Here is a 144179-nt window from a genome sequence, read left to right as displayed (position 1 = left end):
ACAAGTGTCCGTAGGTATCCAAAGGCTAGGCAAGCTTCTGGCTGAACACAAAGTCTTTGTTGAGAATGCTGTGTTAGTGACTGGTATCAATATATCAAACCCTCCTTTCCATCCCCCCTCCTGTATGCCCGTTAGTGTAGAAGCTGGGGGTGTGAAAGGAGCTGGGAATGTGAAAGTAGACTACTCCAAGGTCTCTGTGGTCAGCCGCTTCAGATAAGGCTGTCTTGGGAACCACATCTGCCTCGGTGAACCTAGATACAAAATAACACTGAGAGAATACATCAGTACAGCAGTGAATAAACAATATGGCAGTGCTGTGGGTAACAGACCTGACATTTCTGCCCCTCCAAAAGCCTCCCTCAACCTCCAGCCCTCACCTTGTCTGGGTATTTTTTGTGGAAGTTGGCTATGAGTCTCAGGGTTTGTATTTGAGAGGATTCTACCCACTCTCTAAAGCTTTCATCAAAATCTTTCCATCTGATGAGATAATAGAGTTTGTTATGTTTTCTTTTGGAGTCGAATATCTCTTCCACCTCGTAATGTAATTGTCCATCTGGATGCCATTCATCTGGTGACGGTGCTTTCTTTAGTAGACTGAAGTGAAAAGTAGAATGCATCTGCCATAGATTTTTTGGTAATTCCAACTCTACAGTGACATCATTAATTACTCTTTTTACAGGAAAAGGACCCATGTACTTTAGTCCTAGTTTTTTACCGGGTTGCTCACTTCAGAAATATTTGGTGGAAACATAGACTTTGTCTCCAGGTTGTAGTTTCCACTGCTCCACACGGTGGCGATCTGCATACTTCTTGTAATCTTCCTTGGCCTTTTTTAATGTGTCTTGGATGATTCCCCATTGCTCTGTTAGAGAAGACCACCATTCTTCCAAATCTCCTGGTTTGGGGTAACTGGAGTGGTTTCAAAAGGTATTGCCTTTCCTTCATAGCCTTGTACTATTTTGAAAGGGGATTCTCCCATAGAACTGTGTACTCAGTTGTTGTACGCATATTCGGCATAATGAATAAAGTCCACCCAGTTATCTTGTTCATAGTTAATGTAACACCTGAGAAATTGTTCTAGTACCTGATTTGTCCTTTCCGACTGCCCGTAGGTTTCTGGATGAAGAATAGAGCTTAAACCTTGTTCAATGCCTGCTACCTGTAGTAGCTCCCGCCAGAAGTTGGCAACGAACTGTATGCCTCAATCGGATATTATCTTGGAGGGAAAAGAGTGAAGTCTGACTATGTGCTTCATGAACAGGCTGGCTAGCTTTTTTGCAGTAGAGATGGTGGTACACGGAATGAAATGAGCTTGCTTGGAGAATAAATCCACCACAACTAAAATACAAGTGCAGCCTTTTGAGGGCGGTAAATCAGTTATAAAGTCCATTGAGATCACTGCCCAGGGTCTAGAGGGAGTTTCTAGTGGCTGTAATAGTCCCGGAGGCTTTCCACGCCTGGATTTGGCCATTATACACACAGGACAGGAGGACACATTGGGAGACGTCCCGTCTCATAGTTGGCCACCAAAATTGCCTTTGCACTAAGTGGAGGGTTTTGAGGTAGCCGAAATGTCCAGCTAATTTGGCATCGTGGCATTGCTGAAGCACTTCTTTCCTTAAACTCAAGGGTATGTATAGCTTAGAGCCTTTGCACCACTCGCCCTCCTCCGTTCGTTTGAGCTCCGCTGTGGGCGCTTCCTCCCCCTCTTTTTCCACTTCGCTTTTCACTTTCTCCATCCAGTTACTGGGATCAGGTTTCTCGTTTGTTTGCTCTTTGGATGACTGGCTACATGTAGTCACAGCTCCTCCCAATTGGGTGGGTGAGAAGACAGTGTCAATAATCTCCTCCCTTCTGCTGTCATGCTGGGGCATGTGTGATAGAGCATCCGCTAGAAAATTAGACTTCCCAGGCAAATAATTCAGGGTGAAGTTGAATTTGGAGAAAAACTCTGCCCACCACAGCTGTTTAGCATTGAGCCTGCGGGGGGTGCGGAGAGCTTCTAAGTTTTTATGATCTGTCCAGACCTCAAATGGGTGGTGGGCCCCCTCCAACCACTGTCTCCACATTGTGAGGGCTAATTTAACCGCAAAAGCCTCCTTTTCCCATACACTCCAATTTCGTTCCGCCTCCGTGAACTTTTTTGAAAGATAGGCACAGGGGTGTAATTTGTTCGTCTCATCTTGCTGAAGTAGCACCCCACCCATAGCAGTGTTGCTCGCATCTACCTGCACAATGAATTTTCTATTCTCATCTGGATGCTGTAGCACGGGCTCAGAAGTGAATTTGTTTTTTAGTCCCTCAAAGGCTTGCTGACATTCTATGGTCCAGTTTAATTTAGCCTGGGGTTTGTTCGCTTGCCCGTCCTTGCCCTTTGTTTTCAGTAAGTCAGTCAAAGGCAAAGCAATCTGAGCAAAGTTCTCTATGAAAGGGCGGTAGAAATTGGCGAATCCCAGGAATGACTGCAGTTGCCTCCTGGTAGTGGGGGCCACCCAGCTGTTAACTGCTTGGACCTTGGCGGGGTCCATTTTTAGTCCCTGGCCAGATATACGATAGCCAAGATAGTCCAATTCCTCTTTGTGGAATTCACATTTGGACAATTTGACTGGCAACTTGTGCTTAATTAACGCCTTTAGTACTTTGCGGACCAGCTCCACATGGGATGCTTTATCTCGTGTATAAATTATAACATCATCAAGGTACACGACTACTCCTTTATACAGATATTCATGTAGTACTTCATTTATGAGCATCATGTAAACACTTGGGGTGCCTTTAAGGCCAAAAGGCATGACTAAGTATTCATATTGTCCCAGTGGCGTATTGAAAGCAGTTTTCCATTCGCCCCCCTCCCTTATTCTCACATGGAAATAGGCATCTTTCAAATCTAATTTCGAAAAGACTTTACCTTGAGCCACCATGCTGAGTAAATCTCTGATCAAGGGAATGGGGTAGGCATTGGACATGGAAACTGCATTAATCCCTCGGAAATCGGTGCATAATCCCAGTCCCCCATCCTTTTTCTTTACAAACAACATTGGAGTGGCATGGGGGGAGCTGGCCGGGTGGATAAATCCTCTTTCTAGGTTTTTGTCTATGAATTTCCTTAACTCTTGACGCTCCGCCTGATTCATTGAATATAATTTGCCTTTGGGTAGTTTCTCCCTGGGCACAAGTTCAATAGCGCAATCTGTGGTACGATGTGGAGGGAGTCTGTCTGCTTCTTCCTCACTAAATGCTTGCGCCAAATCCTTGTACTCATTAGGGATGCTTGTTAACTCCTCCTCTGTAAGTAGAGCGACTTACAAAGTCACTCCCAGTCTTTTCACCCCAGTCTTTATTCCACCAGTGGTGTTGGCAGTGGTCTCTGTTAAAAACCATCATTCCCTCCAACCATTTGATGTATAGGTTGTGGTCCCAGAGCCAGTGGCTGCCCAGAATCAAGGGGTATTTCACCACCTGACTAACAATATAAGGTCGGGACTCCCAATGCGCCCCCATGCCTGTAGGCACAGGTTCTGTTTCAAACGCCGCCGGGCTCATGTTTGACCCATCCATTTGCTCAAACACTATGGGTTCCTCCAGCTCATGCGTACTTAGACCTAGTCCATTTACGAAAGCTGGCGATATAATGTCCAGAGAGCATCCCGAGTCTATAAGGGCTTGTACTCATACATGCATCCCCCACTTAGGATTTACTAGTTCAACAGGTATAAACAGTATGGCCCCCCTTTCTCTCACCTCTCCAGGGGTGGATTGATTTTTGTTCTGTCATTGGGGCCGTTTTACGACAGATCTTTGTTTCCCAACTGCGAGCACTGTGGGTTTTCTTGGCCTTGGTAAGCGCTATCCCCAAAATTTTCCTCGGCTTCCAGTCCTGATTCCGATTTTCCCCACCTCGCTGGGGGTTTTCGCTCTGCCCTACCCGTGCACGGCGCTGGGATCGGTCTTTGCGGAGGTTGTTCTGCCATAGCTTTGAGGGGGCATTGGGCCATGAAATGTCCACTGCTTCCACATTGCAGGCATAATCCCTGTCTCCACCAGTTGTCTCGGGTTCCCCGAGTCAATCCTGGTCCTCCTTGTACTCTTCGGCCTCTTCCAGGGGCAAGGGTAGGAGTAGGTCTCCTCGTACCCCCAAGTTGGTGCTGCTTTACTAGGCGAATTACCTGGGTATGATTTTTGACCTCACATGCCAACTGGATCCATCCCAGAAGTGTGGGTGGGTCGTCTTGCATTAACGCCCTGTCCAGCAACTCTGGGTTCATTCCATTGCAGAATAATTCAATTTTCACTCCCTCATGATAATTAGGGCACTTAGTAGCTAGCTGGCGGAACTTAGCTGCATACTCCCTGACGGGTTTGGAGCCTTGTCAAATTGCTCTGAGCTCCGTGCGAGCCCTCTCGCTTTCCAGGGGATCTTCGTATTGGGCTCTTAAGGCTGCTATAAAGGCTTGCAAGTCCCATAGCTCGGATGCCCCCATATTGTAGAGAGTCATGTACCATTCCGCTGCTATCCCCTCCAATCGAGAGGCCAAGTGGATGACCCGACTTTGTTCTGTAGGGAATAGATGTCCCCACTCATTGAAGAATTGTAACGCTTGCACGATAAAAAAATACTAATTTTCTGGGCTCTCCATCAAGTCACTTGTAGTTTAATCCAACCCATCGGCACTTCCACCCCCCTTGCGTGACCCTCTAATGGCACTCCCGCAGGAATCGTATCCAGGATAGGTGGAGGGGGGCGCCACGGTCCTGGTAGAGCCGGTCTGGCAGGTATCTGTCTGGGTGCGGGGGGGGGATGCATGGAGCTGGTGCCGGCTAGGGCCCGGGGCCTGGGCGTGGGAGTGGTCATGGGCCAGCAGGAACAATGGTACCCCAAAATTGATCCCTCAGACACGTGGGGTAGGGCATGGTGGGAGCTCTTCTCCCCATGGGAGATCCCATAGCCCCTGCGTCTCACGGGGCTGAAGGGCCTGGTATCACGGCTGGGGGCCCCACAGGTACAAGCGGAGGCAGTGGGGGCAGCACCTGAGGCAGTGCTGGTGGTCCCGCAGGCTGAGCCAGCATAAGTTCCATTATTTGGGCCACCTGGGCCAACTACCCTCTCATGGCCTCCACCTGGGCCTCCAAGGTGGCATAACGAGCATTATCTGCCCTCATCTTCCCTTCGGTTGCGGCCCTCTCTGCATTTCTGCAAAGCTCTTCCTCCCAAGCTTGCTGCATCTGTTGGGTGTGCTCTAGTTCCTCGGCCGAGAGTTCAGGTATTGCCCCTGCACCCAGGGTTGGGGTAGTCTGTAGTCCCACCTCTTGAGGCCCTCCAACCGGGGAGGCCAAGGTATCGTGGTAATTGGACGTCAAGGATGTAGACCCAAGGGACCCTTCCACTCGGTCCTCTCCAGCTTGTAAATCCAGTGGTGCTGATTGCCCCGCACTTTGTAAATCCAGCAGTGCCGATTGCCCCACACTGATGCTGCCCTCCAGAGCCCCCTGGCCAAAGCCTGCAGCTTCCAAGGGGATTATCGGATGTTGTACCCCCGATACACTGTCCACCCAGCCTTTGGTAAGGCCGGTTACCGCTAACATTTCATAGCGCATCACCTGAACTTTCTCCATGAGGACATTCCACCAATCCCCTGGTTGCTCAGGCTCATTTCCCAGGGTCGCAGAACCTGTAGACCCTACATCGATATTATCCCAGCTCTGTAACTCACAGCAGGGAATCGACCAGTCCAGAGGCACCTTGCCAGCGCTCCCAGCCATTGTTGGCACCTCCACCAGACAACCCGCTGCCTCATCCCACACGAATTGGGGAATCGTGCTAAACCTGGTGGTGTTGGCCGATACCGTGGATACTTGGAGAGCCTCCCACAACAGATCCCCGCTAGCTCCTCTCCCTGGGGCCTCCGCAATGGGGGAAAGTTGTGAATCCTGGAGGATTACTCCAGAGGGGCATGTGAACATAGTCCCCAAGTGCCTCTCTCAGCCCTCTCTGGGCTGAGATCCCCACTGCTGAGGGGTAGGTATGGAAGTCCAAGACATATGGGAGACTCCACTCCGCAGTCTGGCTCCCAGCTCAGTCCACGACACACATCTCCAGCCGGAGTATGTTATAAAGTCCCGAGATCAGGTGAAAAAGGGGTCTCCCCAGCCACCTGTCCTGGAGTGGGTGGTTCCATCGGCGTATATCCGGTAGCCATCCTTTCAGGGTGTGGGGTTAGGGAGAGAGTGAAGATTCTCAACAAAATGTCAGTCTATGGAGTTCAAGTTACTCTGATTTCATCTCCCACCCCTTGCAGCAAGAAATCCAAGGACTCTTGAGTCAAAGGTTATTTATTGAGAGAAGGTATTCATAGTACAAGTGTCCGTAGGTATCCAAAGGCTAGGCAAGCTTCTGGCTGAACACAAAGTCTTTGTTGAGAATGCTGTTAGTGACTTGTATCAATATATCAAACTCTCCTTTCCATCCCCCCTCCCGTACGCCCATTAGTGTAGAAGCTGGGGGTGTGAAAGGAGCTGGGAATGTGAAGTAGATTACTCCAAGGTCTCTGTGGTCAGCCACTTCAGATAAGGCTGTCTTGGGAACCACATCTGCCTCGGTGAACCTAGATACAAAATAACACTGAGAGAATACATCAGTACAGCAGTGAATAAACAGTATGGCAGTGCTGTGGGTAACAGACCTGACAGTTTCTATAAAATGCATAGGTAAAAATAAGTTCTCAGCTAAATTCTCTCAAGAGCTTTCCTCCATCAGACCTCTGCCATTCTATCTGAGTTTACAATTTTATACATCATCATATGCAAATATCTAAGGTCTATTCACATGATAGCACAAACGATCATTGGTCTGATGCTTCATTGAATATTCATAGTTTCTACTGTACAACCTTCCAATTAGTAAAAAATTACGTTATACTCAAACTTGCAAAACAAAACTATAAATCTCTGAGAAGTGTCAGAAAAAGTTAAGTTGAGAGATCACCATTGGTTGAATCTCCGATAGAGGAACATTAATCTCGATAAAGTCCACTATTTTAATTAACTGTCAAAAGATTAAAGCACACCTGTTAGAATTACCTAACACATAGAAAAAAACACACAGACGATTCATGCAAAGTCTGAATGTCCATCTAGAATACAAGTGCTTGGCCTAGTATTGCTCAGTATTGATTATTGTCATGTGCTTTTATCTATATTGGTGCAACACAACCCAGCAGAATTGATGGAACATGGGCTCCAGCTCCCCATAAAACTAGTCGGGGAGCTTCTCAGGAGCACAAGTGAAGTCGGTGCACCAGCAAATGAGTGCATACATCCCTGATGGAGCCTAACCTGAGTGCATTATGGCACAATGGGAACAGGTTGGGGACGAACAAACCGAGGAAGGGGAGACCATTGGGAAGGTGCCCCGACATGTGACCAAGGAGGAGGTACCAGAGTCAGAAGACCTGCAAATTATAACGTTTAAACATTGCTGGTGGGAATGCCCCCAAATAGAACCTTTTTGGAATGATATATTATGTTATATAAAAGAAATAACGGGCTACAAAATCCCCCTTGATCCAAAGATCATATTCTTTTTTTTTTTTAATAAAAATTTTTATTGGATTAGAAACATATCATATCATATCATTTACACTCACATTCCTTTAAATTTCCAATTCTAACCCCCTCCCATTCCCCCCCTTTTGTTGACTTCCAACAGTTTTCCAACCCCTCATCTATTTTCCCTTTACTCATATGAACTTTACTATATTTATTATAATATACTTTCAAATTCTTCTAAGCTTATCTATCATAGTTGTGCTATTTCTGATTCCTTTCAATAATATTCATTCTAATCACCTATACTCTATCTTACTCTTTCTACTCTCTTCAATATGGGACAAGCAATTTGCCCCACCTTATACATATTTTCTAGTACTTCTATAAACTTTGCATACATTCATAATAAATAAATCAATTTGACTTTATTCTATATATGTTGCTCCTTACTTCCTTTTACATGTCTTATCCAATATTGTTATCTAATTTCTCCGTTATAGAGCTATTTAACTAGAGTAATCCATTCATATATTCGTTTAACATAAGTCAATCTGTTATATCCACATTTCACTGATATGTATCCATTTCACTGCTGATATGTATCCATTCACCCTTTTGCAACTATTATTTACGTCAGAAAGATATTTAGTTTAGTTTTTATCCTTACATTTCTTATAATAATAGCACTACTAATACCCTATATAATAATCCAATATGATATTTGCTTAGAATTATTCAGTTAACTCTCCCCCAAAGATCATATTCTTGAATGTATGGGATACTTTCGAAATTCCACAAATAAGAAAAGATCTAATTAGCAAGCTTTTGGTTGTAGCTAATAACTTGCTAGCTTTACATTGGAAATCAAAGACGGTTCCCACAGCAGAAAAATGGTTAGAAAAAATATGGGACCACTATATACAAGAAAAAATACATGACGAATTATACCAGAGTGAACACTATTTGAAAGAAACTGATTTTATTGCAAAATGGTTACCATTCATTGAATTCATTTCCAATACAAATCACTCTCCACCTAAGCATTTACTTTTTGTTACTCAGATTTGAAGCAACGACTATCAAATAATTGAAAAAAAATGCTAGTTGTCTTTGTTTTAACTATATTGGCATGACATTTATTATCTAATTTCCTTATTCCTGTATAAAAACTAAAGCATTTCACAAATTTCACATCTATGCATATAATTGTATATAGTTCACTAAGACTTTGTTGTTGTTCTATTTTACTTCTGTACATTGTTTTTGTTTGTTTGTTTGTTTGGTTGGTTTTTTTTAAAAAAAATTAAAAAATGTTAAAAAAAAAGAAGAAGACCTGCAAATTATGTGAGCTGAACTGGATAAGTTCAGGTGAGATGTAGGGAATATGGTGCAAAGCCTGCGGGAGATGATGTGGGGAGCAAAAACTCAACCCAAAGTGAGCGGATCGGGAATGGAACTGCCGCAAGCGCTGGGGGGGGGGAGATTTAAACGCCCAAAGTAGTGCCCCAATGTCACAACTGAGTGAATGGGCCACGGAAGTGCAAGTGTTTCCTACCTATGTGCAACAAGTCAGGCCACCTGTAAGTTTCACTATGGCACAACCACCCATGTCCCCCCTGGGTCCATTGGGCCATGGGACTATGAGTGTTTCCTGCTACTTCTCAACAACAGGGTACCAGAATCTAAACGCAAACCACCCAACAGATTGGATTACAAATGGGTCCTGCTACTACACAGCAGTTGGAATTATAAAGGGGTCTTGCTACCACGTAGCAAGGTGGATTACAAATGCCTCCATTTGGGAGGGTACCAAGGGCCATTCCCCGTCAAGGAGACCGGGGAATTCCACTGACAACTCAACCGGCTGACTCAATTCTTGGAGCCACTGTTGCAGCGCTGCCAAGACGCACTCAAGCCACCAGCGCTCCCAAGACGCACTCAAGAACCACCAGTAAGCACCCCCAGGCAAGACGCACTACAAGGTTCACTGACCTTGGGGACATTCGGAGGGCCCCAGGATCAAAGAGTGGGTACAAGACCACTGCAGACCTGGGGAACTGGAACTCAATGCCCTCACCACCCGCCACTTCGAGTTCTAGTGACCGAGAGACAAAGAGCACAACCGGGACCCCAACCACCTTGGGACATCCCTCCCCAGCAACCTCTTGGGTGGGTACCTCATTTCCAACTCCAGTTAGGACCACAACCAGGGGGACCTTTATTACCACCACTGGACAGATGGATGGTTCCTCCGCCTCCACAACCCCAAGAAGTGCAAGTGCTAGGACTACCAGGGCAGCTGGCACGGGGAATGCATCCCAGTTGGCCAAAGCTTAAGGCAAGTTTTGACGGAGCCCAAGAGAAACGGATTTTTCATGGTACAGATGTTAGAGTTCTTCCAAAACTGGGGCCACCTGTTCCCTAATGAGCACAATTGGGTGAGTCATTTGGGATCGCATTTGAGCAGACCTGTGGCCAATTGGTATGTAACCCTATATGAAGTCAATGCGCCTGAATTAGGGACTCAAGATACATTTGAGCAGGTGCTGAAAGCTCAATTTGAAGATCCTCTAGAAGAGGAAAGGGCTAGAACCAAACTTAAAACAATCTGACAATCTAGCCCCTGCAAAATGTTCCTTCTCGTTTTGTCATGAGGAGGCCTCCATGTGAACATAGGCCCAGATATCTCCTTGCTAGGTCAAAGAGGGACATCTTGTTAGTTGAAAATATTGAAAATATTTACTTTCACTTTTGTAGCAAGTGTCCTTGGATGCAAGCTGCCGGCAGCGAACAATGTATCTTTTCTCAGAGACTAATGTATCTTTTCTCAGAGACTGGGATGATTTCATTCTGTACTCTGTCTAGCCTAAACTAATCAGTTCCTATGTAACTCTTTGAGGTTTCGCGCCAGAATGTTAACAGACCCAAATGTCAGATTATGGATGTCAGGTTGTGGCAGGTAGATCCCTGGATCACTTCAGCATGACACATCTCCTTGGCTAAATGATCTTTATTCAGGAATTCAGTCTTGTACATATACACAGGTTCATAGGAGTTCATGAAGTAAAAGGCAGATGAGCCTGGTCACTTCTCACTGAAAGGAATGAAGTTTCAGGTTACTACAGTACAATACAATCACTCAGCCTCCTCCCCCCTAGATCACAAGTACAGAAGCAGTATGGGAAACATTTCTGAAGTTCACACACTCTGCAGACAAGACACTGAGCAATGCAACACTTCAGACACTCAAGGTCATTCTAAGCAATATCAATAGAAAAGATTGTCCGCAGCTGCCGACTATTCTGGGAGACTGAGGAAACAAAAGTGGTTTGCAAGTTAAGGAATGTACTTATCAGGTACAACGTAAGACCAGACACATCAGCAAGGCACCTCTGGCCATACAACTAATACTGGCTTGGATGAATGGGCACATTCAAACATGACATTCTGCCTCTCCAAAAATGGCCCTCCCCTCCCTCAAAGTCCTGGTTTGTCAGGATAGCATTTATGGAAGTTAGAAATTAGTCTAGGGGTGTTCATATGGGTCTTTTCTACCCATTCCTTGTATGCTTCATCAAAATCTTTCCACCTCACTAGGTAAAAGAGTTGGTTGTGTTTTACTTTGAAGTCTAGTACTTCTTCCACTTCATAGTGCACATGTCCATCCACTAACATTGGGTGAGGGGGTCCCTTTTCCAGATGCCATTTATCTCTAGGGGGAGCCTTCTTTAATAAACTGAAGTGGAATATGGGATGGATTTGTTTTAAGCTCTTTGGCAATTAGATTTCTACAGTCACGTTATTTATCACTTTCTTTACAGGAAAAGGCCCTAAGTATTTCCATCCAAGCTTCTTACTAGGTTGCTCTCCTTTTATGTTTTTGGTGGACGCATACACAAAGTATCCTAGTTCCTCTGAACGATGTTTATCAGCAAATCTTTTGTGATCCTCTTTGGCTTTGTCCAAAGCCTTTTGAATGACCCTCATTGGGAGGCCAAGTTAGTCCACCATTCCTGCAGGTCTTCTCCATGGGATGCTTCAGGGACTGTAGCGAAGGGTAGAGCATTCCCTTCATATTCATGTACTATTTTAAATGGTGTAGCCCCTGTTGAGGAATGTACTGAGTTGTTATACGCATATTCTGTGAAATCCAGAAAATCCAACCAGTCGTCCTGTGGGTAATTAATGTAACATCTGAGGAACTGCTCAAGCACCTGATTAGTTCTTTCCGACTGTCCATTGGTTTCTGTATGGTAGGTGAAGCGTAATCCTTGTTCAATCCCCACCAGTTGTAGAAGCTCCCACCAGAAGTTGGCAATGAATTGTGGGCCCCTGTCTGAGATCACCTTCTCAGGAAATGAGTGCAATTTCACTATATGCTTCAAGAACAGGCTGGCTAGCTTTTTAGCTATGGGTATTGTGGTACATGGAACAAAATGAGCCTGTTTTGAAAAGAGATCCACCACTACTAGAATGATGGTGTGCCCTTTAGAAGGGGGAAGATCTGTAATAAAGTCCATTGAGATCACAGCCCATGGCCGCGGAGGCGTCTCCAAGGGCTGTAACAGTCCAGGTTTCCCCCTCCTTGATTTCCCCATTACACACACAGGACAGGAGGACACATATTGAGAAATGTCTTTTCTCATGGCTGGCCAACAAAACTGTCTTTGTACTAAGTGCAGTGTTTTTAAATATCCAAAATGTCCAGCAATTTTTGCATCATGGCATAGGTGCAAAATTTCTTAAACTGGTTGGTAATTTGTCTCCTTTAAACCAGTGGCCATCTCCCCTGTGCTTTAGTTCAGATTTGGGCAAGTTTCCCCCCTCCTTTTTGGTTTCTGCTTTCACTCTCTCTCCCCACTCTGAGAGATCAGGTTTCCGACTGCTTTGCATTTTCACTGCCTGGCAACGTGTCATCACTGCTCCTCCCAACTGAGATGGTGAAAAAACAGTATCAATTATCTCCTCACTCTGGCTTGCGCGAAAGGGCATCCACTAAGAAGTTTGACTTCCTGGGGAGATATTTTAAAGTAAACTTAAATTTAGAGAAAAATTCCGCCCACCTTAATTGCTGGGCATTTAATCTCCAGGGTGTGCATAGTGCCTCCAAGTTTTTGTAATCCGTCCACACCTCAAATGGCACCTTGTCCCCCTCTAGCCAATGTCTCCAGGTTTCAAGGGCTAATTTTACAGCAAAAGCCTCTTTTACCCACATGCTCCATTTGTGTCCAGTTTTGGAGAATTTCCTGGGTAGATAGTCACAAGGGTGAAGTTTTCCCTCATTATTGGGCTGCAGGAGTACCACCACCCCCACGGCTAAGTCGCTAGCGTCCACTTGCACTATGAACTTTTTGTTTTCATCTGGGTGCTGTAACACCAGTTCAGAAACAAACAGCTTTTGTAAATTTCCAAACACTTCCTGTCACTCTGCTGACCAATTTAGCTTAGCACCCGGTTTCTTCCCTTGTTCTCCTTTCCCGGGCCATAAAACCAGGAATGGGGCCAGACACTGCTGCTCCCTATGCCAACACAATCGGTGTTGGGGAATGTACAAATGGGAGCTGCAGCTGGGCCATACAACCAGAAATGGGGCCAGACACTGCCGCTCCCTATGCCAACACAATCGGTGTTGGGGGATGTACAATTAGAAGCCACGGCCGGGCCAGTTATCCAAGGGGCCAGATGCTGCCACTCCCTATGCCAGCACAATCGGTGCTAGGGGATGTACAAATACTGGAGGACCGTGGATTAACTCCTGGCAACTGGCAAAGTTCCCAGGATTTCATGGGTGTGGAGAGTACCGGCACCATGGATTGGAATGCGGCCGGGCTATCAGTTCCATTTGGGGGCCAAACATTCCACTCAGGAGTGGGGGGAACATACCAAATCCTTGAGGCCCAAATGGAAAAGTGGAGGAAAGAGTTGGAGCAAACTGCTCAGCTGGTGAATGAGATGATGAACTTGCCATTCAGACTAAGTGCACAACCCTGGCCAGAAGAGCAGGGGAGAGCCCCACAAAGTGGACAAGGAGGTGCAGAAAGGGGGGGTCAATGTGTTAGGAACTCAAACAATTCTCCCCCTTGCCCAGGTGCTTATAGGTACAATGATGGGAGGACCCGTTCCTCCCCATGCTGGAGTGCCAGCCTCTCACATACCCTCTCAGGGAGAGGGAGTGGGACCAAGCAGGGACCCACAACTTTTAACTATACCTCCACTCATGAGAGGGGTGGGAGCACCTAGTACTTCAACAGGAATAAGAGTGTCAAGGAGCCAACCCACACCCATTCAAGCCAGCACAGAAGCATCGATGGTGACCAGTGGAATGCAGTACCCAGGCCAATTGCAAAGAGCCTCTACCTGGGTCCAAATGAGATTAGGATTACAAAGTGGATGGACCCTGGGAACTGTCCCACACGAAGTGCAAGGAACCCAGGCACTATATAGAGGGAGTCCATACGCTGCCCCAAGGGACTTTGCACAAACGATGCCGTAGTGACGGCCTCTAACATACCCTCTCAGGGAGAGGGAATGGGCCCATGGAGCCCCACAACTTTCAACCATACCTCCACTCATGAGAGGCCTGGGAGCACCTAGTACCACAATGGGGATGAGAGTGTCAAATGTCAGGTCCAGAATGCTTTCTTGTATTGCTTTGCTTAACCGACTCCATTTTTAATCCTTTCAGTGTTTAAGTGCTCTCTTCACAGGTGCCAAGGTTCCCAGGCAGCTATCTCACAGAAAAGGATTGTTTTGGCTACCGACGTTCCACCAAGAACCGGCCTTGGGAAACTTTCGCTATCCTGACTTCAAAGGGGTTGTTTTGAGAACTATGGGGGGAGGTTGGGCCTACTGTGATCTGTTACTTTGTACCTCGTGCTTTGCCTGTCATTGGTAACAATGCATATGTACCACCCTGAATATTGCATTCAGGCTAGTGGACTATAATGAACTATTTCTTCAGTAAAAGCCTTTTGGAAACAATGGACTGTTGTCTGATTGCAGGAGGTAGTCTGGAGTAAGGACAGTATCTAGCCACAGTTCTGACATCAAGGAGCCAACCCATGCAAGCTCAAGCCAGCACAGGAGCATCGATTGTAACCAGTGAGATGCCATACCCAGGCCAACCATAAAGAGCCTCCAGCTGGGTCCCAATGGGGGTAGGAGTACAAAGTGGACTATCTCCGGGGACTATCTTGCAGGGAGTGCAAGGAACTCAGGCACTATATGGAGGGAGTCTGTACGCTGCCCCAAGGGACTTTGCACAAATGGTGGAACTGCAATACAAAGGATTTCCGCAAATGACTCTGATAAACTGGGGGGTAAATGGAGCCTATCAGGTACTTCCGATGGTACCAGCACCTTGGCAACCAATCGCCACAGGAGCGGTCCCGATACCCCAGGTGGGAATGCAACAAGGAGTAGACGCGCTCTCAGGGGGGCTGCTGCAAAATTGGTCAAATTGGAAGCTACGTTTGATGGAAACCCCAAGAACCTGGGATTTTTTATAGTACAAGCCATGGTATTTTTCCAAGATTGGGGGCATTTGTTTCCATCGGAATATAGTCGAATAAACCACCTGGGATCTCGAATGGTAGGAGTGGCAGCCGAGTGGTACGTAACTCTATACAACCTGGGAGCCCCTGAGCAAATGGACTTGAACGCCCTAGTAAATGCTCTCAAAGCGCAGTTTGGCGACCCTTTAGAGGAGGAAAGAGCCAAAACCCAGCTCAGAGCCATCAAGCAGGGGTCCAGAACCATTAGGGAATATGCAGCCGAATTTAGGCATCTGGCTGCCAAACTGCCAAACTACCAAACTACCACGAAGGAGTGAAAATTGAACTCTTTCGAAATGGTCTGAATGCTAATCTATTAGACCATGCATTAATGCAGGATGATCCATAAACTTGTTGGGATGGATTCAATTAGCCGGTGAGGTCGAAATCAAAACTCATATAGTGCATCTTGTACGAATGCAACAACAAGGAGGGTCATGGAGGCCCACCTCAACGAGTAGGAGTCGAAGCCCCCAAAACTCAAAAACCCCTGTCTCAGTACCTGGCAGAAAAGCACAGTGGAGACCAGGACTATGTCTGGCTTGTGGGGGCATGGGACACTTAGTGGTGCAATGCCCTGAAATGGGGGCACAAGGAGAAAAGGACAAATCTCTACCCAAAACCCCAGGGACCCCTAGACCGTCAAGATGGGTCCAGAATCTGAAATGGGGGAAACCAGAGACTGGCTTAGATGCCGATGAGGGTCTGGGAGATATGGAGGAGCCCACACAAACAGAAAAGGAGGATGAGGTTGGGAAACGGGGAAGACCTGCCGTAAAAAGGCCTCACCAGCAGGTCCAAAAAGAAAAGTCATCACCGAAGGTGAGAGAAAGAGGGGCCATACTGTTTATGCCTGTAACGTTACTGAACCCAAAATGGGGAACTCATGTGCGGGTGCAAGCCTTAATAGACTCTGAATGTTCACAGGACTTAATCTCGCCAGAGTTAGTAAATGGACTAGGTTTAAAAGTAACAAAACTTAAAGACCCTATAGTGTTTGAACAAATGGATGGATCCAGTATGCAACCCACACAGCATCAAACTGAACAGCTACGGGGATGGGAGACCATTGGGAGAATTGGACCTATGTAGTTAGTGATGTAGCCAAATACCCCTTGGTGCTGGGAAGTCATTGGCTATAGGATCACAATCCGTATATTAAGTGGTCCACCAGAATGGTTGTCTTTAAAGGTGGTCATTGTGCAAGGCATGCTTGGACTAAAGTGTTGGAAAAGGAGGCGCCTTCCCCCTTAGAGACTGTACTGTTAACTTCAGAAGAGGAAGGGGGCATCCCATCGGAGTACTATGATTTACAGCAAGTATTTGATGAAAAAGAAGCAGATGAGCTACCTCCCCATAGAAAGCCAGACTGAGCTATTGAACTTATTCAGGAAGAAAAATTGCCTAAAGGTCAATTGTATTCCATGAGCCCTGCTGAGCGGAAGGAACTTAGAGCCTTCATTGATAAAAACTTGGAGCGGGGATTCATCTGCCCCGCCAGCTCAGCCCATGTGGCGCCTGTGTTGTTCCGAAAAAAGAAGGATGGGGGGGTTAAGACTGTGTATGGATTTCCAGGGCCTCAATGCGGTCTTGATGTCAAATGCATACCCCATACCCTTGATTAGAGATTTGCTCAGTGTGGTGGTGCAGGGGGGGAAATTTTCAAAATTGGATTTTAAAGATGCTTACTTTCGGGTGAGAATAAGGGAGCGGGATGAATGGAAAATGGCATTCAATACACCCCTCGGCCAATTTGAGTACCTTGTTATGCCGTTCGGGCTCCAAGGGGCCCCAGGCGGTTTTATGAACTTCATCAACCAAGTATTACACGAGTAATACAAAGGGGTTGTTGTTTACCTAGATGATGTGTTGATCTATTCAGCTGATAAGAAATCACATGTGGAGACAGTCTGAAAAGTGCTAACCACGTTAAGGAAACAAACTGCCAGTAAAATTGTCTAACTTTGAATTTCATAAGGAGGAGCTGGATTTCTTGGGGTACCGAATCTCTCCCCAGGGATTGAAAATGGACCTGGCAAAAATCCAAGCCGTAGTGGGGTGGGAGGCACCCAAAACAAGAAGATAATTGCAGTCAATTCTGGGGTTCGCTAACTTTTACAGACCCTTTGCTCAAATTACTCTCTCCTTAACGGACTTACTAAAAGCGAAGGGGAAAGGGGAGCAAGGAAAAAAGCCTAGTGCTAAGTTAAATTGCAGCGGAGTGCAAGGAAGCTTTTGAAAATTTAAAAAAGCTATTTTTTTCTGAACCAGTGCTGCAGCACCCCGATGAGAACAAGAAGTTCATGGTGCAAGTTGATGCAAGCAACACAGCCATGGGGGGAGTGTTCTGATAGCCAAATAGTGAGGGGATACTTCACCCTTGCGCTTACCTGTCTAAGAAAATCTCCGAGACTGAATGCAACTGGTGCGTGTGGGAGAAGGAGGCTTTTGCAGTAAAGTTAGCCCTTGAAACCTGGAGACATTGGCTAGAGGGGGCCAAAGTGTCTTTCAAGGTGTGGACTGATCACAAGAATTTAGAGGCACTACACACACCCTGAAAATTAAATGCCAAACAATTAAGGTGGGCGGAGTTTTTCTCTAAATTTAACTTTACTTTAAAATATCACCCCGGGTGGTCAAACTTCTTAGTGGATGCCCTTTTGTGCATGCCCCAGCATGACAGCCAGAGGGAGGAGATAATTGATACAATTTTTTCACCAGCTCAGTTGGGAGGGGCAGTGATGAGACATCGCCAGGGAGCAAAAATGCAAAGCAGCCTGAAACCTGATCTCTCGGAGTGGGGAGAGAGAGTAAAAGCCAGAACCGAAAGGGAGGGGGAAAACATGCCCAAAGCCAAACTGAAGCAGGCGGGGGATGGCCTTTGGTATAAGGGGAGCAAACTATATATCCCCACAAGTTTGAGGAAAGAAATTCTGCACCAATTCCATGATGCAAAAACCGCTGGACATTTAGGATATTTGAAAACTTTACACTTAGTACAAAGACAATTTTGGTGGCCAGCAATGAGAAAAGACATTTCTCAATACATATCCTCCTGCCCTGTGTGTATAATGGGAAAGTCAAGAAGGGGGAAACCTCCTGGACTGTTACAACCATTGGAAACACCTCGACATCCATGGGCTGTGATCTCAATGGACTTTATTACAGATCTTCGCCCCTCAAAAGGACACACAGTCATTCTAGTAGTGGTAGATCTTTTTTCAAAACAGGCTCATTTTGTTCCATGTACCACAATACCCACAGCTAAAAAGCTAGACAGCCTGTTCTTGAAGCATATAGTGAAATTGCACTCGTTTCCTGAGAAGATGATCTCAGACAGGGGCCCACAATTCGTTGTCAACTTCTGGCAGGAGCTTCTTCAACTCACTGGAATTGAACAAGGATTACGCTTCACCTACCATCCAGAAACCAATGGACAGTCAGAAAGAACTAATCAGGTGCTTGAGCAGTTCCTCAGATGTTACATTAATTACCCACAGGACAACTGGTTGGATTTTCTGGATTTCGCAGAATATGCGTATAACAAATCAGTACATTCCTCAACAGGAGCTACACCGTTTAAAATAGTACATGAATATGAAAGGAATGCTCTGCCTTTCGCTACAGCCCCTGAATCCTCACAGGGAGGAGACCTGGATGAATGGTGGACTAAGTTAGTTTCCCAATGGGGAATCATTCAAAAGACTTTGGACAAAGCCAAAGAGAATTACAAAAAGTTTGCCGGTAAACACCGCTCAGAGGAGTGGGAGCTGAAACCAGGATACTTTGTGTACGTATCCACCAAAAACATAAAAGGGGAGCAGCCTAGTAAAAAGCTTGGATGGAAATATTTAGGTCCTTTTCCTGTAAAGAAAATGATAAATATTGTGACCGTAGAAATTGAACTTCCAAAGAGATTAAAACAAATCCATCCCATATTCCACTTCAGTTTATTAAAGAGGGCTCCTCCTAGAGATCAATGGCATCTGGAAAAGGGCCCCCTCACCCCATGTTAGTGGATGGACATGTGCACTATGAAGTGGAAGAAATACTGGGTTCCAAAGTAAAGCACAACAAGCTTTTTTACCTGGTGAAGTGGAAAGATTTTGATGAGGGGTACAGAGAATGGGTGGAGAAGGCCCATATGAACGCCCCTAGACTCATTTCTAACTTCCATAAACGCTATCCTGACAAATCAGGACCCTGACAAAGGAGAGAACCATTTTTGGGGAGGCAGAATGTCATGTTTGACTGTACCCATTCATCCATGCCAATATTAAGTGTATGTTCCGGAGTTACCTCAGTGTTGTACCTGGTCTTATGTCATAACTGATAAGTACATTCCTTAGCTTTCAATAACCACTTTCTTTTTTTCATTCTCACAGTGCAGCCGGCAGCTGCAGACAATTTCTTCTATTGATATTGTTGGGACTTACCTTGAGTGTCTGAAGTGTTGCATTACTCAGTATCTTGTCTGCCTAGTGTGTGAACTCCGAAGCTGTTTCCCAGACTGCCTCTGAACTTGTGGTTTAGGAGGGAAAGGGTTGTTTGAGTATATCACCTTGCAAAGGCCTTAAGCCTTATTCCTTTCAATGAGAAGTTACCATGCTCACCTGCATTTTACTTCAGTACTCCAATGGACCCGTGTATATGTAACAAGATTGATTTCCTGAATAAAACTCATTTAGCCAAGGACATGTGTCTTGCTGAAATGATCCAGGGATCCATCTGACATAACCTGTCATCCATAGTCTGACAGTTGGGAGGGGTTGTAAGTAGACATGGGCATGAACAGGAAAAAAAACCCAAACATGCTGTTCATTCTTAATTCCCAACAACAAACACGAACAGACAAATGTAACCAAACATGTCCCATTAACGAATGTGTTCAGTGTTCTGTGTTCGTCGGCACCAGAGCTGCCCCCTTAGCACTTAGAGAACCCATATTCACAGGGAATGTGCAGCAGGCTCTTCTCCAGGCACCACCCAAGTTTGGTCAAGATTGCAGTATGGATCTTGGAGTTATACATTCCCAAATTTGACACTCCCAGGAAACTCCCATTCAACACAAATGAAGCCACCCTCCCCAGTACACTTTGGCCACATGCGGTGGTCCTGAAGCCAGGCTGCCTCGCCTCTCATGGGCAGAGGGTCTAGCTGCTCACTAGGGGCACCATGCCTATGGGTTGGAGGCAGACACATCCGCTAACACAGCAAGGTGGTTGATGACTGCGGCCTCTGGGCCTGGCAGGTGCAGGGAGGTGGTGGTGGGCCACCTCCCCTCTTGGGAGTGGGGGGTCTGGCCACTCACTGGCCACACACCCTGTGTGCCTGCCCACCAGGCCTCCGGGTCGGAGGTGGATACTTATCCGCTAATGCAGCAAGGTGGGTGAGGACTGCGGCTGCTATGCCTGGCGGGCTCAGGGAGACAGAGGCGGGCCACCTCCCCTTTCGAGGGTGGGGGGTCTGGCTGCTCGCCAGCAGCACCCCTATGTGCCCTCCCACCAGGCCTCCAGGTTGGAGGTGGACACTTATCTGCTAACACAGCAAGGTGGGTGAGGACAGCAGCCGCTGGGCCTGGTGAGCTCGGGGAGGTGGTGGTGGGCCGCCTCCCCTCTCAGGGGTGGGGGGGGTCTGGCCACTGGCCAGCAGCACCCCCATCTACCCACCTGCCAGGCCTCTGGGTCGGAGGCGGACAAAGTCTCCAATTATGCAGCAAGGTGGTTGATGACTATGGCCACCGGGTGGTCAGGGAGAGGGAGACCAAGGGGTTTCAGCTGCGGTGATGAGCCATGCCTTGAAGATCCTGTGAGGGGGAAGGGAAGACCCCGAATCAGCAGCTGCAGGAATTACCCACCTCCCTGCCATCACAGAAAGGATGGGACAGGTTGGAGCAAGTGATGGGGAAGGGACTCGTGGCAGTACCAGAGAGGGGGAGGAGGAAAGAGGGAACACGAAGTGGTCAGGGAGAGGGGGAACAAGGGGATCCGGCCATGGCAATAAGCCGCACCTGGAAGACGCTTCAAGGGAGACAGGAAGACCCAAACCAGCGGCTGCAGGCATCACCCACCTCCCTGCCATCATGGAAAGGAGGGGACAGGGTGGTGCAAGAGGTTGGGAACGGACTCGTGGCAGTACCTGGGAGGGAGAGGTATGGACCGGGAACTGGAAAGCTCCCAAGCAAGAGGTAGTTGGGAGGGGTCATAGTGGTCCCAGAGAGGGAGAGGAAGCAATAGGGCAGCAATACTGCTGCCATCACCCACCTTTCTGCCTTTGGGGAAATGACGGGAGTCGCAGGACACATTCCCACCCGGCTCAAAGGGGTCCAGTTAGTCCCATTGACCAGAGAACCATCATGCTGTGCAAACGTGTTGTATCCCTATACAGTACAATCAGCTGTGCAATCGCAGCTGAGCTGTCCCTCCTGACCAAGGAGGGAGCAGTAACATGATAGTCCCTCATGAAGCGGTGGCTGACATGGTCAGCCATCCTGCCTTCACGGAAAGAAGGGGATGGAAAGGACAGGAGAGGTCATTCATAAGGGTCAGAGCGGTTCCACAGAGGGAGAGGTAGAAAAAGGGACGAGCAGCCCCAAGAAATGAGGGGGGCCAGAACAGTTCCACATCGCTCCGAGAAACCTTACCTGTGCAGGCTGTATGGGCACTACTCGTAACAGTTTTGGGTGGCACCATCAGACACCAACCGCCTTCCTGCCTTCACAGAAAGGAGAGTATGGATGGGACAGGAGAGGTTGCTTGTAGGGATGTGCGTTTCGGGTTTCTGAAACCCGAAAGAAACCCGAAACAAACTGTTTCAGGTTTCTTTCGGGTTATCCGAAACGTTTCGGTTATCCAAAAGAAAAAAACCCGAAACGTTTCGGGTTGTTTCGGGTTTCTTTCGGGTTTCAAGAATCGCCATTTTGTTTTTGCTAGGCGCTTGCATTTGTAAGCGTCTAGCAAAATCCTGCTGGAAGCTAAGGCTTCCTGCAGGCTCTAAGAAGAGGGGAGGGGGGGAGAAGGAGTGAATCACTCACTCCTTCTGTCACCCCCCACCCCTCTTGCAAAGGAGGGAAGGGAATCCTGTGCTTTGCCTTGCAAATGCAAGGTGCATTGCTAGCATTGCACTTTGCATTTGCAAAGCAGTGGAAGCAGAGATTCCCGCCAAAATTAACAGGGAGGGGAGGGGGAGCAGGAGGAGGGTGACTCTTGGAGTGTGGGTGGGGAAAGGCAGGGGAGGGGGGATTTCAGGAGTCACCAATCCTACTGCTGCATTCTTATGCCAGCCAATAGATTTAAATCTTTGGCTGAGGCTGCAGCAGGGGATTTAAATTTGGAGCAAGACTGGTCTGGAACACTTCTGTTGCTGCTGCTGACCGAGAGAGGAGAAGAGAGACTGCACCTGGAGGACATCTGCCTGGAGGATCAACTGTGCTGGACGTCCTGAGAGGACACCTGGTAGGCCTTTTTAAAATTTTTGTAAGTTTTTTGATGCTGGGCAATGTGCTGCTGTGGCCTGTCTCTGCAAAAAGGTGTTTCAGTTAAGTCTTGGCATGGCCTGAGGGGACAGGTTGAGCAGACAATGTTTTGGGGAGGGGGTTCCTTTGTGTTGTTTCCTTTGTCATGCTTGAGTGTGGGGTGGGCTTGATCTACTGTTTCCCAGGCCTAAAAAATGAGTGTGCCAGCTTTGGGCCTACACAGGCCAGAAGCTCTGCTGGGTGGCTTTGGTGCCTGTCTTCTGGCTGGCTATCACAGTTATGCTTCACAAATTGGAATGGTGTGGGGTTGCTTAGCTGTGTCTGGTCCCCTTCTTCCAAGGCTTCCCACCAGGCTCTCGAACAAGTGTGCCAGCCTCTGGCCTACACACACGCCTGCTGCTCTGGCTTTGGTGCCTCTCTCTGCTAGCTAGCCTGGCACTCAGTTATGCTTCACAAATTGGATTGGTGTGGGGTTGCTTAGGTGTGTCTGGCCCCCTTCTTACAAGGCTTCCCACCAGGCTCTCAAACAAGTGTGCCAGCCTCTGGCCCACACACAGGCCTGCTGCTCTGGCTTTGGTGCCTCTCTCTGCTAGCTGGCCTGGCACTCACAGTTATGCTTCACAAACAGGTTGCTGACCGTTCGTGGACCTCTTCTGGACTGGACTGCACTTGGAGGACATCTGCCTGGAGACCTCTGCGTGTGGAGGATCAACTTTGCTGCTGGGCATCTGGAGAGGAGGACTGGTAGGGTTGTTAAAAAAATTGTTTTTTGAACTTATTGCTGCTGCTGTGGCAATCTGCTAGCATATGCTTTAGTTTGGTCTTTATAGCTTGGGCTAGGGGGGACATTTTATAGTTGGACAAGAGGACATTGTTTGGGGGTTGGGGGGTTCAATATTGATTGCTGTGCTTGCTTTCTTTGATGTTTCCTTTGTTATGCTTGAGTGTGGGGTGGGCTTGATCTACTGTTTCCCAGGCCTAAAAAATGAGTGTGCCAGCTTCGGGCCTGCACACAGGCCCGCTCTGCAGGGTGGATGTGTTGTGTTTTACCACTGGTTGGCCCTAGCCTTTGGGGGGGTGCCTTGACTTGAATTGTAGATCGGGGCCTTGACTTTGGGGGGTTGCGTGTGCGGCATGTGTTATTGACTCTGTTAACATTCCAACTTTCTTGACAGCATCGCGGAGGAGAGGAAGACCAGCTGCAAGACCGCCTGAACATCGCTGGACTGCAGGAGTGGTGGTGGTGAGTGAGTCCGGGTTCATATTTGGGTGGGCTTAGGGGTGGGTTCTTGCTAGCTTGGGAGGGGGGAGGCTCATCTTCAGACCACCACAACCACACCCCACACCGACACACTACAGATACATTGTTCCTGCTAAATAGTGTCTTAGGTAGGTAGGCCAGTTGGTAGGTATTCAGTGACTAATTGCCCTCAACGTAATCATTAGGGAAACCAAGCCTAGTTTTTTAAAAAAACTAAATAGGGACTCAGCAGGAAAAGCATTAGTGAGTGAGCGTTAGGTTTGAATTATATATATATATATATATATATATATATATATATATATATATATATATATATATATATATATATATATATATATATATATATATATATATATATATATATAGATTTGGAATAGCTGCCAATAGGCTTCCCATTAATGACCCCATAACTAGAGTTCCACTGCCCATCTCTGGCACCCGTGGTGGTGCCAGGCCGGCCCGGGCATACTAGTGTCTAAGGCTGTCTGTCACCTACTGGGGTTTAGGGCCAGCTCAATTCCAGAGGAATTCAGCTGTTTGGCAGGCTCAGGTTCCCCGACATAAATAGGGTCGCTTAAAAGGGCACTTGATTGTTCATCTCCAAGTCACAGAGCCACTAGAAGCACAGATTTAGAGCAGGCAAGTTAGATCTCGAAAACAAAGTTGACCTTTGTTTTCTCAAGCTTTTCTGATTAGTTAGGGTAGATTTCGGGAGGGGAAAGTATGTCAGAGAGGAAAGCAGAGAGGGGCCCTGGGGGAAAGGCTAGGGAGAAATCTAGACGGGAGGAGGGGAGGGAGAGGGGGACTGCTGCGGCAGCCCCCCCATCTGAGAGGAGGAGGCCCTCCCCTGTGCTGCTGCCGTTCACCAGCCTGGCTTCTGGTGACAGAAAGAGGGTTCGCAAGACTCTCTTTCCTGAGGCAGCTGCTGGAGGGCCACCCCCAACCCGGGTGCGTGAGGCAGGGGCTGGCACTGGGCAGGGGCCTGCTGCTGAGGCTCCTCCTCCTCCAGTGGTTGCGAGCCAGCTGCTGGAGGAGGGGCAGCATGTGGTGTCTCCTGGGATGGACGTGGGGCATGTGACTTTTCCAACCCTCACGATCACCCCAGGAACCCAGAGGATGTTGGAGGAACTGCCCGTGAGACCCCCCCTGGGGCGGTCCACCCCAGTTTCCTCTGAGGCCAGCAGCAGGCCTCTCGCGGCTGTGCAGGAGGGGAGGATGCAGGAGGAAGAGGCAGACTGTGGTGGAAGAGCCCACATCTCTGCCCCTTCAGCCTCGTCCATCCCCACCTGCTCGGCCGAGAGTGGGACACAGTGTGTCCGGCCAGAGCACCTCACAGGAGGTGCCTCAGGGTGGTCCCGAAAGCGCTTCTCCTGGGAAGCGTGGGCCATCCTGTTACTCCAAAATCTGGAAGCACTTCCAGACAACGGAGGATCCCCGAGCAGCCCATTGCCTGCATTGTAGGCAGCGCGTCAGCCGTGGCAGAGATGTGCGGCATCTCTCCTCATCTGGGATGAGGTACCATATGAAGAGGCACCACCAGGCGGTGCTTCTTCAGGAGGAGAGTCCAAGTGGCGCCGCACGGCCGCCAGCTAGACAGAAGGAGGCAGGCTCCTCTGGTGCTCTCCCCCCAAGGGTACCTGCAGGGAAGGGATGCCAAGCCTCTCTCCCGGAGATGCTTGGTATGCAGGGCACTAGTGTGCCCAGAGAGGGGATCCAGAGGGCAAGCCGGCACATCACGTGCCACATCATCAACATGGTAGCGGTGGATGGGAGACCGTTTTCCATAGTAGAAGACTTCGGCTTCTCAGGGCTGCTCCACGATTTCTTTCCCTGGTACGCCGTCCCTACTCGCACGACGTTGAGCAGATCGGTGGTGCCCTCGTTTTACAGGGCTGCCAGGGATCATGTGAAGGCACAGCTGTCCCGGGTTGCCGGGAGAACTGTGCACTTCACATCAGACATCTGGACCTGCCCAAGTGTGCAGCAAGCGTACCTCTCGCTTACTGCTCACTGGTGGGAACCTGAGGCGGTTGTGGGTGGGGGCCGGGGGGAGGTGCCTAGCACAGCTAGCCAGGGAAGGATGGGAGACCGCCGGGCCGGCTACTGCAAGACCTTGCTTCACGCCAAGGTGCTCGACGTGTCCCACACGGCAGAGAACATCGCTGCCACCTTAAGGAGACAGTTGGAAGAGTGGGTAGGCCGGGGACCCGCCACCATGGGATGCATGGTGACGGACGGTGGCAAGAACATGAGGGCAGCGGCGCATCTAGTGAGCCGAGAGTGCATCTACTGTGCGGCTCACAAGCTTCACCTAGTGGTGAGAGATGCGCTGGGGTTGGGCTCCTCGAAGGAACCCTTTGATACCCAGACTCGTGAACTCCAGTTACTGATCCAGAAATGTCGGAGGCTCACGGGTCACTTCTCACGCAGCGTGAAGGCCATGCACGAACTGCGCCAGACACAGGTCAGGACAGGTGTGCCAGAGCACGCTCTGATCACTGACGTTAGCACTCGCTGGAACTCCACCTGCGCCATGCTTGAGCGCTTGGTGGAGCAGCAGGCCGCGCTCCACGCGTGGCTCTCCGAGAACCGCGATGCGAGTCAGGTAGGTGAGTTCAGCCGGGAGGATTGGCTCACCATCACCCAGACAGTGGAGGTCCTGAAACCCTTCAAGGACTTCACTGTGGCGGTCTCGTCAGACACGGCGACCCTAGGTTTGGTCATACCCCTGGTGCACACGCTCCAGAGGAATCTGGCCACCCTTGCAGACCGGGTCACGCCCCATGCTGACCTTGTTCCAGCGGTGCGCGCACTAGTGAGAAGGCTGCAGCAGGGCATAGCTGCCAGGCTAACTCCTCTCACTAAGGACGAGTCATACATGTTGGCGACCACGTGTGACCCGTGCATAAAGGGCACTTTCGCCGAGCGGGACAGGAACTTCACCCAAGCCAGAGACGGGCTCTGCTCTTGGGTGAGGCGCAGGCACGCCGAGAGGGGACACCTGTCGACAGTGGGGATGCAAGAGGGGACCTGCCGTGCGGGTCCCTCTGATGCCCCCTCTGCGCAGGCCCCCCCCCCCCGCGGCCACCACTGGAGTACCGATGGAGATGGAACTGCTCTGGTGGGCCCTCATCCCCTCTGGGGTCGTGAGGACCATGAGAGAGGATCCGGCGGAGGCAATGGTCAGGGACTACCTCACGGAGCCCTGCGAGTCGCTCTCCACCGATCCGCTCAGCTACTGGGCCAGGAAGGAGTCGGTCTGGCCGGACCTCTCCCTCGAGGCGCAGCAGCTGCTCTCATGCCCTCTGACGAGCGTGGAGAGCGAGTGCTTCTTTTCACATGCGGGCGACATTGTCGGCCCACATCGCACTCGCCTTCTCCCATGGAGAGTCGAGCAGTTGACCTTCCTGAAGGTCAACTCTCGCCTCTTCGATTTCTCAGGACTGGACTTCCAGAGTGACTGAGGTGAGCCCAACTTGTGGCCTGCATCCTCTGTGAGTCCAATCCTTTGGAATCGCGCTCTCCCCTGCATAAAACCCTGTATATGCAGTTAAAACCGGCCAGTAGAGGGAGGGTGGTTAGGAACCAGTGGCAAAGGGAATCTACCCAGCAATTTGAAAGCTCCCCCCAAGGGAATTCAAAACCTCTCCCAGCACTGAGACAGACCCTGTGGGACCAAATTTATTCAGAAAAATAATGCCCCAGAAACATGGATTGCCACTGGAGGGAGAAATAGGTTAGATAGGGATTGCTTAGGTGGGGATTAGGGAATTGTAAAATATCAGATCCTGCTGTGAATGTTTAAAATGCTTTTCACTGTAGAAATCTTTGTAAAAAGAAAAAAACCAAAAAAAATGTTGTGATTATGTTTTTTCAAAGTTGATGTAATGTTCATGTTTAAAAAAAACCAAAAAAAAAATGTTGTGATTATGTTTTTTCAAAGTTGGTGGACCGTTCATGTTTAAAAAAAAAAAACAAAAAAAAATTGTTGTAATGTTAATGTTTGGTTTGCTGGGGCAGGGGATGCGGGAAGAGTTGTGGATGGGCACCAGCCAATGATGATCTCTCGCAGATGTTTCCAGGTAAATGCTGAGGCTGGTGTGGGGGTGGGGGGAAACCTCTGCAACACTGCTCCAGAAATACCAGTGTCCAGTGCCTTGGCAGTGCCCAGTCCAGCTTTTTGTGCCTGAACTGAAAGCATAGCCGCAGGAAATGACATAGGTTCTGCTGGACCCGGTTGCAGTGGTTTCCCCCCATCAAGTTGGGTTATGGAGGGAGAGTGGTTTTAAGCTGGTAGTTATGATAATCTTGTCTAGTGTGGGCTTCTTTTTCCATGCCCAGTTGTGTCCTCCTACTATGTAACCTGAATATGTTCTAAAATTTAGAGTTTGTCCTTTTCAAAAAAAAAAATTTTTTTTTAAGATTCTCTGATGTGTAGTTAATTGTGTAGTGCTTTTGAGTGGGGGACAATTAGTGTGATATGTTGTGATTTGTTGACCTATTGTAATTTGAAAGTGATAAAATAAAGTTTTTTTAAGCTTGAATCATTGTGTGTGTGTTCCCTTCTTTGATGTGAGGTTGGTTCCCATCATTGGGAACAATGGGGCAGGCTGGCCAGCCTTCTCTGTAGGTGGTGGTGGGGGGTCAGGGGGTGGTTGTCTGTGTGCCAGGTCAGGTGCTCTTTCCCAGGGACGAGTTGGCACTCAGGACAGGAGTGTTCCCATTGTGGCACCCCTGGGCTGTGCGGAATTGCCCTGGGAAAGAGAGTTTAGAAGTTCCCAGCATAGGGAACAAAGGGGGAGCTGGCCAGCCTGTTACTGGGGTTATGGGTGTGGGGCAGCTGGGGGTGGATTTGGGTCTGTGAGGGATAATGGGGGAATTTGGGTCTGTGTGTGGCAGCTGGGGGGTGGAATTGGGTTTGTGTGGGGCTGTAACGAGTGGACTTTGGGGGATGAGAGCACCTACTTGGGGACTTTATTCCCTGGTAGCCCTTTGTTCCCAATTAGGTCCTGGCTAATGTCTTGGTGAGGGCTTCCATGCCTCTTTCAGTTGCTGGTCCTCCTTTGCCATCTTTATCAGAAATTGGCCTAGGGCTGCCAAACTCCAGATAGGGCCTGGAGTTCATGTTACAGAGAGTAGTTCCCTGGAGAAAATGGCAGCTTCCAAGGGCAAACTCTTTAGAGGGCAAAAGTTGCCCATGGATTCTAGGGGAAATCCCTACTCAGATTTCCCTTTCAACAAGTCCCACCCCCAAATTGCCAGGAACTTCCAAGGCCAGAGTTTGCAACCCTACAGAGATCCCATTTCCACACTCATAGCCTTGGCACGGTAGGTGTAGCCCCCATGGAACATTTTCAGGTTCCTGATTCCAAGTTCAATGACGCCAATGTAAGACAATCCAGACCATCATCAAAAATGGGTTTTAAACAGCAGTGGCATTGGGCTGTATTTTACTCGTTCACTTGTCTAGTTGTACACAAACATTTTGCTTATGTTTTTAAAATCAAAGAATTTTAAGTGTGGCACTAAAGACATCTTTAAATGGTTTTTAAAATATATTTTTGTTTTTTAGTAATTAATGTGGCATTGCTCAAGGCCTTTGGGCCAAATGAGCAGTTTCATTAAAGTAAAAGTTGGACAAAGCTGACAGGAAGAAAATGCATTCAAACTGTGGTGTAGGAAGAAAGTTTTAATTTACATATAACATGGACTCCCAAAAAGACATGTAAGTGTCTTCTAGACCAAATCAAGCCTGAAATCTCTCTTGAAGATAAAATGATTGTGCTTTGGTCACATCATGAGAAGACAAGACTCACTATAGAAGACAATAATGCTAGGGAATAAGGCAGTAGGGAAAAGAAGAAAACCCAAAATGAGGTGAATTGACTTCAGTTTGCAATACATGAGCAAGGTTCTTAGGATATTTTGGAGCTCATTAATTCTTAAGTTCACCATAAGTCAGAAGTGATTTGACTGCATAAAACATACACACATACACATAAAATATATATCTTAGTGCATATATTCCCAAGGAGCCAGTGGTGGGGCGGCACTGATTCTGGGGCCCCGTCCTGAACATTTGTCCAGGGCCCCAAAATCACTAAGACTGCCTCTGAAAAAAACAACTCTATGCATTACATTGGCTGAGCCAAGAACATCCATCAAGCTTCCAAGGCACAGTATCAGAGTCTCCCAGATTCTAGTCCAACACTCTAGCCATTGCACTACACTGGATATCTTAAAATGGGTATACCCCGCCGCCACCTTAACCATTCTTCTCCAAAAGGCACACAACTTGACTGTGGCTCAAAGATGAGTATGATGCATAGGCCAGTCACTGCAAACTGGTACTAAGGCTCAGGCCGGGGGGGGGGGGGGAAGGGGCATTGTTCCAATGCTACCCTGGCTTTGGAAGGGGACACTAAAATAGATGAAATAAACTAGGTTCAGTGCCTCCCTCCTTCTCTGTCTCTCTCTCTATATAATGTGTGTGAAAACATTGTTAACATTACTACACCATCACTGAAGCCTAGAGGATACTTAGGGTCTGTTCACACATGCATGATCATTTCATGCCACTGCACTGGCATGATGATGTCTCTTCTAGGAAGTGATGTCATCATCACACAAGGCTGGGGAGCACACATACTTCACAGCAGGCTGATTTGGGCCACAAATGATCCTGCTTCGGCCTGTTTAGGGCCCAAATCAGCCCGCTGCAAAGCACAGGAATACTCTCAGGGCAGCCAGATGACATCAGTGACATTACTGCATCAGCCCCAGGAGCGTACCCCGAAGGCTCATTCCCTGTCTTTCCCCCTTCCAGCCAGGTAAGCAGTGGCAGGGGGCGAAAGGTGGGAGTGGGAGATCCCCCACCAGGGGAAACGGATCCCTAATTGTGTCTGAGGATCTAGAAATCAAATGGTTCATTAACTCCATAGTGCTTCAGTCTTTGAGGGACTGACATGCACATTATAGTTAACTTGATTTCTTGATTGTTAAGGAATGCATGAGTTGGGGGTGGGAGTAGAGATGGGAGAAGGGCCCCAGAGGGTTGGGGGGCATTTTGCATGCAAAATGCCGCCCCTGGCAAGACAAGCCTCCCCCAGCTGTCAGTGGTAGAGAAAAGAGCACCTACTTGGGGAGGCCATGCAAGGCCCCCACCAAATGGGAGCAGGCTGAGCCTTGGTGTGGGGTGGGAGGAAGGGTGGGAGAAGGGCCCCAGAGGGTTGGGGGGCATTTTGCATGCAAAATGCCGCCCCTGGCAAGACAAGCCTCCCCCAGCTGTCAGTGGTAGAGAAAAGAACACCTACTTGGGGAGGCCATGCAAGGCCCCCACCAAATGGGAGCAGGCTGAGCCTTGGTGGGGGGTGGGAGGAAGGGTGGGAGAAGGGCCCCAGAGGGTTGGGGGGCATTTTGCATGCAAAATGCCGCCCCTGGCAAGACAAGCCTCCCCCAGCTGTCAGTGGTAGAGAAAAGAGCACCTACTTGGGGAGGCCATGCAAGGCCCCCCCCAAATGGGAGCAGGCTGTGCCTTGGTGGGGGGTGGGAGCAGAGGTGGGAGAAGGGCCCCAGAGGGTTGGGGGGCATTTTGTAGCATTGGTTTCCCCCCATCAAGTTGGGTTATGGAGGGAGAGTTGTATTAAGCTGGTAGTTATGATAATCTTGTCTAGTGTGGGCTTCTTTTTCCATGCCCAGTTGTGTCCTCCTACTATGTAACCTGAATATGTTCTAAAATTTAGAGTTTGTCCTTTTCAAAAAAATTTTTTTTTTAAGATTCTCTGATGTGTAGTTAATTGTGTAGTGCTTTTGAGTGGGGGACAATTAGTGTGATATGTTGTGATTTGTTGACCTATTGTAATTTGAAAGTGATAAAATAAAGTTTTTTTAAGCTTGAATCATTGTGTGTGTGTTCCCTTCTTTGATGTGAGGTTGGTTCCCATCATTGGGAACAATGGGGCAGGCTGGCCAGCCTTCTCTGTAGGTGGGGGGGGTCAGGGGGTGGTTGTCTGTGTGCCAGGTCAGGTGCTCTTTCCCAGGGACGAGTTGGCTCTCAGGACAGGAGTGTTCCCATTGTGGCACCCCTGGGCTGTACGGATTTGCCCTGGGAACGAGAGTTAGGAACTTCCCAAAGGGGGAGGGCTGGCCAGCCTGTTCCTGGGGTTATGGTGGGTGTGGGGCTGCTGGGGGTGGATTTGGGTCTGTGAGGGGCTAATGTTGGGATTTGGGTCTGTGTGTGGCAGCTGGGGGGGAATTGGGTTTGTATGGGGCAGTAGGGGTGGACTTTGGGGGCTGAGAGCACCTACTTGGGGAGGCCATGAAATGGCCCCCCAAGTGGGAGCAGGCTGAGCCTTGGTGGGGGTTGGGAGGAAGGGTGGGAGAAGGGCCCCAGAGGGTTGGGGGGCATTTTGCATGCAAAATGCCACCCCTGGCAAGACAAGGCTCCCCCAGCTGTCAGTGGTAGAGATAAGAGCACCTACTTGAGGAGGCCATGAAATGGCCCCCCCAAGTGGGAGCAGGCTGTGCCTTGGTAGGGGGTGGGAGGAAGGGTGGGAGAAGGGCCCCTGAGGGTTGGGGGGCATTTTGCATGCAAAATGCCACCCCTGGCAAAACAAGGCTCCCCCAGCTGTCATTGTTAGAGAAAAGAGCACCTACTTGGGGAGGCCATGAAATGCCCCCCCCCAAGTGGGAGCAGGCTGAGCCTTGGTGGGGGGTGGGAGGAAGGGTGGGAGAAGGGCCTTAGAGGGTTGGGGGGCATTTTGCATGCAAAATGCCACCCCTGGCAAAGGAAGCCTACCTCTTCATTTTTTCCCCATAGGAAATAATGAAGGAGAAGATGAGCAGCAGCAGGCTAACAATATACTCACCTTCCTTTTCTTAATGAGAGGATAGGGGGACCTGGTTTGGGGAGCCATAACATGGCCCCCCAAAGTCCAATCGGTCTGAAAGTTGGGGGGTAGTTAGAGAGGAGTTAGAGGAAGGTCCTCACCAATTTTGGGTTGATTCGGTGGGAAAATGCCTCCCCCAGGCGTCCTAGAAGACGGAGGCATTTTCCCATTGAAAAAACTCAAAAGAAACCCGAAACAACCAGAAACAAACCCGAAACGCAAAACGGCTAGCCGTTTCGGGTTTTGCCTGTATACGAAAGAGATTCTTGTTTCGGGTAAACCCGAAACAAGAAACATGAAACAGTGTGCCTTTGCACACCCCTAGTTGCTTGGATGGGTCAGAGTGGTTCCAGAGAGGGAGAGAAAGAAACAGGGCAGCAGCAGCAACTGACATCGGCCACCTTCCTGCCTTTGCAGAAAGGACATGAGTCGAGGGACCCATTCCCCCCTGCTCAGAGGGCACAGTGTTTGCAATGGATAGGGCCACCATGCATCTCAACTACATGTGCAACAGCTCCTGAGCTGTTGCTCAAGTGCCCAAAGGACGCTGCTGCCAGCATCACCTACTTTCCTGCCTTCACAGAAAGGAGTTGTCATGATGATCTGGCTGTGCTATGAAGGCCTAGCAAGGCCTCAGAAGCCTGTTAGCAGTGGGAGTGGGCCTGGCTAAACCTGACCCAAATGTGCCAGCCCTCATTCGGATACCCACAGGACTCGATGGGCAAGGGTGCGTGACAATGGCATGGAGAACCAAGGGACAAGATGCATTAGTAGCCTGCAGAAGCCCATGCACTCCACGATGGATATGGGCAAGCCATGTAGGGCAATCGTCTCTGCCAAGATGCAAAAGCCTACCTCCTGAGCCCTCAACCTTGCTGTTGTAAGTGGCGCTGTCCCAGACTCCAAGGGGACAACCTCCACAAGTGCAGCCTGCCTGAGCACTCTGCTCCCACCAGCGGCACCCTCAGGGCAGGGATTCTTGCTTGCGGTGGATTCCGATGACCCTCCCACTGATCCCTGCTTAGAAGAGCTGGTCACCCCCTTTCTCACCCCAACGGATGTTTCGCTGGGTGAGGACGGGGACCACAGGCTTGGGTGGAGCATCTTCAGATGCCTAGTCACACCCATTGATGACAGGTGCTTTGGGTTTTTGCCCCTGTGAACCAGGACACCACAGGAACAGCACCGTACCATACGGGGGTCATTAGGAAGGGCCCGAAAGTGCTTCCATACAGAGGCGTTGAAACGTGAACCGCTAACTGTCCCAGGGTAAGGAGGACAAATGGTTACAGGCTGTACTGCGGAGCTGGCTACGGACGATGCAGTGATTGGTGGACTGCAGGCAGGGACACCACTGAGAGTTTGGGATGGGAACGGGAGGGATGTTTCATAAAACACAAACTATTCCTCCAGGGATCCGTCACCCACCCCCTCCTCAAAATGTTGAGAGAGATCCTGTCCCCCCAGCAGAAAGACCTCTTTGGCCTCCTCCACAGCCCCCACAGGTGAATCTGGGGGAGTGGGAGTACTCTCTGCTGCCCCCAAGCCACACCCAGTACTGCTTGCCACAAGTAAACCAGGAGGACTGCCTTTGCACTTCACCCCACGACCACCTGTGGCGGCCACCAAAACATGAAGACTCATTGTGCTACCAAACTAGAATTAGGGAGGACAGAAAAGGAGATAACACTGTGAGCCCTCAGCCAAGGTGCCCACTGAGCTTGGCCCCAGAGCCTGACAGCAGCTCTGGAACCAGAGGGAGGGGCTAGAGCCCTAGCCCAGCACTCCCAGAGGCCAGACCAGATCAGGCACTAATAATAATGTGAGCCCTCAGCTGAGATGCCCACTGAGCTTGCCTGACAGCAGCTCTGGAACCAGAGGGAGGGGCTAGAGCCCTAGCCCAGCACTCCCAGAGGCCAGACCAGATCAGGCACTAATAATAATGTGAGCCCTCAGCTGAGATGCCCACTGAGCTTGCCTGGCAGCAGCCCTGGAACGAGAGGCTGAGGCTAGAGCTCTAGCCCAGCAGACCCAAAAGCCTGACCACCAGATCCGGCACTGATATTGATACTACTAATGATCAGTGTGAACCCTCAGCCGAGGTGCCCACAGAGCTTGGCCTCAGAGCCTGGCAGCAGCCCTGGAACCAGAGGCTGGGGCTAGAGCCCTAGCCCAGCACACCCAGAAGCCTGACCAGATCAGGCTCTGATACGAATAGTAGTAATAGTCAGGGTGAGCCCTCAGCCAAGGTGCCCACTAAGCTTGGCAGCAGCCTTGGAACCAGAGGGGAGAGCTCCCTATCCCACCCACCACACACAGAAAAAAGCCCAGCTCCAATGCACTCTCCCTCTCTCTCTCCCAAAAGCCTATCAACAGCTCTCTCCCACTCCACTGCTTGCTGAAAGTGAAACCAGAACTGGGAGCGCAGTGCCCTTTTATAATCAAAGGTCTCATGGAGAAACACAGGAGGTCTGTGGTTGGCAGTCAGAACTGCCTAACAGGGTTTGTAGGGATTGGAGTTCCCGTGGCCACAGAACACCCCCCTCCTCCCTCCCTCCCGCCTGATGTCTGCTCCCACGTTACCAATTGTAACCGATTTTGCAGCTCCACGCTTGGAAGGAAGACCTCCCCATCAAGCTTAGTTGGGCTTTGATTGGGGTGTCCGGGGTGACAGAGGGAGTGCAGTCAGAGTTCAGGCACTCCCTCCCTCCATTGCCGAGGCAATTGATTGAAGGAGCCTGAGTGTCAAGCTTCCCAAATGGCGGCCGAGTGCAACAAACAAGGCTTGCAATGACCACCTGTTCGGCTGGAATGGCGCATCACGAATGGCCAGTTCGCAAGCAGCCGAGCAGCCTATTCATTGTTTTTTTCCGTTCGTAATGCTGTTCGTGCCCTTGTCTAGTTGTAACCACTCACAGCCAAGCGAAAAGCAAAACTGCTCCGCCCAACCTCCCTGCTTGGGAAGACAAAATTAAACAGGAAACTGAAAAGGAGGGGGACACGGTGCCCAAAACAAAGGTGCAATAAGGGGGAAACGGTACCTGGTACAAAACCAATAAACTCTATATTCCAGCCAGTATGAGAGGTGTACAAAAACAATGTCACGATTCCAAACGCTGCACCTGGCACAAAGGCAATTTTGGTGGCCAAATATGAGAAAGGACATTTCTCAGTACATATCTTCTTGCCAAGATCAGGATCTGTTTGTAAAATGACTGAAAGAAAGCAACCTGAGTAACGCCATGTTTAATGTTGTAGTTGTTTAGTCTTCTTTTCCCTCTAGGCCCCACCACCTGCGAGGAGCCAATTCCATGGGAGAGGATACTGTCTTATCTTTTCTTTGAGCCAATTCAACCTTGGCTAGTGTTCCCACAGAGAACTCTCCTGCTATGTGAACTCTGGGGGGAGGCTGGGCTCTGAGAGTGTGAAATGTAACAACTTTAGTTCTGTGTCTCATTCCTAACAATGCCTTGTTCAGCCAGGATCTCTAATCCTGGAATATGGACGTCTGGGCCTGAATGCTGTCTTTCAAAATAAAACCTTTTGGAATCAAAAGACCTTGTCTTCTTGCAGAAGGGAGTAAAACAGACTCTCGTGTCTGGAATGCCATAGTCTGACATTTTGTTAGGAATCTTTCTTTGTAGTCTCCAACACCTCACCCAGGGGGGATGGATACCAAGGACGCCTTGATTGATCTAACTGACCCTGGCACGGAGGATGGGGGACTTCCTGATTCAACACCGTTGGTACCCGACAATGGATCTCAGACGGTTCCTGGTCCAGGAGTTGTACCTACCGAAGTAGTCTTCACCATTCCTATCGGAGGAGCGGCGCCTGTTCCTGACGGCCAGAAGGAACACGTGCCTGGCAGAGGGGTGGAACAGACCGACCCGGCCATAGCCAGCACACGGCCAAAGGTGCACGGAGCTACCAGGGAGAACCATTTAATTTTGCTGCCGACACCGCGGCAGTGGGGCTCCCAGCCTCGAGAGGCGAGCGGGCACCATGTTTTCCCGGTCAATGATCGATGTGAGACGCACCGTCGGGTCAACGGAGCAGGAAGGCCCCAGCGTCGTGTGGGATCTAAGGAGGGCTGCCCGCACTCCGGATGAAACGCAGGCCAGCACCCAACCCTGGTATAAGTGGGATGTAGACACGGGCCACCTGGAAGAGAGGGATCCCCGAGGTGGGACCGAAGATATCCAAGATTGGGAAACTACCTGCCATGAGCTCATGAGCTGGGATTATACGGATGTGAACTCTGCCAGAGCGTGGGAGCGGGGGAGCACACATCAATTGGAATATTCAGCCCAAGTAGTGGATACCAGAATTTCGGCTGTTACTGGTTTAACCAAAGGGATTTTGGCCAGCATGACTATGGAGGAAGAGCAACTGTTCCAAGGCAGCGGAGAAGAAGGTCCAATACAGCCTTATGACACTGCCCATGATTGGGGGTCGGTCGGGGTGCAGAAGGACCGATAAGGCCTTGGCCCGCAGACGTTGTTCCTCCGAGGTCGCGGGACCCTCCAAACTCAGTGAATGAGGGGAGGATGGAGCGAACCGCGAAATTCAAGAACACTACCGCCGGATGGAAGACAGAATGGGAGAGATGGAGGAGGACCTAGCCCAAGCCATCTACTTCATTGGCGTGTTGGTGAGAGAGCAGAGGGAGGCGAGAGTGGCGGCGGGCCAAACAATAGCCCGTAAGTTCCATGGAGAGGCCCAATCTTGGTGGGTACCCAATCCACTCCGGAGTCGGGTGCAGGTCCGTTACTGATTCAAACTACGCCGGCAGTGCCCGCTCCACCACCATTGGTCCCACAAATACTGCCAACCCCTCTGCTGTCAGGTTCTGACTTTGTTTCTTGTGTGTTCAAACCAAAGAGACTCCATTTTAATCCTGTCAGTGCTTCTTTTGCAGATGGCAAGCAGTTCAGTAGCTGTTATCTTAGAGAAGAGGAATGTTATGACTACGACCTTTCCAGCCTTGGGAAACTTTCACTTTCTCAGCCTCAAGCCATTTGTTTTGAGAACTGTGGGGGGAGGATGGGGCCTACAGGGGTATGCTATTCTGTACCTTAACCTTTTCCTGTCATTTGTAACAATACTCATGTACCAGCCAAGATATTGCATCTTGGATAGTGGACTATAAGGGTTGTTTATATTCAGTAAAGTCTTTTGAAACCAATGGACTCATGTCTAATTGCAAGAGATAGTCTGGATTGCAACTTTTAGTAAGCCACTGTCTGACATTTTGTTACGAATCACACCTGTTCCAATGCCTAAGCCGGAGGAGCTGGATACCATGGCCGCGTCCGACAGGGACCCTTTGTTTGATCCTTATGCCTCCAATTCAGAAGGACTGGAACCTACAAATCCCGTTCCAGGAGAAACGGTGTCAAGCCGTACTTCGGTGTATACCCTCGTGCCTGAAGGAGCAAGAGCTCGACCCAGGGCAGCGGCGGATCCCCTGATATCGCTACCTACCCCGAGGCAGTGGGGATCAAAGCTGAGAGAAACGAGGGAGAGGAGAGCAAGTACGGTGTTTTCCAGATCGCAAATAGATGGAAATCGAGTGGTCGGTTCGTCAATGGAAATGGCCAGTAGTCAACCGTGGTATTACTGGAATAGAGAATTCGACCAAATACAGTGGGACCTGAGAGGTTCTGAAAGTACCCAGGTATGGGAAACCTCCCGTCACGATCTGATGAGTTGGGACTACGCAGAAGTCACCCCGTGGACGGGACAGCGTGAGTCGAGTGATCACAGTTGGCAGCAATTACAAAGCCGAACTTTAGCAGTGGATGCTGGAATTTCAGCAATAATGGGACTAACGAAAGGAATCCTGGCAGGCATATCTGAGGAAGGAGAAGGCGCCGGGGCCACCGGAATGGGAGAGATTCGGCCGTGGCCCCAAGCTACCGCTTCCTGTGCGGAATATATAGAGACTACACAATTTCAAACTGAACAGCCCCAGGATGCATCCGGGAGGACGGAGATACTACAGCGCCAAGTAATGTACAGATATTGGAAGAAAGAATCAGTAGCATGGAGGAGAGTTTAGCACATGTGGTTCATTTGTTGTCGGTGTTGGTCGTAAAAGGCTCAGGAGAGGAGCCTCCGCAAGAAGAGAGTACCAGAGTTTCGATTACTCGAGGGGTAGCAGCTCTCCAAAGGATGTTACCAGGGATGCGCCCGGACCCGATTCCTCCGGAAGAACAACCGGTCTTGCCGGCTGATGATCAACAAGAACCAGTGTTGCCGCCACCGGAGCAACCCCAGTATCTCCAGGATGAGACGCCAGAAAGGCCCATTCCAGAAGGTCCACCGGGAGAAGAAGATGGAGGAGGCCAGCCAGATCAACTTCCTCTTCAGCCGCAAGAGCCGCCAATCCTCCCAGGGGAACAACCTATACAACCACAGGAGATTCCTCCGGGTCTCCCACTGCCTCTTCAACCACATGAACAACCGCCCCTTCAACCTCTCCCGAGGGGTCCAGCGCCGAGGCAAGTACCGCAGGGTCCTCCACCTTTGCAGCCGCAAGGTCCCCCTCCACTTCCATGAGGTCCTCCAGGCAAGGACCACCACCGAGACCACAAGGTCCTCCACCTCTGAGACCGCAGAGACCCCCGCAGCCAAGACCCCAACCGCTCCCAATGCAACCCATCCCATGCCGACCTGATCTTCAGCCGAGACAGGAGCCAGCGCCTGTACCGTACTATCCACTTCCGGCACCTGTAGCCAGACCTCAAGAGTTACTGATGGGATGGGTAAAGCTAGAAGCTACGTTCGATGGGGATCCTACGAAGTTGGGATTTTTTCTCGTACAAGCGCTGCAATTCTACAATCGTTGGGGACATTTATTTGAGGATGAAGCTAGTCAAATTGAACATCTGGGATCCCGGTTGCAAGGAAAGGCGGCAGAATTGTATGTAGCGTTGTATGAATTGGGGGCCCCGGAACTAGAATCCCTACAAGGATTAGTAGCGGCTCTCCGAGCCCAATATGAAGACCCTTTAGAGGAGAGGAGAGCCCGAACAGAGTTACAAACCATCAGACAAGGCAGTATGTCGGCCAGAGACTATGTTACTAAATTCTGACAACTAGCCGCCAAATGTCCAAGGTGTGAGGAATCCACCAAAATCATTTTGTTTAAACAAGGAATGAATCCCAGATTGCTGGACCGAGCCTTTATGCAAGATAATCCCCCCACACTCTTGGGTTGGATTCAATTGGCATGCGAAGTAGAAAACCGCATGCAAGAAGTACGGCTTGTGGAGCAACAGCAAGCGACAGGGCACCGGCGGACCTCAATAATTACAAGAGGGGGAAGGGGAACAGGATACGCAGCCAGAGGAGCAAGAGATGCTAGATGGCAACAAGGACTATGCCTACAATGTGGCCAAAGTGGTCACTTCACGGCACAATGTCCGTTCAGGCCTGTGCAAAGAACTCTGTTCCCTCCACGGCGAACAGTTTCTACCACCCCTCCCCCACCATACCGCCCAACGCCACCTCCACGAACAGCAAGGGGGCGAGGAGCTATCCGGAGAAATCCTCCCAAGAGAGGGTTAGAGCTAGAAGAAATTATGGATCTTGATCCAACTGCCCTCACTAGCGAAGAAGGACCCAAGAGCCCCAACTCGGGAAACGAGATGGATCTGTCATAAAGGGACCCAAACGGCAGATCAAGCCCCCGTCGACTCCCATAGTGGAGAGACCTCGAGGGTCCATATTATTCATGCCGGTTACGTTAGTTAATCCTGAAAGAAAAACTCATATCCGTGTCCAAGCCCTTATTGATTCCGGCTGCTCCCGAGACATTATTGCACCCGCTCTTGTAAATGGACTAGTACTCCCAATGAAAGAACTTGAAACTCCAGTTATTTTTGAACAAAAGGATGGTACAAATATGAACCCAGTTACCACTGAAACAATACCTGTGATCACAGGCATGGGACAACACTGGGAAACAAGATCATTTGTAATTAGCTCCACAGCTAAATACCCTCTGATTTTGGGGAACAGATGGTTGTGGGACCACAACCCAGACATAGACTGGACAGTTGGAAGCATTAGCTTTAAACACGATAGCTGCAAAAACCATCGTTGGAACCAAAATTGGGGTAGCAATCCTACCCTTACAGAACAAGTATTATTAACCCAAGAAGAAATTAATCAAATACCTAAGGAATACTGAGCTTATTTGCAAGCCTTCACAGAAGAAGAAGCTAACACTTTACCTCCACATAGGAGAACAGATTGTGCTGTGGAAATCATCCCCGGAGCTACCTTACCCAAAGGCAGACTGTATCCCATGAGCCCAAACGAAAGAGAGGAGCTCCACAAATTCATTGACACTAATCTTCAAAGGAGATTCATACGGCCAGCAAACAGTCCTCATGCTGCTCCCGTATTGTTTGTGAAAAAGAAAGATGGAGGATTAAGACTGTGCACTGACTTCAGAGGACTTAATGCAGTCTCCTCCACAAACGCTTATCCTATACCCCTCATCAGAGATCTCCTCAACGTCGTGGCACAAGGTAAGATCTTCACAAAGCTGGACTTAAAAGATGCTTACTTCCACGTTCGTATAAGGGAGGGGGATGAATGGAAAACCGCGTTCAATACGCCCTTAGGGCAGTATGAATATTTAGTTATGCCTTTTGGCCTGTCTGGGGCCCCTTCGGTTTTCATGTCCATGATCAATGAAGTATTGCGCGAATTTTTATATAAAGGAGTAGTTGTTTACCTAGATGATGTCCTCATTTACTCAGAAACTGAGGAGGAACACATAGACATAGTACAAAAAGTCTTAACTACTCTAATGTGCAACAAATTGCCCATCAAATTATCAAAATGTGAATTCCACAAGACTGAACTCAGTTATTTAGGATACTGCATTTCCAAAAATGGACTCAAAATGGATCCAGGCAAAGTAAAAGCAGTCCATGAGTGGCAAACTCCCACAACCCGTAAAGAACTACAGTCCTTTCTGGGGTTTGCCAACTTCTACAGAGAATTTATACAAGATGGTTGTTGTGGGTTTTCCGGGCTGTATTGCCGTGGTCTTGGCATTGTAGTTCCTGACGTTTCGCCAGCAGCTGTGGCTGGCATCTTCAGAGGTGTAGCACCAAAAGACAGAGATCTCTCAGTGTCACAGTGTGGAAAAGATGTTGGCAGGTCATTTATATCTACTCAGGAGGGGTGGGGTTGAGCTGAGTCATCCTGTAAGAGTTTCCCAGGGTGTGGAATGCTAATGGCGGGAGGCTTCACTGTATCCTGAGGAGGTTCTTTTGCATATGGATTGGTACTTGATGCGCTAATCTTCTCTGCAGGGCTATTGTCGGGGATAGAATGTTTTGTTAGCCTGGTGTTTTTCAGAACTGGAAACCATGCTCTATTCATTCTTAAGGTTTCTTCTTTCCTGTTGAAGTTTTGCTTATGCTTGTGAATTTCAATGGCTTCCCTGTGCAGTCTGACAAAGTAGTTGGAAGTGTTGTCCAGTATTTTGGTGTCCTGGAATAAGATACTGTGCCCTGTTTGAGTTAGGCTATGTTCAGCCACTGCTGATTTTTCAGGTTGTCCAAGTCTGCAGTGTCTTTCATGTTCTTTTATTCTTGTCTGGATGCTACGCTTTGTGGTCCCGATGTAAACTTGTCCACAGCTGCAGGGTATACGGTATACTACTGCAGAGGTGAGGGGGTCTCTACTGTCTTTTGCTGATCGTAGCATCTGTTGTATTTTTCGGGTGGGTCTGAATACTGCTTGAAGGTTATGCTTTTTCATAAGCTTTCCCATCTGATCAGTAATTCCTTTGATATATGGCAAAAACACTTTTCCTGTAGGAGACTGTTTTTCCTTGGTTGTTTGATTCATTCTGGGTTTGATTGCTCTTCGGATTTCATTTCTGGAGTAGCCATTTGCCTGAAGTGCATGGTTTAGATGATTAATTTCCTCATTGAGAAAGTGCGGCTCACATATCCGTCTTGCACGATCCACTAATGTTTTCATTATGCCTCTTTTCTGTCGGGGGTGGTGATTGGAGTTTTTGTGTAAGTACCGATCAGTGTGAGTTGGTTTCCTGTAGACCTTGTGACCTAACTGATAGGGTTTTTTAATCATCTCAAGAACATCCACCTGAACATACAATTCACAATGGAGAAGGAAATCGAGGGAAAACTCCCATTTCTGGATACCTTGGTCATCCGCAAAGCAAACTTTCAGTTAGGTCACATTGGCTTTTAATCTTCTAAAGCAGCAATTCATATACGAACCAGTGCTGCAACACCCCGATGAAAATCACCCATTCATAGTACAGGTGGACGCCAGCGATACTGCAATTGGGGGTGTTCTTCTACAGCAGGGGGAGGACAATATTCTCAAACCTTGCGCTTGTCTTTCTCGAAAATTTTCTGAACCAGAGAGAAATTGGAATGTTTGGGGAAAGGGAGCTTTTGCTGTAAAAGCGGCACTCTCCTCTTGGAGGCATGGGTTAGAAGGGGCCTGCCATCCGTTTGAAGTATGGACGGATCACAAAAATTTAGAAGCATTACGTAGTCCTAGGAGACTAAATGCCAAGCAGTTGAGATGGGCAGAATACTTTTCAAAATTCAATTTCACTCTCAAATTCTTGCCCAGCAAAACAAACTTTCTTGTGGACACCCTATCGCGCATGGCCCAACACAAAAGCAGGAGGGAGGAGACAGTGGATACAGTGTTTTCGCCTACGCAATTAGGAGGAGTGGTCACAACGCGCAACCGCGCAAAGCAACCTCCTCAGTCAGATCAGGGGTGGAAACAAAAACTGAAAAGCGAAGTGGAAAAGGAGGGGGAGAATGTGCCCAAAGAGAAATTAATTCAATCTGAACAAGGGGAATGGCTTTGGGGTGATCGATTTTATGTACCAGATAGTTTAAGAAAAGAAGTACTGCAGCGCTGTCACGATGCCCCAACAGCTGGCCATTATGGATACTTAAAAACGCTTCATCTGGTCCAAAGGCAATTTTGGTGGCCGGGCATGTGCAAAGATGTTTCACAATATGTAGCTTCGTGTCCCATTTGCCTCAGCGCCAAAACGCGAAAAGGCAAGCCTCCTGGACTCTTACAGCCCCTTGAAACTCCAAGTAGACCGTGGGAAATTATTTCTATGGATTTCATCACAGATCTTCCCCCCTCCAAAAATCACACCTGCATTTTGGTTGTAGTGGATCTATTTTCAAAACAAGCCCACTTCATTCTCTGCACCACTATGCCTTCGGCAAAAAAGTTGGCGGATATTTTTCTGAAATATATTGTAAAACTCCATTCTTTTCCATCAAAGGTGATATCCGACCACGGTGGACAATTCGTTGCCAACTTCTGGCGGGAGCTTATGCAACTTATGGGCATTGAACAAGGTTTAAGCTCCAGCCATCATCCACAAACCGACGGACAGTCAGAAAAAACTAATCAAATATTAGAACAATTTCTCCGTTGCTACATCAATTTCCAGCAAGACAATTGGATTGATTTATTGCCTTTAGCAGAATTTTCTTACAACAACAGTGTGCATGCTTCTACCGGAGAAACACCATTCAAAGTAGTTTATGGCTATCACTTTAACCCATTTGAGGCTCTTCCCCCCGCAACAACTTCTAAAGACGTTTCAGAATGGTGGGGGGAGGCAGCTCAACAATGGACTCTTATTCAGAAACATCTTAACAAAGCTAAACAGGACTATAAAAAGTACGCTGATTGCCATCGTGTGGCCGAATGGGAATTGCATCCAGGAGACCTTGTTTACTTATCCACAAAAAATTTGAAAGTTGCTCAAACCAGCCGTAAATTGGCACTAAAGTTTTTGGGACCTTTTCCAGTTCGTAAAATCATCAACAAAGTGACTGTAGCACTTGATTTACCAAAGAATCTCCGTCACGTCCATCCTACTTTTCACATCAGCTTATTGAAAAAGGTCCCCCCAGCAAATCAATGGCACACCCGTGCTCCTCCCATACCAACCCTGATTGATTATCAAGTCCATTACGATGTACAGCAAATTTTGGACTCTAAAATCAAACGTAATAAGCTATTTTACCTCATCAGATGGATGCTAGATCGACCCTAATGAAAGATGACCCACCAATGCTGCAGGGTTGGATACAACTAGCCTGTGAAGTCGAAAACCGCATACAACAAGTAAAATTAGTCGAACAACAACAAGCCTTAGGGGTGAGAAGAACACTTGTAATACCCAAAGGGGGACGAGCAGGTCCCCCAAGTCGCGGAGCAAGAGACTCGTTGGCGACAAGGACTATGCCTCCAATCCGGCAGGAGCGGACACTTTGCGGCTCAATGCCCATCACGAATATCGGCGACCGCCACCCCTACTCCTGTTCGTCCCATCCCAGTCCCAAGGGCCAGCCGGGGACGGGGAATACCAAAATGCAGCCAACCAGAAAAAGGCTTAGAAGCGGAAGAAGTTTTAATGGAGTTGGACGTACAACCCGCAGAGAGTGAAGAAGAAGCTCCTAGCCCCCAATTGGGAAACGAGATGGATCTATTGTAAAGGGACCCGAATGGCAGATGAATAAAAGAATCACCCAAAAGGAGGTGAGAGAAAAAGGGTCTGTATTGTTTCTTCCTGTGATACTACTAAATCCGAGAAGAGGAATTCATATATGTGTAGAAGCCTTGATTGATTCTGGATGTTCCAGAGACATTATAGCCCCAGCCTTAGTAAATGGCTTGGGATTGGAGACCAAAGAATTAGACAATCCTATCATCTTTGAACAAATGGATGGCTCCAACATGAACCCAGTGACTTTGGAAACTGAACCGATACCCACAGGTATGGGGAAGCACTGGGAAAGTAGGTGCTTCGTCATCAGCCAAGCAGCAAAATACCCCCTTATCCTAGGTAGCCGTTGGTTATGGGATCATAACCCTTACATAGACTGGGCTAAGGGAATAGTTATGTTCAACAAAGACTATTGTAATAATCATTGCTGGCTGACAGAATGGGGGAGAGACAAACCGCCCCAGTTGGATGTAGCTCTTCTAACTCAAGAAGAAATTAATCGCATTCCTAAAGAATATAGAAGCCTGAAACAAGTTTTCAGTGAAGAGGAAGCTGACAGTCTTCCCCCTCATCATGCCACAGATTGCGCCATCGAAATAATGCCGGGGGAAAGTCTACCCAAGGGCAAATTATATTCCATGTGTCCCTTGGAAAGGGAAGAACTACGAAAGTTCATTGATAAAAATTTGGAAAGAGGATTCATACGCCCTGCTAATAGTCCTCATGCAGCTCCAGTACTCTTCGTCAAAAAAAAGGATGGTGGCTTGAGATTGCGCACAGATTTCAGAGGAATCAATGCAGCATCAACAACCAATGTCTACCCCATCCCACTCATTCGAGATCTACTCAACGTCGTGGCTCAAGGTAAGATCTTTTCCAAATTGGATTTAAAGATGCCTACTTCCATGTCAGAATCAGAGAAGGAGATGAATGGAAAACCACGTTCAATACGCCATTAGGTCAATATGAATACCTTGTTATGCCTTTTGGCTTATCTGGAGCCCCTTCAGTATATCTGTCCATGATTAATGAAGTACTGCATAAATACTTATATAAGGGAGTGGTTGTTTACCTAGATGATGTGTTAATTTATTAAAAAACAAAAGAGGAACACATAAAACTAGTACGGGAAGCACTAACCACTTTAATGTGCCACAAACTCCCTATTAAACTCTCCAAATGTGAATTCCATAAAAAGGAATTGGATTACTTAGGCTATCGCATATATGGACAAGGGCTAAAAATGTATCCTGCCAAAGTCAAAGCGGTACAGGACTGGCAAACCCCCTCCACTCGTAAACAATTGCAATCCTTCCTGGGATTTGCCAACTTCTACAGAGATTCCATAGAGGGATTTGCCCAAATCACCCTACCTCTGACCGAGCTTCTAAAAACAAAAGGGAGAGGGGAGCAGGCGAAAAAACCCACCTCCAAATTGGAGTGGAACCGCGACTGCCAACTGGCTTTCAATAAACTCAAAACTAAATTTACATCTGAACCTGTTTTACAACACCCCGATGAAAATCACCTTTTCATAGTACAGGTCGATGCCAGCGATACGGCCATAGGGGGAGTGCTCCTGCAGAACGGGGGAGACGGGAAAGCCAAACCATGTGCATAACTGTCTAGAAAATTTTCTGAAGCAGAACGGCATTGGAATGTCTGGGAGAAGGAAGCCTTTGCCGTTAAAGTAGCTCTCACAGTATGGCACCATTGGCTTGAAGGGGCACGGCACCCATTCGAGGTTTGGACAGATCACAAAAACGTAGAAGCCCTAAAAAGCCCTAGACGTCTTAACGCCAAACAACTCAGGTGGGCAGAATTCTTTTCTAAATTTAACTTCACCCTCAACTTTTTACTAACTTCCCGGCCGACGCTCTTTTGTGCATGCCCCAACATCAGAGCAAGAGGGAGGAGACCATCGACACCGTATTCATCCCCCGTCAACTAGGAAGTGTGGTTATCACTCATAGCCAAACCCAAGCAGAGGAAAAGGGGTGGAGAGTAAAAGTGAAAAGCGAGGGGGGAAAAGAGGGGGAGGGAGCTCCCAAAGCCAAAATGTCTCAAACAGCGGGTGGAGACTGGGTTAAAGATGATCGGTTGTATATACTGGCCAGCCTTAGAAAAGAAATTCTACACCGCTGTCATGACACCCGTACCGCTGGTCATTTTGGCTATCTGAAAACCCTCCACCTAATACAAAGACAATTTTGGTGGCCTGGGATCCGAAAAGATGTGTCCCAATATGTATCCTCCTGCCCAACCTGTATAAGCGCCAAAACAAGGAATGGAAAACCACTGGGACTTTTACAACCATTGGAAACCCACAATAGACCCTGGGAAGTGATATCCATGGATTTTATTACCGATTTACCTCCCTCCAGAGGCTGCTCTTGTATTCTAGTAGTTGTGGATTTGTTTTCTAAACAAGCACACTTTATTCCATGTGCAACTATACCCACGGCCAAAAAACTAGCTGAATTGTTTATGAAACATATTGTGAAGCTGCACTCTTTTCCCTCTAAGGTGATATCGGATCGCGGGGGACAATTCGTTGCCAACTTTTGGCGGGAGCTTCTCCAATTAACGGGAATAGAACAAGGAATCAGCTCCACTTTCCATCCGCAATCCGACGGGCAATCGGAAAAAACAAATCAAGTCTTAGAGCAGTTCTTACGTTGCTACATAAATTTCCAGCAAGACAACTGGGTGGAGCTTCTTTATTTCGCCGAATACGCTTATAACAACGCAGTCCACAGTTCAACAGGTGAAACCCCCTTTAAAATTGTACATGGCTACGATAGCAAAGCATTCCCCTTTGAAATGCAAATGAAAAAACAACCCGCCGGAGATCTTCACCAATGGTGGACTACCATCACAGAACAGTGGGCGGCTATCCAAACAGCTTTAACCAAAGCCAAAGCAGACTACAAAAAGTATGCCAATAGCCACCATGCGGCACAATGGGAATTGCAGCCAGGAGATAAGGTATACATCTCTACAAAAAACTTCAAAGTGGAGCAAACCAGCAAAAAGCTGGCTTTAAAATATTTAGGTCCATTTCCTGTCAAGAAAATAATAAACCGCGTGACTGCAGAAATTAATCTTCCAAAGAATCTACGCCATGTCCACCCCACATTTCATATCAGTTTATTAAAAAAGGCTCCTGCACCAGACAAATGGCATCCATCACCAGCAACCCCTATTCCCACCATGATTGATGACCAAGTACATTATGAAGTTAAGGAAATTCTGGACTCTAAAATCAGATGCCATAAACTGTACTATTTAATCTGTTGGAAAGACTTTGAGGAGGGGTATAAAGAATGGGTGGAGTCAGTTCACGTCAAAGCTCCCCGTCTGATCAAATGATTCCATCAACAATATCCCAACAAGCCCGGGGGAGGGGTCTTAAGGGGGGCAGAATGTCAGGATCTGTTTGTAAAATGACTGAAAGAAAGCAACCTGAGTAACGCCATGTTTAATGCTGTAGTTGTTTAGTCTTCTTTTCCCTCTAGGCCCCACCACCTGCGAGGAGCCGATTCCATGGGAGAGGATACTGTCTTATCTTTTTTTCGAGCCGATTCGACCTTGGCTAGTGTTCCCACAGAGAACTCTCCTGCTATGTGAACTCTGGGGGGAGGCTGGGCTCTGAGAGTGTGAAATGTAACAACTTTAGTTCTGTGTCTCATTCCTAACAATGCCTTCTTCAGCCAGGATCTCTAATCCTGGAATATGGACGTCTGGGCCTGAATGCTGTCTTTCAAAATAAAACCTTTTGAAATCAAAAGACCTTGTCTTCTTGCAGAAGGGAGTAAGACAGACTCTCGTGTCTGGAATGCCATAGTCTGACACATCATGGGGAAATCCAGGAAAGGAAAACCCCCAGGGCTACTAGAAACCCCTGCCAGACCCTGGTTTTCAATGGATTTTATCACCAACCTCCCCCCTTCCAAGAGGAACACAGTAATCTTAGTGATTGTGGATTTATTTTCTGAGCAGGCTCATTTCATACCCTGTTCTACTATCCCCACTGCCAAGAAACTAGCTACTTTGTTCATGCAACACGTCATCGGACTGCACTCCTTTCCTAGTAAGGTCATATCCGACCATGGAGTACAATTTGTTGCCAACTCCTGGCAGGACCTACTAAAAATCGCGGGGATTGAACAAGGACTTAGCTCCATCCATCATCCTCAGACCAATGGACAAACCGAAAGGACTAGGCAAGTGTTAGAACAATTTTTGAGATGTTACATCAATTATCAACAAGATAATTGGACTGATTATCTGGCTTTTGCTGAGTACGCATACAACAACTCAGTACACAGTTCCACAGGTGCATCTCCCTTCATGATCACACGTGGCTGTGAGGGAACTACAATACCTTTTACACAAATCCCTACTCCCCAGCAACCAGGAGATTTAGGAGAGTGGTGGACTAACCTAACAGCACAATGGGAAATCATTAAAAAAAAGCTTTAGACAAAAAGAAAGAGGACTACAAAAAGTTTGCTGACAACAAACGGTCTCCACAATGGAAATTGCAAAAAGGAAATTATATGTATACAAACCTTTGAGGGGAACAACCCAGTAAAAAACTCAGATAGAAATTTTTAGGACCATTTCCAGTTCAAAAAATAATCAATGAAGTGACAGCAGAGGTGGAACTTAAAGAACTTACGTCAAACCCACCCAGTCTTTCACTTCAGCCTTCCCAAGAAAGCTCCCCCTCCAGACAAATGGCATCCTGAGCGGGGAGCCCACCACCCCATCCTAGTGGATGGCCAAGTTCATCACAAAACAGAGAGCATTCTAGACTCAAAGCTCAACACAATAAACGTTATTACCTTGTACTTTAGAAATATTTTGACCCCAGCTACCAGGAGCGGGTCGAATCCTCTAACACGAATGCTCCTAAGCTTATAAAGACATTTCATGATCTGTATCCTGACAAACCTGGACCCCTTTGAAGAGAGGAGAAGCTCTTGGGGGGGGGGGCAGAATGTCACGTCTGTATGCAGCCATGCCATGGTTGTCTTTGTTATATTGTTTGTGCCACAATATTCTGAAGTTATATTGCTTTATTATTAAATTTATGTGTAACTCTTATCATCTGTAACAGTATTGCCGATGTTACTTCCTTGAGACCCAGAAAGGGCCTTTCATGTTATCTTAGAGAAATATGCGCATCTTGGCTAACTGTGACCTTAGTGTTTTCACTCCTTTTCCCAGATGTTGGGAATACTTTGTTGTGTACCTAATGCATAGTCATAACTGAATAGGTTCTCACGGGACTCTTGTAGGCTTGCGTGCCAAAACCTTAACTGTCATTTGGAGCGCGGGAAAATCAACTATAACATAGACTACTTGATTTGAATTGTCACTTCCGCCAAGCTCCGTGATGGAGAACAGACCTGAACTGCATAGATCCTAATAAAGCTATTTCTGGTGGAACCAATGTGTGTTCAATGTGGATGGGCTTGAAGGGTTTACCAGCCAGGGACTGACACAGACTAGGGTGAGAGAGGAAAGGTATGTGTTGCTCTGCAAAGGCCTGCATATGTTGACGCCAAGTATTCTCCAGGTGTTCTTCCAACATCAGATTTTTGTGCTGGATATCTTATGCTATTATGTTGGGTGAAATCTTCTATTTGATAGTCTGTGGTTGTAGTTAATACCAGGAGACATTCAATGGTATTTAGGATGGGGATAGCATTAGATGGGTGGCTTGTTGTATCTAAGCCTCAACATAATGCCATAGGGTAAATAAACACAAAAAACCACAAGTTTATTTCCTTATTTACATTTATTTAATGTCGGCAAAGACATTAGCAAGAATCCGATACAGCATTGAAGAAATGCTGAAACAGAACATAAGCAATTCTAGAACTGACATTAGACAACATGAAGTACAAGTAGCTCATAAGAGCACATATTTAAGACAACAGGTAGTATGTAAGGCAACATAGTGGTGAAGTCTGTGGTCTCTAAATCATTAGTGAAGCATCTGAGAGCCCCTCCCTACAATCCAAAAGCCTTTTTGAATAATTCAGTATTAAATCATTTGCAGAAAGCTAGGAGAATGGGGCTGTTCCACAGGGTAGGGTCCTCCACAGAGAAAGCCTGTGTATGGTGTGCTGTTTATTTTGCCCATGTGCAGGTTGGCACCTGCCCCTCTTCTTTCTCTTGTTTCACACTATTAAATTTTCTGGACTCTTTCCTTTGCATGTTTGGAGTTTTGGCATTAAGACTATGACCGCATAGGAGAAGGAATAATTGCCATGATGGGGGGGGGGGAACAGAGTGCTGATTTCCTTTGAACGGCTGTAAAATTGCCATTGACAGCTACACTATTGTATGATTTGCATGCTGGTTAATGCTTATAATTTTAGCGAAGCATTTGAACGGTACTACATGATTAGGAAAATGATGTGTTATGCAGGCTTGCATATATAATGTACAAGTGGAATGAGAGAAAATGTACAAGGATCCTGCTCTGGTTTTGTTGCTGCTTTTCCCGGATTTTTTGTTTTTCTCTACTTTTTTTTCTTGCAAGAAGTATACAAAGAACCTCTGGCCATGTAATTAGAACAGACAAAGACATGCTTTAATTTGAGATTGTTTGTTCTCATTTAAATTAGGGTCAATTCTCAATGCCTTTTATATATATATAAATTCTCTCTCTCTCTCTCTCTCTCTCTCATACCCTTCAAAACATAAGGAGTCACAATCTGGATAGGTACCAAGTCAAGGTATTCACTGCAACTGTCAAAGGGCTTATCTTTGCTTCAGGACCTGCTGATTTGACCTAGGTTAAATTTTCTCGGTGTGATTTTCTTGTGTGTGTTTTTATTAGAATTAAGCAGTCCTGCAAGGCACACCTGATGATTCTTTGCTAATAAGAATTTAAGAGTAAATTTGATAGTAGTAGTAGTAGAAGTGTTAGTATGATTCCAGTGGAGGCCCAACCAGCTCTCCCTTCCCATGTTTCTCTCACTTTTCTCTCACAAGAGTAAAGACCACCTCTCCCTCACCCCAGTAAGCCCCCCATCCCTCTAATAATTTCCCTGCAAATTGTACTCAGAAATTGGCCATTTTGGCTAACTATGACTCTCAGAGACCATGGAATGCAGCAATTCTGATTATCCTGAATGCCGTTGTTTCTGACCCCAACAAATGTAGGCATACTCAGCTGTAATCCTGAATGCAACTCCTCTGGACCGTGGCCATATTTTCAGGTCATCTCCGTGTCTTCTTGAGCCATATGCTGTCCAAGATTGCAGGAGAGAGAGAGAGAGAGACCCATGTTTTTTTAAAAAAATTATTTTAACAAAGTAAGAAAGGATACAGAAAGAAAAAGGGGAGGGGGAAATAATGTCAAGAAGATTTTGCAACTGTTTGCTACAAGAATTGTTAGAATACAGAGTGCGCAAAAACTTAATCTTTTTCAATGTTTGTTAATATAGCAATGAAGAGTACAACCTTTATTAAATCCCATTAATAATATATACTATCCCTCTATATTACACATACTTAATACATACCTCCTCCTTCTCCACACTCAATAATAAAAATTAATGATCAAAAAGAAATTAATGATAAAAAAGAAAGACATTATTACTACAATATTTCATCTTATCTCTTAATATAACTGATAAACATAACTTTTAATATAACAATCATCTCTACTTATCCTTAGCTTTATACTAATATTTTCATATCCTACAAACTGTTTTAGCAATTATATATTCATAGAATCATAAAGTTAGAAGGGACCATACAGACCATCTAGTCCAACACCCTGCCCAGTGCAGGATCAGCCCAAAACATCCCTGACCAATATTCATCTAGCCTCTTCTTGAAAACTGCCAGTGAGGGGGAGCTCACCACCTCCCTAGGCAGCTGATTCCACTTTTGAACTACTCTGACCATGAAAAAGTTCTTCCTAATATCCAGCCAGTACCTTTCTGCATGTAATTTAAACCCATTGCTTCGATTCCTATCCTCTGCTGCCAACTGGAACAGCTCCTTGCCCTCCTTCAAATGACAGCCTTTCAAATATTTCAAGAGAGCAATCATGTCCCCCCTCAACCTCCTCTTCTCCAAACTAAACATTCCCAAGGCCCTCAGCCTTTCCTCGTAGGGCTCAGTCTCCAGACCCCTGATCATTCTCGTCGCTCTCCTCTGCACCCTCTCGATTTTGTCCACATCCTTTTTGAAGTGAAGCCTCTAGAACTGCACACAATACTCCAGGTGTGGCCTGACCAAGGCAGTATAGGGAGGGGCTATGACCTCCTGCGATTTCGACGCTATGGCCACTTTTATACAACCCAAGATTGAATTAGCCTTTTTTGCCACGGCATCACACGGACTGCTCATATTTAGTTTACAGTCCACTCTTACTCCTAGATCCCTTTCACATATACTACTTCCCAGAATTGTATCCCCCATCCAGTATTTGTGCTTCCCATTTTTGTGGCCCAGATATAATACTGTGCACTTGTCTTTGTTGAATTGCATCCTATTCACAGCTGCCCACCTCTCCAGAGTATTCAGGTCTTGTTGAATTTTAATTCTATCTTCTTGGGTGTTTGCTACTCCTCCCAATTTGGTATCATCAGCAAATTTAATGAGCATCCCTTCCACTCCTTCATCTAGATCATTGATAAAAATATTGAAAAGTACCGGGCCCAAAACCGAGCCCTGCGGCACCCCACTGGACACCTCCCTCCAATCTGATGAAACGCCGTTGACCACCACTCTTTGGGTGTGATCCTCTAACCAGTTTCCTATCCACCGAACTGTCCTATAGTCCAGTCCACAGTCTTCCAGTTTGTCCATCAGAATGTCATGGGGGACCTTATCAAAAGCTTTACTGAAATCCAGATAAATCTCGTCAACAGAGTTTCCCCGATCCAGTAAGCTGGTCACTCAATCAAAGAAGGAAACCAGATTGGTCTGGCAAGATCTGTTAGGAACAAAACCATGCTGACTTCCCCGGATCACTGAGCGGTCCTTCAGATGCTTACAGGTTGATCCCTTTAAAATCTGTTCTAATATCTTCCAAGCAACAGAAGTCAGACTTCTACAGACCCGGGCCTGTAGTTCCCCAGGTCATCCTTCTTCCCTTTCTTAAAGATTGGGATAACATTCGCTCTTCTCCAATCTTGTGGCACATCCCCAGTCCTCCAGGAGGCCTTGAAGATGATGGGCAGGGGTTCTACAATTTCTCTAGAAAGTTCTCTTTTTTATATTTAATTTTTTTTATTAAAAAATTTTATTGGGTGAGTAAAATTTAATATTACAATTTTTTTGATTAATACCCTCCTTTCCATATTCCCCACCCTTTCCCCTCCCCCCTTTATCTCAGACTTCCTACAGTTTTCCAACCCGCTGTCTAAATCTACTGCTTATATCTCTTTCTCTTTTCTTATTCATTCTAATATACTACTAATATGGATATTATATGTTAAACTATAAAAAACCTAATATCAAATTAACAATTACAATATGTTTCTAACTTGTCTCTTCTCCTCTTGTAAAGATCGCCCTCTCCTCCCTTCTGCCAAATTAATAGTTATCTAGCACCCACATTTCCCCCTTTACGTCCCACTTCTTTTCCAAATACTGTTTTAGTTTCCCCCAATCATTAAAGAATTCCTCTGGATTCTGTTCTCTCAGCTTTCTTGTCATTTTGTCCATTTCTGCCATGTACAGCAATTTTTGTATCCAATTTTCAATAGATGGTACTTCTTTTGTCTTCCACTTCTGGGCGTATAATATTCTCGCCACTGTTGTCATGTTAAATAGTAATGTTCTATATTGCCTGGGAATCCCCTCCATATTCAAATTCAACAACAGCAGTTCTGGGTTCTTATTTATTTGAATTTATAAAATTTCAGTCATAGCTTCTATAATATCTCCCCAGAACTGCTTTGCTACCTCACAGGTCCACCACATATGATATAATGAACCTTCATGATTTTTACATTTCTAGCACTTATCTGACATTTTGTTATTCCCATATGCTATTTTCTTCAGCGTTAAGTACCATCTATATATCATCTTGTAAACATTTTCTTTAATATTAGTACAAGTCGATATCTTCAATGTATTTTTCCATAAATATTCCCATGCCTCCATTGTTATGTCTCTATTGCAGTTTATAGCCTACTTCACCATCTGGACTTTAACAGTTTCGTCTTCTGTATACCATTTTAACAATATCTTATAAACTTTAGAAATCTTTTTTCTTGCCTTCTTGTAGTATACATTCTTCTAATTCCGAGTTTTTCCATTTAAATCCCGATTTTATATGATCAGAGTCATATAAGTCTTTAATCTGCCTATATTGGAACCATCTGTAATAAGATACTTCATCTTCTGTTTTAAGCTTAATCATATTCTGCTCCATTTTCAACACCTCTTTATATGACACACATTGTTCCCTATTATAAATTATCTTCGGGTCAATGGCTTCCATTGGCACCACCCACATCGGGATACCTTCATCCAAATATTTTTTATATTTTTGCCAGACCGTGAAGAGACTTCGCCTAATATAATGATGCAGAAACATAGAGTCCAATTTCTCTAGAAAGTTCTTTCAGCATTCAAACATTTTCCCCCTTGTCAAACTATGAGCTTTTATACAATCTTATTCAAATTTGTAAGACTGAAATTTCTTATATGTTCTTAATAAACAAAATAATTTCCCCATTTCTCTTCAAATTCTCTTATAGGGCTCCTATTTATATAACTTGTCAATTTTGCCATCACTGCATGTTCTGCCATCTTGTCTTTCCAGAGTTCCCTGGTTGGATATTCATCTTCTTTCCATTTACTTGGAAATGTCACTCTTGCCGCCGTCAGCAAATATCTGAATAATTCACATGATGATTTTTCAATATTTTCTGGTATTATTCCCAGCAGCATAGTCTGGGGTTTCATGGCGAAATTGAATTTTAAAATTTTTTGCATCTCAGCATGTATGTCTTTCAAAAATGTCTTGCTTTTTTTGCATGTCCACCACATATGATAAAAGGAGCTGTTTGCTTCTTTACATTTCCAGCATGACCCTACATATTTCTTATCCATTTTCTCAATATCCTTTGGTGTGATGTACCATCTGAAAAACATCTTATACCAATTTTCCCTTAGAGTTTGGCTTGCAGTGAACTTTATGCCTTTTGTCCAAAGTTTCTACCACTTTTGGAATGTTATTTCTTCTCCAAAATTTTGCATCCATTTTATCATGCAAAATCTAACTTATTCTGTTTCTGTGTCATATTGGAGTAAAAGTTCATAAATTTGACCCAGAATGTGCTCCTTCTTCTGTGTAATTATCTTCTCAAACTCAGTAAGATCTCTTAACTGTCCTCTGTAAACTTAACGAGCTTCTTTTAATCTGGAGACCACCTGAAAATATATCAACCATTGTATTTTTATTCCTTCATCTTGAATTTCTTGCCATGATTTTATCTTTCCTTGAGAGTTTATCATGTCTCCATAAGTTATTTAAGTCATTGTCTTTTCTCTGGTTTTTATCACAGAAGGCTTCAATTGGTGAACATATTGGTGATATCAGCGGACTTATTCTCTTTCTAACCAATTCCCAGCTTTGTATGGCTGTCTCTTATAACGTTATTTTTTTGTTGTCTCCTTGTTCTTGTCATCCAAAGGTAATTATGTAGCCCATCCGATAAATCCACTGCCTCTAGTTTTACTAATCTGTTTTTAGGGCTTCTTATCCAATCTGTAATCCAAACTAAGCTAGCTGCTTGATAATATAACTTGATTTTTGGGACTGCCAGCCATCCTCTACTTCTTTCACCTTGTAGTACCTTGAATCTTACTCTTGGTTGTTTGCCATTCCAAATAAATTGATTTATTTGTCTCTGCCAGTCTTTCAATGTCTTATCTTTTATGCTAACTGGTAACATTTGAAACAAAAAGTTAATTTTTGGTAAGATATTCATTTTAATTGCAGAAATTCTTCCAATCCAGGACAGCTTTAACTTGGACCTTCTAAATCTTTTTGGATTCTCCTCCATAATGCTTCATAATTGTCTTTAAACAGTGTTTCCTTTTGTCCTGTTATATTTATGCACTAAACAAAGGAGGAAATTCCTAAGAGACCACTAATACAATAATGAAGATTGTCTCAGTACAAATAAATACAATTTATAGGTCAAACCAAGTGTAGCAATATTTTGGTCAAAACATATGTAATAATGTAATATCCTTCTACTACAATTGAGCAATGGTTTGTTCATATCACAACCACAGCCTGTGGAGAAATCACATTACTAGTCAATTGTCACAATGTCCCTTTCAGGTAATTATCAATCATCTGTTGATTTCAATAATTGTCTCTTTGATATGTTTTTCTGTTTTTAGGCAGGATTTCCACTGATATCCAACGACGGGTGAGTATGCTCCAAGAGGAAAAATTCCCAAATCTCCTGGGCAGTTGGCAATGGGTGCACCAGCTCTTTAGACAGCCTGTTTTGCAGTTGCTTTTTCAAGCCAAGAATTCTACTGCTCCATTATTCCTGGTCTTTTTATGTGAGGCAATGGTGATTCTCTATGCCATTTTCTCTGAGTATGCCCAAATATTTCACTGCTATCTCACATCCTGATGCTTCCCGAATTCTTTCTTCTTCTTGCCTTGTTAAAAACAGGATTTTGGTTTTTTTCCTATTAAATTTAAATACTGAATATTTTCCAAAATTCACAAGCTGATCCATAACATATTGTATTGTCTCCTGTGGGTTCAAAATTGTCAAGAGCACATTTTCTGCATAGAATTTCAATTTAAATTCTTCATCATCTATTTCCAAACCTTTGATTTTGGAGTCTTGCCTTAGCTTTGAAGCAAAAATTTCTATTGCTGGTGGTGACAGCAGACATCTTTGTCTAGTGCCCTTTTCTATTTGTAATTCTTCTGTTAATACTCCATTAATTGGGCGCGGAGCACTGCAGCTGAAAATGGCAGGTGCTTCCTTCTAGAGCTCCGAGCCTGACCCACCCCCGAACTTAAAAATCAATCAAAAAGCACCCCAAAGAGCATGGGAAAGACTGGGGCAAGCAAGGCTAAGCCCCCCACTTCAACCATCTTCTGTGAAATCCTATTTTGTTCCAGGTGACCCAAAGCCAGCTGAAGAGCCTCAAGCCAGTGAGGCACCCAAAATGGTGGACGCCACACAAAATGCAGATCCTTTAACCAAGCAAGATCTGGAAATGTCCTTAAGGGCTTTAGAAAGTAGTATCACTTCCAATATTGCCACTAATTTGGCTGCAGATGTTGATAAATGTCTAGAGCCCATATCAAAGCAGCTTAAAGAGATCCAAGATTCCATAGCAGCAGTAACACAGACTGCTGAGAACTGGGACTTTCCCTGCAAGAGAAAACAAAGCAGATTCTGATAGTTGAAGATCTGTTAGCAGCTAAGGTGAATGAGCTTGAGATGAAGCTGAAATTTAAAAATTTAAAGATTAGGGGTGTTCCTGAAAAGGAAGAATTAAATCAAGAACTTGCAATCTTTGTATATACATGGCTGGCTGACCAAATCCAACTGGAAGATGGAATAGCCCCAAGTATTGATTTAGCTTATAGAATGGGCCCTCTTAATGCAAACAAAACTAACCTGCCCAGAGATATCTTAATTACTTTTCATGACTTTAGAACGAAAGAGAGAATTCTCCAAGAAGCTCGAAAAAGAGGCATTTACTATATAAAAATAAAGAAGTACAAGTGTTCCAGGATTTACCGGTGGAAACTTTAAGGATGCGCAAAGAAGCCCATCACAAGTACCTTAGCAAAAACTAATATAAGGTACAGGTAGGTAGGACTGACAGCCAAACTCTGTGCTTCATAAGGGATCACTACTGTATGCCAAGGACGTAGAAGAAGGCCAAACTTTGCTGGGAAAATTGGATTTAATGGCTGTTCCAGATGTTGGACCTAACACACCACCAAACACTACAAAAACACCAAGAATAATGGGATTCTCCTGGTGGAGAAGAATTCTGAACAAAGGCAGACATTGAATGCAAAATCCAATATTTTTCTTTGCTACAGCAGAAAGGGGTGCTGAATCATAGTCCATAAATTTATTTATTGTCTCAGGGTGGGGTGTTGTGTGCAGGTGTCCCTTAGAAGACCCCCCAATTTAGATTTAAGTTTAATTTCATCCAGGCATAGGATGAAAACCAGTTCTCTACTGGTTCAACCTTCAATGTAAGGTTGTTCCCAGGGTGGGGTATTTATTTTTTGCTGTTTTGTGTTACGTTGTACTATGCAAATCTTCCAGGTAAAATAGGCACCTTAAAAGTTAAACTGTTGTTTTGGTTGGGGATTGTTGGGGAGGGGAGGCAAGGAGTGAAAGTTGGAATTTGTTATGCCTCTATGTTTATATTTACCAGATTACCAGGTTCACAGAATCTATACATGACTCCTGGAAGGAAGATAAATAGTCACCTTTGGATGGTAGAAGGTTTTCTCAAATTTTTCTATTACCAGGGCCGTCGTCACACGGGCATCTGTTCCGTTAAATTTCCAGCAAATAGCGTCCTCGATGCTATCAGCACCATAATGTTTCCTTCTGCCACCTCGCGCCTCTTCATGCTTCCAGCTGTTCACACCTTAGCGCTCTGTGCCGTTCTCTCGAATGGGTGCAGAAGCAACTCCTCCCCCTTTTTTTAAAAAAAAATTCCGTATAATTCTGCTATAACGAAATTTCATTATATATTATATTTTATATAATTTCATTATATAAACATGACAGTAGCCCAACTCTGAACGAGCCTAATAGGTTGCCCAGTTTTCCCGCCCATGGAGTGGCCAGAACATTGGTTGACCCTTTTATTTTCCAATTTTAAAATTCCATAAATATTCACTCCAGGCAACAGCTCTCTACAGCCTGGGCAGTCTGGGGGGTGGGGCTGAGCAGCTGAAAAGGCTCACCCCAGGTGGAACAGCCTCCCCAGCAGCAGCAGCAGCACAGATAATCACCCTGCAGTTCCAGGGAGCAGCTCTCTTCATCCTGGGCAGTCTGAACCAGGCTGTTCCTGCAGCCTTAATTGAATTTCCCAATCTTTCTACACGAGATTCCTCGGCGCATGTTCGTCAAGTGTAGGGAGACAAAATGATATCTGGGAAGAGCTGGTGGAGATTAGAGGACATAGATATAAATTACAAGCATTTGCAGACAATCTACTATTCATACTAGAAGAACTGCTAGAATCAATAGAACAATTAATAAAACAAATAAAAGACTATGGATCAATGGCAGGAATGAAGATTAACTACCAAAACCCAAAAATAATAACAAAAAATATGACTACACAACAAAAACTAGAATTTACTAGAATGACAGGATTTCAATTAGGAAAAAAAAGTAAAATATCTTGGAATACATTTGATATCAAAATGTAGTTCACTAATTAAAGATAATTATGTGAAGCTACTTGGTTGTATCAAACCATCCCGATAAGTATTAACAAGTCTTATTTTGAAGAATTAAATAGAAGTGTAAGCAAGTTTATCTGGCAAGGGAAAAAAACAAGAATTTAATTGAAAACACTTCAAGGCTTGAAAAAGAATGCGGGCTTTGCACTACCAGATTGCCATGCTCTTTGTTTTTATATTTGTATTTATATAGTTGTCGTATACATTTTAACTAAATGACATGTATTATTTATGCTTTTAATGGTGATGTGTTTAGTTCTGTGGTGTATTTTAAGTCTGTTGTGATCCGCCCTGAATCCACTTGGGAGGGCGGACTATAAATTAAATTAAATTAAATTAAATTAAATTAAATTAAATTAAATTAAATTAAATTAAATTAAATTATTACCAAGCGTGCTGTCTAGTTTGGATGAGAGATTGGATCATATTGGAAAATTCAAGACTTTTAGCCCTTGAAGGTCATGATCTACAGTTAGGATGGCATGCATTTATGTGGTATGGGAAGACAGCTGGACATAAATATTTTTAAAATCACCTGACAAGGAAATCCCTTATAACAATATGGGAAAGAATTTTACCGCCAATATATGTGAAGACCCCTCAATGGGTCTCCCCATTAGAGGCATTCACACAACCAAATGTATGTTCTGCAAATAAGATTATTAGATATAAAGAATTGTTAGATGATAAAGGAATATTAAAAACGAAAGAGGAATTGCAAAATCAAGATATTAATTTGGACTGGTGGTCAAGAGTACAGATTGAGTCTAGATAATTTTAATTTAATTTATTAGATTTCTATTCCACTCTCCCCACACCAGCAGGCTCAGGGCGGAGTACAATTTACATACATTTAAAATACATCTAACAATTACACAGTTTAAAATTATAAATATATAAACATCCTAGCATTTAAAATATATATACATACACGTATACTCAGCGGCATAATAAAATGCACTATATGCATACACAAGGCACCTCCCTTTCACCTTCACCAGAGCATTTACAGTGGAGCTCAACAGATGGAGGATGTCGTTAGTGGGGAGGGCACAGACCATGCTCGACTGGATAGAGGGACTCCGCCTAGCATCAACCATATGCCTGGCAGAACAACTCTGTCTTACAGGCCCGGTGATAAGACAATAAATCCTGCCGGGCCCTGGTCTCATTAGACAGAGCGTTCCACCAGGCTGGGGCCAGGACTGAAAAGGCCCTGGCCCTGGTCAATGCCAGGCGGGCTTCCCTGGGGCCAGGGGCCTTCAGCAGATGTTTGCCGTTAGAGCTAAGAGTCCTCTGAGGCTCAGATGGGGAGAGGTGGTCCCACAGATACGCGGGTCCCTGTCTGCATAGGACTTTATAGGTTAATACCAGAACCTTGAACCTGATTCGGTACTCTACTGGTAACCAGTGCAGCTAATGCAATACCAGCGTTATGTGCTCACATCTTTTTTTTTAATTTATTAATTTTCCATTTTTTAAATATAACAATAAAAACATATAACAAATAGCAAGTAACAATAAAGAATCTACAATTACAACTTGTAACATTTAAAGCTTTGATAAAACTCCATACATTGGCATTTTGATAAACTACAACTTGCATTATGTTGTTTGGCTTCTTAATGAGTTACCATAAGCCTAACATTTCCAAATTACAAACTGCTTGTTGAGGACGTTTTGTGACTAAAAATTCATTTCTAGAGAGAAATTCCAAAAAGGGTTCCTATTTAGTGTAAAATTCTGTTGTTCTCATTGGATTTGTTTGACAGCATTTTTTTTCTGTTATTTTTTCCATCATAAATTGGTCCCAAATTTTGTTATACCAGGTGTCAAGGTTTGGTAAACTTTGGGATTTCCAATACGAGGCTATTGTAGATTTTGCTGCTACTAAAAAAGTAGTTATTAATTTTTTCCTGATTTGTGGTATTGACTGGTCTTTCCAGATGTCTAAAAAAATTAATTCTGGTTTTAGGGGAATAGTGTACGCTGTAATAAGGGCTATTTGGTGTAATATTTTTCCCAGAACTCTGTAACATGCTTGCATTCCCACCAACAGTGGGCAAAGGAACCTACTTCGCCACACTTTTTCCAACAAAGAGGTGAACTTGTTGAATAAATTTTTGATAGTTTTGGGGGAGTCAGGTACCAATGACTAATAATTTTATAAGTTTGCAGCCTAGTGTTAATAACCTTGGAGTTGGATAAATTTGATGTCCAAATTTGTTCCCAATCTTTTTTTGTTAGAGGTGTTCCACAATCTTGTTGCCATTTTGATTGTGCAGTTGTAAGTTGGATGTCTTCATTTATGTATTAGTATATTATAAATTTTAGAGATTAAATTTTTATGAGTAAACTCTGCTACTTCTAAAAATTGTTCAAAATTTGTTTTTGGTGTATTCATTATTTCTTTTAGGTTGATATCCTTTGCAAAATAGGATAATTGATCATATGAAAACCAAGGAATAGTTTGATCTATTTTTGTTTCTATTTCTTTCCTAGTAGTCCTTGTTTGGTGGCAATGTCTGTTAGCCGTATATTTCCTTGTGTGGATAGAGTGTGTTGTGGTGGTAGGGATTGGTGTGATGTTAAAGTGGAGTACCGTGAGATCTCCGGAACAATTTTTCTTTTATATTTATCCCAAATATTAAGGATAGCTGCAAAAATCATGTTTTGTTTACTTGTTTTTGATCTATATTTTTGAGAAGTCCAAATAGTATCTTTTATTGTGTTGTGCTGCTGTAAAGGGTCCAAAATATTGATCCAGTCAGTGTGTCCTTTATCTTGTAATATGTGGATTACATTTAAAAGTCTAGAAGCTGCATTGTATGTTGTGAGGTCAGGGTAGTTTAAGCCTCCTTGTAATCTTTTCCTTTTTTTATGTTGAAAGCGATTCTAGGGTGTTTATAGTGCCATAAGAATTTATTTATTAATGATTGCCAGTGTTTTAGTAGCTTATTTGGAATATTAATAGGTATAGTTCTAAATAAGAAAAGAAGCCTTGGAAGAATAAATGATTTAATTGTATGTAGTCTCTCATGCCAGGATAATTGTTGTTTATTCCATTTTTGTATATCAGCTTTAATTTCCTTTATTTTTTGTGTATGGTTAAATTGAATTAATTGGTTCAACTCAGGTGAAATGTTAACTCCTAGATATGTTAAATAGGGGTGCGCCCATTGGTAGCTGCTTTGTTGTATAATTAGCAATTTTGTTCGATCTGCTATGTTGATTGGTAGTAAGTTAGATTTGGCTTGGTTTATTATTAATCCTGAAATTTGGCTAAAGTTAGCAAGTTCTAAATCAAGTGTTTTAGTGATGAGATTGGTTGGGTAATATATAAAAGAATGTCATCTGCAAATAAACTGATGTTATATGATTTATTATTTATTTCTACACCTTGAATACATTTGCTATTTCTTATTGCTTCAGCTAAGGGTTCTAATGCTATAACAAAAAGTATAGGGGATAGAGGGCAACCCTGTCTTGTACCTCTATTTAATTTAATATTTTCTGAAGTGACTCCGTTGGTTTTAATTTTAGTGGTAGGGTGCGCATAAATTGCATTTATTGCTTGTAGGAAGTGTGGACCAAAGTTCATATATTGAAGTAGTTCTTTTAAATATAATATTTCCAAAGAATCAAAAGCCTTTTCTATATCTAGTGAAAGCAATATTAATTCAATTTTGTTCTGCTTACAAGAAGATAAAATATTTAGAGTTTTACAGATATTATCAGCTATATCTCTTTTTGGAATGAAGCTGGCTTGATCTTGTTGGATGTATTCTTGAATAAACATATGGGCAGCCCAATCCTAAGAAGGGCACGGAAAGTGAACAGGAACCGAACTAAGGCTTGCGAGGGCGCATCTAGCCCGTACGCCCGCGTAAGTGGCCTTCCGCCCACGCTGGGACGCGGCGCTGGCCCGCCGGCGGGCCAGCACCAGTGCAAGCCACAGGCGCCCGGGCGGCGGCGCAGGAGTGGCGTAGAGCCCTACGCCAACGCAGGGGGGGGCGGGGAGCAAGGCGGGGTAGGAGTTAGTCCGCTCCCTAAGCTCCTCCAGAAGCGGGAACGCCCACAGCGGCGCAAAAAAGCTACGCCACGGAAAAAGAAGGCGTAGCCCATAGGCGTCCATGGAACGGCGAAAAATCAGCCCCCTCTCTGAGCGCCCCGCCCCGCCCCTATGGCCCGAAGGAGCATAGGATGAGAACTATCCCGGGGACCAATCAGCGTGCGCGCCCGGCGTGGACGAGCCCCCCTCTCTGCACCCAATCACCTGCGACCGCGCCCTACAAAACATCCGGCCAGCGCCGCCCAAACCCCCAGGTAAGTGAGCACTCGGCCGGAGGCTCTGCCCGTCTGCTGAGTGGCATTGCCCCTTTGAAAACCGAAACGGGCTGAGGGCATTCACATTGGCAGGCGCAGAATGCACTCGGGGGACTTTGAGAAAAACTGGGGGAACTTCGCATAAAGGGGAAGAGGTGCAAATGTCTGCCTAACTCTCTTTCTACCGTGATAGAAAGAATGACTCCACAGCTAACTGATGCATGCTAGTTGCTTCTAACTAAGCACAAACAAACTAACCCTTCCGTGGCAGAAGGGAATGACACTTTGCAAATTAACCGCATGCTCTCCCGTTTCCTTGCAGGTGCCCTGAATCTGGCGCTCCCACCTGGTGATGACCGACGGAGCGCTGACAGGTAAGGAGGAGGTGGGGGGGCATTCCGCAGATTAGTGCAAACCGCCCATTCACCTGAACCCACCCGCTCACTTGCCGCTTTGGGTGAGGCCCAGCAGGGGTGGGGGGCAACCATGGCCGCCCCTGGCTGCCTCAGAGGCAGGCGCCTCGAAAACCACATGTGGCCAGGTGTTTGTTGTGACCAGCTCATTCCCTCCCATAAAGGTAAAGGCTTCCCAAGGCTGAGTGCATCCTCGCCAGACCGTCAGGCATCAGCTGCTGCCCTCGACCATGTGCAAACCCCCCCCCCCGGATGGCGGAGTGTGGGGCTTGCCTTGCCAGTGGAACGAGGCAAAGCCCACACGTGTCTTTTTCCCCCACAGGCACGTCCAGGGCATGGCTGTTCCCCCGCGCCCCGCCCTCCCCAAACATCTCTGACGGACGGTTGGCTGCAGCCCAGGAAGCACCGTCGCGCCGCGGCCTCCCTCGCCAGCCTAAACGCAAGCCCGCTCTTTCCAGTGCAATAAAACGAGATGTACAACAACTGTCTTCTGTGTCTGCGAGTCTGACTTCGTCCTCCGCCCCTCCCCCAATACTCCCGTCACATCTCCCCACCTGCACATTGCCACAAATGTATCCGACACACCCCGTCCTGCCTCCCCGCCCCCTCCCTCCCCTCACAGTAACACCCCCTCCCTCCCTCCTCCTCCCCCCCTCCTCCTCTGTATTTGACCAGTGTCTGTACCACCCATCTGCCGAAGAGAACTTGATTCTCAGAAGCCTATGCCACAATAAAATTGGATAGTTTTAAAGGTGCTACGGGACCCTTTTTGAATTCGCTACCACAGGCTAACACGGCTAACCCCCCTGTATCTATGGCCAGGTAGAGGGTTGGGGCGGGGCATGTGAGCGGGGAGGGGGATCAATCCCCGGTGGGGAGAGTAGCTGGCACCCGATAAGCCAGGGAGAGGGTGGTGCGAGCTGCCGCTGCAAGGGGGTGGGAGATGGCAGGGGAAACGGTCCGCTCGCGGGAACCCTAGCCCCCACCAATGGAGAATCCAGGGTGGTGGCAGGCGGATACCATATCCCGGGCAGGAGGTCTCACGCGCCTGGGGAGGGTCGCCCCCATCGCAGCCGCAGCCCCAGCAACACAGTCCCATGAGCGGCCGCCTCCCAGAGTGGGTCCAGCCCCTCGGGCGTCTGCAGCAGCCCCATTGGTCATTCCAACACCTTCCACCCCAGGGCGTCCTGCCTCGCATCCAATCCTGTGGAGCAGTTGCCAGCCTCCCACGCCAACAGGCCATGGTTGTTGGGAGGGGTGGGGTGTGCCTCTCAAGTCCGTGCCGAAGCCCTGCTCGGGCAGCTCGTCGCCACCCTCGACCCTCCGGCCCCACCCGCTGCAGCAGCTCCACCCGCCTCAGAGGCACCCCTCCCTCGGGCCCAGTTGCGTGCGAGAGGCCGGGCCCGTGGACGGCCAAGGGGGTCCGGCCGCCGGCCTCGCCGGTGACCGCCGCTGCCGCCTTGGGGGTGGGGTGGGGTGTTTTGCTGCACAGGCGGCTCTCCTACACGCCTCCCCTTCCTCACGTCTGCTGGGGGAGGTGGGATGATATAATAATAAAGGCTGATTTCTGTGCAATGGGTGTCTGTGTTCTTTGCCTTGGGATGGGGACGAGGGGGCAGGCCCGCTGTGTCTGCCTCTTGGTGGCGGCCTCAGGCCAGCCCTCCCCTTCGGCGCCACTTGGGGGCTGTCCCCTGCTGCCAGAGACTGGCTGCTGCCCTGGATTCCTCATGGCAGGGCGCCTGCCAGTCCCATGCCAACCTCTCTGGACGCGGCCGCCACGGACTTGGTGCTACATTGGGCAAACGGGGGAAAGGCTTCTCAGACTACGCCCACCCCTCTCCTTCCCGACTGCGAGCCCCGCCCGACACACGAGCCGAGGCAGTCTGCCAGCATGGGCGCGGTTTGCCTGCTGCTCTGGGGCCTGGCCGGGATCGCGTGCTGCCCATAGGCTGCGCCTTTCCTGGCCCCTCCCCCTGACGCTTGTCAGGAACAGCGCCCTTTGGCTGCGCCTGGCGGCGGCCGTGCATCAGACCCGCCCACAACACTTTCTGGTTCTCCAAAATTGCATCTCTGCGCCGCTGCGGGCGCCGCTGCGGCCACACTTTGCTGGCACAGGATCCGGCCCGGCGGCGCCACCACACCACCAGTGCAGCCGCGTCGGCGTTGGGGCCGGCCATAGGATTGCGCTGTAAGTCGCTTAGCTAACATAGCTGTAAAGATTTTGTAATCTGTGTTTAATAATGATATTGGTCTATACGAGCCTGGATTGGAAGTTTTTTTACCTTGCTTAGGTATTAGTAGGGATGTGCGTTTCGGCATTCAGAATGCCGAAAGAATGCCGAAACAAAAGTGTTTCGGCTTCTTTCAGGGAATGCCGAAACGTTTCGGGGAATCCCGAAACGTTTCGGGTAGCCGAAAGAAAAAAGCCGAAACGTTTCGGGATTCTTTCGTCTTTCATTCGGCTTTTCAATGGGAAAATGCCTCCGTCTTCCCGGACGTCTGGGGGAGGCATCTTCCCACCGAATAAGCCCAAAATTGGTGGGGACCTTCCTCTAACCCTTCTCTAACAACCACCCAAGTTTCAGACAGATTGGACTTTGGGGGGCCATGTTATGGCCCCCCAAAGCAGGTCCCCCCATCCTCCCATAAAGGAGCATCTTCTTCATTATTTCCTATGGGGAAAAATGAAGAAGCAGGCTTCCTTTGCCAGGGGTGGCATTTTGCATGCAAAATGCCCCCTTACCCTCAGGGGCCCTTCTCCCACCCCTCCTCCCACCCCCCACCAAGGCTCAGCCTGCTCCCACTTGGGGGGGCCATTTCATGGCCTCCCCAAGTAGGTGCTCTAATCTCTACCACTGACAGCTGGGGGAGGCTTGTGTTGCCAGGGGTGGCATTTTGCATGCAAAATGCCCCCCAACCCTCTGGGGCCCTTCTCCCACCCCTCCTCCCACCCCCCACCAAGGCTCAGCCTGCTCCCACTTGGGGGGGCCATTTCATGGCCTCCCCAAGTAGGTCCTCTCAGCCCCTAAATTCCACCCCTTACAGCTCCACACAAACCCAATTCCCCCCAGCTGCCACACACAGACCCAAATCCCCACATTAGCCCCTCACAGACCCAAATCCACCCCCACCTGCCCCACACCCATAACCCCAGGAACAGGCTGGCAAAGGCCAGCCCTCTCCCTTTGTTCCCTATGCTGGGAACTTCTAAACTCTCTTTCCCTGGGCAATTCTGCACAGCCCAGGGGTGCCACAATGGTGGGCACACTTCTGAGTGCCAGCTGGTCCCTGTGAAAGAGCACCTGAACCACAGACACCCTCCCTCAAATTCCCCCACCACCTACAGAGATGGCTGGCCAGCCAGCCCCATTGTTCCCTATGATGGGAACCAACTGCACAACAAAGAATAAAACAAGAACAACACAAAATAAAGTTTTTTAAAAATTATTTTCTCCCTTCCAAAGTACAAGTAGGCAAAGCATTATGACACATAACACCAGCAGTCCCCCACACAGAAAAATAACACAACTCACTTAACATCAGAGAATCACAAAGCACGATTCCTGTCAAAAACACTTTATTTCTTGAACAGCTTTAGGCTACACAGCAGGGGGGGAACACCAAAGGGCATGGCAGCAGTATCTTACACAAAAATAACACAACTCACTTAACATCAGAGAATCACAAAAGCACAATTCCTGTCAAAAACACTTTATTTCTTGAACAGCTTTAGGCTACACAGCAGGGGGGGAACACCAAAGGGCATGGAAGCAGTATCTTACACAAAAATAACACAACTCACTTAACATCAGAGAATCACAAAAACACAATTCCTGGCAAAAACACTTTATTTCTTGAACAGCTTTAGGCTACACAGCAGGGGGGGAACACCAAAGGGCATGGAAGCAGTATCTTACACAAAAATAACACAACTCACTTAACATCAGAGAATCACAAAAACACAATTCCTGGCAAAAACACTTTATTTCTTGAACAGCTTTAGGTTACACAGTAGGAGGGCACAAAAGGGCATGATAGCAATGTACTACAAAAAATAATACAACCCACTTCACCGTTTTTGACAGCAATTGTGTTTGTGTGATTCTCTGATGTGAAGTGAGTTGTGTTATTTTTGTGTAGTACACTGCTTTCCTGCTCTGTGGTGCCTTCCTACTGTGTAACCTAAAGCAGTTACAGAAATAAAGTGCTTTTGACAGCAATTTTTTGGGGTGATTCTTTAATGTGAAGTGAGTTGTGTTATTTTTGTGTAAGATACTGCTTCCATGCCCTTTGGTGTCCCCCCCCTGCTGTGTAGCCTAAAGCTGTTCAAGAAATAAAGTGTTTTTGACAGGAATTGTGCTTTTGTGATTCTCTGATGTTAAGTGAGTTGTGTTATTTTTGTGTAAGATACTGCTGCCAAGCCCTTTGGTGTTCCCCCCTGCTGTGTAACCTAAAGCTGTTCAAGAAATAAAGTGTTTTTGACAGGAATCGTGCTTTGTGATTCTCTGATGTTAAGTGAGTTGTGTTATTTTTCTGTGTGGGGGACTGCTGGTGTAATGTGTCATAATGCTTTGCCTACTTGTACTTTGGAAGGGAGAAAATAATTTTTTAAAAACTTTATTTTGTGTTGTTCTTGTTTTATTCTTTGTTGTGCAGTTGGTTCCCATCATAGGGAACAATGGGGCTGGCTGGCCAGCTATCTCTGTAGGTGGTGGGGGAATTTGAGGGAGGGTGTCTGTGGTTCAGGTGTTCTTTCACAGGGACCAGCTGGCACTCAGAAGTGTGCCCACCATTGTGGCACCCCTGGGCTGTGCAGAATTGCCCAGGGAAAGAGAGTTTAGAAGTTCCCAGCATAGGGAACAAAGGGAGAGGGCTGGCCTTTGCCAGCCTGTTCCTGGGGTTATGGGTGTGGGGCAGGTGGGGGTGGATTTGGGTCTGTGAGGGGCTAATGTGGGGATTTGGGTCTGTGTGCGGCAGCTGGGGGGGAATTGGGTTTGTGTGGGGCTGTAAGGGGTGGACTTTAGGGGCTGAGAGGACCTACTTGGGGAGGCCATGAAATGGCCCCCCCAAGTGGGAGCAGTCTGAGCCTTGGTGTGGGGTGGGAGGAAGGGTGGGAGAAGGGCCCCAGAGGGCTGGGGGGCATTTTGCATGCAAAATGCCACCCCTGGCAACACAAGCCTCCCCCAGCTGTCAGTGGTAGAGATTAGAGCACCTACTTGGGGAGGCCATGAAATGGCCCCCCCAAGTGGGAGCAGGCTGAGCCTTGGTGGGGGGTGGGAGGAGGGGTGGGAGAAGGGCCCCAGAGGGTTGGGGGGCATTTTGCATGCAAAATGCCACCCCTGGCAACACAAGCCTCCCCCAGCTGTCAGTGGTAGAGATTAGAGCACCTACTTGGGGAGGCCATGAAATGGCCCCCCCAAGTGGGAGCAGGCTGAGCCTTGGTGGGGGGTGGGAGGAGGGGTGGGAGAAGGGCCCCTGAGGGTAAGGGGGCATTTTGCATGCAAAATGCCACCCCTGGCAAAGGAAGCCTGCTTCTTCATTTTTTCCCCATAGGAAATAATGAAGAAGATGCTCCTTTATGGGAGGATGGGGGGACCTGCTTTGGGGGGCCATAACATGGCCCCCCAAAGTCCAATCTGTCTGAAACTTGGGTGGTTGTTAGAGAAGGGTTAGAGGAAGGTCCCCACCAATTTTGGGCTTATTCGGTGGGAAAATGCCTCCTCCAGGCGTCCTGGAAGACGGAGGCATTTTCCCATAGAAAAAAGCCGAAAGAATGCCGAAATAATGCCGAAAGAATCCCGAATCCCGAATCCCGAAAGAGATTCTTGTTTCGGCTTTCAGCTTTAACGATAGAGAATTTTCTTTCGGCTTTCTACTTTCGGCTATAGCCGAAAATTTTTGGCTTGCACACCCCTAGGTATTAGCGTTATTGTTGCTTCCGACCAAGAAGGAGGTTGCCTGCCAGTGATGAGTATATTATTGCAGTTACTCATTAGTGGTTGTACCAGTGTACTGGCAAATTTTTTATAGAATTCAGGGGGGGTAACCATCAGGTCCTGTTGCTTTATTAATTTTAAGGTTTTTTTATTGTCTCTAAGATTTCTTGTGATGTTATGGGGTTTTCCAATATAGTTTTGTGTGCTTCTTTCAGTTTTTTAATGCCTTTATGATTTTGTAAAAATTCTTTGATTTTTCTTTCGCTCGGTTTGCTAGATGAGTATAGTTTTAAATAAAAATCTCTAAAAACACGGGCAATTTCTGTTGCTTTTGTAAATGTTTGACCTTTGTGGTCTTGTATTATTTTGATAATTTTTGTTGTTTTTTTCTCCTTTATTTTTTGCACTATTTCTTGCTTTTGGAGATTTTTATTTTTATTTAAATACGATGTTAAAGCTATTAATTGTCCTCTTAGTACTACTTTTAAAGCATCCCACAAAATGTGTGGAGCTATATTATCTGTTTGATTTTCTTTTAGATACTGCTTAATATATTGTTCAATCTTTTCTATATTTCTATGAATTTTGTTGACTTCTATAGTTTCCAGCAGTTTCCGTTCATTTAATAATTGTTTGTACACTTTTTTGCTACCTGTTTCTTTGTGTGATTGTTCCAATTGTTGGATTTTTTGCACTATTTCTTCTATATTTCTCATACTATACAGTAGATTCTTATCAAATGTCCAGTGTTTTTCTTTCACTGTTTCTTTAATTGTTGATATTGTGCATTTGACCCATGCATGATCTGAATAGTCAACGTTCCCTATTTCAGCATGTGCAGTTTTTTTTAATTAAGTCTTCCGAAACTAAAATATAATCGATTCTAGTGTATACATTATGTCTTGTGGAGTAGTATGTGTAATTTTTTTCTGTTTCATTTAATACTCTCCATATGTCTACCATATGATAGTGCTTTAATATTGATACTAAATGAGTGTTGTTTTTGTTCTTTTTTCTTTTCCTATTATTGAAGTGAGTTCTGTCTAGTTTATTGTTCACGATGTAGTTAAGATCACCTCCTGCTATCACTGAACCCTCCTGGAAAAGTTGTAGTTCCTTGAACTCTTCTATAAAATTTAATTGGTTGGAATTTGGTGCATAAATTGAAGCTAATGTATACATTTGTCCTTCTATTGATCCCTTTACAAAGATGTATCTACCCCTTGAGTCTTTTAAAGTAGCTTTGTGTGTAAACTGGATTTTTTTAGACAAGATTATTGCAACTCCTCTAGATTTAGAGGTGCCTTTGGCATGAAATTGCATTTGAATCCACTTAGTTTTCAGTTCTTCCTCATTCTTAGAGTGTAGGTTGGTTTCCTGTAACAAGTCTATGTCTGGATTGAGCTTTGCCAATTTGTTAGAATTCGTTTTCTTTTAATCAAATTGTTGAGACCATGTGTATTTTGAGATACTATATTTAATTTTGAGGGAGAGGCCATTTGTTTCTTCTGTGTAGACTCTATATTTTGAAGTTATTATGCCTTCCCTCTGTTTCTCCTTAATCTGTTTATATAAAAAATAAAATAAAATGACCTTTGTGAAATTTGTAGATGTTGGATACCACGATAGATAGTCACAATTTTCCTCAAAATGAGATTAAAAATCAATATTATTTAACAAGAGTTAATAAAAGGTTTCACTTAACTTATTGAGTTACAACTATACTATAGTTAGTTCAGCTCCCTTTCTTTATTCCCTATTACAACTTATACACACTTTCTTATTTTCCTTCAAAGTAAGTTGTGTGCTCTTATTTCAATCAACTTCAAATTACAATTAAATTCAACACTGAGTAAATAGTAATAAACTTAAATGTTCAACAGTGAACTTTTATCAACTAAAAAATTAAATATCTTAGTAATTATAGTTCTAGATAATTCTCACTTCAATTTGCTAATTTAACACTTAACAATCGTTAACTTTATTTCTATAGCAAGCTTGTTTCTGTTGTATTTCAAACTTTATATTTCTTATCTGAATATATTTGTCACTTATTAACTAAAAAAAACCTTCTTATCTTTATAGCTTATCTTGATGCTAATTTTTAGCCTTCTATATAAAGAAAATTTGTAATTGTTAAACAATCCCTTATAACCCTGTGAATACCTCTTCAACAGGGTTATTGCATATGGCACAGTAAAAGGGATTGACTGTTCTGAGAGCAATTAGTCTGACTTCCACCCTCCCCCTCCCCAAAAACCCCACAGCCTATTGCTTGTATAGGCAATCACATTTTTAGGCTTTCTACAAGAAAAAGAGCAAGAAAATAAAAATAACAAAGAAAGAGAAAAGAAAAAGATGAATTTTGTTTTCCTTTATCTGTTCTTTACACTCAGTTGTTTCTAATGGGGATCTTGCTTCCTTTCTGTGGGGTAGATGGTTGGCTGCGTTTCCTTTTTTGTGAGTTCATTTCGATATCCATTGATGTTGTTATGCCCAATGCGTGCAGCATGTTGTTTCCAGATTCTTGATCTACAGCTTGGTATGTCTTATTATTGTAGTTGACCTGAAGATTGCAAAGGTTTGCCCATCGGTATGCCAAATTTGCTTTTTGTAATTCTTCTGTTATTGGCTTCAGCAGTCTTCTTTTCTCCAATATTTCTTTTGGTAGATCTGTATAGACAGTGATTAATGTCTCATTGAAAGCTAGTAGTGACTTTTGAGTTCTAGCAATTTCCAATACCTTCTTTCTTTCTCTCCAGTTTGTGAAGGTTGCTACAATATCTCTTGGGGTTTCTTTGCTTTTAGCATTTGCTGGGCCAACTCTGTATGCTTTGTTTAGTATTGGTGCAGCTCCATCTTCCAATTGCAATATTGGTGCTAACCAGTCTGATAAGAAGTTTGCAAGGTCCACTTTGGATGTTGCATGCTCTTTAAAGCCCCTAAATTTTAAATTCTGGCTTCGATTGTGCATTTCTAGCATTAATATTCTCTTTTGGGCATCTTTGTGTTCTGATTGTAGCACCCGAATTTCTTCCTGCATTGTAGCATTCATTCCTAGTGCTTTGTCTGCTGCTTGCACAACTGCATTTAAGGCTGCTTTCATTTCCCCAATCTGCGTGGTTATTGGGTTTAAAAGCAAAGTCATTTTACTCAAGATGCTCTTTTCAAAGTTGGTAAATATTGCTTGTATTACAGGATCAAGGGTTGATGGTTCTTTTGTACTTACTTGGCCTTCTATCGTCGCCATCTCTGCCTCTGTGTTTGTTATCTCCTCTGGAGGGTTCTGCTGTTCAGTGGCAGGAAAATAGTCCTTTAGATGCTTCACCCCTTTTGAGTTTTGTTTTTTGTTGTAAGGCTTGTGTTTGCCTCTCATAGCAGACTAGTCTGCGTGCTTTTAGTTGCTTATTTGAGGCTTTTGGGGCTGGGTCAGGCTGGAGCCAGCACTTCAGGCATCCATCTTGTCTCAGCTGGAGCCATGCCCTCCCATGTGCTCACATCTTGGCGTTCCAGTGATGACCCACGCTGCCGCATTCTGTACAAGCTGTAACCGCCAGATGAGGTTCAGGGGAAGCCCAGCCCAGCATAGAGTATGTCAAGACTAGTGTAGTCAAGCCTAGAGGTGACCATTGCCTGGATCACTGTAGCCAAGTCACGGGATGAAAGATAAGGGGCAAGCTGCCTGGTCTGTCAAAGATGGAAAAAAGAAGACCTGGCAACTGCAGTGACCTGGGCCTGGAGGCATCCAGAATCACCCCCAGGCTCCTAACTCTCGGGGCCAGTGTAAGCACTGCCCCATCGAGTATAGGAAGCTGAGGACCCAAATCCACGTTTCCGTGACTCAAATACAAGATCTCCATCTTCACAGGGTTTAGTTTCAGCTGACTTTGCCTCAACCATCCAGCCACAGCTTCAAAAGCATGCTCCAGGACATCCAGGGCTGATCCAGGCCAGCCATCCATCAATAGATATAGCTGGGTGTCATCCACATATCGGTGTCACCCAAGCCCAAAACTTCGCACCAACTGGGCGAGGGGGCACATGTAGATGTTAAACAGTAACGGGGAGAGTATCGCCCCCTGCGGCACACTGCATATTAGTGGCCTTCAGGATGATAACTTCTCCCCCAGTGCCACCCTCTGTCCCCGACCATGAAGAAAAGAGACTAGCCACTGTAGTGCCGTCCCTTGGATTCCCATGTCGGTGAGGCAGTGAGTCAAAAGATGGTAGTTGACCGTATCGAATGCTGCTGAAAGGTCTAGTAATATTAGCAGCGCTGATCTGCCTGCGAAGATCGTCTGTCAGGGCGACCACCCTGTGCCCCGGGCGAAACCCAGACTGGAAGGGGTCTAGGGCCAAGGTCTCTTTCAGGAAACTCTGCAGTTGTTTCTCTGCCACCCGCTCAATCACCTTACCCAGAAACGGGAGGTTCGAGACTGGGCGGTAACCGAGCGGGTCGGCAAGATCCAATGATGGTTTCTTTAGAAGGGGCCTCACCACAGCCTCCTTTAGTGCCCTGGGGAAAACCCCAGAGCCCAGGGACAAGTTAACAATGTATATTTTTCTAATGCAAATAAAAGAAAATGAAAGGGTGGAAAAAAAGGGTGGAAAAAGGGTGTAAAACTTTATTGGTACATAATTTAGTGAATAATATTGACCCTGCACAGTGGAATAAAATATGGAAAGTGAATATTAAAATAACTAAATCTGCTACATTTAAAGAGAACTTATATAAGATGTTTCATAGATGGTGTCTAACACCAGATAGATTGGCTAAAATGTTTAAAAATATGTCAAATAAATGTTGGAAATGTAAAAAATGTACAGGGACTTTTTTCATATGTAGTGGTCTTGTAAAGAGATGCATAGATACTGGATAATGGTGCACAAACTAATACAAGCTATTTTGCAGATATCAATTCCTCTCAAACCAGAAACTTTCTTATTGAATTGTATGCCAGATATGAGCAAGGAACAAAAACATTTGATAATTCATATAGTAACGGTGGCTAGAATTTTATTAGCGATGTACTGGAAACAACAAAGAATTCCACAACAAGAAGAGTTAATAGTGAAAGTAATGGAAACTGCGGAAATTGACAAATTAACTTTGTTAATGAAAGGACAAATGGAAGAAGACTTTTCCACACCATGGGATCCCTTCTACAAATGGATGACAAATAAGTATAATGATCAAGTGTACTGTAATATTAAGGGTAATACTATATGATACAATAGAATTAACAGTTAAAGATGTAGTAGGATGAAATATAGTAGGTGAAGAACTAGATAATGGATATAGACAAGCATAACGATAATGGTCTCATGTTCTTTCAATGTATATGTGAAAAACAATTATCTATATCTATATCTATATCTATATCTATATCTATATCTATATCTATATCTATATCTATATCTATATCTATATCTATAAGAAAAATTCTTCTAAGTCTTTCTTACATTTTTTAAAAATATCATTTTCTAATAGTATATTATCATCCAGCCTCCTCCTTCTCTTGCATTCTTCTTGCCACTCTGTCAATAAGGTATTATGATCAGCATAGATTTTCAGCTGTATTTCTACTTTCTTTAAGTTCATTAATGCAGTTTTAGATATCCAGCACATATCTACCCTTGAACATGTCTGGTGCCTATCAGGAAAAAAGGTATTTATTTTATTTTATTTATTTCAAATTTCTATTCCACCCTCCCCGCGAGTGGGCTCAGGGCGGATAACAACATATTAAAGTACAATAAAAATTCATCTACATTAAAACAACAGTGTATTAATACACATTTAAAACAGGATGGTGGACAACCTTCACAAGGAGGGTTAAGATTTTATACACCCCTTTTTTTTCAGGCCGGGAGAGGCCCAGTCTCAGCTTTAGGCTGCTTTAGGCTGATCCTGCACTGGGCAGGGGGTTGGACTAGATGGTCTGTATGGCCCCTCCAACTCTATGATTCTATGATTCTATGTATGCCTGGCGGAACAACTCTGTCTTGCAGGCCTGGCGAAAGGATAGTAGGTCCTGCCAGGCCCTGATTTCAGCAGACAGAGCGTTCCACCAGGTGGGGTCCAGGACCAAAAAGGCCCAGGTTCTAGTCATGGCTAGGCGGGCCTCCTTGGGGCCAGGGACCACCAACAGCTGTTTGTCCCCTGATCACACTGTCCTCCGATCCTTAACTTTTGTGGACTATACATTATTTACCTCCATTTTGGGTATAATCTTTAACTTTTGGGTTCAAAGTTCTCCAAGCGTCCGTCAAGTGAAGTACTTTCATATGGTACATGACATTTTTAGGTAGTTTTCCTCCTCTTGTTCTTTTCAACCGATCCATCTTTGTGTCCAACACTCCATTCATATCCCCACAGATAATAATTTCTCCTTCTTGAAAATCCAACAGTTTATCAAAAATTTCTCGTAGAATTTTTCTTTAGCAGTATTAATTCTCCCGTTTGAGTGTTTAATTTTCAATAATATATTTCCTTCTGAATCTTTCATTTCCTCCATTATATTAACTTGTTGGTTCCTAACATAGACGGCCACTCCTCTCTTCTTCTCTTCCGCTGATGATATGTAGACTGTACCTAGTTTTTTATTCTCTAAGATATATTCATGCTTTTTCTTGATATGAGTTTCTTGAAGACATATTATATCCACTTTCTGCTTCTTTAATAGATTAAATGTTTTAGACCATTTTGATGGGGAGTTTAAGCCGTTGATGTTTACTGACAGAATACTAAAGTTTCCTATATTGTTAATATGCCGCTGCTTGATCTAATTTCTCTTCTTCATCCTCTGATATTTTGTCTCTTTGCACCTGCTGGTCATCCACTGTATTTTCAGCTGCCAATTTCTCAAGCAGTTGTTTAGCTTGTTCAATAGTTGATATCAATCTTCTTCCCTTTGGTAATTCCAAAATGGAAGAGCAGCAAGAGAAGCAGAGTGACGCAGTTACAATATACAATATACAATCCTGCAGATTATGGAGACCTTTAATTTAAATGAAAAGTTTCATATCTTCTGGTCTCTTCTATACACCATTTCTTTCTCTCTCTTCTCCGAATACTTTTCTCCATCTCAGCCACCCTCTCCCATAGAGCATAATCAACAAGAAGAAGGTAGCAAGAAGAGGGAGAGGATGATTGTGACTCTGAGTTGCAAATTGTTCTCTTCCTTTAATCTTGTTGCGCTTTGACCTTGTAGCACATTAAATATTTCTTAGAAAGTTATCTTCTTGGTAAGGGTGGGAGGTGGGGAGAGGAGGAGAAAATAGAAGGAAAAGAAAAATAAACAGTGTGGGAGCCGATCTTATAGCTATTCCAAGCTTCTCCACTTACTCAGTTCAAGCTGTTAACAAATGGCATGAAGAATCTCACTCACTCCTTCCTTTCTTCATCCAACCACCTTGTCATTAATCTTATCTGGGAGGTATTGGCTCCCTCGGTGTTATAGATAACACCCCTGGAAAGTAGAGAGTCCAGGAGCTGATGAGAGCTCCTTCTTTTCAGCTCAGTGTCTTCCCGGCGAATCCAAGATATCAAACAGAGTCTCTCTACACAAGACATCTGACAAGTGAAGGAACATGAGTTGGGAGATGCAATGTTATCTGAGAAGGGTAGTTTTAAAATACAGAGCTAGTGGCAGGTCAAAGGCTTTGTTATACACTGGACCTGTGTGAAGGGGCTGTGAAATGCCAGAAGGGAAACTTCTGCCCATTATATCCTCTCCAGATCCAAGCCTGGCTCTGGAAGGCAGCTCCAGCCCATTTCCATTCCTCACTGCCCTCTAGTTCTGGTCCCACACAGTTTTAGAGGGAGAGGTGAAATTGACAGAGCCTTCAGGGAGGTGAAGATGAAATTGACAAACCCTCTGAGGAGCAATCTCCACCAGCTCTTCCCAGATATCATTTTGTCTCCCTACACTTGACGAACATGCGCCGAGGAATCTCGTGTAGAAAGATTGGGAAATTCAATTAAGGCTGCAGGAACAGCCTGGTTCAGACTGCCCAGGATGAAGAGAGCTGCTCCCTGGAACTGCAGGGTGATTATCTGTGCTGCTGCTGCTGCTGCTGCTGCTGGGGAGGCTGTTCCACCTGGGGTGAGCCTTTTCAGCTGCTCAGCCCCACCCCCCAGACTGCCCAGGCTGAAGAGAGCTGCTCCCTGGAACTGCAGGGTGATTATCTGTGCTGCTGCTCTGCTGCTGCTGCTGCTGCTGCTGCTGCTGCTGCTGCTGCTGCTGCTGCTGCTGCTGCTGCTGCTGCTGGGGAGGCTGTTCCACCTGGGGTGAGCCTTTTCAGCTGCTCAACCCCGCCCCCCAGACTGCCCAGGCTGAAGAGAGTTGTCGCCTGGGAGTGAATATTTAATATTACTATAGTATTAATTAACTATGATTGAACTGTGGGGAGTTGCTGTGGGTTGTTGTTCCTGCTGTGTGCTAATATGTGAGGGGAGTTTTGCAGAGGGCAGTGGACATGAAGGAGGAGACCAGGATGGAGCTGGGGATTCCAGTACTCTGGGGTTGAGGGAGGTATGGTGGTGAGACGTGGGGTGGGAATGGAAGGTCATGGAGACGTGGTAGAGCTCGGTGCCCTTTCCAACTTGTGTCTCATCCCAAGGCATGCTGGTTGTGAGGCTCGGAGATATAGCCTCCCTCCAACACTGGTGTTGTGCAATGCCAGGTCCATCAATAATAAGACCAAAACACTGCAGGATTTCCTTGCAGTAGAAAGTATGGACCTGGCATTTGTGACAGAGACCTGGTGAGGGAAGCTGAAACAGTCGCCTTGGGAGAACTGGCCCCATTAGGCTTCTCGGTCCTTCACCAGTCCTGGACAGATGGCCAGGGGGGTGGGGTAGCAATACTCATTTGAGAGTCTTTTTCCTTCAGGACACTCCCCACACCAAAGATCGCTGGCATTGACTGTGTTGTCCTGGTGTGGGATGCAGAGGAGAGTTTGGCTATCTACTTGGTGTACGAACCGCCTAACGCACCAGTAGCTACCCTGTCGAACCTGTTGGAGGCAGTATCGGGGTGGGTGTTGGAGCACCCTAGGTTGTTGGTCTTGGGTGACTTCAATGTCCATGTCAATGACACCACCTCTTCTCAGGCTGTGGACCTGGTGTCATCCATGGCAGCACTGGGACTCTCCCAGTTTGTTTCTGCTCCTACACATCAAGTGGGCCACACACTGGATCTGACCTTTGGGGCGGGGATTCAGGTGGACCTGGGCGCTATTAAAGCGGTGCCGTGGTTGGACCACCATGTCCTGAGGGCTTGTCTGGGAGTGCCAATCCTGCATAGGCGGTGAGCTGATTTATGCTCGTCCGGGGAGACTCATGGATCCAATTGGTTTCCAGAATGCTCTGCGGGATCCGATGTCCCCTGGCGGTTCATTGGATGAGCTGGTGGGAGATTGGCAGGACCATCTCTCAAAAGCCATCAACAAGATCGCTCCCCGTCGCCCTCTCTGTCCCCGTGTCAGACTGGCTCCTTGGTATACAGAGGAGCTACGTCAGATGAAACGGAAACTGAGATGGCTAGAGCAAGTGTGGCGATGGAATCATAGTAAAGAGGCAAGATCATCTTATAGAGCATTTATGAAGCCCTATGAGGTGGCTGTGAAGGCGACGAAGAGGGAGTACTTTGCTGCCTCAAGAGCGTCTGCAAGCTCACGCCCGGCAAAATTGTTTCAAGTTGTTCGGTCTCTAGTCTCCCTCTCACAGGGAGACTGCCAAATTAGGAATTCAGCCATTAGCTGCAAGGCTTTTAGGAGCTTCTTTGCAGATAAAATCTTGTCTCTCTGGTGCGATCTGCCAGCCACAGTTGATACAGAGAGGGAACTGGAGGCCCCTTGGCTGTCTTCTGGTCCGATTTTAGATCACTTCAGCCAGGTCTCCTGGGAGGACGTGGACAGGATCCTGCGGCTGGTTAGGCCCACTACATGTTCCCTGGACCCCTGCCCATAGTGGCTAGTGAAAGCCAGCACTGATAGGTTGGGGGCCCAATTGGAAGATATTATTAATTAATCATTAAGCTCTGGGGCTTTTCCTGTGGCGTTGAAGGAAGCCATGATGAGGCCTCTCTTTAAAAAGCCATCTTTGGACCCCACAGACCCATCCAGTTACAGCCCAGTATCAAACCTCCTGTTCCTGGGAAAGGTGATTGAGCGGGTGGTGGCGGAACAGCTGCAGACTTTCCTGGAAGAGACTTCTATCCTGGAACCATGCCAGTCTGGTTTCTGTCTGGGCCATGGGACACAGACAGTGTTGGTCGCCCTCACAGACGATCTCCACAGACACCTGGATCGAGGCGGGTCGGCGCTGTTGATATTGCTAGATTTCTCAGTGGTGTTCAACACTGTCGACCATGAGTTGTTGGTCAACCATCTCACTGATGTGGGGATCTGAGGGATGGCCTTACAGTGGCTTGTCTCTTTTCTCCACAGTCGGGGACTGTCAGACTACGGCATTCCAGACATGAGAGTCTGTCTTACTCCCTTCTGCAAGAAGACAAGATCATTTGGTTTCAAAAGGTTTTATTTTGAAAGACAGCATTCAGGCCGACGTCCATATTCCAGGATTAGAGATCCTGGCTGAACAAAGCATTGTTAGGAATGAGGCACAGAACTAAAGTTGTTGTTATAAGCGTATTCGGCGAAATGAAGAAGCTCCACCCAGTTGTCTTGCTGGAAATTAATGTAGCAACATATGAACTGTTCTAAAACTTGATTTGTTTTTTCCGATTGCCCGTCAGATTGTGGATGGAAAGTGGAGCTGATTCCTTGTTCTATTCCCGTTAATTGAAGAAGCTCCCGCCAAAAGTTGGCAACGAATTGTCCCCCGCAATCCGATATCACCTTAGAGGGAAAAGAGTGCAGCTTCACAATATGTTTCATAAACAATTCAGCTAGTTTTTTGGCCGTGGGTATAGTTGCACATGGAATAAAGTGTGCTTGTTTAGAAAACAAATCCACAACCACCAGAATACAGGAGCAGCCTCTGGAGGGGGATAAATTGGTAATAAAATCCATGGATATCACTTCCCAGGGTCTATTGGGGGTTTCTAATGGTTGTAAAAGTCCCGGTGGTTTTCCGTTCCTTGTTTTGGCGCTTATACAGGTTGGGCAGGAGGATACATATTGGGACACATCTTTTCGGATCCCAGGCCACCAAAATTGTCTTTGTATTAGGTGGAGGGTTTTCAGATAGCCAAAATGACCAGCGGTACGGGTGTCATGACAGCGGTGTAGAATTTCTTTTCTAAGGCTGGCCAGTATATACAACTGATTGTCTTTAACCCAGTCTCCACCCGCCGTTTGAGACATTTTGGCTTTGGGAGCTCCCTCCCCCTCTTTTTCCACCTCGCTTTTCACTTTTGCTCTCCACCCCTTTTCCTCTGCTTGGGCTTGGCTACGAGTGGTAACCACACCTCCTAGTTGATGGGGGATGAATACAGTGTCAATGGTCTCCTCCCTCTTGCTCTGATGTTGGGGCATGCATGAAAGAGCGTCGGCCAGGAAGTTAGTTTTCCCCGGTAAAAAGTTGAGGGTGAAGTTAAATTTAGAAAAGCATTCTGCCCACCTGAGTTGTTTGGCGTTTAGACATCTAGGGCTTTTTAGGGGTTCTACGTTTTTGTGATCTGTCCAAACCTCGAACGGGTGCCGTACCCCTTCAAGCCAATGGCGCCATACTGTGAGAGCTACTTTAATGGCAAAGGCTTCCTTCTCCCAGACATTCCAATGTCGTTCTGCTTCCGAAAATTTTCTAGATAGATGTGCACATGGTTTGGATTTCCTGTCTCCCCCCTTCTGCAGGAGCACTCCCCCTATGGCCGTATTGCAGGCATCAACCTGTACTATGAAAAGGCGATTTTCATTGGGGTGTTGTAAAACAGGTTCAGACGTAAATTTAGTTTTGAGTTTATCGAAAGCCAGTTGGCAGTCTCGGTTCCACTCCAATTTGGATGTGGGTCTCTTCCTGTTCCCCTCTCCCTTTTGTTTTTAGAAGCTCAGTCAGAGATAGGGTGATTTGGGCAAATCCCTCTATGAAATCTCTGTAGAAGTTGGCAAATCCCAGGAAGGATTGCAATTGTTTATGAGTGGAGGGGGTTTGCCAGTCCTGTACCGCTTTGACTTTGGCAGGATCTATTTTTAGCCCTCGTTCAGATATGCAATAGCCTAAGTAATCCAATTCCTTTTTATGGAATTCACATTTAGAAAGTTTAATAGGGAGTTTGTGGCACATAAAAGTGGTTAGTGCTTCCCGTACTAGTTTTATGTGTTCCTCTTTTGTTTTTGAATAAATTAACACATCATCTAGGCATGTTTTAAATCCAATTTGGAAAAGATCTTACCTTGAGCCACGACGTTGAGTAGATCTCGGATGAGTGGGATGGGGTAGGCATTGGTTGTTGACACTGCATTGATTCCTCTGAAATCTGTGCACAATCTCAAGCCGCCATCCTTTTTTTTGACAAAAAGTACTGGAGCTGCATGAGGACTATTAGCAGGGTGTATGAATCCTCTATCCAAATTTTTATCAATGAACTTTCGTAGTTCTTCCTTTTCCAAGGGGCTCATGGAATATAATTTGCCCTTGGGTAGACTTTCCCCCGGCATTATTTCGATGGCACAATCTGTGGCACGATGGGGGGGAAGACTGTCAGCTTCCTCTTCACTGAAAGCTTGTTTCAGGCTTCTATATTCTTTAGGAATGCGATTAATTTCTTCTTTTTATTTTTTTTGAAAAATTTTTATTGGGTTAGAATCCGTTATTTTTGCATTTACATTCAGTTTTTCCCAAATTTTTCATTTCTAACCCCCTCCCTTTCCCCCCCTTTTGTTGACTTCCAACAGCTTTCCCACCCTTTGTCTTTTTTCCCTTACTTCTATTAATTTCCTCTATCTAAAACAGATATACATTCTCCATTATATTAAGCAGTACATCCTTAACTACTTTTCTTATTGTATACCCAAACTGTAAGTCCTTGTTTCCATCTTGGATAAACCATTTTTAAATATTTCTACATATCATAAACCTATATATCATAAACCATAAAAATCTTACATTCAAATCAAACAATTTGACTTATTCTCTATATATTACTCATTCTATCTTTTTATAGTAATTCTATATAGCTCATCACATAGTCAATCAATTTGACTCTTCTGTATATTCAGTTTGGTGCATTATATAGATCTTATCAAAGAAAGAAAATACTGTTGGTTACTCAATCCTTATATTTAGACCTTGTCATTAATTATTTTCTATCAATGTTCTATCTATTAACCTATATATATCTATATATATGTCAATCTGTTAATCTAACTGCTTATAAATTCACATTTATCTCTTCCTCCCCCGGTAAAGTCACCCCCCTCTACATTTTATTATACTTCAGTAGTTCTCAAACTGCCACAGTTTTCCTCCCACCTCCCATTTCTTCTCCAGATATTGTTTCAGCTTCTCCCAATCTGTGTTAAACTGCCCTGAGTCCAGATTTCTCAGTTTTCTTGTCATCTTGTCCATTTCGGCCATGTACAGCAATTTGTAGATCCAATCTTCAATAGTTGGCACTTCTCGTACTTTCCATTTTTGCGCATACAAAAGTCTAGCTGCTGCTGTCATATAAAATATTAACGTCCTATGGTGGGCTGGAATTCCCTCCATTCCCAAGTTTAGTAGCAGGAGTTCTGGGTTCTTATTTATTTGAAACTGTAAAATTTCACTCATTTCTCTTATTATTTCCCCCCAGTACTGCCTAGCTACCTCACATGACCACCACATATGATAGAGGGAGCCCTCATGCTTCTTACATTTCCAGCATTTATTAGAAGTGTTCAAATTCCCTAGCGCAATCTTCTTTGGTGTCATGTACCAACGATATATCATTTTATAAATGTTCTCTTTAATATTAGTACATGTCGTTGTCTTCATTGTAGTTTTCCACAAGTATTCCCATGCCTCCATTGTTATTTCTTTATTAAAATTTATAGCCCATTTCACCATCTGTGTTTTAACTGTCTCGTCCTCGGTATACCATTTCAACAGTACTTGGTATACCTTGGATATTCTTTTCTTGTCTTCTTTAAAAAGGGTCTGCTCTAGTTCCGAGTTCTCTGTTCGTATGCCCCCCTTTACAGAGTCCGAATTGTATAAGTCTCTAATCTGTCTATACTGGAACCAGTCATAATTAGGTGATAGTTCCTCTTGCGTCTTTATTCTAAGTTTAGATACTTCAGTTTTAGTTATTTCTTTGTACGTTAAACATTGTTGTTCGTTATCAACAGCTCTCGGATCTATCACCTCATATGGAACCACCCACAAGGGGGTTCCTTCTTGTAGGTAAATTCTATACTTCTTCCAGATTGTGTATAAACTTCTCCGTACAAAATGGTGCAGGAACATCGAGTTGACCTTTACTTTGTCATGCCATAGGTATGCGTGCCATCCAAAAAATTTTTTATATCCCTCTAGGGCTAGTAGTTTCTTGTTCTTTAATGTCATCCACTCTTTCAACCAAACTAGGCAGATTGCATCATGATAAAGTCTCAGGTTGGGCAGTTGCATTCCGCCTCTTTCCTTTGCATCTTGTAAAACTTTTACTTTCACTCGAGGCTTCTTGCCTGCCCAAACAAAATCTGATATTTTCCTCTGCCATTTTTCAAATTGTTTAGAGTCTCTGATGATTGGTATTGTCTGTAGCAAAAACATTACTCTTGGTAACACATTCATCTTAACTGCTGCAATCCTGCCCAACCATGACAAGTTCAGACTATTCCATTTGATCAAGTCTCTCTCTATCTGAGTCCATAGTTTTTCATAGTTGTTTTTGAATAAGTCTATATTCTTTGCAGTCAGTTCAACTCCCAAATATTTCACTTTGCTTGTTACTTCACAATCCGTTGTTTCCATTAACAATTGTTGTTTCTGCTTAGTCATATTTTTACATAGTATCTTTGACTTCTTTTTGTTAATATAAAAACCTGCCAAGTCTCCAAACTCCTTGATCTTATCTATCACTTTTGCCATGTTCTCCAATGGGTCCTCTACAATTAACATTATGTCATCCGCGAATGCTCTGACCTTGTATGAATAGTCCTTTATTTTTATTCCACGAATTTCCTCATCTTGACGTACTTGTATCATCAGAATCTCCAATACTAAAATGAACAACAATGGAGATAACGGGCAACCTTGTCTTGTTCCTTTACTAATCGTCAATTTCTTGGTCAATTCATCATTCACTACAATTGCTGCAGTCTGGTCTCTGTAAATTTCCTTAATTGCTCTGATGAATCTTTCTCCCAATTGTAGCTTTTCCATGGTGGCAAACATAAAGTCCCAGTTTAAATTGTCAAACGCTTTTTCAGCGTCTACAAAGAAGAAACCAACCTCTTTGTCACAACGCTTGTCATAATATTCAATAGCATTAATCACTGTCCTTAAATTGTCTCTTATTTGTCTGTCTGGCAAAAAGCCTGCTTGTTCCTCCTCTATGACTTCCGAGAGCCACCCCTTCAGTCTCTCCGCCAATATCTTCGCAAAAATTTTATAGTCATTGTTAAGTAGTGATATAGGTCTATAATTTTTCACGTTAGTCAGGTCTTGGCCCTCTTTTGGGATCAATGATATATTCGCTTCACTCCAAGTATCTGGAATCCTTTGATCCCTGAAAACTCCATTCATCACCTCTTTTAGGAATGGTGCCAGTTCATTGGCCATTGTCTTATAAAATTTAGCCGTAAGTCCATCTGGCCCTGGCGCCTTTCCTAGATTTGCGGATTGTATTGCCTTGCTTATTTCCTCGTCAGTTACTTCACTGTTCAACTTATTTCTCCAAGCTTCCGAGATTTCTGGAAGTTTGGTTTTCTCCAGATATGATGCTATTGATTCTTTGTTTACTTCTTTTTTATTATACAGCTTAGCGTAGAATTTATAAAAGGCTCTACTAATGGTAGTCTGCTCCAAATACGTTTTATTATCTTCACAGATTTTATTTATTATTTTCTTTTCCCTTTTCTTCTTCAATTGCCATGCCAGGTATTTCCCAGGTTTATTAGCACCCTCAAACGCTTTTTGATTCAGTCTTTTAAGATTCCACTCCAATTCTTTATTACTCATTGCTGTTAGCTGTTCTTGAAGAATTTTGATTTCCTGGTATGCCTTCTTTTTCCCTGGTCTCTTTTTTAGCTGTATTTCTTTGGCCTTTATTTTCTCCTCAATCTCTTGTCTTTTCTCCTCTTTCTTTTTTCTTGCTCTACCATTTAAGTCCATTAGTATGCCCCTTACAACCGCCTTGTACGCATCCCAAACTTTGTTGGTTGGTACTTCTTTATTCACGTTGTATTGTATAAAAAACTTTGTCTCTCTTCTCAGTATTTCCATATTCTCTCTTTCCTGTAACAAGTCCTCATTTATTCTCCATGCTTTCCTTTTTCTCCTTTTTCCAAATTTCCACATAATTGGGTTGTGATCTGAGCCTACCATCGGCATTATTTCTACCTCCTTAGTCCATAACGCTAAGTCTTTTGAGGCCCAGATCATATCGATTCTTGATAATGTAGAATGCCTTGCAGAATAGAAAGTAAACTGTCTACTTTTAGGATATTCTCTCCTCCATACATCTTCGAGAGTCTCTTGTTGAATCAACTCAAAAAAAAGCTTTGGCAATAGTCCTCTTTTCTTTTGTGCCGTTGTAGTCTTTTTGTCTAGCTCCAAGTCTGTCACTCCATTGAAGTCTCCAGCAAGAATTATCTGGTCATATACAAGATCGTCTAAATGCTTCCTTAACTCCTCAAAGAAGCTTTCTTTTGCACCATTAGGTGCATAAAGTCTGACTACCAACACTCTCTTTAAATTCCAAATGCATTCCACTGCTACAAATCTAGCTTCCACATCTCTCATAACAAATTTTGGCTGTAGCTCCTCTTTTATATACAACACCACTCCTCTTTTTTTCTTGTTGGAGGCCGCTACAAATTCTTTGCCCAGTTTTCCAGATTTTAAATATTTTACATCCTGTTTTCTAATATGGGTCTCTTGCAAACAAACAATATCACATTTTTGTTTTAGTAGCCAATGAAAAATATTTTTCCTCTTATTCGGTGAGTTTAGTCCATTTACATTCCAAGATAATACTTTACACTCCATATTCATAATTTTGTTGGTAAGTCTTTTTCATTGTCCTTAATAAATCGCTCCATCTCTCGCTCAGATCTGATGCGTTTTTTTGCCCCTCCAAACTCAGAGGACACTCCTTCCGGTAACTCCCATCTGTACCTGATTTTCATGTCCTTCAAAATCTGAATTAGCACTTTATATTTTTTCCGGTCCAATAACACTGATCTGGGCAGTTCCTTCATTATAATGATCGTCTTGCCATCAATCTCCAATGGATCTTGAAACTGTTTTGTCACAATCCTCTCTTTCATGTTTCGTGTTGTAAACTGCACAATCACATCCCTTGGTAATTTCCTCTGGGTTGCAATTCTCGAGTTCACACGGTATGCCACATCTAGGATAGACACAACTTCCTCCTCCTCCTTCCCCAGGTATTCAGCCAACACCTCAGTCATCTGTTCTTGCGCTGACTTCCCTTCCACTTCTGGCAGACCACGAAAACGTAGCTGCTTCTCCATGTGTTTAGTTTCTGCAACTGACATTCTCCCCTTCACCAATCTCATCTCTGTTTGTTGCGTATCTATTAAATTCTCCATCGCGTCTTCTACTGTTTTAACTCTCTGCTGCGTTCCTTGTAATTCACTACGAATCGTTTCCATACCTTTTTTCACTTCTGACAGCTCCGACTTTACTGTCTGTGTAACCTCTTTAACCTCTTTAATAAGCTCCAATTTCGTGTCCTTAAACTCTTTAATCATATCTAAAAGTTTTTTGTCCAAATTTTTATCCAGATTTTCTATTGCCGATTGCCACTCTTTTTTCGACATCGTGGGGCTTGCTTTAGCTCGCTCCCACGAATCCGCTCTCTTCCTTAACTCCGTGGCGTAAAATTAGACGTTTTTCTTTTTCAAATGTCCCAATCTTCTTGCCAAAATTAAATTTTTAAGTGTCCAAAATGTCGGGCGTCTTTTCTCTATGGTTTCTCTATGATGTTGTAATCCAAAATGGCCTACTTCCTCTTCCGCTGAAGCCGCGACCCTTCCCCTTTCAAAAATGGCGATTCCCTATTTCCTGTCCTCCGGCAAGGGCCGCTTCTCTCCAGCCACTCTATTGTTATTACGCACTTCCTGTCTCCCGTCTTCCCACAGCAGGTCTCGCGATGGTGTCTTTTTCTCACAGCTCCAAAGCCACAGGTATTCAAAACAATAGTCCGATTTCTTTAATAACTTCTTTAAACTTAGTCTCTTTTCAAATACAACTCCTGCCGAGTCTTCACCTCCTTTTCACTAGTCTGTTGCAGTTTAAAAATCTACTTTTTTTCCTCTCTGTTTTTGTCAATCTGTCCCGTATCAAAAGATAGCAATCTTTACCTTCTCTTCACTTTTCTCGGGTTGTAATCGCTGTTTCGATTTTAGATTCTCCTCTCAGCTTCTTTCCCCAATCGAAGCTTGGGTATGTAGGTCTTATGCCAGCCGAATTGGCCCCAAAACTGCCGCAGAGATTATAGCCAACCCGTCGCAAGGTGGGACCTCAAGGATCGGGGGGAGACTCGTTGTGTAGAGCCCCCCCTCGTCCGAGATCTAGCTCACCCTAGGGTCTTGAGCGTTCTTTGCCTGCTCCCCGCCTGAGAGCAGTCGGCCGCGGGCTATTTTCACCCCTCCGGCCGGTTTAAACGGCAGTCCGGTCAGCTCCGCAAATGGAGCTGCGTTAGACCTCCATGGATCCCAAACCGGAAGTCCGATTAATTTCTTCTTGAGTTAGAAGAGCTACATCCAAATGGGGCAGTTTGTCTCTCCCCCATTCTGTCAGCCAGCAATGATGATTACAATAGTCTTTATTGAACATAACTATTCCCTTAGCCCAGTCTGTGTAAGGGTTATGATCCCATAACCAACGGCTACCTAGGATAAGGGGGTATTTTGCTGCTTGGCTGACGACGAAGCATCTGCTTTCCCAGTGCTTTCCCATACCTGTGGGTATCGGTTCGGTTTCCAAAGTCACTGGGTTCATGTTGGAGCCATCCATTTGCTCAAAGATGATAGGATTGTCTAATTCTTTGGTCTCCAATCCCAAGCCGTTTACTAAGGCTGGGGCTATAATGTCTCTGGAACATCCAGAATCAATCAAGGCTTCTACTCATATATGAGTTCCTCTTTTCGGATTTAGTATTATCACAGGAAGAAACAATACAGACCCTTTTTCTCTCACCTCCTTTTGGGTGATTCTTTTTTCGTTCTGCCATTTGTGTCCCTTTACAACAGATCCATCTTGTTTCCCGATTGGGGGCTGGGAGCTTCTTCTTCACTCTCTGCGGGTTGTACGTCCAACTCCATTAAAACTTCTTCCACTTCTAAGCCTTTTTCTGGTTGGCTGCATTTTGGTATTCCCCGTCCCTGGCTGGCCCTTGGAGCTGGGATGGGATGAGCAGGAGTAGGGGCAGTGGTCGCCTGTATGCATGATGAGCATTGGAGGCATAGTCCTTGTCGCCAACGAGTGTCTCTTGCTCCGCGACTTGGGGGACCTGCTTGCCCCCCTTTGGGTATTACCGGTGTTCTTCTAAGACTTGTTGTTGTTCCACTAATTTTACTTGTTGTATGCGGTTTTCGACTTCGCAGGCTAGTTGTAGCTGGTGGGTCATCTTGCATTAGGGTCGATCTAGCAACCTGGGGTTCATGCCTCCTTTAAACATTACAATCTTGGTCCCTTCTTCGCAATGGGGACATTTAGCCACTAGTTGCCAAAATTTGGCCGCATAGTCTCTGATTGGTTGCGTACCTTGCCGTAAAGTTTGTAGTTCTGTGCGGGAACGGTCTTCCTCAAGTGGATCCTCATATTGGGCTCGCAATGCTGACACAAAACTTTGTGGAGTGTCTAATTCAGGATCACCAAAATCATATAAAGTCACGTACCAGTCAGCTGCCTTGCCTTCCAGTCTCAACGCCAGGTGATCAATTCTACTTTCTTCATCCGGAAAAAGGTGTCCCCAATGGTTGAAGAACTGGAGTGCTTGTACTACGAAGAATCCCAATTTTTGCGTATCACCATCAAATGTAGCTTCTAGGTTAATCCATCCCCGTGGTAGCTCAGGCTCCCTTAGTCTGTCCGGCTGCATCGGCCACAGGGCTGGTGAGGGGCCAGGTGGCACCAGCCCCTGCTTAAGTCCTCTGGGCCGGTCTTGCGGGCCCTGGGGAAGTGGTATGTGCCCTACAATCCCTTGTGGCCGGGGTCTAGGTGTGCTTCCGAGTGGTGGGGCTTGCAGTACTTGCCCCGGGGGGCCAGGTGAGAGTTCCTGGACGTGGTTGAGGTGCCAGAGGGAATTGCATAGGAGGAGGAGGAGGCAGTGTTGGTTGCTGGGGTACCAGCTGTCTAGGAGGTACTTGAGGAGGAGGTGGCGGAGGCACCTGTCTGGGAGGAGGCGGAGGAGGCAGTCGCAGTACTGGCTGTGGAAGAGGTAATGGTTGCGGTATGGTCTCAAGAGGAGGTGGTGGTGGTGGGACCTGCTGCAGGGCCGTTCGATTTGATGTTGGTTGAGCCGGGAGTTGCAGCAGTTGCGGAGGGGTTGGTATTATTTGCGGGACCAATGGTGGTGGAGTGGGCGTCGCCAGCGTAGTTTGAATTGGTGGCAGCGGCGGTTGAACTGGTGATGGACCTGCACCCGACTCCGGAGTGGATTGGGTACCCACCGAGATTGGGCCCCTCCACGATACTTGTCCCTGTTCCATGGACGGCACAAGCGGGGCTATTGTTTGGCCAGCTGCCGCTCTCACCTCCCTTTGCTCTCTCACCAACACGCCAATGAAGTAGATGGCTTGGGCTAGGTCCTCCTCCATCGCTCCCATTCTGTCTTCCATCCGGTGGTAGTGTTCTTGAATTTCGCGGTTCGCTCTATCCTCTCCTCGTTCACTGAATCCGGAGGGTTCCTGCGACCTCGGAGGAACATAGTCTGCAGGCCAAGGCCTTACCGGTCCTTCTGCTCCCCTGACTGACCCCCAATCATGGGCAGTATCATAAGGCTGTATCGGACCTTCTTCTCCGCCGCCTTGGAACAGTTGCTCCTCCTCCATAGTCATGCTGGCCCTTTTGTTAAACCAGTAACGGCCGAAATTCCGGTATCCACTACCTGAGCTCGATATTCCAATTGATGTGTGCGCCCTCTCTCCCATGCTCTGGCCGAGTTCACGTCCGTATAATCCCAGCTCATGAGCTCATGTCGGGTAGTTTCCCAATCCTGGATATCTTCAGTCCCACCTCGGGGATCCCACTCTTCCAGGCGGCCTGCGTCTGCATCCCACTTATACCAGGGTTGGGTGTTGGCCCGTGTTTCATCTGGAGTGCGGGCTGCCCTCCTTAGATCCCACACGACGCTGGGGCCCTCTTGCTCTGTCAACCCGATGGTATGTCTCACATCGATCATCAACCGGGAAAACATGGTGCCCACTCACCTCTCCCTCGCCTCTCGAGGCCGGGAGCCCCACTGCCGCAGTGTCGGCAGCGAAATTAAATGGTTCTCCCTGGTAGCTCCGCACACCTTTGGCCATGCGCCAGCTATAGCTGGGTCGGCCTGTTCCACCCCTCCGCCCGGCACGGGTTCCGGCTGGCCGTCGGGAACAGGCGCCGCTCCTCCAATAGGAACGGTGAAGACTACGTCAGTAGGTACAACTCCTGGATCAGGGACAGTCTCAGATCTATTGCCGGGTACCAATGGTGTCAAATCAGGAAGTCCCCCATCCTCCGTACCAGGGTCAGTTAGATCAATCAAGGCATCCTTGGCATCCATCCTCCCTGGGTGAGGTGTTGGAGACTTCAAAGAAGGATTCCTAACAAAATGTCAGGCTACGGCATTCCAGACACGAGAGTCTGTCTTACTCCCTTCTGCAAGAAGACAAGGTCTTTTGATTTCAAAAGGTTTTATTTTGAAAGACAGCATTCAGGCCCAGACGTCCATATTCCAGGATTAGAGATCCTGGCTGAACAAGGCATTGTTAGGAATGAGGCACAGAACTAAAGTTGTTACATTTCACACTCTCAGAGCCTAGCCTCCCCCCAGAGTTCACATAGCAGGAGAGTTCTCTGTGGGAACACTAGCCAAGGTCGAATCGGCTCGAAGAAAAGATAAGACAGTATCCTCTCCCATGGAATTGGCTCCTCGCAGGTGGTGGGGCCTAGAGGGAAAAGAAGACTAAACAACTACAGAATTAAACATGGCGTTACTCAGGTTGCTTCTTTTTAGGCACTATACAAACAGACCCTGACAGGGACAGAGGGTAACGCTGGGGGAGAGAGTGTCCACGCGCCAGTCACTCGTATGTGGCGTTCTGCAGGGGGCGATACTCTCCCCCCTGTTGTTCAATCTTTATATGCGCCCCCTCACCCAGCTGGTGCGGAGTTTTGGACTGGGTTGTCACCAGTATGCAGATGACACCCAGTTGTATCTGGGTTTTTTTAAAAAAAAAACATTTTTATTGGATAGGTTGAAAAACATAGTCACTTCAATATCTCTTTCTCCTACAAAATACATATTTCATCCCAACCCACCCTTCCCCTCCCCTCCCTTCTGACCTCCAACAGCACTTATTCCCTTTAGTTCACATAGTATTCCCTCTAGTTCTATTATTTCTCATACTCTTCTAAGGTAAAGTTACAGTCAATATAAAGTTCAACAAATTACATAATGCTCGTCAAAAGTTGTCCATGGACCACAATTGGTTCTTTACATCCCAGTTCTTTTCCAAATAATCTTTACATTTTTTCCAGTCCATCAAAAATCATGTAAACTTTGTTCTTTTAGCTTTCTAGTTAGTTTGTCCATTTCCACCATGTGCAGAAGTTTTTGTATCCATTCATCAATTTCTGGTATCTTATCTTGCTTCCAATATTGCGCACACAGCAGTCTTGCAGCTATAATCATGTACCATAATAGTGTTCTGTCCTTCATATTTACAGTTTCCATATGGAGTCCTAACAAAAACATTTCAGGATTTTTCTGCAAATTACACTTCAAAACTTTTAGTATTTCAACATATATAGAAGACCAAAATTGTTTTGCCTTATCACAAGTCCACCACATATGGTAAAAAGAACCTTCATGTTCCTGACATTTCCAACACTTATTTGACATAACATTATTCATATTTGCCAATTTTTTCGGCATTGAATACCATCTATAAATCATTTTATAACAATTCTCCTTCAAATTGATACACGTAGATATTTTCAAAGCATTTTTCCATAAATACTCCCATGATTCCATTGTAATCTCTTTATTAATATTCAATGCCCATTTCACCATTTGAACCTTAACCACTTCATCTTCTGTATACCATTTCAGTAATAGTTTATAAAATTTCAAAATAATTTTTCTATCATCTCCTAATAACAGTTCTTCCATTTCTGAATTTTCCCTTCTAAAGCCAAACTTTTTATCTGACTCATATAAGTCTTTGATTTGTCAGTGTTGTAGCCATCCATATTTAAAAGTTACGTCCTCTTCTTTCTTCATTTTAACTATATCTCCATGCATTAACAACAAGTCTTTGTAAGTTAACCATTCCTTCCCTTGATATTCTGAATGCAGTTTTATAACTTCTGCAGGAACAATCCATAAAGGTCTTCTTTCTTCCAAAAATTTTTTATATTTCAACCATACAGAGAAAATATTTTTTTATATATAATGATGTAAAAACATACCATCCATTTTATATTTATCATACCATAAATAAGCATGCCAACCAAAAATATTGTTATGCCCTTCCAAAGTTAGCAATTTACGATTAGATATGTTCACCCAATCTCTTAACCATGTCAAACAAATCGCTTCGTGATATAGTCTCAAATTTGGCATTTGCATACCACCTCTTTCTTTTGCATCACACAATACTTTCATCTTAACCCTTGGTTTTTTGCCCGCCCAAACAAAGTTTAAGAGTTTCCTTTGCCGCTTATCAAATTGTTTCACCTCTTTAACAATTGGTATTATTTGCAGTAAAAACATTACCCTTGGTAATACATTAATTTTCACCACAGATATACGGCCCATCAGTGACAAGTTCAATTTATTCCAGTTTATCATATCTTTTTCCAATTGTACCCACAGTTTTTCATAGTTATTCTTATATAAATCTATATTTTTCATTGTTAACTCAGTTCCCAAGTATTTTGTTTTTTTGACCACCTCACATTCAGTGAGTCTCATTAACTCCTCCTGCTTTTCTTTAATCATATTTTTACATAACAATTTTGACTTTGATTTGTTAATATAAAATCCTGCCAGATCTCCAAAGTCCTTGATCTTATTCAACAATAGCGGAAGTGTCTGAACTGGATCTTCCAAAATGAACATCACATCATCTGCAAATGCTCTAAACTTATAGGAAAAACCTTTTAGTCCTATACCCTTGATACTTTGATCTTCTCTTATTTGCCTTAACAAAATTTCCAAAACCAGGATAAACAACAAGGGGGAGAGTGGACATCCTTGCCTTGTGCCTTTTCTGACTTTAAATTTGTCAGTCAAGTCATTATTCACACACAATGCCACTTGCTGATCTTGATATAAAAGCCTTTATGGCTTTTATAAATCCTTCCCCAAAATTCATTTTTTCCATTATTGAAAACATAAAATCCCAATTCAAATTGTCAAAGGCTTTCTCTGCATCTGCAAAGAAAAAACCCACCTCCTTCTCAGGGTGTTTGTCATAGTACTCTATTGCATCGATTACAACTCTCAAATTGTCCTTTATTTGTCTGCTAGGCAAAAAACCTGCTTGTTCTTCCCCAATAAATTCCATTAAAAATACCTTCAATCTTTCAGCCAGAACTCTCGCAAAAATCTTATAGTCATTATTTAAAAGACAGATGAGTCTGTAATTTTTAACATCAGTTAGGTCTTGTACCTCCCTGGGAATCAGCAAAATATTAACTTCATTCATGAATTTGGTATTTCCATTTTCTTCATAATATCATTCATCAAAACTTGTAGAACCGGCACCAAGTCCTTTTTCAGAACTTTATAAAATTTAGCTGAAATCCCATCTGGGCCTGTCGCCTTACCCAATTTCATTGAGTCAATGGAATTTGAAATTTCCTCCTCTGTAATTAGAGTATTCAAAACTGTCTTCATATAGTCTGAAATCTTAGGTAACTTAAGCTTATCCAAATAAAGATCCGTATCTTCTTTGTCAATCAACTTTTTCTGGAATAGTTTAGCGTAATACTTATAGAAAGCTCTTTTTATTCCTTGGTGGTCTATAACTTCTTTCCCTTTCTCCAAAATTCTGCCAATTATTTTTTTCTCTCTTCTTTTCTTCAATTGCCATGCTAAAAATTTCCCTTGCTTGTTAGCCCCTTCAAAAGATTTTTGCTGCATTTTTTTAAAGTTCCATTCTACTTCCTTGTTTGCAAAACCACTCAATTGTTCCTGCAAAATTTTAATTTACCGTATAATTTTCTTTTTTCCTGGTCTCTTCCTTAATTCTTGTTCTTTCTTGGCTATTTTCTCCTGGATTTCTTGAAATTTCTCTGTTTTTCTTTTCTTTACTATTTAGCGTAATCAGGTTACCCCTGATCACCGCTTTGTACGCATCCCATACTGATTGTATTGGTACCTCTTTGCCAATATTGAGTTGAAAGAAGAAATTGGTTTCCTTCTGAATATAGTCCACATTCATTTGTCTCTGAAATAAATCTTCATTTAATCTCCATCTAAATTTCTTATAACCCATTGAACCCTTCCACATTAACGGATTATGGTCAGAGCTCACTCTGGGCATAATTTCAATTTTTTTGGTTAGTAAACTAATATCTTTTGTTGTCCAGATCATGTCTATCCTTGAAAAGGATTGATGTCTTGCTGAATAAAAAGTAAATTCTTTTGTTTTAGGCTTCCATTTCCTCCAAACATCTTCTAAATTTTCTTGCTTTACTAAATCAAAAAAAAATCTTGGTAATTTCCCTTCTTTACTTTGAATCCTTTTTGACTCTTTATCTAATTGCAAATTTACAGTCCCATTAAAGTCTCCAGTCAACATTATCTGGTCATAAGTCATTTTGTCTAAATTCTGATTTAATTCCTTAAAATAAACATATTTGGCACCATTAGGTGCATAAATGCCCAAAACTAAAGTCTTCTTAAAATTCAGTATAATTTCAACCGCCAGATATCTTCCTTCCTTATCTCTGAAAACCATTTTGGGTTCCAATTCTTTCTTTACATAAATCACAATTCCTCTCTTCTTTTGTTTTGCTGATGAAAAAAATTCTTCTCCTAAAAATCCATTTTTAAAAACCTAAAGTACTGTTCTTTGATATGAGTTTCTTGCAAACAAATTATATTACATTTTTGTTTCCTTAGCCAATGAAAAATTGATTTGCGCTTCTGGGGTGAATTAAGACCATTCACATTCCAAGAATTTAATTTGTATTCCATAGTGGTTTACTCTTTACCAAATCCCCCAAAGTCTTTTTGGTTGTCAAACAAAAACCTTATCATCTGCTCCTTTGTCTTGATGTTAACTTTCATAGCTTAGAAGTTGAAGCTCAAACCTTCTGGAAGTTCCCATCTGTACCTGATGCTCTTTGATCTCAATTTCTCTGTCAATTCTCTGTATTTCTTTCTATCTTGGAGTACTTTTCTGGGAAGTTCTTTCATAATTCTGATTTTATTCCCTTCAGTTTCCAGTGGGTCTTTATAGTGTTCCCTCAGGATCTCTTCTCTGACAATTGGATAATTATGTCTCTTGGCAAGTTTTTTTGTTGAGCATAAGCAGAATTCACTCTATAGATAAGGTCAGAGTTGTCTTCTATATCTTCTGGCTGTTTTCCTAAAAGCTTTGCCAAAGCTCTCACAATTTGTTCTTGTACATTTTCTTTCAAGGATTCTGCCACTCAGATGGGTTTCTTTTGCTTTACATTCCATCAATATCATACGCTCTTGAAACTTCTGGTTCTCCCCACTCAAATTCATAGTGTTTTGTTCCACTTCTTGTATTTTCTGCATTGTTGCTTGCAGTTCTCTGCCCCGGATGCCCTTCAGAGAGCTTGGGAGACTGTGTCTGGTTGAGTGAAGCAGAGCAGACTGAAGTTGAACCTTGCGAAGATGGAGGTCCTGTACTTGGGCCTTGGGCTGTCGGAAGTGAGGTTCCATCTCCCACCTTTGGGAGGGCCCCGTTGTGCCCGTCTCATCAGTTAAAAGTCTTGGTGTGATCTTGGATTCCTCCCTGTCTATGGAGACCCATCGCATCTGTTGCCCAGACTCCTTTTTTCCACCTGTGGCACGCCAGGCAACTTGCCCCCTATCTCTCAGCCCGGGACCAAACGACAGTGATCCATGCAACGGTCACCTCCAGGCTGGACTACTGTAACTCACTCTATGCAGGCCTTCCCTTGGGTCTGATCCAGAAAATACAATGGGTCCAGATCACTGCTGCTCGTGTCCTGATGGGTGTTCCATACAGGACACATATTACACCAATCCTACAGCAGCTTCACTGGCTCCCCGTGGAATTCCAGATCCGTTTCAAGGTGTTGGTTTTAACCTTTAAATCCCTAAACGGATTGGGACCAGCATACCTGAGGGACCGTCTCTCTCCGTATGTGACCCAGAGAGTGCTTCGTTAAGCGGGTAAGAACTTACTGGTGATCCCTAGCCCTAGGGAGGCTCATTTGGCTTCGACTAGGGCCAGGGCCTTTTCGGTCCTGGCCGCAACCTGGTGGAACTTTCTGTCTGAGGACACTTGGGCCCACTAGGATCTTGTATCATTTCGGTGGGCCTGCAAGATGGAGATGTTCCACCAGGCTTACGGTTGAGGCCAGCGTCAGGACCATCATTGAGCCTCCCACCAGTCTCTGGTATTCAAGTACAGCTCGTGTGTCTGTCTACCTCCTCTTTGTATGCTGGGGGCAGGAATGTGTAGCCAACTGTATCAGGTTTTTGTATATATATAATTTTAATTGCTGAATTTTATTGTAGAATCTGCTATGTAATTGTATTTTATGACTGTTGTACCCCGTCCTGAGCCCACTTGTGGGAAGGGCAGGTTAAACACCGAATAAACTAAACTAAACTAAAAGTTGACTCACTGACAAGAAGGTAGCCTGTCTCTCCTGGGGGCTTGGATACTCCCTTGATAATAGTTCTATTCTTTGGCTTCCTGAGCATCATCAAAATTCAAGCCAATTCAAGATCAGAGTTTGCTGGGCAATAACTGACCTTCTAGAAAAATCAAGGAATCTACTTTACAATGCAGAGCTTCCTGAAATATTAATCTTATGAAAGGTTAGGACAATCAGCCATCTCCTGGCCTTTGTTAGTCAGGCTTGCCACTCAGGTAAATCAATCAGACCGCTACTCAGTCTTTGTCATTAGGAGGCAATAGGGAAGAGGAACCAAGATGGCATTGAGTTAGACACTTCGGTCACAATGCTCCACAAATTTTTATCTTATTTTTATCTCATTATTTATCTTATTTTTATCTTATTTTTATTGTATTTTTAACTCCCTACTTTAAACTCTCTATTTATACAACTTTTATCACTGCTTAGCCTTTGTCCATCAGGCCTGACCTGGCCACCTGACAGGTAAACCAATCTCCTCATGTTAACTTTTCCATACTTCCCCCATACTTTTAAATCATGCCCATATATGGCAGTCTTTCTACCTTCCACTCCCCTAAAATTCAAATCTGCCAGTCAAAGTTTCTAGCCTGGAGCCAATCCCATTGCAGCAGAGACACTCTCCTGCTCTCAATGCAACTAGAGCTGCATAAAAGCCATCTCTCAGCCTTCAAAATTTTGTAGCTGGTTTTCAGAATCTACCTGCTCCTCCAATCCCACAGTTGCTCTACTCTTGCTGAAATCACTTAGAGTCCTCTAGGCTTCCCACAGACTTCTCTTCTTTCCTCTTGCCCATTGCACAAACTGAATAGCCTTATACCTAACGGTTTGAATATAACCAATGATTTCACCTTCTTTTTAGGCTAGTATTCCATAGATAGCGATCACTTTAAGGAAGAGAATTATGCTAATAGGGCATGGATGGGTTGTTGTAGATAAGGTGATTAGGAGGTAGTAGATCACAAACGGCAGAGAATTGGAAAGCTAATTATTATTATGAAGTGGTAGTTGCATGTATTTTTGAGTGAGTATATTTATGTCTGTATAACTATTATGAATTTTAAATACATGTATTTTACCGGTGGATGTTATATAATATGCATTATTGTATGTTTTTCCAGCAACTGTGTTTTTTGAAAAAGAGATTTGGAAATGGATTCAATGTGGATCTGGACCTTCTGTTAGAGAATTGATGTCACAGAATTATCAATGTACACCAAGAGAATACCACAAAGGGTTTACTTGTAATCTGTGACTTACACAGTTTATTGGAACGAACTTACTGACTATACCCGATTTCAGTTGGAATACAAGGCGAGCTTGACCTTGGATGGAAGGACTAGTGTACACATGGTGCTAGAAAGCATTTGCACTTTAATATCTGTTGCAATAAGATTATAGCACTTGGAGCACTGTGCACTTTATATATTGATTTTTGAGCTTGTAAAATGCCTGTATAAATATTAATCCATGACTGTTATGTGTGGTATAGCTTCTTGTTGAATCACGTATTTAATGTAAAAATAAATCAGGGAGACATTGTTACGCGGGAGATTATTTTTCGTTTGTGGGGATAATTATGACATTCATTGTAAAACACTCTGAGTGGGTGTTAAGTTGTTCTGAAGGGCAGTATATAAATCGAATATTGTTGTAATTGTTGTTATTCCCCACATTTACACTTTAGCTTAGAGTCATTCCTGCTCCAAATTGGAATAGCTCTGGTTGATGTTTTCTGGGTGTTGTTTGGAAATACGCAATTTGCTTGTGCTTTGTTTTAATCACTGCTATTATTTATTCCAGATAAACTCATTCCTCTTTCCTGATATTGTACCCAACCCCCCAATAAACTCCACATTTCTCTTTACATCTGTTTATGTTGTCCTTTTCCTACTTGCAGTTACTCACAGCCACCTCATTGGGTAAAGAACCCTGTTCCCATTCCCTTCACAAACAAGCAAGCTAATTAACATACCAAGGTCCAGTGGAAGGGATATTCCTGGTTGTTGGGGGCAAAAAGATAATTTACAGAGGAGAAAACGATCTCCAGTGCTACAACTTTCTATTGGGGAATTAATATTATCTGACTGACCTCAAGAGAATTGTGAATCCTGAAGGAAGAAAGCAAAGAAATATTATAGGCTCATCCCAAGAAGGATAGGCGAAGAATAAGTTGCCAAGGGCAAAAAGCTTGACAAAAGTAGATCCAGAGAAAGACTCAGGCCATAAGGGATCTTGATCTCTTAAACTAAAAACAGAGTTCCTGGTTCATTTTAAGTGTAGTGACATTAAAATCCTTTTAATTCTTACATAAAAGTAAGCCACCTAACAACCTAAGTTTGCTACTAGAGATGGGCATGAACTGGGAAAATTCCAAACTGTGCAGTTCATGGTTTGTTGCATTTCATGAACCACAAACCACAAACTTTCACAAACTTGCCCCTGTTCACAAACCAGTTTGTTCGGTTTGGTCAGCAGAGGTCTGTAGAGAGCCCATCGCCCCCCCCCGTTGCCTAGGAAACTGATTGATTGGCTCCAGGCTGTCTGCAGTGACAAACCAAAACACAAACCAAATGAACTGGGCTAAAATTTGTCACAGTTTGTGTGAAATGAGTTCCCATGAACCACGAGTTTGTGATGAACGTCAGTTCATATTTCGGTTCATGACACCTCTATTTGCCACATTAATCTTCATGCTCTTATGTGAAATTGACTTCAATGACGAAATAGTGGGGATTGGCTCCATTGTGTGGTTGTACTGCTGTACAGACTTCTTTCCTGTCTTGCTTGAACAAGACACCAGGAATAGAAGAAGTTCCCCTTTCCCTTCTATGTTGCCTCTTGCAGTGATCTCCCTCGGCAGCTGTTCACAGGCCATTCTGCATGGGAGGGGGGTCCACTGCATACATGCCTTCTTTTCTCCTTGCAGATCTTGCCAGACTACACCATACTCTGCTAAGGAAGCAAATTTCATTTGTGCTTGAGCATAAAGAGCCAATAAAATGGTAGCTATGTCATCAAACTCTTTCTGGCTGGTGTCCAAGCAAAAATGCTTGGCGGTCCTGCTTGGTTGGTCTGTGACTGCTGCAGACCCAGGGGGAAAGTTGTCCTTCCTCCTGCCTCTACTCACAAATGAGATTACAATTAAATTAAAATGATAAGCAGCTGCTTAACAGCAGGATTCTTGGCTTTACAGAATAATTAACAGTATTTGATTGAAGTCACAAAACAGACGATTGGTTGACTGGTCAATTCATCAATTGGCCAGTCCTACTTGTGCTATACAGATTTTAGTGGGCATCAACATATTCTATGTAACATCCTACTGACCTTCCACAGAAATATCATTAACACAACCTGTCTCCCCAGTCTCTTGCTGGGTGGCAAGCTGGGCCTGGCAACCCTACTTCCTTGGCCTGCTCTCCAGTCTTTCTTTTTCTAACATCTGCTAGCCCTCCAAGGGCCCACATTCATCCCAAACTTTTGACAGCACTGATTCCATAGATTTTAAGGAACCATCGTGGTCCTCAGCTTTAAGTGACTGGGTTGTGAGTCAGCACTTCGTTGGTTCGAAACCCACTACTGCCATGAGCTCTGTAGGTCACCTTGAGTAAGCCACTCTTTTCAGCCCCAGCTGTATTGTGGGGATAATAATAATTTTTTTGTTCACCACTTTGAGTGGGGCACTAATCTGTATAGAGGAACAGTATATCAGCACAGATTATCATTATTATTACTTCACTCCAGTCACAGCTGCAAGATTTGGCCATTTTTACACATCTTTACATCACCCCAAACTCACAGAATGAGGGTGTGTCATTGTGCGATTTCTGACATCATTGCACCATGAAAACTGAATCATGGTGCAATGACATCAGAAATCATGCCATGAAGATGCCCTCATTCTGTGAGTTTTGCGCAATGTAAAGATGTGTGAAAACAGCCTTTGTTAGCCTGACTTTGAACAGCATTCAAAGTAAAGTTGCTTGGCAACCAGTGTGACCTTGGATGATGCTGGCATTATGTGTGCCATTGGGAAAAACTGGATGTGACATCACATTGCTTTAAGAATCATCAGCAACTCTATGATAAAACCATAGACCTTCCAGCAATCCCTAAAGGGAAGAGACGTCATGCTCCACATATGTTAGTTTTTATTCTCCTGTCACTTGGAGCTGTGGCAGGTAACAATGAGGGCTGGTGGGAAGTTTCCCATCATAGTGGGAGACAATCCTAATTCTAAGAAGCACAGAAAGCAGCAGCATTAATCACTTTAAGCTGTCTCTGAAGGCTTTAAAAAACTTTAAAGGGAACTGGCCAAGAGACTATGGTCAAGTAGTGATCTTCAGAACGTTCTTTCAGTAAATATTTATACAGCTACAGCTATAAGGTGTGTGGGGGGGGACAAACTAGGGACTGAAACAATAGCACAGAAGCACCTTCATCTTTGTACCACCTAAGTGATTTGCTGCAGAAAGGAGCAACAGCTGACGCAAAGGTCCAAAAAAAATTCTGAACATGACTTGACTATTGGCTGTCTTTCCTGAACCAGTTAACCAGCTTGCCTGCCTTAATGGTTAGTGTTACCGGAATTGATCTCCTTGCGAGTAAGAGAATTTATGGAGGGAATTAGCAAGCAAGGAAGATAGGTATGCGAAATGCTGGTAACTCTGGGATCTTGTTCACCAATGTTTATGGGGTCGCTTCCGAAATAGCAAATGAGGCTGATGCTTAAGTTCAAATAATCTTTTATTAGGAAAAATGCATGCACATACACACAGAAATGCAGGGTGGGAGGAATGGTTACACACACACACAGAGTCCTAGGAAGCTAGCCAGGTTGGGATAGAGAGAGGGGAATAAGTGTATCTACGTATCCTGAAGAGTAGTCCAGGCCATGGAAGAAGAGAGTAGCTTCAGAGGCCAGCATTCTTGGCTAGGAGAGCAAGAGGCTTAGGGCAAACCTCAAGGAAAGAGCCCTTAGGATCCAGTACACGCGTTCAGAGAGAGAGAGGCTTAGAGAAGCGACCCTAAGGGAGCAGCCAGGAAGCGTGCACAATTTGAATAGGGCCAGGGTACCTTTATAGGGTAAAACATGCCCTGAGGTGGGGGATCCCACCTAGAAGCTGGAACAAAGACTCCAACAGTCAGTTCCTGGGATTAACAAAAGGTTTGATTACGTTGATTGGTAGCTGCCAGGGCATGTGAAAGAGAATGCAAATCTCTGCACAAAGGGGAAGTCTGTTCATGAAGTCCACCAGAGCTAAGTTTTTTTGTTTTAAAAATTAAATTTTATCAGTTGCCGTATGTAACTACAAGTAAATAATAACAATTTGTGCATTAACAGTCAGATCTCAGATTAAACAACATCTAGAAGTTAAGCCAGATAATCATATAGAGAATTGTGTAGTAGACTAGCCATTAGATCAACATGAAAAGAGAATCACACTCTCTTGGTATCCAAACCACTCATAGAACGAGGTATGTATCTGATTATCTGTAGATGAGTGTTGCTTCTCTATATATTCCAGTATGGGCTGCCAGGTTTTGAGAAAGGTGGGTTCATAATTAGTGTTTTCTATCATCTTTATGTGATCTGCATTTTTTCCCATTATTAAATAATTCCAGATTTTCAAATACCAAGTTGTGATCTGTGGGACTTTTTTGTCTCTCCAAGCAGGCTGCAATAGTCATTTTGGTCACTCTCAAAAGTATGGCTATCAAATTTTTCTGAGGTGTTGGCGTATTCAAATCATGCCCCAAATTTAGCAAAATTACTTCTGGTGTTAATGGTACTGAAATGTCTGTCATTTCTAACATAATATGGGTAACTTCCCTCCAAAATTTCTTTTTTTTTTTTTAAAGAATTTTTATTGGATTAGAAACATATAATAACAATTATAATCACATTCTTTAATTTTTTCTAATTCTAACCCCCTCCCTTTCCCCCCTTTTTATTGACTTCCAACAGTTTTCCAACCCCCTATCCACTTTCCCTCTGCTCCTTCATATTTATTTTATTTGTTTCTTATAATATACTTTCAGATTCTTCTAAGCACTATTTCCACTTCCTTTCACATATAAATTGTCATATAAATTGTCATATAAATAAAATCCTCTTAATCTATCTTCTTCATTAAAACTACTAATAATATTCATTTTGATAACCTGTGTTATCAGGTTATTAACCTTACTCCTTCTATTCTCTTCAATATGGGACAAACAATTTGCCCCCCTTTATACATCAATTCCAATACTTCTATACACATACTTATTATACACACTTATTGTCATTTACTTAAGCTTCTGTTCTATATGTTGTTCTTTATCTATACATATACCATAAGTCTAACAATTAGACCTATCTTTAAATTTACGTATGTATGTATATGTTCACTCTATGTTATACGGTTATCTTTCCAAAAAATATAGATTAGTTAATTTCTGTCCCAATAATTCTCATAGTATCAACGCTATTGCTACTTAATATAATACTTAAAAATCATATAAAGTTGCTTAGAATTTTTCCATTAACTCTCCACCCCCTCGGTATAGTCACTTCTCTCCTCCTGTGTACCTCAATAATTTTCAAACTGCCACAGTTCTCCTCCCACCTCCCATTTTTTGACCAGATATTGTTTCAGCTTTCCCCAGTCCGTGTTAAACTGCCCTGGATCAAGGTCTCTCAGTTTTCTTGTCATTTTGTCCATCTCCGCCATGTACAGCAATTTGTAAATCCAGTCCTCAGTAGTTGGCACTTCTTGTACTTTCCACTTCTGCGCATACAAAAGTCTGGCTGCTGCCGTCATATAGAATATCAATGTCCTATGTTGTGCTGGGATGTCTTCCATTCCCAAGTTCAGTAGCAGGAGTTCTGGGTTCTTATTAACTTGAAATTGTAAAATCTCACTCATTACTCTTATTATTTCCCCCCAGTACTGCCTAGCTACCTCGCAAGTCCACCACATGTGATACATTGATCCCTCATGTTTTTTACATTTCCAGCATTTATTAGACATATTCGAGTTCCCTAGCGCAATCTTCTTTGGCGTCAGATACCAACGGTAAATCATTTTGTAAATATTCTCTTTAATATTGGTACATGTCGTGATTTTCAATGTATGTTTCCACAAGTATTCCCACGCCTCCATTGTTATTTCTTTGTTAAAGTTTATAGCCCACTTCACCATTTGCACTTTGACTGTCTCATCTTCAGTATACCATTTTAACAACACTTTGTAAACCTTAGAAATTTCCTTTTGGTCTTCTTGTAAAATTACTTTCTCTAATTCTGAGTCTTCCATCCTTATCCCTCCCTTCGCACAGTCTGAGTAATAAAGATCTCTAACTTGTCTATATTGAAACCAGTCGTAGTTTGGAGACATCTCTTGTTGCGTTCTTATTCTTATTTTAGAGGATTCTATTTGAGTTATCTCCTTATACGTTAAACACTGTTGTTCATTATCGACCGTTCTTGGATCTATTACTTCATATGGAACCACCCAGGAGGGAATTCCTTCTTGTAGGTATTCTTTGTACTTCTTCCAAATTGTGAAGAGGCTTCTCCGAATATAGTGATGCAGAAACATAGAATCTGCTTTTACTTTATCATACCATAGGTATGCATGCCATCCAAATAATTTTTTGTATCCCTCTAAGGCCAGCAGTTTGCGATTTTTCAACATGATCCAATCCTTCAACCATACCAGACAGATTGCATCATAATAAAGTCTCAAGTTGGGCAGTTGCATTCCCCCTCTTTCTTTTGCATCCTGTAACACTTTCATTTTCACTCGAGGCTTCCTGCCTGCCCACACAAACTCTGATATTTTCCTCTGCCATTTATCAAATTGCTTGGAGTCCCTAATGATTGGTATCGTCTGTAACAGAAACATAACTCTTGGTAACACGTTCATCTTGATTACTGCAATTCTTCCCAACCATGACAAGTTCAGCCTATTCCATTTGATCAAATCATGCTCTATTTGAGTCCATAATTTCTCATAGTTATTCTTAAATAGATCTATATTTTTTGCAGTCAATTCAATTCCCAAGTACTTCACCTTACTTGTTACCTCACAGTCTGTTATTTCCGTTAATAACTGTTGTTTTTGTTTACCTCCAAAATTTCTGAATTGCTTCACAGCTCCACCAGCAGTGAAAGAACGTGCCTCTCATCCTGCCCCCCTTCCAGCATAGAGAGGGGAGTTCTGGGTTAATGTGATTCAGTTTGGTTGGCATAACATACCACCTTGTTAAAATTTTATCCATCTGCAATTTCATATTAATAATTTTGGAATTTAGAGTGTGTGAACGCCAAATCTCTGCCCACTGGACTTCACTTAAATCCTCTTGACAATCTCTATGCCATGCTTTTGGGTAAGCCAACAATTTTGAGTTTGTGGTTGAATTTAAGATATTATAGTGATCACGCCTTTTGAACTACCTTTGTTTAGCTCTATTAAGTTCTCAAATTTTGTATTGAGTTTTGTTATTGAAGCTTTAATTTCTGGTCTTTCCATTAGATGTCTCACCTGAAAGTATTCAATGGTATGTTAACGTTACCTTTAGGTTCTAAGGTAGCTTTCTCATTACAAAGGTTGTTACTTAGAACGTCAGTAAATTTTGTTATATTTCCTAACTTCCAGTTGGGAAATGAATTAATCTCTTTTGCTGGTAGGAATCAGGATTGGTTCAAAAAGGTAGAATGTTTGGAGTATTGCGGTACTAAGGGACGCCCTTTTTTGCCCCATATTCACAGTGTCGAGCTTAAAAAGGGATTAGGGGTAATGCTTGGGGGCCTAGAATTTGTAGTTGCCCACACAGCTGCCAGGAGACCGATACCTTCTGTAAATGTTTTTTCCATTTTTTTCCAGTCGGGTGATTGTGACTGGTCCAACATTACCGATACCTTCTGTAAATGTTTTTTCCATTTTTTTCCAGTCGGGTGATTGTGACTGGTCCAACATTATTAATACATTTTTCAATTGAATTGCTTCGTTATATAGCTTTAAATCTGGAAATTTCAGACCCCCACTTTTATATGATCTCTTTAAAACATTAGAAGCTATTCTGGGTTGCTTGTTGTTGAATTTGAGAAGTTTCTTTTGCCATTGCAGAAATTCTGAGACAGGGATATCAATATAGATCTAAAATAAAATAAAAATTTGGGCAGAATTATCACCTTTATTGTGTCTATCCTTTCTAAGAAATTGAGATCCAGCTGTTTCCAATGACCAAATAGGTTTGTAATGGGTCTAAGTAAAGCTTTGTGATTATATTTTATGAGATCTTTGAGGTTGAGAGGAATTTTGATACCTAAGTAATTAAAGTAATCTTTTACCCATTTATATGGGTATAGTTTTTTAATGTCAGCTTCTTGAGTTCCAGATAAATTGATAGGATAGACCTCACATTTAGATTGATTTATTTTGAGTGCAGAGACTGTAAAAATCCAATAGAACTTTTGATAAGGATAGTAGAGAGCTTTTGGGATCTAAAAGAAATAAAATCATGTCATCCGCAAAAAGTGACAATTTATATTCTAAATTTCCCATAGTTACGCCTTTTATGCTTCTGTTTTTCCTAATGTTGTTAGCCAGAGGCTCTGTCGCTATGGTGAACAGAAGAGGGGATAAGGGGCACCCTTGTCGAGTCCCTCTTTTCAGTACAATGGGTTCCGATTTCAGCCTGATCAATAATTGGGCTTGTGGGTTGGTATATAGGGCTTTCATAAGTGTGAGCAATCTCAGGCCAAAACCCATGGATTCCAACAATTTGTGAGTGTTGGTTGTTGTGGGTTTTCCGGGCTGTATTGCCGTGGTCTTGGCATTGTAGTTCCTGACGTTTCGCCAGCAGGCTGTGGCTGGCATCTTCAGAGGTGTAGCACGAAAAGACAGAGATCTCTCAGTGTCAATGTGTGGAGAAGATATTAGCAGGTCATTGGTTGTGAGTGTATCTGGGTTGAAGACTGTCAAATGCTTTTTGAACATCCAGGGTCAGCACTAACGCTGATTTATTTTTTGCTTTACAGAAATTGATAATATTTAATGTTTTTCGTGTATTATCAGTAATTTGCCATTTGGGCATAAACCCCGACTGGTCCTGGTGGATATAATCTGTGATTTGGGATTTTAACCTTGCTGCAAGAACTGAGGAAAATATTTTTGCATCTTGGTTAATAAGGACTATAGGTCTGTAAGACACCAGGTTGGATGGGTCTTTACCCCTTTTTGAAAGCACTATCAGATTTGATTGGGCTCAAGAAGCGGGCCCTTTTTAAAAAATTATTTGAAGATGCTATTTTATTGCATGCATCAGCTAAATGGTCTGCCAGAATATGGGCATATTTCTTGTAGAATTCTGAGGGTAGACCATCGTTTCCTGGAACCTTATTTGTGTCATTAAAAAATTTTTAATTTCATTTGAGGTGACCGGTTGTTCCAATAGTTATCTGAAAGAGTCATCTATTTTGGATAAGTGATTGAGGTTTGCCAAGTATGTATTTATTAATTCTTGTGAGGGATTTATAGAGTCATATTTTGGTAAAACTGTGTAAAATTGTCTAGAATTTTGCTTGATTAGGCCATTGGAGTCTTTCACTGATGGAATAAATTTAGAGGCTAAATTACGTTTAATCTTCCATGATAGAATACAAATAGATTTTGAGGATTTGTGCCAATATTTCTGCTTTAGGAATAACAATTTATTTTTTATCTGTGTGCACTCTAGGGCTTCCAGTTTTTTCCTTTCAATTAGTATTTTTTTTAAATGCATTTACTACAGGTTCGTTTATGTTCTGCCTCTAGGGATTGTACCTTGTTTAGAATATCTGCCCTAACTTTAACTTACTTCTTTTTGTACGCAGATGCTAATGAAATATATTTTCCCTGGATAATGGCCTTCATAGCATCCCATACAATTGTCAGACAGTGGCTTACTAAAAGTTGCAATCCAGACTACCTCTTGCAATTAGACATGAGTCCATTGGTTTCAAAAGATTTACTGAATATAAACAACCATTATAGTCCACTATCCAAGATACAGTGATCTTGGCTGATACATGAGTATTGTTACGAATGACAGGCAAAAGCAATGGTACAGAATAGCAATCCCCTGTAGGCCCCATCCTCCCCCACAGTTCTCAAAACAAATGGCCCGAGGGTGAGAAAGTGAAAGCTTCCCAAGGCTGGAAAAGTTGTAGACATAACATTCCTCTTCTCTCTGTGATGTTCCAGTGAACTGCTTGCCATCTGCAACAGAAGCACTTAAAATACTGACAAGATTAAAATGGAGTCTCTTTCGTTTGAAGACACATAAAACATAGTCAGAACCTGACATTCTGCTCCCTCTAAAATGGTCCTCCCCCAGGTTTGAGAGGATACAAAGTATGGAATGCTTTTAATAATTTAGGAGCATAGACATGAATAGACTCCACCCACTTATCATGCCCAGAGTCAAAGTCCTTCCACCTGATGAGGTAAAACAACTTATTCTGTTTAACTTTAGAGTCCAAAATTTCTTGTACTTCATAATGGATTTGATCATCAATCAAGGTAGGTATGGGAGGAGCACGGGTGTGCCATTGATTTGCTGGAGGAACTTTCTTCAGTAGACTGATATGGAAGGTAGGGTGTACGTGGCGTAAATTCTTTGGCAAATCAAGAGCTACAGTAACTTTGTTGATTACTTTGCGAACAGGGAAAGGTCCCAGAAATTTTAACGCTAATTTACGGCTTGTCTGTGCCACTTTTAAATACTTTGTGGACAAATATACAAGATCTCCGGGATGCAATTCCCATTCGGCCACACGATGGCGATCAGCATACTTTTTGTAATCCTGCATGGCTTTGTCAAGATGTTTTTGAATAAGAGTCCATTGTTGCGCCGCTTCCCCCCACCACTCTGACACATCTTTAGGAGTTGTCGGAGGGGGAAGAGCTTCAAAAGGAAAGGGTTTAAAATCATAGCCATGAACCACTTTGAAGGGTGTTTCTCCAGTAGAAACATGCACACTGTTGTTGTAGGAAAATTCCGCTAAGGGCAATAAATCAATCCAATTATCTTGTTGAAAATTGATGTAGCATCGGAGGAATTGTTCTAATAGTTGATTAGTTTTTTCCGATTGCCCGTCGGTTTGCGGATGATGGAAGGAGCTTAATGCCCATAACGCCCATAAGTTGAAGAAGCTCCCGCCAGAAGTTGGCAACAAACTGTCCGCCGCAGTTGGATATCACCTTCGATGGAAAAGAATGTAGTTTTACAATATGTTTCAGAAAAATGTCTGCTAATCTTTTTGCTGACGGTATAGTGGTACAAGGAATGAAGTGAGCTTGCTTTGAAAATAAATCCACTACGACCAATATACAAGTGTGGTTTCTGGAGGGGGGCAGATCTGTGATGAAGTCCATGGAATTGATTTCCCACGGTCTGCGTGGGGTTTCAAGGGGTTGTAAAAGTCTGGGGGGCTTGCCCTTCCGTGTCTTGGCACTGAGGCAAATGGGGCAGGAAGCCACATATTGGGAGACATCTTTGCGCAAGCCCGGCCACCAAAATTGTCTTTGTACTAAATGGAGAGTTTTTAAATATCCGTAATGGCCTACAGTTGGGGCATCATGACAGCGTTGCAATACTTCTTTTCTTAAACTAGCTGGTACGTTGAATCAATCACCCCAAAGCCACTCCCCTTGTACAGATTGAGTTAGTTTCTCTTTGGGCACATTTTCCCCCTCCTTTTCCACTTCGCTTTTCAGTTTTTGTCTCCACCCCTGATCTGACGGAGGAGGTTGCGTTGCGCGACTGCGTGTCGTAACCACACCTCCTAGCTGCGTAGGCAAAAATACAGTATCCACTGTCTCCTCCCTCCGGCTTCTGAGTTGGGGCATGTGCGATAGTGTGTCTGCGAGGAAATTCGTTTTACCAGGCAAGAATTTGAGGGTGAAATTGAATTTTGAAAAGTATTCCGCCCATCGTAATTGTTTGGCATTGAGCCTCCTAGGACTACATAAAGCTTCTAAGTTTTTGTGATCTGTCCAAACTTCGAAAGGATGGCGGGCCCCTTCTAGCCAATGCCTCCAAGAGGAGAGCGCAGCTTTAACCGCAAAAGCTTCCTTTCCCCAGACATTCCAATTTCTTTCTGATTCAGAAAATTTTTGAGATAGATAAGAACGCCGCCAATCGCTGCATCGCTGGCGTCTACCTGTACTATGAATGGGCGATTTTCATCGGGGTGTTGCAGCACTGGTTCAGATATGAATTGCTGCTTTAAGAGATCAAAAGCCAATTGGCATTGTGGTGTCCATGTTAATTTAGCGGTTGGCTTTTTGCGTGTTCCCCTTTGTTTTTTGTTTTTAGTAGTTCTGTAAGGGGAAGAGATATTTGGACAAAGTCTTGTATAAATTCCCTGTAGAAATTAGCAAACCCCAGAAATGATTGCAGTTCTTTACGAGTTGTGGGGGTTTGCCATTCTTGAACTGCTTGAACTTTGCCTGGATCCATTTTTAGCCCATCTTTCGAAATGCAATATCCTAAATAACTGAGTTCAGTTCTGTGAAATTCACATTTAGACAATTTGATGGGCAACTTGTTGCACATTAGAGTAGTTAATACTTGTTGAACTAGATGTACATGTTCTTCCTCTGTTTCAGAATAAATTAATACATCATCCAAGTAAATGACTACTCCTTTATATAAAAATTCATGTAAAACTTCATTGATCATGGACATGAAAACTGAAGGGGCCCCAGCCAGGCCAAAAGGCATGACTAAATATTCATACTGTCCTAAGGGCATATTGAATGCGGTTTTCCATTCATCCCCCTCTCTTATACGAACGTGGAAGTAAGCATCTTTTAAGTCCAATTTTGTGAAGATCTTACCTTGTGCCACAACGTTGAGTAGGTCTCTGATGAGGGGTATGGGATAGGCATTTGTGGAGGAGACTGCATTAAGTCCTCTGAAGTCAGTGCATAGTCTTAATCCTCCATCCTTTTTTTTAACAAATAGTACTGGAGCGGCATGAGGACTATTTGCTGGCTGGATAAATCCTCTTTCTAGATTGGTGCCAATAAATTTGCGGAGCTCCTCTCATTCTATAGGGCTCATTGGATATAATCTGCCTTTGGGCAGGGTGGCTCCGGGAATGATTTCTACTGCACAATCTGTCCTCCTATGGGGAGGTAAAGTGTTAGCCTCTTCTTCTGTGAAGGCTTGCAGATAAGCTCGATATTCTTTAGGTATTTGTTTGATTTCTTCCTGGGTTAGAAGTGCTTGTTCCATGAGGGTAGGATTGTTACCCCAATTTTGGTTCCAACGATAATTTTTGCAGCTATTGTGTTTAAAAATAACGCTTCCAGCTGGCCAATCGATGTCTTGGTTGTGGTCCCACAACCACCTGCTCCCCAAAATCAAGGGGTATTTAGCTGTAGAGCTAATCACAAAAGATCTCATCTCCCAATGTTGTCCCATTCCCGTGATCACAGGCATTGTTTCAGTGCTGACTGGGTTCATGTTAGTACCATCCATTTGTTCAAAAATAACTGGAGTCTCAAGTTCTTTCATTTGGAGTACTAGTCCATTTACTAGAGCGGGTGCAATAATGTCTCTGGAGCATCCGGAATCAATGAGAGCTTGCACACGAATATGAGTCTTTCTTTCAGGATTGACTAATGTGACAGGCATGAATAATATGGACCCTCGAGGTCTTTCCACTATGTGAACGGACTGCTTTTTGATCTGCCGTTTGGGTCCGTTTACGACAGATTCATTTCGTTTCCCGAACTGGGGCTTTCGGGTCCTTCTTCTCCGATTAGAGCAGTTGAGTCAAGTTCCATAATTTCTTCAAGCTCTAATCCTTTCTCGGGAGGATTTCTTCGGGAAGAACCTCGTCCTCTTGCAGTTCGTGGAGCTGGCATTGGGCGGTACAGGGGGGGAAGGGTGGTAGAGGCTGGACGCTGTGGTTGGAACGGAGTTCGTTGCACAGGCCTGAGTGGACATTGTGCTGCGTAGTGACCGCTTTGGCCACAATTTAGGCACAGTCCTTGTTGCCATCTAGCTTCTCTCACTCCCCTGGCTGCGTATCCTGCTCCCCTTCCCCCTCTCACAATTATTGAAGTCCGTCGATGCCCGGACACTTGCTGGTGTTCCACAAGCCGTACTTCCTGCATTCGGTTTTCTACTTCACATGCTAATTGAATGCAGCCCAAAAGTGTGGGGGATTATCTTGCATAAGGGCTCGATCCAGCAATTTGGGATTCATGCCTTGTTTGAACAAAATTATTTTTGTAGATTCCTCACACCTTGGGCATTTGGCGGCCAACTGTCGGAATTTAGTAACATAGTCTCTGGCCAACATATTTCCTTGCCTAATGGTTTGTAATTCCGTTCAGACTCTACCCTCTTCCAATGGGTCCTCATATTGAGCTTGGGGGGCTGCTACCAATCCCTGTAGGGAATCTAATTCTGGGGCCCCCAACTCATACAACGTTACATACCATTCTGCTGCTTTTCCTTGCAACCGGGATCCCAGGTGTTCGATTTGACTGGCCTCGTCTTCGAACAAATGTCCCCAACGATTAAAAAATTGAAGCGCTTGTACAAAAAAAAATCCCAGTTTCGTGGGATCCCTGTCGAACGTAGCTTCCAGCTTCGCCCATCCCATCAGTAGCTCCTGAGGTCTGGCAACCGGTGATAGTAGCGGGAAGTATTGTAAAGGCGCTGGTCTCTGTTCCAGCCGTACATCGGGTCGACGCAGGATAGGTTGCATTGGGGGTTGTTGGGGTCTTGGTTGCGGGGGACCCCATGGTCTCGGAGGAGGAAGACCTGGAGGCCTCTGTGGCGGGCCTTGCGGTCGTGGAGCCAGAGGACCCTGTGGACGTAGAGGGGGACCCTGCGGCCTCAGAGGTGGAGGACCTTGCGGTGCTGGACCCCGTGGAAGAGGCTGAAGAGGAGGCTGCTATTGCGGCTGCAAAGGTAGTTCCCCTGGGAGAATTGGCTGCTCCTGCGGCTGGAGATGTTGGTCTCCTGGGAGGATTGGCAGCTCCTGCGGCTGGATAATTTGATCTGGTGGCCCTTCTCCTCCATCATCTCCCGGAGGCCCCAGTGGCGCATCTAGAGGGGGCCCTTCCGGAATCCTGTCTGGTGGCTCTTGAGGTTGATCAGGCAGTGGCATCACTGGTTCCTGCTGATCATCAGCTGGCAAAAGCGGTTGCTCATCCTGAGGGGGTGCCTGGTCCGCTGGTGGACGTAATCCAGGTAAGATCCTCTGGAGGGCTTCCACCCCTCGGCCAATCAAAACTCTAGTGCGTCCCCCAACTTCTTGCGGGGGCCCCTCTCCTGGGCCTCCTACAACCAATACTGACAGCAAGTGAACTGCATGTGCTAAACTCTCCTCCATGCTGCTGATTCTCTCTTCTAATCTTTGTACATGTCTTGGGCTGAGGTATCGACATCCTCCTCAGGTAATTCCTGGAGCAGTTCAGTTGGAAGTTGTGTAGTTTCTATATATTCCGGATAGGAGGCGGCTGCTCAGGGCTAAGGTTGAATCTCTCCCATTCCGGAGGCCCCGGTACCTTCTCCTTCCTCTGATATGCCCGCCAGGATTCCTTTCGTTAGTCCCGTTATTGCCGAAATCCCAGCATCCACTGCTAAAGTTCGGCTTTGTAACTGCTGCCAACTTTGCTTGCTCGACTCGCATTGCCCCGTCCACAGGGTGACTTCCACGTAGTCCCAACTCATCAGATCGCGGTGGGAAGTTTCCCACACCTGGGTACTTTCAGAACCTCTTAGGTCCCACTCTATTTGGTCGGATTCTCTGTTCCAGTAATACCACGGTTGACTACTGGATCTCTCCACTGACGAACCGACAACTCTTTTCCCATCCATTTGCGATCTGGAAAACACCGAACTCGCTCTCCTCTCCCTCATCTCTCTCGGCCTCGAACCCCACTGCCTCGGGGTAGGCAACGATATTAGGGGTTCCACCGTCGCCCTTGGTCGAGCTCCCGCTCTGTCGTGTGCGAGGGTATACACCGTTGTATGGCTTGTCTCCGTTCCTCCCCGAACGGGTTGATTAGGGGGTTCCAGTCCTTCCGAGTTGGAGGCATAAGGATCAAACAAAGGGTCCCTGTTGGACATGGCCTTGGTAGCCGTCTCCCCCGGCTTAGGCATTGGAACAGATGTGATTCGTAACAAAATGTCAGACAGTTGCTTACTAAAAGTTGCAATCCAGACTACCTCTTGCAATTAGACATGAGTCCATTGGTTTCAAAAGATTTACTGAATATAAACAACCATTATAGTCCACTATCCAAGATACAGTGATCTTGGCTGATACATGAGTATTGTTACGAATGACAGGCAAAAGCAATGGTACAGAATAGCAATCCCCTGTAGGCCCCATCCTCCCCCACAGTTCTCAAAACAAATGGCCCGAGGGTGAGAAAGTGAAAGCTTCCCAAGGCTGGAAAAGTTGTAGACATAACATTCCTCTTCTCTCTGTGATGTTCCAGTGAACTGCTTGCCATCTGCAACAGAAGCACTTAAAATACTGACAAGATTAAAATGGAGTCTCTTTCGTTTGAAGACACATAAAACATAGTCAGAACCTGACAACAATGAGGGAGGAAACTCCACAGCGCTGATTATTTTCAAAGTATTCTGTAATTTCCTTTTCTATTTGTTGAGATGATTCCTTTTATTCAATTTCCAATTTGAGTTGGTGTTATGATTTGAGTGTAAATTAATATTGCAGTCTAACCAAGCATGGTCAGACCATAGCCTAATTCCAATGTCTGAAGAGTCCACATTATTAATCAGATTTTTGGAAACTAGAATATAATCTATCCATGTAAAGACATTATGTCTGGGAGAGAAGTATGTATAACCCCTCTTTCCCAGTTGTTTATGTCTCCAAACTTCTAACAGGTCAAATTTAGTAATAATTGGGGTAAGCTTTGGACCTTTATTTTTAACTTGTCTCTTCCCCTTGATCAGATTGTATGTACGGTCCATTAGTTCATTATCTATCATATTAAAATCCCACCCCCTATAATGGCGCTACCTTCCTGAAAGGAGTCCAATTTACTTAGTGTTTCCTCTATAAAATTTTCTTGGTTTTGGTTAGTGGCATAGATAGAGGCAAGAGTCACCAAGAGATCTTCCATTTTACCTTTTATGAATAGATATCTCCCCTGGATGTCACTTAGCATACTCATGAGGTCAAATCTAATGTTCTTTGAAATTAGGATGGCTACTCCTCGTGACTTGGAGGAGCCTGCTGCTTGAAACTGGTGAGCCCATATGTGGGATTTGAATACTGGCAAACTCGTGTCTTTCAGATGAGTTTCCTGTAAAAGGAGCAGATCTGGGTGAAGTTTCTTTAATGAAATTAACACCCTCCTGTTTTTAACTCTATTATTAAGAACTCTGCAGTTAAACAAGATTATTCTAATAGACATTGTAAGATTTTTTTGTTGCTAGTAAACTTGAAAATTAACATTGTGCCCTGAGGGCCTCTCCTTGGGTATTGTGTAATCATTCCGTCTAATAGTATATGCCCTGTATGAACAAAAGTAAATTCACATTCAGTTCTGTTGTCAGGCATAAATGAGGGTAATCTGTAACCCTTTGGTCTTGCTGACCTGCTTTTATGTTTAAAAATTGAAGTATTTAAATTGGTATTATGAGCAACCATTTCCCCCCCAACTTTTTAACCTTCCCCCTCCCCAACATTACCCTCCCTTTGTAGAACATCCCATCCACTCTTTACCCCAACTCTCCCCCAACTGTAACCCCTCCTCACCCCAACTTTCCACCACACTCCCTACCCCCTACCCCCATTCCAACTTATCTTCTTTAACCCCTAAGAAGAAAGAAACAAAGAACAAGAAGGAAGAAAGGGGAAAGTTTGCAGTGCCATATGCTGCACTTGTTACTTTTCTAAACCTAGAAGAGAGAAGAAAGATAAAGAGAGAAAGTCAAGTATCAAAATTGAAAATTAAACAATTGAACTTTAGGGGGTTTAATCAAATCGCCCCCCCCACCCTCCCGGGCTTTGTGTTTTACTTTTCAGATCAGTATTTTACTTTAACAGTAATAAGGCCTCTAAGCATTAAGGCACTGTTATAAGTCATATTGTAAACTGGAGACTGGTTCAAGTATTCAGACTTTCTCTTGGTTCCAACTCCAGTGAAGCCTTAACAGGAATTTTGCTGCCCTTTTCTCTTGAGTTTCCTTTAGGGGATGATGTCTTGCTGACCTCTTCTTTTGGCATATCTGTGTGGAACTAGTCCAGTGAATGAAGCAATGCTTGACCTGAGTTCAAATCTGTGGCTTCCACTGTCATTCTTTTGTATTTTACAAATAACTTGGTGTGATTCAGCCAATTGTATCTAATATTTGCTTGGTTGAGCTGAGTTATTATTGGTTTTAGTTCACATCTTGCTTAAAGCATCTCTGGTGACAAGTCTTGCAAAACATAAACTCTTACATTTTTTCTTTTGTTCAAATATCCAAAAAGCAAGCTAAAATGTCCCTTGGAAATCTTCTTTTGGGGGCATAAAGAGGGCCCAGTCTGAATGCTTTTTCTATTCTTGGGGAAATTCCTTCCTCCAAGTCTAGCTCTTGAGCTAGCCACTGTGCAAGAAAAATAGCTATATCAGTATTTCCCTCCATTTCTTCAGGAAAATGACAAAATTTGATGTTATAAGACCTAAATTTGTTGTCTAGTTCGATTCATTTGTTTTTGACCCAATTCTCTTCTCTTTGCCAGCTCTGTATTGCAGCTTGGGCATTCTGGCTCAGAGTGAGTGCTTTATCAGCTGTGTGAGAAATTTCCTGAATTGCTTGCTTATTTTCTGAAATCTGAGCTTGCATTGGTTGCAGATGTTTTTCATATCCAGTAACTATTTTAGATTCCAGTTGATCTATTTTATTAATTATTTCAGCATCCATACACTGCATTTCTAGCTTTCCTTCATCATCTATTTGGATGGTGGCCATTTTAAATTCTTTTTCTTCCCCTCTCCCCGTTACCTCCTTTTCTTCTCCTGGTGGGAAAAAGTCTTTTAGGGAGGTGGAAGTCTGTGTCATCTGCTTGCCTTTGTTTGTAGATGACTTTCCCATCTTTCTTTATGTACTGATCATATTTTTTATGTGTTTAATTGCCCGGGGAGGCCAGAGGGAGATTGGAGCGATAAGATCAGGTATCTGCCATTGCTCCGCTCGGCGCCCCATCCCCCACCAGAGCTAAGTTGATGAATTTAGTTAGGGAATGTACCTTCCCAGGGACAAACTATAAATATTTATGAACGTCAGTTGATTAGCTCCTCAGTCAAGGACAGGAGATCTCATCACGGAAGGAGGGAAAGGAATGTGTTAAGTGGGATGACTCTATGAGACCTTTGTTGCACTGGATTCCTTAGGGGCTGGGGGGACTGTAAAACTAATCACTGTGAATCTCTCCGCATTCCTATGTGGCATTCCATTCATGCCTGTGTCTCCCAGGCAGGACTCAGCAACTGTTAGCCGGACTTCCCCTGGCTGCCATTTTAAATCCAGGGGCCTGGTGACATATAATATCACAAGTAGCCATATTGTGGCTAGATAATGTCCTTACTCCAGACTACCTTCTGCAATCAGACAAAAGCCCATTGTTTGTAAAAGTTTACTGAAGAAAGAATGCATTATAGTCCACAAGCCTGAATACAATATTCAGGATGGTACATGTGAATTGTTACCAATGACAGGCAAAGCATAAGGTACAAAGTAACAGATCTCAGCAGGCCCAACCTCCCCCCCATAGTTCTCAGAGTTCTCAAAACAATCCCTTTGAAGCTTGGAAAGCGAAAGTCCTTCGAGGCTGGAACAGCGATAGCCAAAACATTCCTCTTCTGAAGATAGCTGCATGGGAACGCCCTGGCACCTGGGAAGAAAGCACTCATGATACAGAAAGGATTAAAATGGAGTCTCTTTGGTACTAGCATACCTGAACATAGCATAACATATTCTGAACATGACATTCTGCCCCCTCTAAGATGCCCCTCCCCCAGGTCTATGGGGATAACGCTTATGGAATGCTCTGACAAGCCTAGGAGCATGTACATGGACAGAGTTCACCCACATCAAACCCAGAGTCAAAGTCCTTCCATCGGATGAGGTAAAAGAGCTGGTTTTGTTTTATTTTAGAGTCCAAAATTTGTTGCACTTCGTAATGGGTCTGATCATCAATTAAAGTCAGAATAAGAGGGGCACGGGTGTGCCATTGGTTTGCTGGAGGAGCTCGTTTCAGCAAGCTGACATGGAAAGTATCATGAACGTAGCGAAGATTTTTTGGCAAATCTAGGGCAACAGTCACTTTGTTGATTACTTTACGAATAGGAAAAGGTCCTAAAAATTTCAGAGCTAATTTGCGGCTGGTTTGGGCTACTTTCAGATTCTTTGTGGAAAGATAGACAAGATCACCAGGTTGTAAATCCCACTCAGCCGCACGGTGGTGGTCGGCGTATTTTTTGTAATCCTGTTTGGCTTTGTCAAGGTGTTTTTTAATTTGAGTCCATTGTTGAGCCGCTTCCCCCCACCATTCTGTGACATCTTGGGATGCTGTAGTCGGAGGAGGGAGCGCATCAAACGGGAAGGGTTTGAAGTGAAAGCCATAGATGACTTTGAAAGGAGTCTCCCCTGTGGAGGCGTGCACACTGTTATTGTAGGAGAATTCTGCCAGTGGGAGTAAATCGACCCAGTTGTCTTGCTGGAAATTAATATAACAGCGGAGGAATTGTTCTAGTATTTGATTAGTTTTATCTGACTGTCCATCGGTTTGCGGATGATGGCTTAAACTTAAACCTTGTTCAATACCCAGCATATGTAAAAGCTCCCGCCAGAAGTTGGCAACGAATTGTCCGCCGCGATCCGAAATCACCTTTGATGGAAAAGAATGTATTTTTACAATGTGCTTTAGAAAGATATCAGCTAGTTTTCTAGCAGAAGGTATAGTGGTGCAAGGTATAAAATGAGCTTGCTTGGAGAACAAATCCACTACGACTAAAATGCAGTTGTGCCCCTTGGAGGGAGGTAAATCAGTAATGAAGTCCATAGATATTATTTCCCACGGCCTGTTTGGCATTTCTAAAGGCTGCAATAGTCCCGGTGGTTTGCCTTTGTGGGATTTGGCACTGAGACAAATGGGGCAAGACGCTACATATTGGGAAATGTCTTTGCGCATGCCCGGCCACCAAAATTGACGTTGCACTAAATGAAGCGTTTTTAAGTACCCATAGTGCCCTGCTGTTGGGGCATCGTGACAGCATTGTAAAACTTCTTTTCTTAAACTTTTGGGTACATAGAAGCGGTCTCCCCAAAGCCATTCCCCTTGATTGGATTGTTGCAGTTTGTCTTTGGGCACGCCCCCCCTCTTTTTCCACTTCAGCTTTCAGTTTTTGTCTCCACCCCTGATCGGGTTGAGGGGGTTGGGTTGTGCGGCTGCATGTGGTTACCACACCCCCTAATTGCGTAGGCGAAAAGATGGTGTCAACTGTCTCCTCCCTTTTGCTTTTGTGTTGGGGCATGCGTGATAGAGCGTCGGCCAGAAAGTTAGTTTTTCCCGGTAGAAAGTTTAAAGTGAAATTGAATTTAGAAAAGTATTCCGCCCACCGCAGTTGCTTAGCATTTAGCCTGCGGGGGCTGCGTTGGGCCTCTAAATTCTTATGGTCCGTCCAAACTTCGAAAGGATGACAGGCCCCTTCTAACCAATGTCTCCAGGTAGTGAGAGCTGCTTTTACAGCAAAAGCCTCCGTTTCCCAAACATTCCAGTTCCTTTCCGCTTCAGAAAACTTTCTGGAAAGGAAGGCACAGGGCTTGAGCTTCCCGTCCTCCCCCCACTGCAATAGTACGCCTCCAATTGCGGTGTCGCTGACGTCGACCTGCACTACAAAGGGGCGGTTGTCATCGGGGTGTTGTAGAACGGGTTCTGAAACAAACTGTGTTTTAAGGTGGTTGAATGCTGTTTGGCATTCTCGTGTCCAAGGCAATTTTGCAACTTGATTTTTTGGCTTGGTCTCCCTTGTCTTTGGTTTTTAACAGTTCGGTTAGAGGGAGTGTAATTTGAGCAAAGTTTGCAATGAATTCTCTATAAAAGTTGGCAAAGCCCAAAAAGGATTGTAGTTCTTTGCAGGTAGCGGGGTTTGCCAGTTTTGTACCGCTTGTATTTTGCCTGGGTCCATTTTCAGGCCATCTTGAGAGATGTAGTAGCCTAAGTAAGTGTTTTGTGGAACTCACATTTAGACAGTTTGATGGGCAGTTTGTTACACATTAGGGTGGTTAAGACTTTTTTCACAAGTTCCACGTGTTCCTCTTCGGTTTCCGAATAGATTAACACATCATCTAGGTACACCACCACGCCTTTGTATAGAAATTCATGTAGTACTTCATTGATCATGGACATGAAAACCGAGGGGGCCCCAGCCAGGCCAAATGGCATAACTAAGTACTCATACTGGCCGAGGGGCGTATTAAAAGCAGTTTTCCATTCGTCCCCTGCTTTGATACGAACATGGAAATAAGCATCTTTCAAGTCCAATTTCGTAAAGATCTTACCTTGAGCCACGACATTGAGTAGATCTCTGATGAGCGGGATGGGATAGGTGTTACTGGAAGATACAGCGTTAAGTCCCCGAAAGTCCGTGCACAGTCTTAAGCCCCCGTCCTTCTTTTTGACGAAGAGTACTGGCGCAGCATGCGGACTGTTGGCAGGTCGAATAAATCCTCTTTGAAGATTGGTGTCGATGAACTTGCAGAGTTCTTCCCTTTCGTTAGGGCTCATGGGATATAGGCGACCCTTGGGCAGGGAGGCACCTGGTAAAATTTCTACAGCACAGTCCGTCCTCCTATGAGGAGGTAAAGCGTTCACTTCTTCTTCTGTGAAAGCTTGAGTGTAAGCTCTGTATTGCTTGGGTATTTGGTTGATTTCTTCCTGGGTGAGGAGAGCAGGCTCAGTGATGGTAGGGTTGTTGCCCCAATTTTGGTTCCAACGATGACTTTTACAAGCCTCATGGGTGAACGTGATGCTTCCCTCTGCCCAGTTGATGTAGGGGTTGTGATCGCACAACCATTGGCTTCCCAGGATTAAGGGGTATTTAGCAGTGGCACTAATTACGAATGATCTTACTTCCCAATGTTGTCCCATGCCAGTTATGACCGGAGTGGTTTCGGTAGTGACTGGATTCATGTTAGTGCCATCCATTTGCTCAAAAATGACAGGCGTTTCCAATTCTTTCACCGGAAGTACTAGTCCATTTACTAGGGCTGGTGCAATAATGTCTCTGGAGCAGCCCGAGTCTATTAGCGCTTGCACGCGGATGTGCATTTTCCTGTCAGGATTCACTAAAGTTACTGGTATGAAGATTATGGACCCTTGGGGTCTGTTCGAAATAGGAACTGACTGATGTTTGATCTGCCGTTTGGGTCCTTTTATGACAGATCCATTTCGTTTCCCAAGGTGGGTCTCTCTGGATTCTCTTCCCCGATTAGGGTTGTTGGATCGTATTCCATGACATCTTCCAGCTCTAGTCCTCTTTTGGGAGGGTTTCTCCGGGGAGCTCCTCTACCTCTCGCTGTTCTGGGAGCTGGAGTTGGGCGCTGTGGCGCCGGGTAGGCTGCGGGGGCTGGGCGTCTTAGTTGGAGTGGAGGTCTTTGCACAGGCCGGTACGGGCATTGCGCCACAAAATGACCACTTTGGCCACACTGCAGGCACAACCCTTGTTGCTATCTAGCATCTCTCGCTCCGCGAGTAGCATATCCAGTCCCTCTGCCTCCTCTGACCAGAACTGAGGAGCGCCTTTGTCCCGTATGTTGTTGTTGTTCCACTAAACGAACTTCTAACATGCGGTTTTCTACTTCACAAGTTAATTGGATCCATCCTAGTAAAGTGGGAGGATTATCTTGCATTAGGGCTCTATCCAACAGTCTAGGGTTTAAGCCCTGCTTGAACAAAATTATCTTGGTCGATTCCTCACACCTTGGGCATTTAGCGGGCATTTAGCGGCCAGTTGTCGGAATTTTGTAACATAGTCTCTAGCCGACATACTGCCTTGCCTAATCGACTGTAATTCAGTCTGAGCTCTAGTTTCTTCTAGAGGGTCTTCATATTGGGCTCGGAGTGCATCCACCAGCCCTTGAAGAGTATTTAATTCGGGGGCCCCAATATCATAAAGTCCTACATACCAGTCGGCAGCTTTGCCTTGGAGTCTCGATCCGAGGTGTTCGATCTGGCTGGCCTCACTTCCGAAAAGATGTCCCCATCGATTAAAGAACTGCACCGCTTGTACGAGAAAGAATCCCAGTTTAGACGGGTCTCCATCAAAGGTCGCTTCCAATTTCACCCAGCCCATGGGAAGTTCTTGCCTGGGAGCTGGCGCTGGCATCGGATAAATGTCGAGTGGGGCGAGTTGCAATGGAGGCTGCTGTGGGGCGGGCGGTGGTAGTAACGGAGGTTGTTGCGGTGCGGGTGGTGGAAGCAACGGAGGTTGCTGAGGCCGAGGTTGAGGTTGACACGGAGGAGGTCCCCCCGGAATCAGCTGCGGGGGGCCTCTGGGTAAGGGTTGTAGCGGAGCTGGCCGAAAAGGCGTTGGCTGAACCGGCGGCGAATTTCGAGGTGCCGGCAATCTGGGCGCTGGTAACAGAGGAGCTGGAATTGGACCTTGGGGTGCCGGATGTAACAGGGATGGATGAGGAGACGTAGGCTGAAGAGGTACAGGAGTTCCTCCCAGGATCGGCTGATGTGGCGTTAGGGTCCCCCTCGGCCCCGGCGTTTGGAGTGCCCGGGGAGTGGTGCCTCTTCCAATCCCACTCGTCCCCGGGATAAGTCGCAGCGTATCCCCCCTCGGTAGGACTGGTGGCTCACTCTCTTGGGTTCTGGGTGGAGGCACTACAGGGGACACGGGCCCCATAGGACATTCCGGTTCCCCACCTCCTCCGTCGGTCCCGCCGTCATCTGGTGCGACCTGTTCCTCTGGGCAGGGGTCTTCTGGACAAGGGTCCTCTGGACAAGGTTCTTCCCCGGTATCAGGCTCAGGATCTCCAGTTTCCGGAGGCTGTTGCGGCCAGGGCTGGATTGGGCCCTTGGGACGGGGCACAAGGCTTTGTAAGGTAGACAAACTTTGACTGATGTCTGGTAGACCAGCTGGCGGTTCTTGTCCACTGTCCCCCACTACGAGTATGGATAGCAGGTGGACGGCGTGAGCTAAACTTTCTTCCATGCTTGCTAGTCTGGACTCTAAGACTTGTACTCTATCTGGATTCTCCTCCTCCTGTTCAGTATAACCAGTAGCTTGCGAGGTGGGCACATATTCAGCATGTGGCCTCGGTTGACCAGGCAGGGTTTCTTCCATGCCTTGTTCTTCTTGAGATCTTGCAGCTAAGATCCCTTTCGCCAAACCAGTGATTGCTGATATCCCAGTCAATTGCAATCGTTCTGCTTTGAAGCTGCACCCACTGGTGCTCACTTACGTCCTGTTGCCCCAACCACGGGGTGACTTCTGAATAAGCCCAGCTTAGGACGCCACGGCGGGACGTCTCCCACTCCGTTTGTTCGGTCGTCCTGTTCCAGTAGAGCCACGGTTGGCTGCTGGCATGCTCGGGTATCGATTCTAAACTTCATCGACTGTCCACCTGTGCTTGCGTGAACATCGTACTAGCTCTCCGTTCCCTCGTCTCCCTTGGTCTCACGCCCCACTGCGTCAGGCTGGGTACGGAAAACAGTGGTTCGGCTGTAGCTCTTGGCTGAGTATCTGCACTGCTGGGAGCGAGAGTGTAGAGCGTAGTAACCGAAGAGCCGTTGCCTCTTGGTACAGGTCTTTGAGGTTCCAGTCCTTGAGAGCCGGGGGAGGCATACAGGTCAAACAAAGGGTCCCTGACCGGGACAGCTTTGGAGTCCGTCTGATCCGGCTTAGGCATTGGAAAAAGTGTGATTGGTAACAAAATGTCAGAACTGTGGCTAGATAATGTCCTTACTCCAGACTACCTTCTACAATCAGACAAAAGCCCGTTGTTTGTAAAAGTTTACTGAAGAAAGAATGCATTATAGTCCACGAGCCTGAATACAATATTCAGGATGGTACATGTGAATTGTTACCAATGACAGGCAAAGCATAAGGTACAAAGTAACAGATCTCAGCAGGCCCAGCCTCCCCCCCCCCATAGTTCTCAGAGTTCTCAAAACAATCCCTTTGAAGCTTGGAAAGCGAAAGTCCTTCGAGGCTGGAACAGCGGTAGCCAAAACATTCCTCTTCTGGAGATAGCTGCATGGGAACGCCCTGGCACCTGGGAAGAAAGCACTCATAATACTGAAAGGATTAAAATGGAGTCTCTTTGGTATTAGCATACCTGAACATAGCATAACATATTCTGAACATGACATATTAAAGATGGCAGAGGCCAGGCCAACTGCTTACATTAGTACCTCTTTACCTCCAGACTTTCAGCTCTGAAAACAGCCAGGGTTTGAAGGAAAACCATAGGTTCCTGTTTAATGAAAAATAATAAACCAACAGAGCTGAAACAAAATTGTGCAAAGTTTTGGAATCACAAAATCTGAGAATATGGATGCTATAGCAGAGTGATTAAATGGTTGGGCTATGAATTAGCCCTCTGCTGGATTGACCCCTAAAGCTGTCCTGAGCTCAGCAGGTGGCCTTGAATAAGGGAGGTTTTTAAGCAGAGGCTAGATGGCCATCTGACAGCAATGCTGATTGTGTGAACCTAGGCAGATCATGAGAGGGAGGGCAGGAAGGCTTAATTCTTGTGGTCCCTTCTTACATGCCTAGGGTAAAGCTGATTACCACCTTGGGGTCAGGTAGCAATTTTCCCCAGGCCAGTTTGGCTAGGGATCCTGACAATCTTTAGCCATCTTCTAGGCATGGAACAAGGGTCACTGGGTGTGTGTGTAGGAGATGGGAGAGTAGCTGTGAATTTCCTGCATTGTACAGGGGGTTGGACTAGATGACTCTAGAGGTACATTCCAACTCTATGATTCTAAGCCACTCCTCTCAGCCCTAGCTGAGTAAATAATGTGTAAATAATGATAACACTGAATTGGTTCACCACTCTGAGTGGAGTACTAATCTGACCAAAATATATAAGCACACTGTTGTTGTTTGTTGTGAAATACCTGAATATTCATTGAAGATTCTTCAGCTTGTTCTAATGAGTTCAACTGGTTCTGAAGCAACTGCCAGGCCTAACAGGTTGCCTTATGAGAAGTGAGAGGATACCCAGAATGCAACCAATGTCTTTATCGCTTCAGGACTAGAGGAAAGTTCCCTCTACAACACACTGTTTCCAGAGTCATTCAAGAATTTGATTCTCAGACCAAACTGGAAACAGAGCTGCAGGAGGAAAATAAACCCTTTCCCAACTTGTTTCTGTCAGTGCAGTTTCTGCCCTTCCATGTCACAGAGAATTCAAAGCAGAGATTAGCTTAGAAAAGGATTGAAATAAATCCCTGTGGAATAAATTAAATGCATTGCCCTTGAAGAGTGATTATCTTCTTTTCAGTTGTGAAAAGTGGTCCTTTGGCATTCCGCAAAAAGATAATTACTGCCAGCCTTTGCAACTGAGCTATGCTCATTTTGACAGCCTTGAACGTGCAAACTGTTGTTGGGAATGTTTACTTAACACAGCTAACACGTTAGCCGTGTTGTTTGGAAATACTGAAAGAAAATGCTCTGAGAGTGTATTATAAAAATATTGTTGTTTATTGGTGGATTATCAGCCCCTGATGATATCTTTTGCATGAAATAAGTTGAAACATCTAGCTAGCCACTTGTTGGGCTATAGGGTCATTTCGGTTCCCTTTCTTACCACCTGGACTCCACCTGTAAAGATAAAGAAGAGAATCAATGATATATTGGATATATGTTGTGTCAGGGTTGGAATGTTCTGCCTGTGTGTGTAACCAAAGAGACTTCATTTTAATTCTTTTAGTATTCTAAGTGCTTTGTTCACAGGTGCCAAGATGTTCCCAGCAGCTATCTCACAGAAGAGGATTGTTTTGGCTACCGCTTTTCCAGTCTTGGGAAACTTTCGCTTTCTCAGCTTCAAAGAGATTGTTTTGAGAACTATGGGGGGGGGAGGTTGGGTCTGCTGGGATCTGTTACTTTGTACCTCATGCTTTGCCTGTCATTCGTAACAATACACGTGTACCAGTCCAGATATTGCATCTGGACCAGTGGACTATAATGGTTGCATTTTTCAGTAAATCTTTTGGAAACAACGGGCTTTTGTCTGATTGCAGAAGGTAGTCTGGATACAGCTGTTATTTAGCCACAGATCTGACGTTTTGTTACGAATCATCTTTTCCAATGCCTAAGCCGGAGAAGACGGATTCCAAAGCTGTACCCGACAGGGACCCTTTGTTTGATCCATATGCCTCCCCTGGCTCTCAAGGACTGGAACCTCAAGGACCCATTCAAAGAGGGACAGGGTCCTCTGTTACTACAATCTACACCCTCGCGCCCAGTAGGACAGATACTCGGCCTACAGCCGCCGCTGACCTGCTGATTTCCTTGCTGACGCCAACACAGTGGGGATCAAGGCCAAGGGACGCGAGGGAGAGGAGAGCAAGTACAGTGTTCATGCAAGCCCCGATGGAAGGCCGACGGAGCCTGGAGGTGATTGCGGAGCACTCCAGTAGTCAACCTTGGTATTACTGGAATCAAGAGGCTGACCAGTTGGAATGGGATCGAAGAGCCTCGGAGAGTACCCACACGTGGGAAACATCGCGCCGTGATGTGATGAGTTGGGACTATGTGGAGGTCGTTCCATGGATGGGACACCAAGGTCCGAATGAACATTTGTGGATACAATTACAAAGTCGAACCATAGCCGTGGATGCTGGAATTTCGGCGGTCACAGGATTAGCGAAAGGAATCCTGGCAGGGAGATCGCAAGAAGAGCAAGGTACGGGGGCCCAAGGCATGGGAGAAATAAGACCTTGGCCCGGAGCAACCTGTGTGGAATCCTATACAGAATATGGAGAGGCCCCGCAAGGACGCGGCGAAACCCCCTATCAGGGTGCGGGAACTGAAGCCACCGCAGCGGACTCGAGTCGAGTACAAGTTTTAGAAGAGAGACTGACTAGCATGGAAGAAAGTTTGGCCCATGCAGTCCATTTACTCTCCGTGCTAGTGGTCGGGGGAACAGAAGGGAATCAAACAGCCTCTGCAGGTATGCAGACTATCAGTCAAAGTCTGGCAACGCTACAGAAAATCGTCCCCCAGACAGAGTTGGCGGGCCCTAGCCAACCTCCCCCGATTCCTGATGATCCAATTGAACAACTGTCTAATCCGGTCCCGGGACAAGACGATGAGGAATCGACCGAGTCCGAGGAAGAGGAGGAAGAGGATGAGGAGGACAAAGGAGGGGGACAACCACCAGAGGAGCCTCCGACCACCCCGATCACTCAATCTGCGGGTACTCCTCAGGGTCCACCAAGGGGGACCCCGACACTCATACCAACTACGGGCCAACCTCAGGGGCCACCTCTCATCACGCCGACAACAGTTCAACTACAAATAGTGCCGATACCCATAACTCAGACGGGAGGCCAGCCGTTTTTGCCGAGACTCGTGGCACCGATACCAAGAGGCACCACGCCTAGGCAGACTCTGTTGCTAGGACCCGTGCCCCAGGGAACCATGCCTCAACCACTTCTAATGCCAGGGCCCCCTCCACCGCTGCAGCCAGTGCCGAGAGGTACACCACCAGTGCTACCCATACCAAGAGGCCCCCCTCCACCTCTCCAGCCAATTCCGAGAGGACCCCCTCCACCGCTACAACCAATTCCGAGGGGCCCTCCGCCACAGCTTCCACAACCGAGGTCCCAACAACCTCCGTTACAACCACCGCCGCAACAAGTACCAATCGAATACTATCCGGTGCCTGCGCCGGTCGCTAGACCCCACGAGTTACCGATAGGTTGGGTAAAGCTGGAAGCCACATTTGATGGAGATCCTTCCAAGTTAGGATTTTTCCTTGTACAAGCCTTGCAATTCTTTAATCAGTGGGGACATTTATTTGGAGATGAAGCCAGCCAAATCGAGCACTTGGGATCTCGTCTTCAAGGAAAAGCTGCAGAATGGTACGTAGCCCTTTATGACTTAGGGCCCCCCGAATTAAATGCTCTACAAGGGCTAGTAGATGCGCTACGAGCCCAATACAAAGACCCTTTAGAGGAAAGCAGAGCTAGGACTGAATTGCAGTCCATTAGACAGGGCAGCATGTCGGCTAGAGACTATGTTACAAAATTCCGACAGCTGGCCATCAAATGCCCAAGGTGTGAGGAGTCCACCAAAATAATTCTGTTCAAACAGGGCATGAATCCCAAATTATTGGACAGAGCTCTCATGCAAGATAATCCTCCCACCCTCCTGGGTTGGATTCAGTTAATTTGTGAAGTGGGAAATCGTATGCAAGAAGTACACTTAGTTGAACAACAACAAACTACTGGGCAGAGGCGCTCTTCAGTACTGGTGAGGGGAAGTAAGGTGCTGGATATGCCACCAGAGGAGTGAGAGATGCTAGATGGCAACAAGGTTTGTGTCTGCAGTGTGGACAAAGCGGTCACTTTGCGTCGCAATGCCCGTACCAGCCTGTGCAAAGACCTCCATTCCCACCAAGGCGTCCAGCCCCCACCGCTCTACCCGCGCCTACCCGCCCAACACCCGCTCCAAGAGCAATGAGAGGCAGAGGGACATTCCGCAGAAATCCCCCTGAGAGAGGGTTAGAGCTAGAAGAAATTATGGACTATGATTCAACAGCTCTAATCGGGGAAGAAAACCCGGAGAGTCCAGCCTCGGGAAACGAGATGGATCTGTTGCAAAAGGACCCAAACGGCAGATCATAAATCAGTCCGTTCCTACCCCAAACAGACCGCATGGGTCCATACTATTCACACCAGTAACGTTAGTCAATCCGGAAAGAAAAACACATGTGCGTGTTCAAGCTCTCATAGATTCGGGCTGCTCTAGAGACATTATTTCACCAGCCCTAGTAAATGGATTAGTGCTTCTCACAAAAGAGCTGGAAACTCCAGTTATCTTTGAACAGATGGATAGCACTAATATGAATCCTGTTACTACCGAAACCGTGCCAGTCATCACAGGCATGGGACAACATTGGGAGACAAGATCCTTTGTAATTAGTGCTACCGCCAAATATTCGTTGATTCTGGGAAGCAGGTGGTTGTGGGATCGCAACCCCTATATAGACTGGGCAGCTGGAAGCATCACCTTCTCCCATGATACGTGTAAACATCACCGCTGGAATCAAAATTGGGGTAACAACCCCACCCTCGTTGAACAGGCTCTCCTAACTCAAGAAGAAATTAACCAAATACCTAAACAATACAGAGCCTATATTCAAGCGTTCACTGAAGAAGAAGCCAACTCCTTACCTCCCCACAGGAGGACGGATTGTGCAGTGGAAATTTTACCGGGCGCATCTTTACCCAAAGGCAGACTGTATCCAATGATCCCTAACGAGCGTGAAGAGCTCCGCAAATTCATTGACACAAATCTTCAAAGAGGTTTCATCCGACCTGCAAATAGCCCGCATGCTGCTCCAGTGCTCTTTGTTAAGAAAAAGGATGGGGGACTGAGACTTTGTACTGACTTTAGAGGACTAAATGCAGTCTCCTCCAGTAACGCCTACCCCATTCCCATTATTCGGGATCTACTCAACGTCGTGGCACAAGGTAAGGTCTTTATGAAATTGGACTTAAAAGATGCCTACTTCCACATTCGTATAAGAGAAGGCGATGAATGGAAAACCGCGTTTAATACGCCCCTCGGCCAGTACGAATACTTAGTTATGCCTTTTGGCCTGGCCGGGGCCCCTTCAGTTTTCATGTCCATGATCAATGAAGTATTGCATGAATTTTTATACCAAGGGGTTGTAGTGTACCTAGATGACGTCTTGATTTATTCTGAAACTGAAGAAGAACATGTAGAGCTTGTAAAAAAAGTTTTAACCACTCTGATGTGTAAACAAATTAAACACAGATCTGATATGTTGTACCAATCTGTGGAACTCCAACCTCATTGAACATGAAAGGTCTGCTGCATTCGTCCTTTGATGAATGAAAGCGTCTTGAGAATATATGTATTTAAGGACTTACTTGTGGATTTCCAATTGATTCTAAGGACACTTTTGCACTTTATTAACAGAGCAATGTGTCTAGAGAATTAATAGACTTTCTTCATACAGCTTCCTATTGATTACAGTATTAACAATATTTATTCATAATTATTTATAGCATATTTATTCTCTAACACCAGTCATTTTGCACTTTAATATATTGTTAGTATTATAAAGATTCCTGTACTTCTTCCAGTTGTGGTTTGTCCACTTAGTAGTTTAGCCTTTGCAACTGAGCAATGCTCATTTCGACAGCCCTGAACCTGCAAACTGCTGATGGGGATGCTTACCTAGAAGGGCTATTACAGCACAGGGTTTTAGACTCTCTTACTACTAGACCTGCCTTGACCTGGATAGCCCAGGTGAGTCTGATCTCTTCATATCTCAGAAGCTATGCAGGATCAGCTGTAGTTAGTAATTGGATGGGAGACTGCCAAGGAAGACCATTGCCTGCAGAGGCAGGCAATGGCAAACAACCTCTGTTAGTCTCTTGCCATGAAAACCCCACCAGGGTTTGCCATAAGTCAACTCTGACTTGAGGGCACTCTCCACCACCACCACCACCACCACCACTACTAGACCCAGATGTTGAGGGGCTTTGGTCTCTCTCAGATGTTCTCAATATACTACAGGCAGGGTGCACAGCCTATGCATACCTCTGTGGTGTAGTTTTATTATTGGTTTACCAAGTTTTCCTTCAGCCTCCCAAATGCATCACTGTAAAAAGAAGGCATTAAAAAGAGATCAGGGTGAAGTTAATTGTGGTTGCTAAATTGTGAGTGTAAAGCACTCTGTATACACTTGAGGGCACTGTGTTGTTCTGACTCTACATGTCCTAGAGATAAAACCTAGCACTGAAAAACATTTCCCAAGCTTAAACAAGGCACAAATTATTAAGACTCAGCAGTTTGCTTAGGGTTATTAAAAGGTGGTCTACTTTGGAGGAATGATGTAGAAGGAAAAAAGATACAGGAGACCTAACTGGATGCAGCACGAAGAGCACTAAGACTGGATCTTCTCGTGGTTTTCAAAGAATATATTAGTTTCCAGAAGCCTCAATTGGTACTGGCAATTTTCTCACCATGTAGCCTCACCAACTGAAAAGATCATCTCCTGCATGACTCCTTTCCCACATCCAAGCCCAGCCCACCAGATTGTCACCACTATTCTCCACTAACAGTGCCTCACAAAGGCAAGAACCTAGCCAGGAGTGCCTTTGCAAGATAGAGTCCCTATTTTCTCGTATATGTCCTTCTCAACTGGTTCAAGGTATTTGATCACACACACCCAAAAGAGGCATCTGTCACCTTCCATGATGGGAAGTGAGCAGAACTCTGTGGCACTTCATAACCTCCTCATTGTGTCCTTCCAAGCAGTTGCCTTGGTGGCTTGGATGGAGAACCAGCTGTGATGTCTTGGAAAAATCACTGTTGCTTATTTTTGCCTCTTATAGGTGTCATGCAAATTTTTAAGCCTTGGTTGCTACAGTCAGAATTCTGCAGGCTTCAGCTGCCTCCCAGAGTCTCTAGACATTAAATCTCGGAATGGAGAATGGAGACATCTTATCTCAAGGGCACATGCAGGGAAATGTCTGTGAACCTGAAGGCATCATGCAACACACAGTTCAGGTATATTTGGATAAGACAGTGCAAATGTGCTTTCTAGTACATCTTTCACGGGAACAAGCATAATTCTGCTTGTTTGTTTTTTTATTTATGGACTGCCTGGAAGTCATACAGTAAATTAATACTATGTCCAATGGGATAAGTAGGGAGGGGGGCATGATCAGTAATCCCAGATACACAAGGGGTGGTCTTAGCCACGGGGCATCCAAAGTTGGTGCCCTGGGCTGGGCATCCCCTAACCACACAAAGCCCTGCCTCTAATGGAGGGGGGAAGAAGAAGAGCCAGTAGTGACTAGAATTTGGGCAGGCGGTGGCACCAAGCTCTCCACTTGATTAAGTGGAGAGCAAGTGAATGGCAAGTGAACAGGGAGGAATACACATGAGTCTGTTCACTTGCCAGGCAAGTGTAATTCATCATTTGTAACTTGGCTCTTAGAGGTGACTCACATGTCTGCCTACTCTGGGGCTCAGGCATGTGGGTGGTTCAGCCACTAGGTCACCTGCCTGCCTTGCATGGGGTGAGGAGGACCACACCTTTCAGCCTGGGGTAGCTTGAGGGAGTCCTGCAGGGGTGCATGATTCTGGGACTTCACATTGGACTTTTGCCCAGGGCTCCAGAATCAGTAAGTATACCCCTGCAGCACTGGAATGTTACAAAAAAGAGACCTTTTTTGTATGTGAAATGTAGAGAGGCATGCCAGTGTCCCATAAGAGACTATGCTGAAATCCTAAAATGACAATAGTGAAAATGCAGGGAACATGGAATTAAAATAAGCTCTTCTTCTGAAGTTCTTTTTTATTTCTTAGAATCCAAAATTAAACATTCAAATACTCCTTTTTTTAAATAAGGGATAATTAGCAGCAAGCTAAGAACATGCAATTTAGAGCCCAGTGAGTTATAATTTATATCTTACCCTCCTATGTGAAACAATTAATACGGTGTTAAGAAGGTGTCTACATTAACAGGCAGCAGGGTTTACCCTCTCCACTCTACATCTGCAATGAAGTCTACTGCATGAGTGCCCTATTGTAGATTGATGCTGCCCTCCTCCCCCCAATTTCTTTAGTGCAAACCACTCTTCAACAGGAGCCACATTTTCAAAAACCCCATTGTGCAATGAACACTGCAATTTCACCTCTCTACAGCATTACCAGATTTTCTAGGATTCCACAGTACAAAGAGGTACTTGCCAAAATCTGAAACTTCCTTTGAGAAGTTCCACCAGCACTTCTGAGAAATTGAAGAAAGCACCTGTTGGACAACAACAGTGGCATTACCCTCACTTCTTGTGAACTTCTGTCACTGTTTCAACACAGGGCTGATAGGATCCCTGTAACCAGCCCTGATGATAGCCTGACTGCAGCATTTTGCATCACTTGAAATGATCCAAAAAGGCAACCTCGCTTAAAATACATTCCAATAATCCAACCTGAGCATTGATAAGGTGGCCAGTCCATACCGTTCAAGGAATGGCCATAGCTGTAGTATCAGCCTAAACTGATGGACAGGGAATATTCAATTTATCTATTTATTTACTTCATTTATACCTGCCTTTTCTCCTAATGGGGACCCCAAGCAACTTATGTTGTATTCTTCTCCTCCATTTTATCCTTACAACAACCTTGTGAGATAGGTTACACTGAGAGCATGTGACCTGCCCACAATCACCCAGCAAGCTTTCATAGCAGAGTGGGGATTTGAACCTGGGCCTCCCAAATCCTAGTCCAACTCTCTAACCACAGGTGGGTAGCCTTAATGAGAACTTGGCCAATGACCTACCATAGAACCAAATAGAATCCCCCATTTTTCAATTAAAACTTCCATGCATTGAGGAGCCCCTAAGCAGATCCGTGTTGGAATAAAATAGAGGAAGTCCCACCTCATTACCTTGCTGGTGAACAAAAAGAGATATTCTTTGTTATGCAAATCATATTTGACAGCAGCCCTCCCTGTGGTCTACTTACAGCGAGATCTATAGCCCATTATCCTGACTAGAGCTAGAACAGCCAGCAAAGAGTGAAAGTTGCCCAGTTATGTTTTGGTCTCCGAGGCTTTACTACTTTGCAAAGAGGAGGAAGATGCAGCAATATAATCTAAAACCAAGGCATCCTTGCTCAGAAGTAAGCCCTACTAATTTCAGAGGGAATGACTTCCAAAGAAGCATAGGATTGCTGGCATTAACTCACTGCCCAGATTCTCTAGAAAGAATTCCTTGATTGTGCAAATTACTCACAGATCACAAAATTATTTTCTGGTATCATTTGGAACAATACAATTCCAATGCAATTCCAAAAACATGCAAAGGCTTCATTAAAGGCCTGTTGATGGTTGAAGGGAAAATTGGCAAGCTGTAGCCTGGAAAACATTTATGACTGTTTAAATTCCACCAAAGCCCTGGAAAGCAAGCAAAGTTCCTTCTTCCTATTATTTCAGTGGTTCTGCCATTTGTGGCCCTCTATTACTTGCTAAGTGACAGCATCAGATTTCTGCTCACAGCAGTCAGTGAAAGAGGAGGCAAGCAAGGAGCTTAAGAGAGGAAACAATAAGGGGAAAAATGTTTCCTTGTCTGCCTGTATCTCAAATCATCATCATCATCATCCCAGGTTACATCTGGCAACCTTAGTTAAAGGGGAAATAGAACTAACACGTAATTGGTAAAGGCCTAAAAAAGTGCAAGTTAAATAATATTTGCTAAAGTCAGTTGTATCCATCTAAACTTCTGAGCAGGCTGCCTTAGCTGCATGGGGACTTGTACATGCATGTGCAGATAAGAGAATTAGCACGCAGAGCTCATTCTGATAACTGATGGTCATGCTCTTCAAGAGGGGCAGTGAGGGCCGGCTTTAATCCCTTCTTATTCTCTCCCAAACAGCTGCAGGAGTGCTGCTTATGTGATGAGGCAGTCTGAATCAAGAACTTCCCCACCCTGTTATCATGGAAAAATTTAGCATCATTATATGTGAAACAGTGCTGCTGATATATGTCAGTTTGTTCTTCTAATTAATAGCAGTAGAAAAGAACCAGAGTCCAGTGGCACCTATAAAACTAACAAAATTTGTAGTAGGGTATGAGCTTTCATGGGCCACAGCTCACTTCTTCAGATGCCATCTGAAGAAGTGTGCTGTGGCTCATGAACGCTCATACCCTACCATTACTTTCACATGCAGAAGTGTTGCAAAAATGCAGGATATTATGGACCATTTAGTTGAAAGGTCCAGAGATAGATAGATACATTCTTGTCTGTGATTTAAGAGTGTTTGCCATACTGAGACCAGCCTCATTTGTTGCTTAGCTGTGCCACTCGCAGGCCCAAAAATGATGATACCTAATCTCATGACATCATCACCAGAAACCAAACCACTTTCCCTGATATTTGTGTGGCCCACTTAGGCCCTCTGCTGTCAGATCCTCCATATTGCTGCTCCCATTCTCAAGCTGCTGCGGAGGGATCACATGCGAGTGCAGCAAATTTCAAAGGCCTTCCGAATACAGGTCAAACATGGCTGGAAGCCCAGCAGGGAAGAAAGCAGCTAGAAGAAGGGGTTGCAGGGGGAAAGCTGTATGCAGAGAAGGCAACAGCACCCATCTTTTCTATTGGAAATGGTTATTTATATTACAGTTATTTTGTTCAGCAGTTAGCTCATCAGGGGAAGCATGAACCCAGCGTACAGAAATCCATCTTCAGGTACTTAAACTGTAGAACAGATTGAACTTAAATTTTCTTGTAGAGGACAGAAGAAAGAATCCTAGGCCAAAAGTGAACTTTCCCTATTGGGCGTGGCCAACTATTCTGGCATCACGCTTGCATGCAGGTATGTGGATTAGGCCTCCAAGGCAGGAGCTCTAGAAAGGTGAGTCTTCTTCCTTGGAAGACCATGAGGCAAAAGAGATACAACGGACAGAGGAAGAGAAGAGGGATCAGGATTCTGGTGTCCGGGGTCTGGGTCCCAGCCCCCAGACTTGCCAGGAGGGAGCAGTGGGAGGCAACCAGGAGGCAGTGGCCCTACCACCCCAGCCAGCAACCAGGCCCAGAACCTGCCCACTCCAGGGGGAAGGGGAGAAAGGCCAAAGCCTCAGAGGGCTGGAGGGAGCAGGGGGAGACCAGCCAGTCCCACCCTCCAGGGGGAAGAGAGGGGGCTAATCAGGACAGAGGAAAAGGGCCAAGGCAGGGGGAATAGGAGCTCAGCAGCAGCCCAAACAGAGCTCTTACCTGTCGGGGAGGAAAAGCAGCCACTACAGCCCAGAGCCACACCCCGGCTAGAAGACAGCAGCCTGGCTCAGGAGTTGCTAGGAGCCAAACCCCCCCCCCCAGGTGGAGCTGCCACAGGCATTCTGGGGGAAGAGATGGGCAGCCCCACCCAGCATCAATGAGCAGGCAGCCCAGAGGCTGGCCAGGGCAATTCCTCGTGAGCAAGGCCAGGCAAGCTCAGCAGCGCAGAAGCCGGCTAAGGCAGCTCCTCGTGAGCAAGGCCAGGCAAGCTCAGCAGTTCAAAGGCCTACTGGGGCAGCTCCTCGTGAGCAAGGCCAAGGAGACAGCTGGGGATGGCTTGCATCCAACCCTGCCCTGCCAGCAAGGCAAGGAAGCCAAGAAGGGATTAGTGGTAGGAGGGAAACACCTGAGGGAAGGCACAGCTGGGCCAAGTCAGGAGAGGGAACAAGCCTAGAAGGAGGGCGGGGCGGGGAAAGGAAACCCTATATAAGGTGGCTAGGAAGAGCTCTGAGGTGGTGGGTGTAAGGAGTGATGGTGTGGAAGTAGAAGCAGAGCAGTGTGAGAGCAAAGGCAAGGAGGAGAGTGGATGGAGGAGGAGGAGATGGCAGAGGCCAAAGAGGGTGAGTGGCACAGGTTGAGCAGGCCAGCGAGTGGACTGAGAGGGAGTCTGGGTGATGTATACCGCCCCTCCTTCCACAGAGCAGGGTCCTGCAGAATCCCTGGCCCCCCTTTGATGTCAGGAGCAGACCGCCCAGCGCCCCGCCCAGCGGCGGCCGCTGCAAGCCCTGACATCTGGTCTTGAACAAAATAACAAATACACGCAGAAAGACATGCAGACTGGACTGGTCTGACATAAGTTTCTACCTCTTCTCTCCTTCAAATTGCTTTTGCACACCTCAGTACTTCATCTGTGTGATGGCATCCAAACTACTCAGATCCTGCCTTTTCCCACCTTAGGCATCATCAAGTTCCCTATCACAGAGACCTGGCTTGCCTCATCAATATTGTGCCTACATCTGTATCACTTTTTTTTTAAGGCAGAGGTGGCTCTGGTAACTAAGGGCCAAACTATCTCCTTGCTGGGAATTCCATGCTTGAAAATTGATTCCAATGTGCATGGGGCCCAGTTCAGAACAGTAAGCAAAGATAGAGGGCAACCCTTAATCCTGCTGCTGTTTCCCAAATGTGAAAATGGCTCCAGGGAGGCACACCCCTCTCTTTATTTGCTGTGCTGGCTTTTGCTTTGCAGGGAGTTTTTTTTTAATATCTAGGAACATTTCAGAAGGTGATTCTCTACCCATAGGCTGCAATGGCACAGTCCATTCAACCACCTCCCTCCTGCTTGTATCAATTGGCCATCGGGATTCTTGCTTTGACTCCATCTGCTATGTCATCTCAGAGATCCTTATGGCCAAAATCCCTGTGGTCCTTTTTAAAGTGATCCACTTGTGTCCCAGAGCAAGTGTTTTCTCAGGTATGTTATTACCTCCTGCAAGAGACAGAAGGGGAAAATGCTTTTCCTAAGAGTATCCATCCACCCAGTCTTTGTTTGAAAGAAGCCAGTCTTATGTACTCATATCAGAATAGACTGGGGAGACCTGAATTCCAATGTGAACATGACCCTAGGGAAGTTAGCTGGCACTTACTCTCAGCCTAACCTAACATACAGGGTTGTTGTGAGGAAAAAATCAAGATGAGAAAAACTGTGTAGTCTACCCTGAGCTTCTTTGAGGAAAAATGAGATAGAAATGCTGAAAGAAATGTAGAAATGCTGAAAGAAAGAAAGAAAGAAAGAAAGAAAGAAAGAAAGAAAGAAAGAAAGAAAGAAAGAAAGAAAGAAAGAAAGAAAGAAAGAAAGAAAGAAAGAAAGAAAGAAAGAAAGAAAGAAAGAAAGAAAGAAAGAAAGAAAGAAAGAAAGAAAGAAAAATCTGCTGATAAATCACAGGCATCTTTTAATGTCCAAAGATTTTTAATTAACTGTTCTTCTTTTTTTTTACAGATCATTGTTTATTTTCCCCAAATTAAATTTCTATGTTGTCTTTGACGGTTAACAATACCAACAATGATTTATATTTAAGCCAATCTTTTTACCTCTTTACTCTTTTAAATCTACTTTAACCACTTAACTTGTAAATATTTTATTCAGATGTTTATTGATTGAATTATAATACTAATTATGTACTTCCTAAACCACCTACCCTCCCCCTCCCTAACCCTTACTATCCCTTTGCATAAAAGTAAACCTTGCATCTTGATTAAAGTATATAATCTTAATATATTAATAACTATTAACTATATGTATAACTCTACTGAATTAGTGTGTTACTTAACACACCAATTTTGGGTACACTACACAAACCACCCCCCAAAAAAGGTAGAGCTATAAAACAGGGGGAGCTATGCTGAGAGGACTGTAACCTCCCTTCCCCCAAACCTTCATTTGTTTTAAGTCAATCAATGGATATTACAACGAACTATATTTATATTAAAAATATGCTTAAACTTCTTCCTAAAGTTCTTACAGGCATAAAAGGGAACATCAAATATGTCTGATAGGAATCTTGCTTCCTTTCTGTGGTGAAAGCAGGTCAACTGATTTCGTTTTCTGATTGAATTTATTCATTTCTCTTTCCATGGGAATTTCCAGCTCAATGGAATTTAAAAGATTCCTGTGTCTGTGTCTGTAGCAACATAATGCTTTCCACGATATATCACGAAAAGCTTAGTATAGTTTAGCCATTTATAGCGAGTATTGGTCTTCCGTAGCATTTCAGTTATAGGCTTTAATTCTTTTCTTTTAGCAAGAGCTTCTTTTGGGAGATCCACAAATACATAGACTGGCATGCCTTCATATGGTATTGATCCTTTTAATCTTGCTTCTTCCAATATTTTCCTTCTTATGCTTTGATTTGGTATTTCAATAATAACGACTCTTGGAGTCATTTTACTTTTAGCTTGTAGTACTCTGCCAAGTCGGTAAGCATTAGTTATGAATGGGGCTATTTCATTTTCCAGCTTAAAATATTTTGCAAGCCACTTTGAAAGGAGCATTGTGAGATCTTCATTATGGGTACTTGATACATCAAGCCCCCTTAGCTTAAGGCAATTTTTCCTGGCTGCAACCTCAAGCTTAAGGATTCTGTCCTGTTGAATTTCAATTGTTTTTTGCATAACAATTACATCCTTCTGAGACTGCAAACTAGAGTCTAAAGCTTTCTCGGCTTTTTGCTTAACAGTCGGCAAGTCAAGCTTTATTTCGGCAACAGGTTGATTAGATTAGTCATATGCAGAATAATGTCCTGTCTCAGTTTTGCTACCTGCAGGTTTAAAGCTATTTCATTTTGATTTACCTTTCCTGTGGCATCGTTAAAAAGATCATCCGCCATTTCGGATGTTTCTTCCCCACTGCCGTCTGCTAGCACTGGCTCTTTAACAGTTGAAAAGAACGTCTGTAGGTTCCTTGTCACTTTGGAGTTGTTTTTCCTCTTTTTATGTGACAGCTTATGCATATTTTTTGTCAATTCTGTTTCATTGTGTGCTGTTTAATGAAGGTTTGGGAGTCGGGAGGGACAGAGCTCTCTCAGCACGCCCCCGAAGGTACCCTTGCCACGCCCCCTTAATTAACCATTCTCACCAAGTCATCAACCAACTCCAGCCATATTCTAGAAGAGTTTAAACTGCAGGGCAAAGTACAATCCAAGGAGAAAAAAAGGAAAAGATCCTCACAGAAGATAAAGCCGGGAAAAGAGAGCTTGTTTGATCTCTCTTTGATATAATTTCTTACAACCTGACTGATTCACACCAATCACTCCTGACATTTGTTATGAAAGGATCCCACATTAAAGCATCACCCTGTCCTGTGTTTGTCATTTCCCTCTGAGAATCTTGCCTTTATTCTTTCGCTTGCAATATCTATCTGGTTAGTGGTCAGTGCTGTGTCTTTTCTTCCAAGACCAAGAGGAATCTGTGCTGTTCACACATTCTGGTTGCGTCAGCCAGACTGCTAGACAGGCTTCCATGGAGTGCATTCCAGAGAAAGCAGCAAAGGGGTAAACTAGACAAGGCCATGGGAAATATGCCACTGGAGCTTTCCAGTGATCCTGGAAGTTATATTGCAGTTGTGAAGCAATGCCTGTTAGAGCTTTCTCCTCCCACAACATGTCCTTTATTGTATCATGAAGAGGAGACCAAACAGAAGCCCTGCAGCTGGCATAAGAGGATGAGAAGCTTAAGGTTCATAGGAGAAAAAAGCCTAATTACAGTATCTTCTACATATTAGGGGAGTGTTGTATTCCTGTACAGTGAAGCCAGCCTATTTCTCTGATCCTGGACTCCATTTTAAGTATGGAAAGCACCAGAATATTATGTTTCAGCCACTAAGCTGTGTCTCACTGGAAACATTCCAAATGACATGTTCTCTGAACAGGGAAGAACAAGTGATGTTTGCTTTTGCGATGTTTGCATTAGCTTATGTGGACTAAGACGAAATCAATAATGGGAAGAGAGCCAGATTCGGTCAAAAATGTCACAAAACCTAACAGTAGAAGAGGGGGGGGCTGATGGATAACAAATGCAGATTTCAAAAGGACAATCTTTTTTCCTTTTTCTGACTCTTAAGATTCAAGACGTTAAAACACAGTAACTTTCACATCTACTCTTACGTCTGGAGAAGGAAAACACTGTACACACATTAGCAGTCATGAGAACACAAAGAGAGGAAAATGAGGAAGATCCACAGCAAGAAAGATTCTTTTAAGAGCTTCTTTTGGTTTTAAGAGGAAACTCTGACTGTCCATCTGCAGAAGCCAGTCCAGTACATTCAGAAATGCTAGTCCAAGTCACTTAGGAACATTGCCTTGACTATAACATCATGTTGACACTAACCACATGATTGTTGTGCTGGAAACACATATATCTATATATTCACAGCTTAATCAATCTCACTATAGCTCTACATGAAATAACTCAGCAATTACTATACATATATCAATCACATAGGCCTTAATCATAAGGAACTCAGGATATACTGAACCAAACAAAATGGAGTCAAAATAAACCTTTGAATAGATACGTGGCAATAAGCTAAAATCTAGGGGATTTTTGCTGATGCATGTTATTCATATGAGTAATGATAGCAAATACTGAGGGATCAGAATGACCTGACCGTTTTACAGATGTCACAATCTCAGTGCGAATTCTGCAAATGTTACAATTTTTAGGTGATTTCCAGTGCCAGGAATGACTCTGAGGAATCTCATTGGTGAATTTGAATGGGATGATGTAGGCCGAAATCATATATAAATGAGCAGTAAAAGCCGTGGAGTCTAAGAAGCTAGGAGGAGAGAAAGTAAGGAATACCTCCTTGCTATCTCTCTCCTTTCCCTTTCAGATTGGCAAAGCGCTCTCCCATTCTTTCCATCAACGAGAATCTCTGGGACTTCTCCAGGATTGGTAAGATAATTCACTATGCCTTATTCTTATTGC

The sequence above is a fragment of the Eublepharis macularius genome, chromosome 13, assembly GCF_028583425.1.
Source record: "Eublepharis macularius isolate TG4126 chromosome 13, MPM_Emac_v1.0, whole genome shotgun sequence".
Taxonomy (NCBI): Eukaryota; Metazoa; Chordata; class Lepidosauria; order Squamata; family Eublepharidae; genus Eublepharis; species Eublepharis macularius.
Note: the sequence above shows the minus strand (reverse complement) of the source record.